General features: G+C 41.6%; 5 protein-coding genes and 3 pseudogenes across 9 annotated transcripts; 3 read left to right on the forward strand and 5 right to left on the reverse strand.

The window, feature by feature from the left end:
• LOC106149286 overlaps positions 1 to 1196 on the reverse strand; it is a 6606-nt pseudogene extending 5410 nt beyond the window's left edge.
• A 10779-nt stretch (positions 1197 to 11975) lies between these two features.
• Positions 11976 to 23571, reverse strand: Znf75a (zinc finger protein 75a). The gene is made up of 7 exons (XM_005391351.2): positions 23325 to 23571; positions 21177 to 21688; positions 19432 to 19624; positions 18730 to 18821; positions 17673 to 17799; positions 15638 to 15748; positions 11976 to 15228 (listed from the first exon to the last, which is right to left on the reverse strand). Exons 2-7 carry the CDS (start codon positions 21582 to 21584, stop codon positions 14552 to 14554), a joined length of 1608 nt encoding a protein of 535 aa, XP_005391408.1. The 5' UTR covers positions 21585 to 21688; positions 23325 to 23571; the 3' UTR covers positions 11976 to 14551.
• On the forward strand, positions 22777 to 25983 carry LOC106149287. The gene is made up of 3 exons (XM_013517649.1): positions 22777 to 23129; positions 23268 to 23998; positions 25737 to 25983. The coding sequence occupies exons 1-3, from the start codon at positions 22777 to 22779 to the stop codon at positions 25778 to 25780; spliced, it is 1128 nt and encodes a 375-aa protein (XP_013373103.1). The 3' UTR covers positions 25781 to 25983.
• Positions 25984 to 32329: 6346 nt separating this feature from the next.
• On the reverse strand, positions 32330 to 39982 carry Znf263 (zinc finger protein 263). Of its 2 annotated transcripts, XM_005391350.2 has the most exons (6): positions 38967 to 39982; positions 37912 to 38092; positions 37380 to 37453; positions 36969 to 37095; positions 35698 to 35814; positions 32330 to 35002 (listed from the first exon to the last, which is right to left on the reverse strand). In XM_005391350.2, the coding sequence occupies exons 1-6, from the start codon at positions 39357 to 39359 to the stop codon at positions 33834 to 33836; spliced, it is 2061 nt and encodes a 686-aa protein (XP_005391407.1). In that variant the 5' UTR covers positions 39360 to 39982; the 3' UTR covers positions 32330 to 33833. The 2 variants fall into 2 exon arrangements, with proteins under 2 accessions (XP_005391407.1, XP_013373144.1); XM_013517690.1 differs by lacking the exons at positions 37380 to 37453; positions 37912 to 38092 and having other exon boundaries at positions 38967 to 39981.
• Positions 39983 to 46735: 6753 nt separating this feature from the next.
• On the reverse strand, positions 46736 to 53237 carry LOC102008467 (annotated as a pseudogene).
• On the forward strand, positions 46921 to 72374 carry Mefv (Mediterranean fever). 2 transcript variants are annotated; one of them, XM_005391357.2, is made up of 13 exons: positions 46921 to 47008; positions 52605 to 52723; positions 59657 to 59829; positions 60472 to 60818; positions 62703 to 63479; positions 65006 to 65352; positions 65777 to 65872; positions 69093 to 69323; positions 69785 to 69807; positions 70453 to 70568; positions 70758 to 70790; positions 71126 to 71158; positions 71321 to 72374. In XM_005391357.2, the coding sequence occupies exons 3-13, from the start codon at positions 59792 to 59794 to the stop codon at positions 71872 to 71874; spliced, it is 2595 nt and encodes an 864-aa protein (XP_005391414.1). In that variant the 5' UTR covers positions 46921 to 47008; positions 52605 to 52723; positions 59657 to 59791; the 3' UTR covers positions 71875 to 72374. The 2 variants fall into 2 exon arrangements, with proteins under 2 accessions (XP_005391414.1, XP_005391415.1); XM_005391358.2 differs by lacking the exon at positions 46921 to 47008 and having other exon boundaries at positions 52188 to 52723.
• A 5347-nt stretch (positions 72375 to 77721) lies between these two features.
• Znf200 (zinc finger protein 200) lies at positions 77722 to 102224 on the forward strand. Of its 3 annotated transcripts, none has more exons than XM_013517699.1 (5): positions 77722 to 78662; positions 79285 to 79695; positions 80292 to 80383; positions 80679 to 80805; positions 100095 to 102224. In XM_013517699.1, exons 2-5 carry the CDS (start codon positions 79449 to 79451, stop codon positions 100793 to 100795), a joined length of 1167 nt encoding a protein of 388 aa, XP_013373153.1. In that variant the 5' UTR covers positions 77722 to 78662; positions 79285 to 79448; the 3' UTR covers positions 100796 to 102224. The 3 variants fall into 3 exon arrangements, with proteins under 3 accessions (XP_013373153.1, XP_005391418.1, XP_005391419.1); XM_005391361.2 differs by having other exon boundaries at positions 79364 to 79695; XM_005391362.1 differs by lacking the exon at positions 77722 to 78662 and adding an exon at positions 78669 to 78895 and having other exon boundaries at positions 79364 to 79695.
• LOC102030128 lies at positions 91901 to 92328 on the reverse strand (annotated as a pseudogene).
• Positions 102225 to 114057: the final 11833 nt, after the last annotated feature.

Genomic DNA, 114057 nt, shown 5'->3' on the forward strand with positions numbered 1-114057 from the left:
CTCCCTCTGGATTTTGTAGCTTGCCTCCACCACCTCTCTGGCAACTTTGCTGCTATGTCAAAATCTACTTCCTTTAAAAAATAATCTTGGTGCTTGACACAGCCTTGATCTGACAGGACTTTGCATAGTTCTAAAAGCCCTGGTTCTCTACCCCACACTTGCAGAGATGCTTGCAGGCAGCCGGTGTTGACATGTGGAATGCCAGCATGGCTTTTTTTCTTCTGCATGCCAATCACATAAAATGCATTCCCTTCAAACTTCACTTTGCAGACATCTGGCCATTTTATCAGGTGGGATTTCTTATTTCCCTGGAATATCATAAAGCCTACAGCAGTGAATCCCAAAACTGCTGTCGTTGCTGTAGAATCCTTGCATGGGTGAGGAACCACCCTGTAGGTTTCCAAAGTGTGAGCTTTCAGGAGTGGATTAAACTCAGCAACAAGTGGGCTCTGGTCTCTTAAGTTCATTTTTATGAATTTCCATGATTTTTCTTTCCAGCTTCTGTGACTGCTTGGGGAAGTCTCAAACTTACTGACACAATTCTCAAGATGCTCATCAGGATCATAATCACCCAGCTCAGCTTGAATGATACAGGCACCTAGGTAGGCAGCATTGGAAAACGAGCACAGCAGTCAACCATGAAAAATATTACATTTTATTTGTAAATACAAAAGGTACCTTGTGAACTCTTCTTTAGTCTTTAAGGGTTTGTGTGGGTAGAATTTCACTCTAAAGCACATGGTGTATGGTGGACGAGATTTCATCTGCTTGGAGATGGACTTGTTAGGTTCAAGCTAGTGCTTCTGCTTCTCTGGGTCCACACAGCAAGTGTCAGAGTAGTCCTTCTCCAGTAGGCTGCAGTATTTGCATATATGGTGGATAAGAAACCACCCTTTAGCTGGGTGTGGTGATACACACCTGTAATCCCAGCGTTTGGGAGGCTGAAGCAAGAGGATTGCTATGAGTTTGAGGCTAGACAGGGTTACATAGTGAGTTTAAGACCAGCGTGAATTACAGAGCAAGACCTTGTCTCAAAAAATAAATAAATAAATAAATAAAAAAAATAAAAACAGGAAACTTCCCTTTAGTCTACGGCTGGATGTGGCAGGAGATCTCCGAGTCATCCAGCAGCTGGATGGTGCGTTTCATCTCTGGCTAAGTGATTTGGCGCTGGAGCTCCGAAAGTGGATCATCTTCAAGGTCCCAGGAAACGAACACGCACCGCTGAGTGGGGCGGCAGCAAGCTAGGTGGGCATATCTCTGCCACACACCATCCAACCTATGTGCCTCCTCCATTAGATAACTTTTTGATATAACACCAAGGCACAATCCATGAAAGAAAGAATAAACTGAATGTCATTAAAATTAAAAATATTTGCAACAGATGGTCAAGAGAATGAGGAAACAAGCCACAGAATGGGAGAAGTTATTTGAAAAAGACACATCTGATAAAGGACCAATGCACAAAATGCACAGATTCTCTAGGAAAACAAATTACATGACTTTTAAAATGTGAAAAAGATCTGAGCAAACACTTTACTAAAGAAGACACAGATAAAAAGCATATGCAGAGATGTTCAACATCTTGTCACTAGAAAACTACAAGTTAAAATAGTGAGACACATACCTACTGGAAAGGTAAAAATACAGAAACACTGGTAACATCAAACCTGGCAAGGATGCTAAGCAGTAAGAATTTTCATTGATAGCAACTTAAAATGGTACTGTTACCAGGTATCATAGAGACAGCAGTCTTTCCAGGCTCTTACCATCCTGTTGAAAGAATTGAATGGAACAATATGAAATACGAAAGCTTAACATTTATTAGGGGCAAAAGAAGAAGAAAAATAAGCACAAAAGAAGAGTTCAAGAAGAAAAAGTGCTCTGAAAAGAAGTGCTCTGCAGAGTGAGAGTGGGCCAATTAAAGTAGGAAAAGACGCGTGCCCTGTAAGGTGCCACACAGGGCAGGCTGGTGAAAAGACTCATAGCAGCCATGAGATAATGACATCATCTTTTATATCCCCTGCTCTGACATCAGAGCTAAGCTGTCCCATCAAAAATTCACTTGAGCTCATGTCACAAGATTGGTATCACGTGCAGGGCTCTGCTTGCTCTTGTGCCAGAATTGAAGCCAACATTCCTTGATTGGTATCAGGTGCAGGGCTTGGAAGCTGTTCTGTGCATGTCCTGAAACTCAGTGATTAACAAGTCTCTGTGATTGACAGGTCATGACCAATTGTCTAGCTACTGTACTGTGCCCTAATTGCCTGCCTCGTACAGCTGCTCTGGAAAAGCTTGGTGTTTCAGAAAATTAAACACACTTACTTGCCTCGTCCCTCACAGCTCTCGATGTTTCTGGGGGAAAAACAGTGAGAGGATTGAGGAATGAAGACAAGAGACAAAGCTGTGGTCAGGTGAAGCCCTCTCTCCAGATGGGTGAAAAGGAACTGAACAAAAACTGTAGAACCTTTATTTATACACTCAAGAGGTTGATGTCAATTTCAGCGTCTCTGCCTAGCAACCAGTTTGCAAACTGGAAGAGCTTGTTTACATGGTTTGAGTAGCTCCCCTCTTCCTCCAGCTTGGTCTTAGTCCTGCACACCTGTGATTAATTTCCAGCTTCAGCCACTCTCTACACTTACTAGACAAAAAAGTAGTGGCTGTTGATATTTCCCAAATGAGTTGAAAACTTTTTTTTTTTTAATTTGAGACAGGGTCTTGCTATGTAGTTCAGGTTGATCTTGTAGCCCAGACCGGCCTCAAACTCATGACAGTCCTTCTGCCTCAGCCTCCTAAGTGCTGGGATTACAGGCATGTGCCACCACGCTCAGCTAAACTGAAAATTTATGTCTGTGCAAAAACCTGCACATGAGTGTTTACAGCAGCTTTATTTATAAATGCCAAAGTTTAAAAGCAACAAATATACCCTTCAATAGGTGAATGAATAAACAGTGATATGTCTAGACATTATTCAGCACTAAAAGGAAATGAATTGTTAGGATATGGAAAGACATACAGGTTCATTAAACTTAGCATATTACTAAATAACAGAAGCTAATGTGAGTCAGGCATAGTGGCACATGCCAGCACTTTGGGAGGTGGAGGCAGGAGGGTCACAAACTCAAGCCCAGCCTGGGCAAATTAGCAACTTAGTGACAACCTGTCTCAAAATTTTAAAAATTTCAAGAAGGGCTGGTGATGTAACTCAATGCAAGGTCCTAGGTTCAATCACTAGTACAAAAACAAACACCTAATGTGAGCAGGCTACATATTAGACAGTTACACAACTATATGGCATTCCAAAGGGCAAAGTGATAAAGACAGATTGCCAAGGAGCGGAGGTGAGGGAAGGATGACTAGGCGGAATATAGATTTTTAGGGTTATGAAACTATTCTTCATGATACTATAAAGGTAGATGTATTTGATTATATATTACTCCAAACCTGTAATATGTACACCAAGTGTGTTAACTACATTTCTCTTATTTCTGAGACACAATACCTGACAACCAAAATTAAGGAAGGAAAGGTTTATTTAGCTCACAGTTTGTGGAGGTTTCAGTCCATAATCAGCTGGCCCCAAGGCAGGGTGGCACATGTCAGAGGGCAACAGTTCATGGCGGTGAAAGACAGCAGAATCAGCAAGAGAAAATGGGGGAGGAGCAGCAAAGAACAAGCCTCTTTCCCTCCCTTATACTGTATGCAGGTTACCCACCCTAGGGTAGGTGTAGCACTCACACCCATAATCCCAGCACTGGACCATGAACCAATCATAAACTCTAGAAGCCCATCCTATGATTGTATGAGGCTTTGGGGGGACATGTAGACACAAACCATAACACAAAGGGTGAACCCTATGCAATCTATGGACTTTGAGTGATGACGTCAGTTTATGTTGTTGAGAAATACACCATTCAACTGGAGGATATTGCTAGTGGGAGAGGTAATGAGTGTGTGGGGGGGTGGAGGGTTATGCACCATCTACTTAACTGTTTGAATATAAAACTGCTCTTTAAAGTATTTTTAAGTTTCTTTTAAAATAGGTATATGTTTATGATACCTAACAATTACATTCATCATGGAGAATTTGATGGGTTTCTGCCCATAGAAAATTCTGCCAAGCCATCATGGCAGCTATCCAGCATGGCATGAGGGCCCAAAAAGACGTGTCCCACTCAAACTGACTTCGGCCTTCTTCCTCTCCCACCTGACCACCACTTTCTGTTTTCTTTCGCCCATGTGTGTCCACCCTTTCCCAACTGGTGCCTGTAACGTCACCTAAACTGCTCCCATATACTCCACCCCCAACCTAGCCCAATATATGCTTTGTTCCCAGTTTCCTCCCTCAGAGGGTCCTTGCTTTTCTTAGCTGCCCTCCCGTGCCCGGCAATAAAGGCTTTTTAAAATCTTTGTTCTGTCTCTCACTCACTCCAAACCTAACAGAATTGGTACATATACATATTGCAGTCCAGGCTGCCCTTGAATTCACTATGTAGCCAAGGCTGGCCTTGAACTTGTGGCAATCCTTTTGTCTCAGCCTCATGAGTGCTGGGATTACAGGCATGTACCACCACACCTGGCTGCACCTTAATTATTTTTACTTTTCCTTACCTTTGTTGTAGTCCTATTTCCCCCCAAGGAAAGTCTATTTTTACAAAAAAAAAAAAAAAGTCATTTTGAGACAGAGTCTTACTATGCAGTTTGGGCTAGTCTTGAACTAACTTTGTAGCCCAGACCAGCCTCAACTTGCAACAATCCTCCTGCCTCAGCCTCCGCAGTGCTGGGATTATAGGTATGTCCCACCACGCCAGGTTTATTTTTACAAACTATTAGCAGCCTGCCTCAATTTAGGGTATAAATGAACTAAGAAGAAAACTGAAGGTTATCTATAGAGTGAGTCCAGCTGATGGAGCGAGTTGAAGCCAATCTAAGGAACTAAACATGAGAACTAGGGTGCTCTTGAAACTTCACAAATGGAATAGTGATAAGGTGTGGTGTTGCAGGAAAATTAATGCATTTGTAGCATAGATGTGAGGAGGTAAAGATTTTGGGGGGTCTGCCTCCCCAAAGACACGTCTCTGTGTCCAACATTTCCCATGTCCCTCTTGCCAGTGTCTCTTACACCCCTTTAAGCCTGACAGGTTAGAGCATGGGAATGTTCCTAGGTCCCAGACTCTGTTCAGGGACCAGAAGTGAGATGTGAAGGCATGACTGCCAATTAACTCTAAGCAGTTACCTAAGGATTGGAGTCTTTATTAACAGATCATCCATAAGGCATTCCTGGCCCTTGAGGAGAGAGATCACAATTCTGTTCAGAGTGATGGCACTTCCCAAGATGCCACTGCCCGAGTCTCTGAGGCGCTAATATGAGTGGTCAGGGTGGCAGCAGCATGGAGGTCTGGGAGGCTGTCTGAAAGAATGGGTACTAACAAGTAACCCAGGGGAGCTGATTTCTAAAGGCTGTCCCACACATGTATGGACAAATATTGGCTTTCTTCTTGGAGCTGTCAAAGGACCTTGTATTTAAACTAGGAACTAGGAAACTGCAATCTCTGTGTCTCCTTTGATACTTTTTTTTCTTTTTTAATAAGATCATTCTGTGTAGCCCAGGCTGGCCTCAAACTCGTGGCAGTCCTCCTGCCTGAGCCTCCCAAGTGCTGGGATTACAGGCATCCACCACCACACTTGGTTCCTTTTCTACATTTCAAGACAACCGCTTCCTGTCATTTGCTTTACATAACTGATCTTTCAAAGGGGACCGGTGATGCCTACACGTTGCTCCTATTGGGAATGTCATGATAGGTGAGATCCTGTAAGGTAACCTTTGAATATGAAAGAGGTACCAGGGTTGGCAGCTTTTTAAATCTGCTTGCAGATGACTCTTTGCATGGCAAGTGTTAGAAAATATTAACACAGCATTTGCTAAAACGGTTGAATCTTCTATAAGGTACAGAAGACACTACACAAGTGTTTGCATTGACTTTGGAGGAATATAAATCTATCTGGTGAGGCCCCTCCAAGAGAGAAGCCCTGTGTCATTGCTAGAAGGAAGACACATGGCTTCCAGCTCAACTCAGCCAGCAATATCTAGCCGGGGTATCTGAAGCTTCCACCTTCTAATCTGTGAAACAGCTATGCTTGTGCAATCACTTGAGTGGCTATGTGGTGTGGACGAAAGGGCATTTCATTGAGTCAAGTAATACAGGATCCAGTTTTGTTCTGCCAAATCAGTTTTCTGTCCCCTGTAATGATGAAAGTAATAGCTAGGCTAACATCGCTCAAAATGGTGCTCCATGAAATGTTCTGAAAGATGTACCACAAACACATACCCCTTTCAAATGTCAAGTAAGGCCACCGAATACAGCATATTTACACTCCTCTGCCCCTTGAATTTTACATTGTACAAATACAAATGCTCCCAGAAATCTCTCTATTTAAAAAAATATTGTCTTCATCTAACCCATTTTAACCAAATTTCTATGGGTGTGGAATTTTTTTCTCAATGTGCTTCTGTACATCTCAGAGTATTATTCTGAGTACCATTTTAGGTCCCACCAAAGGAACCAGATTTCTATGTAGTATACTATAGTATTTCTCTATTTAGTCTCAATGTTGAGAATCTCAGAGGGAGAAGAGATGTCACATGCATGCAGGGCCCCTAGGTCTACACGAGAATTCAGGTCTGCTACTGGGATGCCCTGAGTGGCAGACACTGTAGAGATGGGTGCTGGTGGAAGAGAAAACCTGGGCAGAGGCACTTTTCCCAGGGTGTACGTGGAATCTGGTCTCTCTTTTTCAGAATAAAGGTCTCTAAACTCTAGGCTTGAATGCTCGTGCAGCTGAAATGATGGCCTTAGAAATTTATATCCCTCACAGATGAATTCCCAGTGAGGTCCTTCACAGGAACTACATGTTCTGTTCTTCCATCTCTCCTGGTTAACTTCAAGACCAGTATCACTTATAGCCATCACATCTGTGTAGCAACTGTTGGGAGTGGCTAGAGCTGGAAACTGGTCATATTGTGTGAGGGCAGGACAGAGCCAGGGCACCTCAAGTAGTCAAGCTGCCTCAGTCTGGAGGAAAACATCCTGCCTGGACAATTAGTCATCAGTCACTAGGCAACATTGTCTTGTGACACTAACCTCGCAAAAGTATGAAGGCCCCAACTGTTGTTGTTCAGTCCTCTTTCCCATCCCATAAGAGGCCTCCACCTGACCTCTATCTTGTTTCTTGTATTTTCTAAATCCCCTTGCTGTTTTCTCCCAGGGAACCACTGAGAGACCAACGAGTCCCAACAAACAACAGACACCTGGAGGGAGATCCCTGAGCAACTAACGCTAATGCTCGGGTGTCTGTCCCCTGGGATACAAGGCTGCATAAAAGGGACAATCTTGTCCTCCTGACACATTTAAATAGGGGATGAATAGACAAAAACTAGTAAACAAACCAATTAATTCTAAGTTGTTTGAACACACTATGAAAGGAATAAATAGTGTTCAGAATAAGAGCAGATGAACTTGTACCAGAGGGAAAGACAAGGGAGGCAGAAGTTACTGGGTTAATACTGTCAGGCATAAGCCTTGTGAAAGTTTGGGTTTTAAACTGTAGGGGCGCTGGGTGTGGTGGCACACACCTGTAATCCCAGCACTGGGGAGGCTGAAGCAGGAGGATCATTGCAAGTTCGAGAGACTGGCCTGGGCTACAAAGTGAGCTCAGGGCCAGCCGGGATTGCACAGCGAGACCCTGTCTCTAAAAAGACAAAAAAAAAAAACCACCAAAAAAAAACCAAACCACAAAAAAACTGTAGGGGCTTTGGAAAGATTCAAGAGAAGCCTGTAGAGGCCTTCTTAACTCAAATTAAGACTGGAAATATGCATTTCTCCTTTAAGGAGGATAGTTTTGAACCCAGACAAGGCTTACTTACCACAGTGAAAGAAAGGAATTGTTTTAAAAAACTTCCTGACATTAATAATGTATCATTTTTGTCTTTGTGAACACTAAAGATCCTTTACTTTCTGATTTCAAAAGCTTGAAACAATTCAGTTGTTTGTGTAAGTCATGGGCAGATGCCTCCTATGAAATTATGATGCTGGAAATATTATTTTTATGAGTGTTACAAAACTAAGAACAACTTCCTAAGTTTTTTCTTAAAGGAGCATTGTATCTAAACAAGTCTTATTTCTATGGTAACAGAGAAAAGATTGGTTCAACTTGAGATTTATCATTCAAACTATGGTTAAAATAAATAATTGATAGTTTTTCTAAATTTGAAATACAATGCAAAAGCTAAATTCTTTTCATTAAGGGGGGGGACTGCATTTGGTAACGTGCAGGAGTTTGATGAATCATACACGGCAGAATACTTATAGACGCACGACCACAGGAAGTATTTCAGTATTGCCCCCATAACATTGCCAACTGGAGGATGCATCCATGAAGGAAACCTATACATATACAGTACCAAGTGTGTTAGATGCTTTGATGTCCCAGCAAACCTACACAAAGAAGTATGAAGTCATCAGTGTGGCTGGGCACGGCGGCAGATACCTATAATTCCAGTTATTCAGGCAGCAAGTTTGAGGGAAGCCTGAGCAACTTAGCAAGACTGTTTCAAAATAAAAATTTTTAAAAAGAGCTGGGGACGTAGCTCAGTGTACAGCACTTGTCTAGTCTTTGGAAGCCTTGGTCCAGTTCTCAGAACCACAAAACAGTAAGACCTACAAATGGCACAGAACGGATTGTCCTTTTGTGAAAGGCGTGGTGACACACGCGTGTAACCCCAGCACTCAGGAGGCTGAGGTGGGAGGATTATTATTGTGAGTTCCAGACAGCCAGAAATGCATAGTGAGTCACTGTCTCAAAAAGACCAAAAAAAAAAAAAGAAAGAAAGAAAGAGTAGCAACAGAAGGCAGTTCAAAACCACACACAGGTATAAGCCAGGCCCCCACCCCTGCCAGCACAAAAGGGGAAGGTGGGCTCCACTTTATGGACAAGGTTCCAGACCAAGGCTGACATAGAGCAGGTGAAGCTGTCCTACAGAAAGGTAGGTCCTGCAGATCCCCTCTCACTGAGGGCCCAAAATTAGGTTGTGAGACAAAGGGAAAGTGAAGAAACCAAAGCCCCAGATAAAGTGGTAGAAGCAAGAAAAACAGCAGTTGTCTTCCAAGCAGCTTCCTGGGGGAGGGGGGAAACTAAGGGAAATAAGACAGAAGCTCACTTCAATCAGCCGGTTGAACAATATAAGCAGAAACTGTTCAGACCTTGTAAATGTGCAGAGGAGCAAATGGTTTGCTAGCTGATGCAGCTGGCAGCCTGGGTAAGAAGCTGGGTGTGCACTTCCTAATGAAATGCAGACTACCTCCCCAGTCCACCTCTGAGGGCAAGAACCATGAGGGGCCCCTCCCTTTGAGAGCCTCCTTGAGCTATGTACTTCTGAACTTGGGTCCCTTTCTAGTGCATAGTCCGTCACAAAGAAATACCCCCCAAAAGTCATGACAAGAACTAGGTATAGTGATCCTAGCACTGGGGAGGCTGAGGGAGGCAGATCACTGCAAGTTCAAACCCATCCTAGGGTACACAGGGAGTTCAAGGGCACCCTGGACTATCTAGTGAGTTCAAGACAGCTTGAAGTACATGATGAGACCCTGTCTCTCAAGAAAAGAAAGTCACAATGCTACTTGCATACAGTCTTATCTACATTATTGGGTGAAGTTGTGTCTATGATTATTACATTTTTGTATTCTCTGATTCTCAAACAGAAACAATTGTAAAAAGCATTTTGGAGCACTGAATTTCTTTTTGGAGTATTGAACTTTTAAGATTCTTAAGATTTTGTTACGCATCCTCTAAATGAGAAATTGTGTGACTTTTTGAACAACAGACTTGCTTCTTTTTAAAATTATTTTTATTAGACTGTCTTATTTCTAAAAAAAAAAAAGTCACAAGTGTGGAAAAATTTCAGTTGACAAAAATATGGTTATACTTATGTGTTAGGTTTCTATCGTTATAACAAATACCTGAGATAATCGACTTACAAAGGGAAAAGTTCAAGTCCACGATTGGCTGACTGTTACTTTCATGTCTGTGACTAGGTAATACATCATGGTGGGAGTACAGGGTGGGGCAAAGTTGCTTCCATTATGGCCAAGGAATAAGAGGAAGTTATTGGGGTTCTACTACCCTCTTCAAGGGTATACCCCCAACAACCCCAAAACCTTCCAGTGGGCTCTACCTTTAATTTTTTTTTAATCACTTCCTAATAGCATTGAGCTGAGAAGCAAGCTTTAATTAACACATGGGTCTTTGGGGGATAGTCAAGATCCAAACTACATAAATTTCTGTGGAGTCTTACTGAGGAGAAAAATAAAAAACAAAAACCGAGAAAATGGTACGGGCAAAATTTCAACACTTCCCACTTCAGAGGGAAAGAACCTGACTCACACTGGGAAAGCTTCAGCAAGTAATTCACTCTATGCATTAGCAAGTCCCCAAGAGAAGAGTAACAGAGGCAGCCTGATCAATTACACAAGTAAGAACCTTCCAGGAAGTGCAAGAGTTCAGTAAACACTTTAGTATTGAGTCAACAAATGTTTAGAAAGTCTTTTATGGAGTCCAGTGTTTTGTACACCCACTATCCATCTGGATATAACAGGATGTTTGGCATTTGTACTCCCAAATTGTCCAGAGAAATTAAACACTGTTCTCATTCATTCTAACAGCTGATAGAAAACCTAGTGCCAGGCATGGTGGTGTGTGCCTGTAATCCCAGCACTCAAGAGGCTGAGGCAGGAGGATTGCTACAAGTTTGAGGCCAGACTGGGCTAAAAAGTAAGTTAAAGGCCAGCCTGAACTGCACAGTAAAACTCTATCTCAAAAAGACAAAAAACAGGAGCGAAGTGTGGTGGTGCATGCCTGTAATCTTACCACTCGGGAGGCTGAGGCAGGAGGATTGTTGCAAGTTCGAGGGCAGCCTGGGCTACAAAGTGAGCTCAAGCCCAGCCTGAACTGCATAGTGAGACCCCGTCTCAAAAAAGACAAAAAACAAAACAAAAAACCCCAAGGCTAGGAGTTTTAGTTGAAATTTGATTCTAAGTTCTCTTGTCCTTCCATTCAAGTTAAAAGATCCCTGAGTTTCTCATGATCAGCTTGAATTCCCAAAGTCTGTTTTATGGCAAGGAAAACTCTAGGTATAGGTCTGGAACAGGCCTAATTTATAGGTTACTTTGACCAGTATAAGAGAGGAGCGGTCTAGATTGGAACAGTAATAAACTTCTCAGAAATAACATTGGAGTAAGACTGCTATCTGAACAAACTACAAGGTAACCTTCTGGTTTGTACTAGAAATCATCTGGCTGTTTATAGAGGTCATATTTATAAGAGCTTTAGTACTCATTAAGGATGAGCCCAGGGCTGTTTTTTTTAGTAATTTTTTCTTATTTCTGTAACAAAGTTGAAATCTCTTCTTCCAAATTCCATACAAAAGACATTGTAAGACTGTGCAACTTCTCACTGGCTTAAGTCAGGACTTTCCCAGTGAGGCTTCTCACTTGGGAACTACAACCATCCTACTCCTGTTTTCCTGCCTAAACTCTCCTCTCTTCACTAGTCCAGACAAGTTTGCTTTTGCTCTATGCCTTGATGTTTTCTGAGGCATGACTCACAAAAGGCATGACAGAGGCAGTTACCAATATCAGCACTGAGGAAAGGAAAACATCAGCTACCCTCTCCCTAGCCCAAATCTCAATAAAAACGCCTGCATGACATACTGGAGCGCAGAGACAAAGAACCTAACCTTGGGAGCTCCTAAGCGTTTCCAGTTCAGTCAAGCACCCAGAGGAAGCGGGATCTCTTCTGATAGCCAAAGTCCAGGTGGAATGAAAAGGAAAATTTCCTAAGCTCAAGAAGTGTAGCCACCTTCAGCTGGCCTCATCTAAGCTCTCTCTCAAGCTAGGTCAGAAACGAATAGCACCAATGTCTCCATGATTTAATGTAACATTTATTTCTCCTTCCCATAAAGTCCATTACAGGTCTGGGGACTCCAGAATAGCTGCTCTTCATGTGGGGACTCAGCATTCCCAATTGCTTGATCTCATGGCTACTCTGTATGTTTCCATGATTGATACAGGAAAGGAAAGGGGTCTTGTACCAGTGAATAAAACCTTCAGCCCAGAAGTGAGGCTTCTGCTTACAACCCACTAAGAAAAACTATCTCATGACCCAGTCTTACTGCAAATAGCAAGGAAAAAACTATTTTCCTTTTTTGTCCTCTTTACTAGAATAAAAACTGTTAAAGAATGTGTTTTTATCTCATTTGCTGTAGCTTCAGTCTAGTATAGTCGCTAGAACACAAAAGACCCTCAAATTAACTGAGTGAATATAGGATCAGGAAGAAATCCCCTTATTTCCTACGCAAAGAGACAGAAGCCCAAGATCTAAGGCTGAGAGGCTGCTATATGTACCAGCAATAGCTAGCCTTAAAAAGAATACTTCATATAACTTATGAAATAAAATTGCGGAGAACTTCAGACAATTACGTAGATGGTTCCTGCGACAAATAACATAAAGCACCAAAACCAAGGATCAAATCAGCTCAGTATAACCATTACCACAAATGTTCACCTCTGGATTGGAGCTGTAATAGCCACACACACATTTCTTTTTATTGCAGTCAGCCCACCCAACTTATCACTGGAAAGAAAGGAAAAGGGAAAGAAAACATACAGACTGTGCATCTACTATGGATCAGGCCCTGTTTTAGGTGATCCACTTTCATTAATCCATCAAATCCCCAGAATAAAATCAAGTTGATTGTTAACTCTATTTTATAAAGAAGATGAAGATATTCAGGAAAAACAGCATACTTCAGGAACCAATCAAAAAACAGGAATGTTTTAAAGCTAGAATTAGATACAACACAATGTTATTCAGTCTGGTTAAGTAGGCATTACAAAACAAATTGGTCCTACTAATTTTGCCTTCATATCTGACAGATGAAACTAAGTGATATCTAACAGGTCCTATAGTAATGGGGTTTTGGGATGTCTATGTAACTCTATGAGCCTCAATTTCATTTATAAATGACTTGGGAGAAATAATTTCTTTAACCTCTTTCCTGGTATACCCAAAATCCCAAACTATAAAACACCTGAGTCACTGTTGCAGCTAAAACAGCTGAATTAGATGAAAATCCATATATTACAGACTATCAGCAATCTTAATAAATTTATTACCTGAGATTGCTATAAATACTGCCCTGGATAGAAAAGACAGGTAAACTCACCCTCTCAGCTTTCATTTTAAGACAAAACACAGATGTTGATTTGCTTATCTTTGCTTAATATCAACCATAAGTTCCCAAACTGTTCCTTTTGGGAACTCAATCTCCTGACTAGATGCTCAGTATCCACGTTAAGTAACCAACAGAATCCTGCCTATAGCATATACATTCCAGTTTTCATACAAACATAACTCTCATCCTCAATGACAAATAAAAGCCAAATTAAAAAGTAAACAAAAACCAAAAGAAGTTGATCCTAAACACTCATAAATTTTCTTTCATGCCTTGGATAAGTGTTAATATTTATGACTGCTCTACTGACATTTTGTAGTTAAAAAAAAAGTCTAATTTCTTTTATTGCAGAAAACTCTTTACATCTCATATATAATCATGGCTACAAATTCCAACCCGTTTCTGTATGATCTCATTAGAGATGTTCTCCATTTCCCAAACATCACCAGTGAGACATAAAATAGTGCATTATTAGTTCATTTGGCAGACTACCTACTGGTAAAATAAATTATTTCATAACAGTAGCAATTATGTTAACAGGATTCAAGAGCTCAGGTTCCTAAAAAGTTCAAGAAGGAACTCAAATGACGTCCAACTTTGTGAACAGTGTCCAAAGACAAGAGAGAATATCCAATTTAGCTGCTGGAAAATGTTCTAGGAGAATTCATCTCTGCCCAGCAAAGACTATTAAAATTGGTAAGCCTACAATTCTGAAGACAATAGTTTGCAATTAAACAGACACATTTTTTTTTTTGTCTTAAAGACAATGCTATAAATATTTCCAACATGTACATTCCAGAGTGGAAGATCAGTGCAAAAGTAACAATATTTACTTTTAATAGACAACTCATTGGCTGCATCTGCAACCTTAAATTGAAATTACTATTTTTCCAAGTACAATCCTAAAACAACCTTTTCCTTATTCAGAGTGCTTCTAGAATAGTGATGGCAAACCTTTTAGGGCTTTCAACGATAACAAACAGCCCAATGAAGATGTGTGCTGTAAGTTTGCCACTACTGTCTTAGAACACCTTTCTTGCTAAGGAACTCCCTGGCAGATAATAATAAAAACAGAAAGTAGTACAGCTAACCTACCCTTAACATACAACTTTGATTTCTTTCTGTGAAACAATGTATCTATATCCCCAAATTTTCCAATGATGAAAAACTCTTCATGCTTCACAATTCTGCTTGTCTTCAACTTTACTATAAAGCTCCACTTGTTGAGTTTTTTCAGAATGAGGACATTGGACACACTTTCCTTCATCGGTGGATTTTCTGGTGTCTAAGAAGACTTGATCGCCTGCTAAAGTTTCTCTTGCATACACCACAGCTGTAAGGCTGCTCACCTGTGTGGGTTCTGCGGTGTTTAATAAGGTGAGAGTTCTGACTGAATTTTTTCCCACATTCATAACATGTAAAGGGCTTCTCTCCTGTGTGAGTTCTTTGATGTGTGTGAAGATTTGTATTTTGACTGAAGCTTTTCCCACACCATGAACATTTATATGGTTTTATTCCTTGGTGCGTTGTTAAGTGCTTATTAAGATCTGAACTCCATCTAAATCTCTTATCACACTGTGGACACTTATATGGTTTCTCTTCAGTGTGAATTCTTTGGTGCTTAATAAGGTCAGAGCTAACTCTGAAGCTTTTCCCACATTCCTGGCATTTAAAAGGCTTCTCTCCTATACGGTCTTTCTTGTGAAGATCCATTAGTTTCAGCAACTCTTGTTTCCATGTTGACAGTTTCCTTCTTTTCTTCACTGGAAAATCTCTGTACCATTTCCCTACTCTGTGCATGTCACTATGATTTTCTTTGCTTGTTTGCAGGTGAACATTCACTTTGGCCTTTTTTGATACTATGTCTCTTGGTGCATGTATTTCTAAAGCAGAAAGGGCAACAGATTGCTGATTTTCAGTGTCACTTCTTAGCTTTAATTCTGTTGGGATAAACATAAGAATCAGCTATATGTATCCCAGAACAACAAAACCACAGGAAAGGAAAATTCAATGATGATTAATTAAAAAAAAAAAAAAAGAGAGAGAAAGGCAGGTATGGTAACAAACACATGTAATCCCAGCTACCTGAAAAGCTGGGGTAGAAGAATCACAGATTTAAGGCCAGCTTGAGCAACTTAGCAAGACTTTGGCTCACAATAAAAAGTTAACTGGCTGGGGAAGTAACTCAGTGGTACAGCACTTGCCAGGGCAAGGACCTGGGTTCAATCTTAACCAACAGAAACATACATATGTACAACTACCACCACCAGAGGAACAGAATCCTAAAATGTAAGTCCTTGTAAAGGTCTGCATCAAGGCATATGTCTCCTCTTCCAATAGTGTATTTACCTGTAGGTGACTCTCTGGGACTGTCTTTGAAATCCAAGGGCCCTTGAACCCATGGCTCTTCCCCTTGTTCTAGACAGGAGATCACTTTAGGTTTGGGGAGCCCAAATAATGCTGTAAAATCGAAAAAAATTACATCAAGGATTATAACTTACCAATCCTACTAATTTCAAACTATTCAAGAAGAATAAAAAATACTTTTATAGTTTGTTACCCAAATGATGAACAGATTCCAAGATTCACTATCATGTTTTTATTATATAGCATTCATGGGTGAACATACAAAGTAGAGAAATAATCTCCAAGATGGATCAATGAAAATGATACAGGGAATATCAACCCACTACATATTTACTCTCTTCTTCCACTAAGAATAACCCATTTTTGACCAAAGGAGAAAACAAACTTGCGGAGGTTATGAGAAAGATAGGCTGGTCAATAACTTCTAAGAGGATTCATTCTGAATAAGACTAGGTATAGTGGAGCCAGTGTCAAGGACAAGTTGGATATCATATGCATAAGAGATTACTGTCATAGTTATAGTTGCTTACTTAGCTTCTATTTATTTAGTACCTGGCCCTGAACTAGGACAGATTTCTATCCCTCTTATAACTCAATTTCACATCCAAATAGAGGAATCCAGGAAGAGGTGGACCCTTTCTGAATAGGCTGTCCCGTGTTGAACATATCTATTAATAATTGCTGCAATAAAAATTTGTTGGGGTCAGGGATATAACACAGTATTAGACCACATGCTTAGCAAGGCCCTGGGTTCAATCCTCAACACCATAAATAAATACATAAATAAATAATTACTACATGGCTAGGATGTACTAGGCACTGCTTTGTAAGGTGGCGATATAGTGGTAAAGAAGTCACAGTCCCCAGATTTCATGAAGTTTACATTCTATTGGCATAGTGAGTCAATTTGTCAATAAATAAAATAATTTCAGGAAATTATGTTTTAAAGAAAACTGAAGATAGTAAAAATAATTCTAAGATTTTAATCCTGAAAGCCCATTTTAGATAAGGCTGTATAGAAGTCTTTTTTGAGAAAGCAGTATTTGAGAATAAACTGAAAAACACGTTTTCTGTTATGTGGCAGAAAAAGAGTACCAGTCAGAGGAAAAGGAAAGTAAAATGAGCATACCAATGTCAAGAAACAGCAGGAAAACCAATATGCCTACAGAAGGGTGAACAGGGGCACAAAAAGCAGGACATGAGGACACATCAAGGAGGGTCATGAGGTAAGGAATCTGCATTTTATTCTGAATTTAAGAAATTACTGCAGGGAAGTGATTTTGAAGCAAGGAAATCTGATGAGGTTTTCTGTTAAAAGTTCTGGTTGCTCTATGGGAAGTAGACTGGGAAGATAAGCGTATAGGCAGGGTGTTAGAAAGCTATCTAATGCAACATAATGCTGGCTTAGACTATGATGCTTAACAGTTCACAGGGCTGAGGCATAGCTAGACTCAAGATATATGGGAAAGTTGAGCTAAAAAATGTTGCTATTGTGTTACTAATGGGATATGAAGGGGAGATGAAAGGAAGCTCATACATTTTCTGCCCTGAGTAACTGGGTAATGATGGTGCCTTTACTGAGTAAAGAAACAGAAGAGCAGATCTCAGAGAAGAGGAATGGATGATGAATTCCATGTAGGATGAAATAACCATTTACATTTGGAAAAAAAAAATTCAGGTGATCTGGATATCCATTTCCCCTTCCCCATACCAGTGAGCTAAGAGCCAATCACTTACAAAAAGCATGAGGCTAACAGGATTTCATTCTCAGTAAGCCAAGAATGCAACATAGGACACAAAGTGTAGGAAGCTAGACATGGCAGTGTATGCTTATACTCCTACCATTCAGGAGGCTGACTGAAGAGGATCACCATGAGTTCTACACCAGCCTGGGCTACATAGTGAGTTCAAGGCCAGCTGGAACTACATAGCGAGACCCTGTCTCAAAAAGCAAAAATAAACCAAAAACCAAAAACCAACAACAAAAAACAAAAACAAAGATAGGGAGAGTCATTACCTACAGAGATGACATTCTCATAGTTTTCCTGCATTACATCATTGTAGAGAGCCTTTTGAGCAGTATCCAGTAACTCCCATTCTTCCTGGGAAAAATACATGGCCACTTCTTCAAATGTCAACAAACTCTGAGGAAGAGAATGGACTTAGTTTGGGATCTGCCACTACAGAGTCATCTTAATCACCTGGCTAAGAATGATAGGATAGAATAGGTAATAAAATAAATTTTTTAAAAATTTGTTTGTTTGTTTTTTGAAACAGGGTCTCACTGTGTAGTTCAGGCTGACCTTGAACTCACTATGTAGCCCAGGCTGGCCTCCAACTCTTGGCAATCCTCCTGCCTCAGCCTCCCTAGTGCTGGGATTACAGGCATGCGCCACCATGCCCAGCTCTAAAGAATCAACAGTATGTGATTATAGACATTGACCATGTAAGGATATTTTAGTTAATGATGGGACACATATAGAACAGTGGTTCCAGCCAACTGGAGAACAGTTGGCTCTCTCCAAAAGAGCCAAGTATTTACAAGCCATAAGATTATAATAGAGCTAGAAAATTTTTATTACTTAGTGAGATCACAGCATAATGTGTTTCTCCTATTTTTGTGATGATGCTGGTTTAAACAAATCTACTGCACTGGGTTGCGCAAAAGTGTAGCACATGTACTATACATAGAACTTAATAAACTTACTGATTTATATATTTACTGTATCATATTTTAATTATTTTGAAATGTATTTCTACTTTTAAAAAAAAAAAGAGAGCCCTCAAGTGACTGACAGCACCTAGGTTTGTTTAAGCACAATCTATGATGTTTATACAATGACAAAATAGCTAATGACACATTTTCAGGAAGTATTCCCATCATTAAGAATACATAACTATATTTTAAAAAGTGAGAGGCAGAAAGGCCCTAAGGAATCAGCATATAGCCTAGGAGGAACCCAGTTCCCCAGGAGAGAACAATTAAGTCTAACACGCCTCTGAGCTCCTTTAGTTACTATGAATCATGGCCAGTGGAAAAAGACAGCTCTAAACAGCTGGCAAGTACAGCTCACCTGGGACTCAGGCAAGATGAGTTCAGGAGTCACTGTCCAGTCTTTGGTAGCTGTCTGCTCAGGAAAGGATAGAATCTGTTGAGCAGGCTCATCTGTGGGTGGAAAAGAGCCAGAGGAAACTGCTCATTTCTACCAAACATCCTGAGCTCATTTCTAAAATGCAGATCCTGATTCAGTCAGTAGAGATGGGACACCTCTACAAGTGTTGTGTGTGACTTTTTCATAAAAAAGAGCCAAGTACTTACAAGCCCTTAAAACCAGTTCCCCAGCTGACTGTTTCCTTAGTTGTCATAAGAAGTAAAATCCCTTTTTATTTTCCTTTGATGATATAAGCTCTTCTGAGTCAGGCAAAAATTAGTTATTATTATTTATGACTCCAATCCTTCTTAATTTTATGAGGATGAAGCTGCCCCAAAACATCTTTTCTTTTCCTCCTATTTTCCTAAAGAAAGGAGTTCATGGTGCTATTACCGAGGTTCTGTGGTCTGGATGTTTCTACACTATAGGCTAATGCCTGCCTTCACTTAGAGTTGATTTAGTTGATTTATTCTTTTACTGCCTGAGGGGACATGACAACTGCTATCAGGGCTACTTTTACAAATCCACACATCTGGGTACACAGAGAATGCCCATGACATCCTGGCCAAACAAATCACAGTTGAAGTTCCCAGAACAAAATTACCCATTGCAGAAACTCCTTACCTGTCTTATATACAGGATCAGTTTCCTTATAAGTACTCTTGTTCAGCTGTTCTTGTCGTCCTTGGTATGTATTCCAAAATTCTTTATCCTGGGATATGCCCTCTGTTTGGGACTCTGCTGGATTAAGCTTGAAACCTGGGGCCTCTGCTGTTTCTTCCAACAATGCTTTCTTTCCCAGCTCATGGGCTGTAACCTAGAAATAATCCCCATCCTTGTTACCATAGAACTTACTTTGGTGGGGGGTATAGCAGGAGGAACACCTGTACACCACAAACTCTAGGAAGTATGAGGCCAAAAATAACAAAAGAACTTAAAAGAGATACTGGCCCTCTCTCTCATAGTGGGTCTGTTCTCTCTGAAAGGTGCACTTTTTTCCTATTTTTTGTTGGCCCAAAGTCGCTCTGCAGAGTATGTTTCTTTTCCTACCTTTAAATGTAAAACCTTGCTACTGTTGAGAGACAGAGAGACAGTGAATCACTGATATCCATAAAGAACTATCCACAAATCTGAGAAAATTTACATAAAATTAAAAAAACAAAAACCATGTCTAGGGAAACTGTATTATCTCTGATGTTTTATCTAATAATTATTTTTTTATTCTCTTTAATGGTTTGAACAATCTTCCATTCTTACATCTGGTAATCTGAGCAACGTAGTTGAAGATAACAATATGTAATATAACAACCACTGTTAATTCCTATCATTTTGAGACCCTGTATCACTTTTAACGTGCTTGCCTTGTTTTATTTGTGATGTTGGTATGCTGCTATTGTTCTTTTTTTTTCTTTTACTACTCTCTTTAAAGTAAATATATATATATATAAAACTTAAAAAAAACAACAAACCTCTAGCTATTGCTATACTTCCAACATAGAAAGCCCCATCTGTATTCAGAGTTCAACATAGGCCACTACCAGGGTTGGGCAAGTCAATTATATTGCCTTGTATGGCCTTTTCTCTTGCTATAAATCCTTTCCTTAGTGGTTTTCTATTTTGTCATCTTCTCTTAAAAAATAAGAGATACAATAAAAAGCTTCCTGTCAGCCAGATTGTCCTATGGTCAGGGAAGGTTTTTTCACAGAGAATAGAGATAGAACAAACAAGAGGAAGAGTGGCTCCAGCCTACCTCCAAATGATTTTCACACCAAACTTATATCCTGCCCTGTATTCTTCACGGTAGGCCTGAAGCCAGCAGGTGTTTGACACCTGCCCAAGAGCATACCCTGGCTCTCCACTCATCAGCAAAGCCAAGGAATAACCATTGAGACAGCAGTGAAGGCTCATCTACTGCAGGGAGGACCCTATCTCTCAGAGTTGTCTCACAGCTACTCATTAGGATTTTCCTTCTTTTCAAGTCTGTTTCCATTTTTCCTCACACCTTGAAATATCTCCCTAGTTGAATTTTCTTTCTTGCTCTCCATTGGTCTCTCTGCCCTACTCCCCTATTAATACCTTTTATTTCTAAGAATTCAGGTTTTATCTCCGTAGTCAAGACATCAATTCATTACGGCTCCAAAGGCAAAATTCAACTCTTTTTCTCTGACGCAAGCGAAGTCTCTGCCATGATCTCTGGAACTGGCAGACTGACTTTTCTTGTGTGCTTAGGGTTTCAAATCCCACTTTGAACTGTCTTAAAGGAACAATAGAAATGACCTAATTCATCATTTCTCAAATAACTGCTCCCACAGCCATTATATCCACCTTCATTCTATTTCACTGTACATTTCAGGAATCTTTCTTCTCACCCCATTCCTCCCTTGACCAGATTCCCTCTGCAAGTGTTCTACCAGTGCCACAGCCTCCTCGATGCTTTCTGGATGGTGCTTCTGCAACTGCGTCTGTGTCTCCCTTGGCAGGATGGTCAGGAATTGTTCTAGTACCAGAAGTTCCAAGATTTGCTCTTTTGAGTGGATCTCTGGTCTCAGCCACAGATTGCATAATTCCTGAAGTTGGCTGACAGCCTCACGGGGTCCAGCTGCTTTGTGATAATAGAAGTTCCGGAAATACCAGCAAGAGCTCTTGGGATCAAGACTGTCTGTTTGTGGAGATTTTGTATTTTGACTAGAGCCTTCTGTCACAGGTTCCTTAGTCTCCCACAGAGCCCTGATCTGAGGGTCCAAATGCTCAACCACCTTCAGATCGACCATCATCATTCTGCTCTAGCAACAGTTTTATTCCTGCGTCTGACACCTCACTGGTGCCACCTTTGATAACTGAGACCCCAACTGGTCTGGTACAAAATAAAAGTATCTTCTTCCTAAAGGCAGGGTAGGAAAAAAGTTCATATGAGCAACAGATTTACATGAGCCTAATACTTATTACTTATTAGGGGAGAAAATGGAACAGAAAAGGTCTTGTCTTGCTTTGCCTTTAAAATCAACTGCCAGGTCTCTTCTCTTTTCATAGTACTCAAAGTTCAACACAGTTCAGAGAAGACAAAAGTCAACTGCTTTTTCTTTTTTTTTCAACAACTCAGGAAACAGTGGTACTTGGGAAATTGATATCTACTATAGCTGAAAGGAGTTTTGTGAATATCCAGACTCAATTGGTGTGCTTCCTGTCCTATTTTTCCCATAAGGGAAGAACACAAGGAAATAAATCTAGGAGAACACTGTGAGTTTCTCTTATATTTTAATAGGTCACTTCAATCTTTAAGAAGGAGCACAATTTTTATAAGACCTCTATGTACAGGTGAAGATAGTACTGTCTCTTCAGCCTGGCATGGTGGTGCACAACTGTAATTCCAGCACTTGGGAGGCTGAGGCGGGAGGATAGCCGTGAGTTTGAGGCCAGCCTGGGTTACACAATCGAGTCAAGACCCGCCTATATACATAGTGAGACTCTGTCTTAAAAAAACCTAAAAAACAAAACAAACACCAAAAACCAAAAAAGAACCTTCATGGAACATTTGATACGCTCCTTTCAACTCTATCAACAATGGCAGGAGAGGTGAGATTGTGAAACCAAAGTAGAAGGTAAATAATTAGGGAGAAAGTAGCCACTTTTCTCAAAAAGCAGCTCCTTAACTAAGTAACTAGGGCGCATCGTTCTCTGCAGATTTACACACCATTTTAAATTTATCTGACCTAAAAAATTAATACTAATAATCACAGCTGGCTTTTGTTTACATAATGTCGAGTTTTGTTTTTTTTAAACGACAGAATGGATGGGAAGTTGGTGTTTTTGGTTTTGCGCCCCCCTCCCACTGAGGATCAAACAGAGGGCCTCGAGCTCGCTTATGGAAGCGTTCTACCGCTGGGCTATACTGCCGAGAGGGAGCTGGTGATGGTTAAAGCGATCCGCCTGCCTATTTTATATTTCTTCAAGAGTCATCTAGACCTGTAAATGAGGCTAAGTAGAGCTTCGTGTGCCTCACTTTCCCTGAGACGAACTAACATCTGCCCAGGATGCCACGGATATTTAAAGAAACGGCAGGCTCCTTTTTGCCCTTCGCGGCCTGGAGGCAGCAGACTCTTCCCGTGTTTGCATCAGCAGAACTTGCTGCTGCCTCTGCCTACGGGGTGCTGCACCCAGGCCGCGCACACGCGCGGCAAGCGTTCCACCACTGGGCTTCCTGCGTCCCCCAGAAGCTGTACTGATGCCGCCTCCCGCGGCAACACTGGCCGGCGACTGAAGGGCAGTGAGGGCGGGAAAGCGTCTCCGGCCGCCGCGGCGGACACGGAGCGGGCGGGCAGGGCGTGAGCGAGCGCCCGCCGCGGCCACCGGCTGAACTTGCGCAAATGGGGCAGCGCGTGGCTTCTGGAGCTCGATGAAGGCCTCACTCCCGCCGGTCAAGCAGCAGACTCGGGACACTGACGCCGCTGCCTACGGAACAGGACGGCCGCCCGTCGCCCTCCCGCCCGCCCGCCTCAGGGAAGCAGCTGCTCGGTTACCTCAGACAGCTCGACTCCCGCACAGGCTGCTTCCTGCTTTCTCGGGCTCAGCTGCGAGCCGCCGCCCGGCCAGACCCCGCCGACGAGCCGAGCTGTCGGCCCGCGCCTGTCGAAGCCCGGCCAGCGAGTGCAGCCCGAGGGCTGGCGGCACAAGGTCTCGCACCAGCAGTTCTCGATCTGCCTCCGCGAGACGCCCATCCGCCGCTACTCCATCGCAGCCTGCGGCTCGCGCGCGACGGGAAACGGAAGTGACCGGCCCCGGGCCCTCGTGCGGTCCCGCCCCTTGCTTCGGCTGGGAAGCCAGCGCGACTCCGTCACCGCCCTGCGCTCCCTTTCTGCTGGGAACAGCCACCAGCTCCAAGGGCAGAAGCGTGAACGCTGCCACGTTTGCGGGCCCGCCGCTTGGCGTCGCCGTCTCGCGTCTCACGCGCGTCTGCGCCGCGGCGCGGTGGCTGGTAGTGCGGGCCCGGGAGAGGTCGGGCTGCCGCTCCCCGCAAGCTCTGCGCGGTGCGCCCGGCCCGCGTGGCTTCAGCTGACGTCGCGAGGCTCCTCGCAGCCTCCTCAGGGAAGAGGCCACTTCGTGCCTGGCGGGCCGCTGTTAGATCAGGAGGGACGACCTCTGAGGCTTTTGTGTGCTTCGCGTAGTGCTTTCCTCACAACTTGTTTCCTGGGAGGTACGTTCTAACCTGTGAAATAGGTTCCGTTTGTCTTTCTCCTTAACGCAGAAATTGACAGCTGGGAAATGACTTGCCCAGGGTCATACAAATTACCAGTGGCACCTGCTACACTGGAACGTAGGGCTCCTGTATGAAAATACTTCCTAAAGATAGTCACCTGACTGAGGCAGGCATTCCATAAATATCTACTTAACTTTGTGTACAGATATGAATCTTAGCGTTTTGGGTTTGGTGACCTCCAGATTGTCTTAATGTCAGCCTATCCCCTTCCAGGGATCATTCATTAAATGTACTTTGTACTTTTGTCCTCGAGTAATCTAAAGGACTGAAGCAATTTCATAAATAACACAGGGTAGTAAAAAGTAGGACATACTGAACCCTACAAAAACTCCAAGGAAATAAAAATGGATTTGGGTCGGAGACGTTATAAAGGATCTTGACAGATTTTACCCACAGCAGAGTGTGGAGACACGTGCCTGGCAGAAAGAACAAGAGCATAGATTGAAAGCTGGAAAGAGGATCCTGTAAGATCAGTAGTACATTTTTACTCAGTTGGCCTACATTGAAAGGGTTTAAGAGGTTAAAAAGTCAGCTTGCCTGGAGATTGTTCTGGACAACATTATTTAAGAAGGTAACTCGGAGAGCACCAATTTGAGGGGTCTGGATAGAACTTCTTTCTAGGACAGTTCTTAGATAAATTTAAGGTGAAAATGATTTGAAAAAACATGCCACTTTTGCTTTGGGACAGAAAGGTGTTATGCTTCTCTGAGCCATACATCTTGATCCTTTTTAAGTGAGAGTAAATAGACAAAAATAATGAGAATTTGCTTAGGTCACTTGAATGTGTGTCAAAGAAGGTTCATTTCAGGTTGGTGCTTGGTGTTTTTAAGTGATTATTGTTCCCAGTCTCAGAAGCAGTGGACAGTAGTGTCCCTATCTTGAGATACTCATCACCTCATCATGCTGAGCTTATATATAGTTGGCATTTCTTAAACTGAATAAATGAAGTTCTGTCAGTGGTGCCAAGGACTGCCCTTAGATGTCATTAGCAGTAATGAATATAACACAGGGAGGAAGTTGGTCAAAGGGAGAAGAAAGCAAAGAGACCCTGTGGAAAGAAGAGGAAGCACAGCACCAGCGATGTATAGTATGAGAGCCACTGATGATTTTTACTGTGTAAGGTTTGGGGCCACAGTTCTTACCCTTCCTGTGGAGCCCACTAAAGTTGCCCAAGTCTTCCCTTTACATTTCACTTTTCCCTGCTTAGCACTATTTTAGAAATGATGAAAATACAGCTAGGAAACAATGAAAGCAAATACACTGAGTTAATTCTGAGACACCCACACAACTGCCACAAAAGACTAAATGCTGTTGCTGAGTGACTAACTAGAGTTAATGGTGCTGCTACTGGCTAAGAAGTGCTGTTTTTTCTTTTTCCATTTATAATAGTTACTACTTAGTAATTAACTTAGATATACCTGCCTCTTTTAGAAAGTTTCTTAGCCTGTCATTGGCTCCCCTTTGGCTCTACATACTGTATTACATTATTTCATGATCCTTTATTGCTCCATAATTCAGTGCTCTGACTGCATTTTTAGATGAGAGACTTGAGAGAATTCTATGTACTGTAGTTGGGAAATGAATGGGACAGTCAGGCTCTGACCTAAAGGAGAAGAATTAACTGAGATACCAATCATTTTCCTCTTTCCTCTGACATATTTTTCTTTCTTCATAGCACCTGGAATGGATAAAAGTGCCAGTTGTTGTTTCTTCCCCTGAAATTGTGTGTCTGAAAAGAAAACCATGAAATCAGAGTAGTATACTTCTAAAGACCTGGAGTGGCTTTGGGCAGCACCAGCAGGACCTGAACAAAATATTTGAGGGTACAAAACTACAGAAGAGTTTGCCAGCAAAAGGGTTTAATGGAAACAATTGAACAGAAACATGAATAGAATAAACGAAGCTTTGAATTTTTTCAGGCAGTTGAGTCTTGGTTCAAATTAAGTAAAATCTAAGAGATTTAAAATCTAAGAGAAACCAAAGTCTCAAGAATAAAAGTATGGTATTTAGAATCCTGCTGTAAATTTAGGAAAACAAATGAAAGGACAGATTTTTTTTACTGTATTAAAATATTTGTAAAACTTTGAAGCTTATCGCTAAGGAATTGCCATGATTCTGAAACTTGATAATATCCTAAATACAGAACAATTTTAGTGAAAAGTAGTCCTTGAGAATTTATCAGATATACAAAAGGGAGAAGATATGAGTGGAAAAGTGCCATTAATAAATCATTTACATATTTGCACATTACTTTGGCAACATAAGAGACACTCAAGTTTAAAGCTCAGTGTTTGAGACTGCATATTGAATGCAATAAAAGTTGGATTTCATTCCTGTGTGCAACAAAACTTACTAATCTTCCTTCACCTAAAGATTCTACACAAGCTGTTCCCAACTTCAGTTTTCCAGTTATTTGGGTCAAAATACTTGAGACTTAACAGTCTGTCCAAGTAGGTGAATTGTTCCCCAGTGAATGCTATGTATGGAACAACAGGAGCACTGTTTTCTTTTCTGACAAGGAGTTAAAATCAGGTTATTTGGAAGGGGAGAAGCCACACTGAATTTCTACTATACAGGGTAACTGTTACAGCTTTAGAGTTTTTCCACACTCCTTTTTTTCCAGCATCACTTTTTTTTTTTTTTTTTTAATTCCACCAGGGTCTGTTTTTGTGGGCATTGGGGCAGCTATATCTGTCCACGGAAAGTAGTGGGGTTCTGAGAACTGATTTCCTGTATCTTAGCAGTAGCAACAGCCAGGCAGGACTTTGGCAGCAGCAGCTGAGTACATAGGCCCTTTACCTCTACACTAGCACTTCAAACATCAGCTCTTATCTTTCAGGCCATTACCCTCCACTAAAAATGCCTGTGCCTTCTGAGGCTTTAAGGTAGCTTTTATTGTTTTTAATTTTTTTCCAGTTCAGTAAGACTTTTCTCTTTTTTCCTATTGGTTGTTTGAAATCAAATTCAGTATGAGTAAGAAAGGGAAATATACAACACTGAATTTGGAGGAGAAAATGAAGGTTCTAAGTAGGATTGAAGCTGAATGATCTCTTAAAAGTGTAATGGATGAATTTGGAATCAGTAAATCAACATTTTATGACATTAAAAAGAATAAGAAATTGATTTTGGACTTTGTGCTGAAGCAGGACATGCCATTAATAGGAGCTGAGAAGACAAAGAGGACAATAGGAGCCAAATATAGAGATGTTGGTGATGCAGTCTACATGTGGTACCAACAGAAACACTCAGCTGGTGTCCTTGTTAGAGGTGTGGAGCTTCAGGCTGCTGCAGAGAGATTCACACAGTGTTTTGGGTGAACAGATTTTAAAGCTAGCACTGATTGGCTTTTTAGATTTTGAAATGGGCACGCAATTGGAAACCAAAAAGTATGTGTAGAAAAAGTCCCAAGTTCAGCTTCAAAAATCGAACCATTCACTGGGCATAGTGGCGCATGCCTGTAACCCCAGCACACAGGAGGCTGAGGCAGGAGGATCACTGAGAGTTCAAGACCAGCCTGGACTACAAAGTGAGCTCAAGGCCAGCCTGAACTACATAGCGAGACCCTATCTCAAAAAGACAAAAAAAAAAAAAAGACAAAAAACACACAAAAATGAACCATTTAGACAAAAACTGTCTATGATAATCAAAGAGGAGAAATTGCATCTAGCTCAGCTGTACAGTGGGGATGAGACTGACCTCTTTTGGAAGTCAGTGCCAGAAAACACTCAGGCAAATAGAAAAGATACATGCCTGCCAGGGAGGAAAATAAACAAAGAACAGTTATCTCCCCTTCTATGTGCAAATGCAGATGAAACTCAAATTAAAATCAGTAATTACTGGAAAATCAGAGCTTCCCAAAAGTGTGAAAGAAGACACAAGTATATTACCTGTGATATATAAACCTGGTAAAGACATTTGGTTCACCAGAGAATTGTTTTCAGAATGGTTCTTTCAAAACTTTGTTCCTGAGGTCCGGCATTTTCAACTTAGTGTTCTAAGATTCCATGAAGAGGATGTTAGCACATTATTACTTCTGGACAATTCCCCAGCTCATCCTTCTACTAAATCACTAACTAGTAAGGATGATCGAATAAAATGCATGTTCTTCCTCTTAACACTTCAACTTTGATTTGGCCAATGAACCAAGGTGTGATTTTAAGCTGCTAACGACTTTATAGGTGGAAACAACTTGAAGGGAGTCTTGCAATTTTTGAAGAAAGTGATAATGAATAAGATAAAGAAGAAAAACAAGTTTCCAAGATTAAAATCTTCAATGTGAAAAGTGCAATTTTTAACTGGACAAGAAGTTGGGATGAAGTAAAACAAATAACCATAGCAAATGCATGGGAAAATCTTCATTTCAAAAAGGAACCTATGATCTTCAAGGCTTATGGGGCTGGGGATTTAGCTCAGTGGCACACTGCTTGCCTGGCAAGCATGAGGTCGTGAATTCAATTCTTGGTGGGGGGGGGGGCAACTCATGTTCAAGGCTTAGAAGTTGGAGATTATAGAGAAATTCTTGAAACATGTCAAGAATTAGAAGACAAGCTGCAGGATGGTAGGGTGTGGTTAAATGGAAGTGATGAAGAGGGTTGTCTCCCAAAAACAAAAGGTGAGATTACAAAGGAAGTTGTTCAAAAAGGCGGAGGAGCTGAGAAACAGACTGCTGAATTTAAATTATCTGCTGTAAGAGAGAGATTGGACTACCTTCTTGACCTTATGGAATCTACACCTGACTTTCAAAGGTTCCATTTCACATTGAAAGAGATGCAACAGGAAATAGTTACGAAACTGTTCCAAAGTAAGATCCACTCAAGAATTGATAACTTTCTGAAATCTAGGCCTCATAATTTTAAAGATACCTTAAATATCACTTCAACTTCTGGCTCTAGTAATTAGATTTTGTGTTTAAAGATTTCTGCAGTTATATATGAGGTAGGTCTACTGTGAATTTTCATTGTTTTTATCAACTGACATGATTTTGCATATTTGGTGATAAAATAGTTTGAAAATATTATATATGTTTTTTGTCTTTTTGAGACAGGGTCTCTCTATGCAGTTCAGGCTGGCCTTGAGCTCACTTTGTAGCCCAGAATAGTCTTGAACTCAGAACGATCCTCCTGCCTCAGCCTCCCAAGTGCTGGGATTACAGGCATGTGCCACCACGCCTGGCTAAATTGTTTTCAAATGTATGAATATATCAGCTCTTTTTTTTTCGATTTAAGACAAAAGATCTAAAAAGGGTATCAGACAAAGATCTGAAAAATGAGGGATTACTGTCCTAGATCTTAGATTACCTAAGGTGGAATGGCTATAAAAAGTATTAAATTCTACTCTGTAGTTCAGTAGTAGAGGACATGCTTAGCATGCATGAGAACCTATATTACATCCCCAGTGTGCATGCGTGGACATATACACACCTAATGTATTTATAGCATAAATGAAGCTGTATGCTAATTCTAGTTAACTTTAAGGAGATAAGGATATATTTGATTTCATTTTTTTGTGTGTGGAGTGAGAAGTGGGGATTGATCGAAACCAGGGCCTTTGCACTGAGCTACATTCCCAGGTCTTTTTTTTTTAGACAGAATCTTGCTGGGTTGCCCAGGTTGGGCTTGAATTTATAATCTTCCTACCTTAGCCTCCCAGAGTACTGGGTTACAGGTGCTCACTACCATGCCCAGCTTTTTGTTTTTAATTTAATGTTGACACACTTTGCTTTATTGTTATCACCTCCTTAGTGTAGGTTATCCATTTATTATGGAAGTGACATATACTAATTATTAAATATCTTATAAAAACATCCAGTCCTATTGACAATGATATAGTCTCAGCCCTTTGATACATATTTTTTAAATTGGAAAACTAAATAAAATTTTAGACCTTACTATATTAATGTGCTTTATGCTTTGATATTAATAAGTTAATATTTGTTGCATATATAGGATTGTTTTGTGTGTTTATCCTAATAACAATCGCCCACTTTTTTGTAGTAGTGGGGAATGACTCTAGGTTCTTGTGTATGTAAGACAAACACTGGACCACTGTCTTAGTTTTATGACCCAAAAAAGTTAACATTTCCATTGAGTACCATTTTTACATTTAATTTAGACCTGCTGTATGCTTCCTTGGTTAAGTGTGCAGCCTACAGGAAGCTGGGGGAGCTATAATATTCAACAGCTTGACTTTTTTTTCCCCCAGAATGACAATAACTGAGGGTAGTAATTATCCCAAGCTTTTCCCCCGCTCCTTAGACACTTTTCAAGCCAGAGATAGAGTGAATTGTGGAACAAGCTGAGGACACTGGTCAGCTCTAGTTCCTTCTAATTGGGCTCTTACCATCATTATACTTTTTCAGTAGTAATAACTTCCTAGGGTGAATGATGGAGAATTAGTTACACCCATTTTCAGAAATACTGCACTCATGGATTCTGGAAACTAGATGTCATTGTTACTAAGCTGTTTTGGAGACTCAGAACTGAATAGTAATAGAAACAAGCCACCAGTGAATGCCTTGGGACCAGTGCTAAAGTATATAGACAATGTTTAAGGATTATTGAGTAGCAGGGCAAGTATCTGAAGGCCTGGGATGCCTCAAGGTTTGGGGAGCATGCACACAGGACCTTGTATGTGTGTCTACATCTGGGGGAAGGTACAAGATTCTCTAGATGGTTGCCTTAGGGGTGTCTGGCAGAGAACAGCAGCAGACAGGTGAGGGCAGGATCATCAGTGACTGGGGGAACCTCTTGGTTTTAGAATTGGTCTGGGCTGACAGAATATCCTAGTTTCTACTCCTACATATCCCCCCTCCTTATTCCCCCCTGCCCTGAACTAGTCCCCTCACCAGTCTTGATGACTATACTTGCCTCCAGTCTTCCTTCTTCTCTTGTCCCCTTCTCCAGGCTCCCCTGCTTAGGACCCTCATGGGCTTCTTCAGGTATACCCTACTGTGGCTCTGGGCTCACTTGTCTCCCATGGATTATGAGGATCAGAAGGAGCATCTTGAGTAGTGTAGTCATGATGCTCAGGTTTCCCGCTTCCCATTGGGGTGGAGGCCAAAGGACCCGCAACTATATACCCACATCAGGAGCGGTCAGCTGCCTACAGGCAGGCACTTGAGGCTCTGGTGGGGTATAAGGAGGCCTCTACCAGCCATCTCCCAAGGAGAAGAGGAAAGGAGGGGGCCAAAACACAGCAGCAGTCCTTCAGGACCCTAGTCCCTGGGCACACCTGCAAGGCCACTGGCTGGCTTTTGTTTTGGTCATGCCTGAGAAACTTAGGCAACCCAATCTTCTGGTTGCTGAGGCAGGATACCTAAACTTAAGCTGCACCCAACCAGGAAGCTTCACCTTGGAAGAAGCTAACATCTGTGTTCTAAGAATGGGCCTTCCTGCCTAGGTAAAAGGTATGGACTGAGAACAGAGTTCCCTATCATCCAAAACATACCCCTGGATTACAGAAAGATACTCTACTTGTTCATTCTCTACCCGCCTCCCACTGGAGCAAGTTTGGATAGTGTGAGCCACCAGATTTTTGATTAAATGTTTTGAAGCAAACAAGGTATGGCCTAGTGATAAATTAAGAGAATTAACATTAACTGAAATACTTACTTGAATATTTTTATGGTCTGAATACTCTCTATTCATCATGCTGCTGTTATATGTGAAGTATTTTGTATGACGTCTCATACAGCTATGCATATGAAGTTTGCTAGAAGCATGGAGCTACATTGATGACTGGGCCAAGGATCCCACTGGAAAGCCTTTGTAGTCCCTGGAGTAAATACCTAGGGGAATCTTTATTGTTCTACCTTCAGGTTCCAAGCAGGGCAACACTAGCTAGACCACATGACAAGATCTGAATGGGTAGTGATACTGGGTAGAGAGGGGCTGTGATGAGATTAATAAACGGGGTAAACTACTTCATACCATTCCACCCAACTCATGGCATCAACAGTCACATTAGGCCTGCTCTGTTCCTATCACTAGAGATCCTACATTCATCCAATTCTCAACACCTTCCCTTCTTCTCAATCCCCACAGTACTATTGCTGTCCTGTGAACAAAATTAGTAAAGAAGTGAAAAATAGATTTTTAAAAATTGGCTTCAAAAAACTCACAATAATAAACTGTAGGAGGAGGTAAGACTAAAAAGAAAAAGAGGGGCTAGGGATTTAGCTCAGCGGCACAGAGCCTGCCTGGCAAGCAGGTTGTGAGTTGGATTCCCAGTACTGGAAAAAAAAAAAAAAAAAAGAAAAAGGACACAGGATTGTTTCCATCACTTAAAATTGCTTTATTTGATAGCCTGTTGCTAATGGATTGTTAATAGCTGGTCAGATATCTTCCTCCATGACCATATCCTGAGATGTTTTCCTGGCGTCAGACTTCCACCCCTAGAATATCTCCTGGTAGTTCTACATCCTTCTTATAGATACAGAAAATACCTCTTCTGACTCCTTATTCTAAAATATAATGCTTTCTTATAATAATTTTTCCCTCCCCTTTACCTCCCCACTATTAATGATCAATGACTCAGTTACAGCAAGACCATCTTAGCTTCTTTCCTGGAAACCAGGTGCAAGACCAAAATATCATTTGAAAAAGCTTAATCTGCTTCAGCTACCTCATAAAGAATATAAGATTCTTTCTAAGAATTGTAAGATTCTTTCTTTCTAAACAAAGAATCAAAAACATTTTTACTGCTGTACAACACAGAGGGAAAGAACAACTTTCAGAGACTTTATGACATCACCCCAAGCCTTCATTCAGCTTGACTCTTGGTTAGCACATGGGAGGTCCAGCCTAGAGCCCATCAAGCCCACAAACCACCTGAGGCTATCTGCGGCCACCTTTGTCAGAACCTTCTTGACTAACCCAAAAGTCCACAAAGAGAAAGCAAGTTCCTCTGAGATAGAAGACAGGTCAACATGGGATTAAGATAAAGATCCACATACTTTGTTTCCTGAAGATATTTATTACCATCCAAACATTGTCAACAGGGACAGACATAATCCCTAATTTCCCTAGGATCTACATTTTCAGTGTTTCCTAGGGAATCCATCTTTCAAGGAACCCTCTACCTGGGAACAAGGCTTCAGAGCTCTGGGTATCTTTTTTCAATACAGAAGAAAGCCTCAATCTGTCCAAAGGATAGATTGATTACACACTCATTTCAGCTGCCAACTTCTAGACTCACCTGCAAGTTCTTCCTTAAATTTCCCCTACACCTCCATTTTCTTTTGTTTGAGGTCATACATTATGTGGTTTACCAATGGGCACTCCTGCCAGACCACTGAGGGATGTTATCATGGCTGACCTGTTAGGGCTACAATTTACAACCAGTCTTGTTGACTTCTATGCTGGTTTCTCAGGAAATCTGGCCCCTCTTCTTTGGTCTCAAGGGCCTTAGGAGCCTCAATGCTCCTGCAGTCCCAAGTGAATAAGGAGTAAAAGATCACATGAATTCCCAAAGTTGTTGGAATAAGCATTACATAGTAAGGCACCCAAACTACATGCTGGTTAAACACATCAAGAAAGTGGGTATACGTTGGGACAGGATGGATTAAATAAAAATGTCCCAGAGCAGGTCACATCAGATTTTACTATTGCAAACAACTCTTTAGTTTTACAGCAATCCTTTGCTGCCTCTGCATTACCCTCAAAATGAGCCCCCATTTCCTCTTGGAAAACAGAGGTCATTTGGTCAAGCAATGCCAGCCAGCTCTTGACAACCTTCTATATGCCACCAGGGGCAAAGAGAAATTCCATTATTTCTAACCCGTGTGAGTTCTCTGATGACTCATAAGGCGTGAACTCCGAGAGAAGCTTTCTCCACATTCAGAACATTTATAAGGTCTCTCTCCAGTATGGGTTCTCAGGTGACGAATCCGATTGGAGCTGTGAGAGAAACTGTCTCCACATTCGTGACATGTATAGGGTTTTTCTCCTGTGTGAATTCTCTGGTGCCTGATTAAGTTGGATCTATGAGAGAAGTTTTCTCCACAAAGGGTACATTTATATGGTTTCTCTCCTGTGTGCGTTCTCTGATGTCTGGTGAGGTGCATGCCCTGCCGGAAGGTTTTCCCACAAGTTGAACATTCAAAGAGTTTCTTTTCTGCTCTGCGGGTTCCTTGGCTTGTAAGAAAGGAGGTACCATCACTCATGGCCTCCCCATTCTCAGAGAAGGGGTCAAGCCTCTCTCTCTCATGGGTTCTTTCATGAATGACAAGGTGAGAACTCCGAGAGAAACTTTTCCCACACTCAGCACACTTATAGGGCCTCTCTCCTGTATGGATCCTCTGGTGTCGAAGAAGGTTGGAGCTATGAGAAAAGATCTCCCCACACTCGGAGCACTTGTAGGGCTTCTCCCCAGTGTGTGTCCTCTGGTGCCTATGGAGGTTGGAGTTGCAAGAGAAGCTTTTTCCACACACATTGCACTGATAGGGCTTCTCACCTGTGTGGGTGCGCTGATGGCGAGTCAGATGGGTATTTTGACTGAAGCATTTCCCACATTCTAGGCACTTATGGGCCTCCTCTCCCAGATGTGCTCTATGTAGTGAGAGAAAATGTGGGTGCCCACTAAAGATTTCACTGCACTCCACACCCATACACAGTCTTTCTGCTGCATGTATTCTCTGATGTCTAATTAGATTTGAGTTATTAGAGAAATTTTTGCCACACAAAGGACATAAATGAAGTTTTTTTGGCTGTAGTTCCTTTGGTGGCCCCAGTTCTCTGCAACTTATAGCTCCTGCTAAGGACTGCTCCATTTCATCTTCTGGAGGTGGTTCCCAATGCCCTTCTGCCCTGTCACGAGGCCGGCCCTGCTCAGGACTCCAGGGCACCTCCCCTCTGGCCGGGCCAGGGAGCAGCACCTGAGGGTGAGTGTTCTCAGGGGAAACAGATTGAACATCTCCTTCTTGGTTGTCAAATTTCTCTTCCCCTGGTAGAGAAAAAAGCCAAACCTCTACATTATTTCTACACTGGAAGAGAACATAACCCCATATTCCTGCTATGTCAATCAGGTCAGAGGTCCCAAAGGGGCCCCAGTTTCCTATTCTCTTCCTAGGTATAGAGTACCCCAAACAGGCATCTCAACAAGGGGTGGGGCTACTGTTCAAGGAATCAGAGCCCAAAAGCCAGATGTAGTGGCTCACCCCTGTAACTTGGGAGGCTGAGGTAGAATAGTTGCAAGTTCCAGGCCAGCCTATTACGGTACACAGTGAGACTCTGTAAGAAAGAAAGAAAAAAGAGAAGAAGAAAGAAAAAAGGAAGGAGAGAAAGAGAAAAAGAGACAGAGAAAGAAAGGGAGAAATCACAGCATTGTGGGAAGTTCTTTGTTAGGCCTCAACAAACCTTTCCAATTAGGCCTCTGGCTGATGCCCTTCAGGATTGGATGAGATGTAACTCAGGGCTGAAACCAAGACAGGACAAGTGAGCCCAAGAGTGAGTACCTCCTCAAAGTTTGTATCCTGAGTTCCACAGTTGCCTCACTGGGATGGGGAATGGTCAGTTGAGACACAAGAAGCAATGTACTACCATAGGAACAATGGTAGACTGGCCCTACAGTTAACCCCTTAAAAGCCTCATGTTTAACATGGGACACCTTGCTGAGCAGCTACTTCTGTTCATCCTTACCTGGAGCTGGGCTTCTGGGGCTCACACCCTCCTTACAATTCTGGATATTGGGATCCCATGGCTTCTCTCCTTGTTCAACCTGGGTGCTTAGGGCCTCCTGACTGGGCATGTGAGGCTCTGTTCAAAATGATGAAAGAAACAGATTGCTGTATCAGCACTCTCCTCTACTAGGTGGAAGAAACAAGAATGGTCTTAATCCCTACTCTCAACAGGTAAGACACAGAATGCTCTGATAAATCTGGCAGCAATTACTGGGAATATACATTAAACTATTCCCAGTGTTACATCTAGAAAACAATATTAGGGGAGAGAAACTATGGATTTAAAAAAAAAAAAATACTTTCAAAGTATTTAGCATTTTTTTTTTGCAAAATGAATCTATATTTTTGGTGTTTTCTTTTTGGTTTTGGTTTTTTTCCAGTATTGGGAATCAAACTCATGACATCATGCTTGCCAGGCAGGCGCTGTGCTACTGAGCTAAATCCCCAGCCCCCAAATCTATATTTTTGTAATTAAAACAAAGTATATGATTAGAATAGTCAGTTCGTTGATGAATTAGATTAATATATTAAAACAGCTTTGACTCTTACATATAAAATAGAGCTATATTTGACTGATAACTCTAGCACAAGAAAACATCAATGGACAATTAGAAAAAGACTTTGGACTGTTAGGACTATGAGCTTAAAACCCAGATATGCCATTTCTATGTATGCTAGAGAGAAAAACAAAAACCTCCCTCTACCTTCAGCAAACATGGACTCAAACATACATTCAGTTCCAAAAAATTATAATCTGATCTTTTCTTCCCAGTTAGGAATCGTTTTGTTCAACTTTGCACAATTCAACAGTGGAAAGGTGATGGAAAACCTGGAATGGTTCCAGTAAAGGGAAACAAAAGTAACAGTAACCCATTTACAGAATTAGTACAAATGAGTTCATAGCTTGATTTTCTTTACACAAACCTGATGGATGAAAACAAAGTGGTATGATTTTCTGCTATTATGTGTGTCAAAGTAGCTAGTCATGATGTATACAATATCTTAGGACTTCCCCCCATTTTTTAAATGAGACTTTTCATTTAATAGAGGGCATTGTATAATAAATACCTATATACCCTCCACCTAAATCCAATGGCAGATGTTTAACTGACCCTAGTGTGGAACTTTACATAGGAGGCTTTACAGAACTTAAGTCTGAGATATAGGTATCCAAGAAACAGGATCCTTGTCAGAATACTGCAGTCATCAACCCTACAAAAGAAGTCTTACCTAGTGAGTCCACAGTCTCATAACTCTCTTGCACCGTGTCCCTGGAGAGGGCTCTCTTACTAGGATCCTGATGCCCCCACTCCTCCTGGGAGATGTACATTGCCATGTCCTCTAAGCTCTCAGGCAACTGAAACAGCAAAAGATCTCCTTTAGCCTCAGATGCACCAAAAATAATTCAAGCAGAGTTGCAGGAAGAAGAAGCAAAAGCCCGGGGGCACCAAGGACATATGTCATGGGAAAAAGTGATCCCAGACCTACAAATGATGGATGGACACCAATAAGGAGGGGGACATTTGGTTGGGGGAAAGGATCCTCCAAGTGCCACAACTGCCCCAGCCCATCCCCAAAGCAAGACTCCAGGGGAGGAAGGAGTGTCCTCGCAGGGGGAGATAATGGGACCTTCCACATCACCTGGGACCCAGTCATTTCCTTGTCTTCCATATTCCCTTCAGGAGGAAAGAGAGAAAGCCAGGGAGCAGATAACGCTGAAGGTGACAGAAATCATAATGAGAATGGCATTCCTAAATCTTGGTAACCCGCATTCCTAAATCTTGGTAACCCGTAAATTATTACAACACAGTATATATTCCCCAAAACTCTGTTTCTGCTTTTATAATTGACATTAAACAAAGACCAGTAACAGGCAGAATAAAGTAGTAAGTATTATCCAAAATGATGGGGTCAGAGTAAAGGAATGGGAGCAGTCTTCCACCGGAGTTAGCAGCACTCCAAACCCCTCATTGTTCACCTAGCTCTAAATCTCCTTTTTTGCATACAAATAAATCTCTCCTACTAAGAGCAGAACCCACACATGTGGTCTTTCAGGCCACATCTGACAACTTCAACTTGATTCCTTTCCCTTGGCAGAGGTGCTACATCCTTAGTGTTGGGGCAACCCCAAAGCCCCTCCTCCCTCCCACCTGCCCGGATAACTGTTCCTCACCCCTGTCCTTTACAGCCTGGGGGTCCCTTTGGGGGCTGGGGCCTAGCAGCTCCTGCAGCCTGGGGCCAGGACTTCGCTCAGTCTCCACAGGCTCCAGCTTGAAGCTCGGTGACTCTCCTGCTGTTTCCAGAGGCAAAGGCTCCTCCAAAAGCACTTCTGTTCCCCGCCCTTGGTTTGTGACCTGAGGACCAACCCACATCACTTATCATCACAATGGAGCCAATAGAAAGGGAAATTAGTATAGGATTCTAAGAGCAAGCCTTCAACAGAAAAACCACAAAAGATCCGTTTGAGCAAGAGAAAGATGGTTTACACTAAAGGCTTTTTTGGTCCTGTATACAGTCAGTAAAAATGGAGGAGAATGGTTAGGGAGCAGGTCCACTCCCAATGCACATCTTCCCCACACACTTTTAATATACCTTACTTTTGTTCTCTTTCATCTTTTTCCAGATGCTTCTATTCCTCACTACCGAATAAATTAAACCTTGGTGCCCTATTAGGGCCAGTGACCTGTAGAGTCTCAGTACTAAGTTGTTTTTCAAAATTTAACCAAGATCTAGCTTCACAGATGAGACTACACTGCTGACCTTAACATGATAAGAACATGTATCGCATAATTATAAACCAGTAGAATCATCAAAACTTTGCATGCTGTTCTCCCTCTAATCTTCACAATAGCCCCCCAAAGGTACTTTATTATCCTCATTGTACTGGTGGGAAAACTGAGGCCCAAAGAGAGCAAATAACTTGACCAGAGTCATAAAGGTAGTAAGCAGTGGTGAGATCATTTGAAGCAGTTGTTAACTACAGGGTTAACAACTATTGCTGAAGCACTGCCTCCACGTGGAAGCGGGGCACTCACTATTCAAGGCTCACTCTGTTCATAAGGGGGAAATCTGGAGTGTGAATGTTCCACATTAAGCCATAAAAAGCCCTCTTCCCCATGTCAGAGCTACTCAGCGCAACCAAGTAAATTCTACCGGGAGAACTAGGCCAGCATCATGTTGCAAACCGCGAAGCCAAACAGCGACAACACAGTTCTTTCTCTCGCCCACCTGTTGCCTCAGTCTCCCAAGCTCTCTCTGCATATCCTCTACAAGGGTCACTGCTTCTTCGCCGCTCTCCGGATGTAGTTCCTGCACCCTGCTCTGGATCTCTTGGGGCAGGATGGTCAAGAACTGCTCCAGCACCAGTAGCTCCAGGATCTGCTCCTTGGTGCGCATCTCAGGCCGTAGCCACCCATGGCAAAGCTCCTGGAGCCGGCAGAGGGCTTCCCGGGGACCAGCGGCCTCTTGGAAGCGGAACCTCCTGAAGCGCAGATGGGAGGCCTCGGGGCTGGGCCCAGGGTCACGGGGAGGCAGCTCCTGGGTCCAGGCGCAGTCCTCCTCGAGTTTCACTATAAGGAGCCCTTCCCGCTCCTGAGAGCCCGGGAAAGCCGCCATTGCCATGCAGCAGAGCGCCTTAGCCCGGAAACCAGCTGCGCCCTCTTTTGGAGGAGCCCAGGACCCCGTGCCAGGATAGACTGCTTCAGCAGGAGCCAAGCGGTCCAGCGCTCCAGACCCTAGCGGAAGACCCTAGCTCGGAGCTTTGGCCTCAGTCGGCCCCCACTGCAGCCCCTTATTCCCGGGTCTCGGACCACGCAAGACTCTGCCCTTAGCTATTAGGCCGGAAGTTTCGGCGCACTCATTAGGCGTCACAGTCCAATACCGTCGGCGCGAGACCAACTTCCGGGTTACGTTTTGAGTATTCTCGTGCCATTGGATCAAGTGTCAGCACAGACTCGCCTCGACAGACGAGAAGACGAAGTTTTTGTGCGGAGGCGAGACAAGGCAGAGGCCAGTCGGAGACGAAAGGCTGGTTTCAGGGGGAATCCTGCGACCTCCTGGGGGGGCGGGTAGCTAGGTGGAAGAGGTAACAGAAGCAGGTATAGAGTGGTGGACGACCTGAATCAGATTTCCCCAGCAAGGTTAGTCAAAATGAGCTACGCTTGATCTAAAGTCAAGCTGCATCAGTGTTGGAGCGGGGCCCAAAAGTCTGAATTGTTTATAAGCTCTCCCACGAAATTCTTTCTTTTTTTAAAAAAAAATCTTTGTTTTTCTTCCGGTACCGGGAATCGAACTTACGACATTGCGCTTGTCAGGCGAGCACTTGGCCGCTGAGCTAAGTCCCCAGCCCCTTAAGAGGTTCTTTCTTCAAGTGGTCTTAGCCGCTTGGGAAAGCTGCAGCCTTCAGCCGCGAGACCGCAGGGAATTGTAGTAGTGGCAGGACCCGGCTACTGCGCTTGCGCGAGTATTGCGGGCGGCGGAGCCCAACAGAGTGTCCAAAGTCCCCGAGCGGCGCCGAGGCAGCAGGGTAAGGGTTTGTCTGAGTGCCCAGCTGGACTGGGATCTCGCTTCCGGTGGCTGGGTTTACAACAGGAGCAGCCGGGCCGGCCAGCGCCTGCGGCTTCCAATTACACACCGGGTTCTCAGCCTGCCGAAGACGTCCGGTGGCACCTGCGGTTCTCCAGACGCGGTCTTCAGCTCCGCCCTGTGAGGAGCCACCTGCCCAGTGTGAATTCCGTCATCAGGGCAAAGGGAAACCCTGGAGAGCTGGCGCCATGCTAGGCTTAGATGCTCCATTCCCTCTACCACTGTCAGTGGCTCACCAGGTGAAAGCTTCAGAGGAGCAAGTCAGCCCAAACAGTAACTGTTTATTGAACACATGCTTATATACTGTTGGATTCTCAAACACAAAATTGGTGAACATGTCAGTTAAATTGTCACACGACTGTCTTTTTAAGGCTACCATGTAACACATGGGCAGGTATAGGTCCTTTTCAGGAAAACCTTGTTCAGACTTATGACTTGAGGCTCCTAAAATCATTTTTATGTTTTTAGACATTCCTGTTTATGGCAACTATGGATTATAATCTCGACACCACTTCTCTGGCATTTACTGTGTGATCTCAGGCAATTTATTTAATTTATTAAAAATTTGTTTCCTCTAAAACCTTTTCTGGGGGGCTGGGGATTTAGCTCAGTGGCAAAAGCGCCTCCCTGGCAAGCGCAAGGTCGTGAGTTCGGTTCCCGGTACCGGAGAAAAACCAAAAAAAAAAAAATAAATAAATAAATAATAAAACCTTTTCTGGGGCCGGGGATGTAGCTCAGTGGCCTAGCACGTGCCTGGCAAGCACAAAGTCATGAGTTTGATTCCCGGTACCAAAATAAATAAATAGATAAATAAATAAATAAATAAATAATAAAATCCTTTTCTGTTCTAAGAGAGTAATATTCTACCCACTTCAAAATATGGGATGAGGATTAAATGAGATAAGAGTTGTACAAGATGCATAGGACATACGTGCCAGTAAATACCAAAATTTTGTTTTGAGACCAAGTTCTGCAGAATTTCCCAGCTTGGTCTCCGCTTCAGCCACCTGAGTAGCTTGGGATTACAAGTGTGCACCAGGTACCTGGCTTTACTTGATGTTAATAATGTACAGCAAGTTGATGAAGCCTTACCTACAACACACACACACACACACACACACACACACACACGTGTGCACGCACACATTTTATATGAGAAGCCCTGGGTTCAATCCTCAGCACAAATAATTAAAATTAAAAGGCCAGCTATTCTATCTTCTGCATATAGACAGGACATAAAGAAATGGAACAGAAATATGTTCAGTATGATAGTTCACTGATTGTGTCATCTTGAGTAAGAAACACCCAACCAAAAAAAATGAAACACCCAACTAAACTGTATCACCATAATGTGGTGTAAGAACGCTTATGAAATACACATACCTTGAGATGGGAAGAATGAGGTATTAATCTTTTGTTATCTAAGGTCCTTTTATTTTAGGCTATTAATGGGTACTTAAAGGTGGATAAACTTTCCAAGTGTATCAGTCAATGTTTTCTAGAGAAATATTCAATGCTAGCAATACAAATATATAAAAATTTACAAGAGCAGCTTATAATGGCTGCCCCAAGAGTCAGATCTGGAAAATACAAAAGGGCTCTCTGTGCCTTGGCAATCCAAAGGATCCAGTCAAAGACCTGGAGCTCACTCTAGTGTCCCATGTAAAACTGTGTCGGGAAACCAAAGGGTCTGTGATGGAAGGCTGAAGTATCTGCACGGGAAAGCAGGAGATAAAGACCAGGGTGAAGATGAAGACTGGATCTCCTCCAAAGTAACAGAAGTAAGGCTTCCTTCTTCATTTCTCTTTTACTCCTTGCAGGCTACAAGCCTGTTGGTTGGTGTTACTCACACCCAGAGTGGGTTTTCTGTCTTTTGCAAATCCCTTCAGCCACACCTAGAACTATGATGATACAATTTAGTTGGGTGTTTCTTACTCGAGTTGACACAATCAGTTAACTATCATACCAGCTTATTCAAAATAACTGAAAGTATTCCTCTTGAAGATAGAGCTGGGCGTGGTGGCGCACACCTATAATCCCAGCACTCGGGAGGCTGAGGCAGGAGGATCATTGTGAGTTTGAGACCAGCCTGGGCTACAAAGTGCTCAAGGCCAGCCTGAACTGCATAGTGAGATCCTGTCTCAAAAACAGAAAAAAAGAAGATAGAATAACTCGAATTTGGGAGTAGGATTATAGGCCATCAGTTTTATCTATAAGTGTTCACTTGGGTCTGGAGGTTTTTAACCTGAGATCAATAAAATTCAAGAGCAGTACTATCCAATAGAACTTTCTGAGATGGGAACTATTAGCAATTTAGAGTTGCTAGGTTTACCAAGTAGCTACTATGTAAGTGGCACATTTAGACGGTCCATGGATGGGTTTGAATGTTTTAAAAATCTTTTGATATTGTATGTAAAATAGCATGTGTACTTGTATTTTTTTGTCTTTTTGAGACAGGGTCTTGCTATGTGGTTCAGGCTGACCTTGAACTCGCAACAATCCTCCTACCTCAGCCTCCTGAGTGCTGAGATTACACGCATGTGCCACCACGCCCTGTACTTGCATTTTCTAGGAAGTTGGTCCATTTGCTAGCATCAAATTGTCAAAACCATCAAAAGGTTAAGAACTGCAACTTTAGGGCTTTGGTAAAAGGAAATTTAAGGGAAATAAGTATGCCCTCTTGTGATCACAAAAAATTCTGCCTTCTTATATATTTTTGTATTACCTGTAGGTGGCTTTTTGACTGTTACAAAGAAAAACAAGTGTGAATCTCAGATAATGAACCTCTACTACTTCTGGTTTTAGGTCTCAGGGATACTTGACGGTAGGGCTGCCTTCAGTCTTTACCTAAGTCTTACAGATTCCTTGGTGCTCAAGGCAGCAGTTTTCTGTGCCTGATTTTCAAGATGACATTCAGTGAAATTTGCAGTATTGATACTTTCAAGTCGCTCACAGTAGTGACACTTACTTCCAGCTACTAGTTCCAGCTACTCAGGAGGCTGAAGTAGGAAGATTGAGCCCAGGAGTCCAAATCCAACCTGGGCAATATTGGCAAGATTGTATCTCAAAAAAACTAAAGTTTGGAGGGTACAGCTCAGTGGCAGAGCATATGCTTAACATTCAAGACCCTGAGTTCAATCCTCAGCACCAAAAACAGGCAACAACTTTCAAGTCTGTTCTGTGGGGTGGTCACATACTGAAATGCTAATTTTCCCTTATTTTATCTTAGCCCTCCCCTGTCCAGGCTTTTGCCACTAGCCGCTCTCCCTGGTTTTGGTTTCTAAACACTTTTACTTGACTACAACTTTCCTTTGATCTATGACTCAGGGTTTTACCTCTTTACTATATCACACTACTCTTTAATCTCACTCTTGAAATCTAATCTTAGGCAAAATAGTGAATTTAAATGGCATTCATTTGAAATGCATTTTATTGTTATTAATCTATATTGCTTCTTTCTCATGAAAATATATAAAATAAGGCATTCTGCTCCATTTCTTAAATACTTTTTAAAGTATCCATTTAGTATTCAATTTCCCATATACAAGACCTTTTGAAGGAGTGTTACAGAGGCCCTGGAGGGAAGGAGGGCTGGGGCAGGGGAGTGCATAGCCCTGGAAGCAAATTTAAAGTCTAGGTTTTATTTTAGGGTAGGGAAAAGGAAGCTATTGAAGACTTTGGAGAAGACATAATTGTCCCTAATCTGTGCAAATCTTAAGGGTAAAACTGGAGATGGGGAATCAGGCTGGAGGCTATGCAGAAGTGACAGATATGGGGTGGTATTAACTATGTCACATTGAATGGATGGAGGTTTGGAGCCAGGAACCAGGGCAAGTGGTGGCACTTTCTCAGTTGAGATTGAGTTGGAGGAAGGAGAAAGCTCACACCTCTGGTTTTTGAGGGAGAGGAAGAAAAGACTAGTGTCTGAGGCAACAGATGTTCCTTGTGGTTTCATCCTTGAGGTATGTGACCAAGGCAGATGAACGTTACTCCCTGTCCATCCCTGGCTCCTTGCTTGGGGAGGGGGCACATACTGTCTTCCAAAGTTTTAAAAATTTCAAGCCATGGTGGAAGCCAGAAAAGAAAAAGTAGAGGTGGAACAGAAAAAGGAAGCAACTTCCATGGAGTGGGAAGCTGAATACCTCCCTTCAAGCAGCGCCAGCCTGGCAGTTTATGATGGGCTTGTGGAAGATTCCCCCTAGCAGAGACTAAACACCCCAGCAAACAAATCCCAGGATGAGGAGGGCTTGTGGGTCTGTGGGACTGAACTCAAGTCAACTCATCACCCCTGCTCGAGCCACACAGAGGAGCAGAGCACAATGCAGATTTCCTGGACGTGTGAATTCTGGTGCAGAGCACAAACCTGAGCCAGCAGGGAAGGTGTGCTAAATTCACCCAGGCAAGGGCTGTGAGGCTGTACAGGGCATCTCATTCTTCCCAGTTCACATCAGTGTCAATGGCCACACAGTTGTAGGCCACAAAGCAGAGTTTCTCCTTGCACACGTTGATGCTGACATAGTGTGGCAGGAAGAGGGTGCTGGAACAGGTGGAAGACTCAGGCAGTGGTCTGTGGTCTTGTGGCTGGAGGCATTGAAGGGCCACAGGTGAGGAAGAACTCTAGGCACATGTGTGTGGGTTGCCGCAGGTCCTCTCTTCACATGCACTCACTCCATCTTGTCTGGGTAGATGTAGATCTGCACTGGTAGGTGGCTGTGACCCGTTGGTGAAATTGTTCAGTGCCTCCCAGAAATACTGCACCCATGTATCGGATGGCACAGAATCCTCAGATGGAACTGCTTCTCCAATTCTTGCCAGGTCAGGAAGTCCAGCACAGCTTGTGGTATGGCCTTTGGCAGATCTGCCTGCATGGCTGCCACCAGCAGAATCCATGGTGGGGAAGTCCTTGCTCCAGCTCACCAACTCCCCAGAGCACTGCTTCCACACAAAGCCAGGCAGCATATGGACCAGGAGCTGCTTATCCTGATGGGCAGCCCCCATCAGCTGTCTGATCCACTCGTGCTTGGTGAAGTCTCAGCAACAGGGGTTGGACATACATATGGAGGACCACCTGGACAACTTTCCTTGAAAGAAGAGCATTTGGCCCTACTTCTGTGTACTGATACAGAACTGGCTAGAATATTTCTTTATCCCTTCAATTGGCTTTAAGCAATGCAAATGGGTCTAGCAGAGGTGCTGATGTGTAGCCTTTGAAGCAATGGAACTGGTCAGTGATGCTCCACCTGTAGGTCCCAGTAGTATGTGTGAGCTAGGTCGAGTGATGCCACGCTGTTAGCTGGGATTGGGCTTCAAGAAAGAAGCTGTGACATCTCAGGGCATGATGATTACACATCAAAACTGAAGCACCAACCCCAAAACAATATATACTGCCCCAATCTGTGATATACAGATTACTCTCTGTGTATATCTCTCCCTGCATATTGCAGAGGTGATTTCAGGCCTCCTACCTAGCCCTGCTCACAGCACTCACATACTTCCTGCCTTTCAGTCACTCATCCCTGAACCACTCCCCTCTTCACGAATTAATAAAACCCAGGTTTAGCCCTGGGTCGCGGCCTTTGTTTTGGTTAGCCATTGTTCTTCCTGGACTTAGGACCCCCTTCGCTCCCTACAACTACAAATATGCCTTAGTGTCTTTATTCTCACCATGGGTTGCACTGGAAGTGGTACATTGGAATAAACTTACTGGAATTCCAACAATTTTCCCCTGGAATTACAAATATAAACTTCAGACCAAGACGAGGTTGAGGAAGGGCTTTCTATACACATACATGTCTCGGGCCTCCCCAATGCCATTACCCTGGTTGGTTGTGCCTGCAAAGAAGGGCAGAGGCCTAGGAGTGTTGGCTGAGCTGGCTCTTCTGACATATCTGCCAGGCTATCCAAGAAATATATCCTTGGTCAATGAAGCCTCTACAGTGAATTTACACTCCCACCACTGGTGACAGCACATGGGTCATGTGTCCAGGGGCCTTTCATACTATCAGAGGGCTTGAGGCCTTCATCATAAACCTGGATGAAGATGGCATTCTTTTTTTGGTCTTTTTTTTTGGCGGTACTGGGAATCAAACTAAGGAACTTGCGCTTGCCAGGCAGGCGCTTATACCACGGAGCTATATCCCCAGCCCCCTTTTTTGGTCTTTTTGAAACAGGGTCTTGCTATGCAGTTCAGGCTGGCCTTGAGCTTACTTTGTAGCCCAGGCTGGTCTCGAACTCCCAACCATCCTCCTGCCTCAGCCTCCTGAGTGCTGGGATTACAGGCGTGCACCCCCACACCCAGCAAAGATGGCATTCTTGCACGGAGCATCCCAAGAAGGGCAGGCCTGGTGTTTCATGGTGAGGCATCGGTTGATGTACAGGCATGGCATGAAGCTGGGCTTGCTGCTCTCCATGTCTCACAGGTACTGGACCATCAGGCTGGGCCGCTGGCGTGACAGCAGTAGGAACTGCTTCACCTGCTTAATCTCACTGAAGGTGTGTGCTCCCATGCAGGTACCTGGTGATGCGGGACACTGTCTACGGTCTTGATGAACCAGACTGACCGGCTGGAAGAGGTCTACATTCAACCCTAGTTCCTGCTGTCTAGATGACTTGATCTTCACCTCTCGAAGATGAACATCAATCCCATCATCTCAGCACTCCACAATGTGGATCTCGATGATTGGGAGGTGAACCGTCATGTCCTCCAAGACAGACAGTCAGAGTCTTGTCAGTGCTCAAGTCACTCAGCTTCTTCAGGTTGTCCCTTTTGCCCCACAGACCACCACCCATTTAGGCATAAAACTGTTATCTGTGGTGTCCACTGTGAGTAGCAGCTTCTTGACAGTGGTGCCCTTCTTCATAGTAAGCGGTACCCAGTGCTGGCACTGGGATCCATTGCTCTCCCAGTACGTATCTGCATTGCTGTCTGTCAGGCAAGACACACTGAACTCTTCTGTGTAGGAGGAAATGTCTATGCTCTCCATGTACTGCTTCACACTTCCCAGGTTCTCATCCTCCTTGCCCAGGTGGTCATGCAAGCAGTGAATCAGGTCCTCGTCACGTTCCTAGGTCCATGTTTGGGGCACGTAGATTAGCCTTTGCACAGCGTGCGTGTACGCCTCTGCGGGCTTAGCCCTAGATCCTAAGTGATGTGAATATGTCAGGTCCACCACCTGCTCCCGTCTGAGCACCAAAGAGCTGCTGCTGTGGCTGCAGGTGATCTGACGTGTTAATGGGCACCTGGCAGACTCTGCCTTCTGTCAGTGGTAATACCAGCAACCAACCCTCTTCCAGGCCACAGTCACCCAAGTGTTCTGCCAGCTGCCCTTTTTGGACATTTGCACTTGGGTGTCTAGGGGGTACTTTACAATGAAAAGTAGTTTGGGTCCTATAGGCAGCAGCCCAGGCAGCCCCACAGCTGTTGCTGGGGTCGGATGGTCCACTACTTATATTTTGGTAAAATGTGCTAAAATTTAAATTTTCCCTTGGGTCAACATTAGCCAAACTATCTGCTAATATTGTCTGATAATGTTTGAAACATTTTCCTCTATTTGGATCTTAAATCACAGTTTACTAATCCTAGTTTTATGGCAGACCAGTAAACTTTGTCAGAAATAAAGCGTGAGAGAAAAGAGTATGGAAAGAGGCTGCCAGCTAGTACTTGGAGGGAAGTAATGGTCACAGAAGAACTAACTGGAGGAAGCTAGCATACTGGCCTGTATTACTGGAATCAGTTACATAGTGTTAGTGAAAATGGAGATAATCCACTTCTACACTTCAGCTAAAACAAACACTGTTTTTGCTGGTATTCAACTGACTCATTTCAGATAGCAATTTTAATGTGGAAATCTCCTAACTGAAAATAACAAAGGGCAGAGTTCCAGCTCAGAATCCTTCATCCTTAAATGTCCTATGTACACTAAATATTTGTAAAAATTGAATCAAGAAATATGTCATACAGTACTTGGAAACCAGGAACATATAGAACATTATATGGTTATGTCTAATTATGAGTATTTTTTAAATGTAAGGGCAAAAATCCCTACTGCCTCACAGATACTATAAAGACTAAATGAAATATGATTACGTGTAAGCCCTAAACATGATAAACTTCCAAATAGCATATTTTTATTCTTTGTTGTTAATGGTAAAGAGCATTATGGCAATGAGTTTTATTCTAATTGTAATTTTAGTTGCATCCAATAATTTTCTATGAAATGTTCTCTTTAGTATTGATTTCACAGTAATTTATCATTGCAGATATTATTTTATTTTCTCTTTGGTGGGCACTACCTAGGGGTGGATTGTTATGGTTGATACATTGTGTCAATTTGGGGATTCTAGAGGTTTGACTAAGTGACTCAGCAGTTCTCCATCTTGGGGGGAAAAGGACACACCCTTCCTGCTCTAGGATGTTGTTCATTGTGTCAGTGTGAGTGCTACATGCCCTGTGAGTAGGGGTGGCCTGCTTACAATATAAGGGAGAGAAACAAGCTGCTTGCTGCCATTCCTCCCTTTTGCTCTTGTTGCTTTGCTATGTTCTGCCTCCATGAACATTTGCCCTCTGCCATGTGCCACTCTGCCTCAGAGCCAGCCCAGTATGGACTGAAACCTCCACAAACTATAAGCTAAATAAACCTTTCCTTCCTTAATTTTGGGCATCAGGTATTTTGTCTCAGCAACGAGAGAAAAGTAACCAAGACAAGCATTAAGGCTATGAATTTTATTCTGATTGTAACTTTAGTTACATCCAATAATTTTCTATGAAATATTCTCTTCACTATTGATTTCATAATAATTTATCATTGCAGATATTATTTTATTTTCTCCTTGATCCACACTACCCTATTAATAAAACATAAACTCTTCAATATGTCCAGAAAGTCATGTTTTTAGAGACTTGCTGAACTGCCTTAGCTATTCAAGAAAATTTCCTTCATTTTTTTACATTGTTTAGAATGAATTTTCTATATATGTTTTGAAATATTTGAGTTTTCTTGTAGACATATTTGATAAAACTTGTTAGGTACCTAAAAGCCCTGAAAAACAAGGATTCTAGAATAGTCGTGGACCTCTGAAGTATTTGCATATCTTTGGAAGCATCCTTGTTAAGTTGTATTCTGCTTTTGTGGGTTTTTCTTCTCATTGGTTTTTTAAAAATCAATTCTGTTGGTTTTATACAGTAATTGTTCAGTAAGTGTATAGCTATTAAAGCCAGCAATAGGAATGGGAGACTAAAAGACCCCTTAGGAGAGACCTCATCCCTTTTTCTTTCTTAGAAAGTCCTATCTAAGATGTCATAATTGTAAAGCAGAGAGAAACTGCAGAAGGACTTTAAGATTTTCATAGTTATGACCTTCCAGAATCTACATGGATGGTTTCACAGTGTGCTGAGAACATTATATAGGTAAATCAAGGAAATAGAGACTAGACAGGAGAATTGGCTCCTAAAGGCCAGAAAGTGGTAGGTGGCTGGCAGCAGTACATTTTGCCCCCTGCAGTCACCATGGCCTTCCCAAGAAGAACCCTTTTGGGGGCTTTCCAGAAAGTGCTACAATCTGGGGATATTTCTAAAGTAACAATAGATAACAGAATAACTGCAATACATGACTAAGCAAACATTATACAAGGTTGAAGAAATAGATGTATTCAAAGAAAATGAAGAAATTTTTCCATCACCCCACCTAACTTCTCCCGAATCTAGGAATCTATGCATTCTAACAGTCTTCTTGTGATGTGCTTAATATACACATATATCTAGGGCCAGACACATGGGCCTTTTTTTTTTTTTTGAGACAGGGTCTTGATATGTAGTTCAAGATGACCTTGAACTCACTTCATAGCCCAGGATGGCCTTGAATTTGAAGCAGTCTTCTTGCTGAACCTCCTGAGTGCCAGAATTACAGAACTGCACCACCATGCCGGGTGGTAGGCCTTTCTTAACTGTACAGCATGTGCTGCACAGCTGTGCCACAGCTGTACTGACTCTCTGCTGATACACATTTAGATTGTTTCCAGTGTTTTGCTTTAATAACCAATACTTCAGTAATAACCAACACTTCAGACATGCATACGTGTGTACATTTAATAATTTCATTCACCAGGGGCAGTGGCACATGCCAGTAATTCCAGCACTTGGAAGGCTGAGAGGCAGGAGGATTGCTGCAAGTTTGAGGCCACCCTGGACTACAAAGTGAGTTCAAGGCCAGTCTGAAATATACAGTGAGACCCTGTCTCAAAACCCCCAAATAATAATAATAATAATAATAATAATAATAATAATAATAATAACTTCATTAGGATAGACTCCAAGAATCAAAATGAAGATGCATTTTTAGTTTTGAAAAGTTTTGCCAAATTGCTTTCTAAGCCTGTCTGGCAAGTGCAAGGTCCTGAGTTTGATTTCTGGTACCAAAACAAAAACAAAAACAAATTGCTTTCCAGAAAGGTTTCACAAAGCTGGGTACGGTGATGCACACCTGTAATCCCATCACTCGGGAAGCTGAGGCAGGAGGATTACTACGAGTTCAGGATCAGCCTGGGCTACAAAGTAAGTTCAAGGCCAGCCTGAACTGCAGAGCGAGACCCCTATTTGGTCCAAAAGACCAAATAAATAAATAAATAACATTTCACAAATTTAACTCCCATCATGGGCTGTGAAAATGCCTTTATCCCCCTAAGATCATTAATGCTGGGTTTAACACCTCCCTGATTTGGGCCAATATGATGGGCGAAAAATTATATCTCCTTGATTTTTAAACTTTCTCTCCTCACTTGGAGAGCATTTTTAATGCTTGATGGCACTTTGTTTTTTCCATGAATTGCATACTTATACCCTTTGCATACTAAAAATTTAGTTCTCACTAAATTGCTCAGGCTGAGCTCAAACCTGTGATCCTCTCCTGCCTAAGCGTCCCAGAATGATGGAATTACAGGCATGTGCCATCATGCCCAGCCTAAAAAAGCAATTGTGGGGAGGATTTAAACAGAAATGTTGGAATTAGAAAAAGGGATTATCAAAAACAAAAAAAAAAAGAAAAAGGGATTATCTACCTAGGTATTCTAAACTTTTTTATGAGCTGCCATAAATTTGGATCAAAGGAAGCTTTTAAAAAATAGTTGAAACTGGGCATGGTGGCGCACGCCTGTAATCCTAGCACTTGGGAGGCTGAGGCAGGAGGATCGTTGCAAGTTCGAGACCAGCCTGGGCTACAAAGTGAGCTCAAGGCCAGCCTGAACTGCATAGTGAGACCCTGTCTCAAAAAGACAAAAATAAAAAATAAAAATAGAAAAAATGTTTAAAAAGTTTGTTTTTTTAAAACTTTCATTTTTATTAGTACATATTTGTAGTACATGATTACATTTATTATGGGAACTTGGTATATGTACATAACACATTCTTTTTATATCTTTTTCTTGAAGATCTATTATGTAAAGCAAATGAAAAGCAGGGCTTGCTTTGGCCTGGGAGATGTCTATGCCTAGAGATCTCTATGAGGAACCCTCAGTGTCTCAGTTTTCTGTCCTTGCTGAGACAAAATACCTGAAAATACCTAACTCTGAGACAAATACCTAACTCAAAAGTTAAAGGATGAAAGGTTTATTTAGCTCACAGTTTGTAGAGGTTTCAGTCCATAATTAGCTGACTCCTGAGCAGGGTGTGGTGGCAGAGGGGCAACAGTTCATGGCAGCAGAAGATAGCAAAAGCAACAAGAGCAAAGGGGGAGTAGCAAACCTCATTTCCTCCCTTATAGTCTATGCAGGCTACCCGCCCTAGAGTGGGTGTAGTACTCAAACTTGGATCAAAGGAAGCTTTTTAAAAAGTTGATTGTTTTTAAACTTTTATTTTTATTAGTACATGTTTGTAGTACATGATTACATTCATCATGGGGAGTTGGTACATGTACATGACACATTCTTTTTACGTCTTTTTCTTGACAATCCAGTATGTAAAGCAAATAAAAAGCAGTCCTTGTTTTGGCCTGGGAGGTGTTTATGCCTAGAGATCTCTACAAGGAACCCCCAGGAAGTCCAGGGATCCTCCAAAATAATGTAAGAAATCGTAACTGTACATGAGCTCTTCTGAGCAAAACCATTACTTCTATAGTTCAAAGCATTTTATTGAATTTTTCAAAAGAAATCACAAGACAGGAAATCTAGAGCCTGTAGTCTAAGGTTCCAAGGGGCAGTTTGGGAAACCTTGTTCTAGTCCGTTTCTGTTCTTTTAGAAAATAGCAGTGCTGTTGTTCCTCTTGATGATCTTTTTTTTTTTTTTCCCCACAGTTTCTTATCATAACTAGAAAGTACTGTTGGCCTGTTTATGGTTTATCTTCCTTTCTCCAGAAGACCAACGTCATGGGGCCAGGATCTTGACGGGTGTGTCGTCCCTCACACTTGGCGCAGTAAGTTGGTTTACAGCTCGGTGCTGTAAACATGAATGAAGGAGGCTAATTTGGGAGGCTCTCGGGAGCCTCCTAGCACTAAGGAGCTGCACTAACTCCACTTCTCGGCGCCCGAGATTCAGCCCTGGTGAGCTCACTAGCTGGCCCTCCTGCCTGTTGTCTCGGCGTGCTCCGGAGGCCTCCTGGAAGATGTGGTTTGGCGTCGCCTGCGTACGTGCTCGGATGACCGGGTGCCTCTCCGTGCCCCCCCCCCCAACCCCGAAATTACCGCGGCTGCTGCTCCCCGGGGGAACGGGGTTCGGATCGCACACAGGTCGCTTCCAGCCTGCCCTGGCGCACCGCTGCATCTCATCGGCGGCCTCTTCCCTGCGTCGTGTGGCCGCTTCCCTCGGGTGATGGGGAGCTTGAGGTCCACCACGGCGGCGCGGGCGCGAAAACCGCAAGGCTGGACCGGGCGGGGGCGCTGCGTAGACCCGGCCGAAGACCAGGTGCCTGGCTGGTAGCCAGGCTTCATGATCCCAAAAGGGGAAACTAGGGGTCACTCCCCACCGGGCAGGCACTTCTGCTTACTTTCTCTGAATTTCCCAGACAAACTCGGAGCTGAGAAGAGTCCGGTAGGGCGGTTTCGGCGGGTACATCGCCTGAATCACAGGGCTGCATCTCGTATTTCCTGTCACTTCACGCAGTTTCTAGACCTCTCAAAAGCACTTTCAAAACGGTGATTCATGGTAATGACCGAAGCACCGGGCAGAAAGGAGCACCTTAGGAGACCGGATTAAGTAACCGGAACCTCAAAGGGAGCAGTGCCTTCCTGGCATAGGGCAGCTGGGCTTTGTTATGATTGTGCTTTCACTGGTTTGTAAACCCTTAAGCTGTGGGGACTGTATGCCCGAAGCCTGGCTAGGTTTGGTCCAGTTTTTGGTTTTTGGTTTTAATTACAAAACTATAAATATAATTCAAGGTAAAATGAATACCCACTTTCTCACCACTTTAAATCACATTAAATCACATTCTGATTTAACAATCAGAATAACTCCTATGTAGCACTTTATAGTTTACAAAGCTCCTTAACATTACCATATTGCAAATGCAGCCCTAACTGGTGAGCAGTGTGGGGACCTACTGACAGCCCCATTATGCAACCCCTCGGCAGAGTCAATTCCACCTTGGTGTCTGTGCCCTACTTTGGAAAGCTAACTTCTTGCCCCTCCATTTCCATCCTGCTCAGAAGGCAGTATTTTGTTCCACAGCTTTGTTAACTGGAAGCAGAGTTATTAATGATTCTTATCAGGAAGGGACCTGAGCAGCAAAGCTCATTGATCTGAGGTGGACTAGGTAGGCAGATTGGCCAAAGTTGAGGATTAGATCCTACAATACTGTTCTATTGCCTGCAGGACTCAACACCCACTTCTCAAGGTAACTAAATGGTCCTTTATAGAATCTGGCCAAAAACAGTGGTGTGTTGGTGCTTCTTTATACCCCAGCCTCATCCTCAGCATCCAATCCGTCCACCGTCCTGTTGGCTCTACCTTTGGGATTAACCAGAATTTGATACTTCCATGCATGTTCAAGGCCCTACAGCCCTTGTTCTAGGAGTAGATTGTGTGTGGTTTTTTTTTTCATCTCTCTACTCTACCTTTTCTCCTCTACTGTCTCTTCTTCCTTCCCAAGTTAGCTTTTCTTTTAAAAGCATTAGTCAGAACCATGTCATTGCTCTGCTCAAACTCCCCAGCATCTCCTCATCTTAGAGGAAGAGCCAAGTCCTTATCGTGAATTGGAAGCCCCACTTCATCCAGCTCCCTCTCTAAGGAATATTTTTCCTCAGTCACGAAACATGCAGTTCCTCTAGGACCTTTACACCAATTCTAGAAGTAGCTGAAACCCACTCATTTCCAAATGAATTTGTGCCTCACTGTTTCCACTTTGTTAGGTCTCTGTTGAAGCACAGGGCTTTCTGCAACCATCCTATTTAAAATACTAGTCCCCTGTACTCACTAACTTCCTTATTCTGCTGTGGGTTTCTCAACTTCCTCATCACTCATAATACATAGTATATCTATTTGTTTATGTTTGACCCACACTTCTCCATAAGAGTGCACTGTGGGAGGAGATTTATTTTATTTACTTCTGTAGCCACAGCAGATAGAATGACATCTGGCAGATGGCAGAGTCTCAATAAATATGAGTTAAATGAATGAGCTGCTCCTTCCCAGCTGTGTTTGTTTTTAGCATGTCAATTAACAGCCCTAAGAAGGTGGCCAACTATTCTAGTTTTCCCAGGACTGAAAGAGTTCTCAGAAGAGGCTTCCAGTACTAAATTCTGGCAAACTGCATCTTGGTGCCATACAAATCTGTAGGTCAACCTACCTCTAAGCCAAGGTTTCCTTGTCTAGTAGAAAGAAAGAAAGCAAGCAAGAAAGAAAGAAAGAAAGAAAGAAAGAAAGAAAGAAAGCATGGTGGCTGTCTTATGTACTTTCTTGTTGCTGGAACAAAATACCCAACACCCACAAGTAAAAGAAGGAAAGGTTTATTTTAGCTCACAGTTTGTAGGGTTTCAGTCCATAGTCTGTTGGCTCCAAGGCAGGGTGGCATGGAAGAGGAGCATTGCAGAGGAGAAACAGTCCATTGAAGGGTAGGCAGGAGGTAGGAAGCCTCCCTTTCCCTTTTATTCCATTCAGGCTACAAGCCCATTGACTGGTTCCACCCAAACCCAGAGTGGGCTTTCCCATTATCCACACCTAGAACTATGCTAAACCAATCAGTGGACTAATTTAGTTGTCACACACACTTAATCCACATTTATACACCCTAGATCCAGCCACGTAGAAGAAAAGCCTCACCTAGGAGCACATGAAGCTTTGAAAGGACATCTAGATAAAAGTCATAACAGTGGCACATGCCTGTAATCCCAGCAGTCTGGGAGGTGGAGGCAAGAGGATCACAATTTCAATCCCATCCTGGGCAGTTGAACAGTTTAGTGAGACCTTGAATAAAATATTCAAAGAGAAAAAAGGTGCTTCTGTAGGTCAATGCAGACGTCCTGGGCTCACTACACAGTACCAGGGTGTGTGCAGGACATGTACCCAAAATGGAAGACCTGGAATATAATATATCACAAGCACTGTAAATATGATCTATAGTTCTGTTTTGAGTCTGTCTCTCAGGCTTCAGCTACAATGAACAGCCTTCAAGCCCTACCGAGTCTAGGCCTTTGCTTATGCCCATCACCCAATCTGTGCACATCAAGGCTGCCATTTTGTTTTGCTCATTTTGACTCAGCAAAGGATGGTTTGTCTTTTAATGAGACCATTTGACACAGACATTTAGACTTTGACATTTTATTTTATTTTGGTTTTCCTGAGACAGGGTCTCCCTGTGTAGTTCAGGGTGGGCTTGAACTCACTAAGTAGCCCAGGCTGTCCTCAAACTTGCGGCAATACTCCTGCCTCAGAATCCATGTACTGGGATTATAGGCATGCATCACCATGCCTAGAGGCATTTTAGAAAGAATCAATAACCTGGGGATATAGCTGAGTGATAGAGTGCTTACCCAGCATGCGTAAGGCCCTACGTTTGATTTCCAGAACTAAAGTAAAAAAGTTAAGAAAATAATTATCCTTTTAGCTTCTAAATGTTGTATTTATCAAGTATGGTGCAAAGCATGATATTGATGCTAAAGTGAGGACTGGTGCTGGGAGTTAGGAGCCAGCTGGCAGATAAACTATGAAAGACCACCAGGCATTTCTTACCAGTTTGCTCACCCAGGAAAAAGCCTTTGAGTAACTCTAAGAAAAGCATCTGTTTATTGCTTGGTAATTCACTTCCAACTTGAATGGTTAGCCTCTGAAAGTCTCAGACTTTGCTCTTAAAACTAAATGTCTTAGGGATTGTGCAAGGGGGAGTTAGGTCACAGTGGGACTGACTGTTCTCAATTCTAGATCAACAGCTTCCCCAACCATTCTTTTCATTCTCTCAAGGACAAATATATTTAATACCATAAACCTCCCTTATTATGTTTTAGGGAACAGGACAGATAGTCCCTGAGAGACTAAACTAATTCTAAATGGTTTTTTTTAAACAAACTATCATTTTTATTTATTTATTTATTTATTGTTTTGTTTTTTGTTTTCTTCGGTACTGGGAATTGAACTCATGACCTTGCGCTTGCCAGGCAGGCGCTGTGCCGCTGAGCTAAATCCCCATCCCCTCATTTTTATATTATAAAAGTAATATAATAATCTTTGTAAAAGTCCACAAATGGGGTTGGGGATGTAGAACACTTGCCTACCATGTACAAAGCTCTGGGTTTGATCCTCAGTACTGGAAAAAATGATACTGAAATGAATGCCATAGAAAGGGAAACTCTTGGTGACCAAACATGGAATAGAAAGCAAGGCATGTGAGAATATACTTGGGAGTAAGAGCAGAGGGTTGCAGCAACTGTATTGGATTTAGTTTTATCATGTTGAACCCAAATAAAATTACACATCTGGTGAGAGAGAAATAAGAAAGAAGCATTCATTACCACTCCACTCCACTTTCAGTATTAAGTCAAACACTTAAAATATATCACAAGAGATACAATCATGTTTCCACATTTCTTCATTTTAAAAAATCACCAGAACTTCAATAAACAAAAGTTTTATGAGCCTGACTTTACCTAGAAAGGCCCCTCATTTACCTAAAAAGGCCCCAAAAGCATCAAAACACTGCCTCAGAATTGCCCCTGTTGCAAAAGATGCCACTGCAATTGTGAAATATCCTGCTTTATGCGGAAAGCCCCATTCCCTGCCCTTATTCTGTCATAGATGCTCAGAGGAGTTTCTTGACCAGACAAGATAGGGTCAGGGGTACACAGGAACCCATGGCAACATGCCTGTTACTTTACTACCTCATCATTTTTTTTAGAAGGCAGTGGGAGCCTTCCAAATCTGACATAGGTACTGGTCACAGCAAGACTAACCTGTGGCCTAACCTGAGAATTTCACACATCTACCATCAGCACCATAAATATGTATTTCGCTTTACCCATTTCTTAGAGAAAATAGGGTCATCTTCTCATTAGAGCCAATGAACTGTGCATGTCAAACCAAAAAACAAACCCAAAGCACTGATTACTCTGTGAAGTGTGAAGCACATGAACCTTTCAGGGAATCAGTTAAATCCTGTTAACCAGAATTCATCAAAGCCTTGTCATCTCAACAAAGCTAGTCATCCCAAAGGTGCTCATACACCAGGCAGGTGTCAGAATTTGGTAGCTGGCCTGTGATAGTAGCCCATTCTGAGCCTCAGACATCAGCTAAAAAATGACATCAGTAATAAAGAGTAAAATAATGAATTATAATCCTGGAAGGAAATAATGCTGTGAGGTGGTTTAATAGAGCAAGTTTGTATCCTCATTCTGAGCAAGTCATGAAGCCATTGATTCCTGGCTCTTCGTGGAGATAATAAATCCAGCCCTGCAGGGCTGGATTTTAAAGAGATAATGTTTATAGAACAAGCAGTCCCTGGTGCAGAGTAAGTGCTGTTGAAGGGTTACTCGTATTATCCACAGAATATCTTTTAGCCAAAAATTTCATGAGAACAGAGAGTTTAAACCAAAATTTGCAAATAATGCTGACAGAAACATCACTGCTTTGTAATCACTGTTGTAATAATTGATTTAAGGAAGGATCATCAATGACTTGATAAAGGAATGGGGAGAATGATTTAGGAGAAGACAGCACCAGATGCTTAAGTCACTTATTAACTACAAAGAAAAAAAATCTTTTTATACTGCAGAAATCTTGAGTACACTTGGATGTCAGTGCCAATCTAATGATAAACAATAACAGAAATCTTGATGGAGACCACTATGAAGCAGCCCCAAGCAGGACTTAAATTAACCAGTTGGCTTTTTATGTTTACTTGTGAATCTGTCCAAAGCCTAGGCCACTTGTCTGGAAGTGAGCAGTGGACTCATAGTAAGTGAACTTCTGTGAGTCACTAGTCCCAACTAAAACCTGTAGCTGTAAAGCCTCAAAGGATAAGACAAGATCACAGCCAAGAACACCTGGATGCATCTCAACTAAATAAAGACCATAGCCTCAGACATCTCACTTCTGGGTTGATTAACTTAATCCTTATTAAGGATTTAATTTAATTTAATTTAATTTAATTTAACTTAATTTAATTTAATTTAATACTTTACTTGGAGAAGTCCTTGACTAATTCCACCCTTCTTGAGTACTCCCCTCCCTTCTTCTGATAACCAAATAAATAGAGGCCACCCAGAGAAAGTTTTGGGCTTAGCCCTGAGAGAATCTCAAGTTCTGTGAGAGGGCTTTGATCCTCCTGGAGCCCTGAAATTCCATTTGCCTCTTTTTATGTAGCCCTCATCATACACTCATTCAAGAGATTACAGACCTGATCAGCCTACAATAATTAAGGGATATTATTAACCTGATAAAATCTACATTGAGGGATAGTCTACTTGGAATGGATCTTTAAAAACTTATATGTCTTGAAAGAGAAAAATTTGAAGAAGTGAAACTTATGGATAAAAGGAAACTATAGAATTTGGACAATAAAAAAAGCACATTCTCTAGACCCTGCGTTGGAAAATAAAAAGCCATAAACTGTATAGTAGAAAGACATCATTGGAACATTGGTAAGTTTGACTATGGAATAATTACTGTATTGTAACAATGTAATATTTATTGAGTGTGGTAATTATATTGTGATCATTTTAAAAGTATCACGGTAGATACTATTTAGGGGATCTAGAATATTTCAAGTGATATGTGATATTTTCAATTTATTGCCAAATGAGTAAGAAAAAATAAGTGTCAGAGAGGGAAAACAGGAAATACTGCAAAAATGTAAGCAATTGGTGGATCTAAGTAAGGGGCATGTTTAAGTATTCATTTTGCTGCACTTTCCACTTTTTTGTAGGTTCAAAATTTTCAAAACAAATGGTTGAGGATGAAAATTGGGGTGTGCAAAAGGGCAGAAACCAGTAATGAAGTCAGCCTCACCTCATGCAACCTCCATTAGCTCTGGAGCCACCTCTGGGACCTGGCCTGGGTGATGAGCTCCAAAGACATCTTTTCATCTCCAGCATCCTGGCAAGTGCCTAGAACATGTGATTCTAAAATGTGCACAAAAAAGCACCCCAGTTCTCAGGGAACAAGGGCCAAGTCAGCTCCAGGCACAGAAAAACCAGGATGGTAGTCGTGGATATCAGTTTTCTAGGCATTCATGTTGCTGGACAAACCAGACATGGACTAGAACAGCATCAACAGGGGTGACAACAGTGCTTGTTCCCTAGCAGTACTCTTCTGGCCTCCCCTCCTTTCCTGGAAGGCCAAGGCAAAACCTGTGGGGCTGTACTTGCTGCTGGTCCCTGCTGATATTGTCCCTGGAGGTTCCATGAACTCCAAGAGTCTGGAGGAGAGCAGTTGGCAGAGAGACTGACCTTTAGCATGGCCACCCCCTCCACCAGCCCTGGGTCCTGAAAGCAATGGACAGCAGAAAATAAAGATCTGAACTATATCCCCAGATCCACTCTTTGCCATTCGGCATAGGGTTCTGGGCACATGGTTGGGAAGGTGAAGTCTTCCATACTGGAAAATTCTCTGAATCCACAAGGAGGGGATGTAGCAGCCTGAGCAGTGGACACGCCCATGCCCTTAGTCTCAGTTCCACCAAAACACAGAGAATTTCCTGTTCCTTTTCCATAATTTCACAAGCTGCTTGCTCATTTGTAGGCTCCTATCAGCAGGCTTTTTATCCTGCCAGAAGCCAGACAGCTGGCTCCAGCTTCTCCTGGTCAGCACCATGGCCAAGACCCTTAGTGACCATCTGCTGAACACTCTGGAGGAGCTTGTGCCCTATGACTTTGAGAAGTTCAAGTTCAAGCTGCAGAACACCAGCCTGGAGAAGGAGCACACCCGGATCCCCCGGGGCCACCTCCAAATGGCCAGGCCAGTGAAGCTGGCCACTCTGCTGATCACCCACTATGGGGAGGAGTATGCCGTGCGGCTGACTCTGCAGGTCCTGCGGTCCATCAACCAGCGCCTCCTGGCAGAGGAGCTCCACAGGGCCACTGGCCAGGGTAAGCAGCCCAAGTCACCTTGTGGCCCAGCACTGGCTGCTGGCAAGAGAAAGGAAGGCGTACTCAGGCTAGAACTCTCTGGTTTAAAAGTTAGGAGTCTCCCATCCACCACATCCTGAGCAACTTCAGTCAAGCACATCCTGTCCCTCTCTCTGGCCCTCGTAGAAGTGTTAGTAAAGCTCCTTTGGGTTCTTTTTTTTTTTCTTTTTTTGTACCGGGAATTGAACTCAGAACCTCATGCTTGCCAGGTAGGCACTGTGCTGCTGAACTATATTCCTGACCCTGCCTTTGGTTCTTAATGGGTTTTTTAAAAGGCTAAGATTGTGATTTATAGTCTTCATTTCCTTATGTAGACCTTGGGATTAAACCTCCCTTGTCTGATTTACAATCAGAATCAGGAGAGGCAGGGGCTGGGACACGGGTTTTTAGAGAATTTTTGCTACATTTGCAATTAGCACTTGTGCAGACAAGTGTTTTAAAAGGGCTTGCAAACCAATCATATTAACAGATTGATAATGTTCTCGTTGTTATGCGCCTAATTCAGTTTAAAATTTCTCTTTAACATACTTTTTAAGGATATTTAAAACGTCTCAAGAATCCGCTTTCTCTCCTGCTTGCTTTGTTGCTCTTCCTTCTTTTACTGTCCGTATGTTGTAACTTTCTGGTTTATTACAGTGTGACCAAAGAATATGGCCTATTTAGTTTCTGCTTTTAGAGACTTACGGTTTTTGAGAGTCACTTTAAAAAACACTCTTTGGTGTTGAACTTTTCTTTCATTTCTTGACTTTAAACCTATATCAGCCAGGCATGGTGGCACATGCCTGTAATCCCAGCACTTGGGAGGCTGAGGCCAGAGGATCACTGAGAGTTCGAGGCCAGCCTGGACTACAAAGTGAGCTCAAGGCCAGCCTGAACTGCATTGCGAGACCTTGTCTCAAAAAGACAAAACAAAAACAAAAACAAACAAAAAAAAACTATATCAGAAATAGTTTTCAGATATGTCTATAAGGCCAAACAGTTTAAATAACATAAAATGCCTATAGTCTGTGAAAGGCACAGAACCTAGTAGAATTTCAAGATTACTTTTTCATGATGTAAAACTTGATTATTAGTATTTTCAAACGTTCTCACCAATCCTTGAGCCAGTTTTGGTAGCTTATATCTTCCTGGAAAGCCAACAGCAAACTATTTTATACAATTTTAAGTGTGCGTGTGTGTGTGTGTGTGTGTGTGTATGTATTGCTAGGGACTAACTAAACCCAGGCCTCAGGCATGCTAAGCATGTGTTCTACCTACCACTGAGATATGCTCCTAGGCCCAAAATGTGAAAAGAAGGGACTAATTATAGTTTATCTTCATTTTAAGCCTTTCCTGTTATTTCCAAATAGAAACAGTACGCTGAAATTTCCAGGCAAGCTGCTGTTTTTTTGTTGTTGTTGTTAAATTATCATTTAAACTTGTAAGAATTTTCTGTATAAGAATTTTCTTCAGTGTAGGCAATGAAAGAATTATAAGCCTTAATTTCAATTTTTTGTGTTAATCAAACACATTCTTTTTATTGATTGATTTTTATAAAAAGTAAAATTTCTACATCTGTAATCATATACAAATTTACACAAATAACTAGTTTTAAGTTCTTTTATTCAAAACAAGATATTACTGAAATAAGTTCTCCTACTTAAAAAGTTTGAAAAGCACTATTTGAGAAAAATCTAGCAAATTATGTGTCTGTTCTTACCTCATGGTCATTCACTGTTCCTGGCTAGGATGTTCCGCACTTTACCTGCTGTGATTCCTAGTGGGATGCTCCCTCTCCCCCACGCCCCAAACCTGGGTCCTTGCTGTGGGAGAGCTTCATGTCTTTGCATGTGGTTGTCTTCACAGAACTTGGGACACAAGAAAGTTGCACTGACACTTTGGCAGCGTCTTCTGGAGAGAACAAGTCCAAGAGCCTGAAGGTACCAGATGACCCTGCAGGTGACGGGCAAGGCGGCGATGGGGCAGCCAGCTTGCCAGCCAGCCAGACTGAGGCAGTGAGGGGACCTCAGAAGAAGTCTCCAGGCAAACGGAAGGACCCAAAGGGCCTTGAGGGCCTGGACGTGCAGGGTAAGCCATGGGCTAGGAATGCAGCGCTGCCAGCCAGGAGAAGCCCAGTGCTTGCCCAGCAGCAGCAGGGGAACTTGGAGGTCCGGGCGAGTACCCAGCTCCGAAGGAATGCCAGCTCAGCAGGAAGGCTCCAAGGGCTCTGTAGTGGGGCCTCAGGGAAGAGAGACTCCAAGAAACTAGAAGTATATTTGCCTTCAGGAAAAAAGCGACCCAAAAGTCTTGAACTCACTATTTCTTCAGAAAAGGAAGAACCCCGGAATCCGGAAACTCTTCTGACATCTCTTGAGGAAATGAGAAACGCAAATGCAGACTCAGCAACCGCTTCCAGAGTAGGGGCTACTTTGGCTCTGGAGAATGGCTCCAGGAACACAGAACGTTCCACAGTCATGGAGGGGGGTACGCTCAGGATCACACTTTCCAGTGCATCTTTGGCTAGAGAGGAAAAATCCACAGCATCCTTCAGGGAATATGGAACTGGGCATCCAGAGACTCGGGGGAAGATGGCAGGTGGTGTGTTTCATGAATCCTCAAACCCAGAAGTACCTTCATCTTCAGGTGAGAAGGGAGCCCGGAATGCAGCAGACCTAGTATCCTTAGGATTGGTGGCCTGTAAAGGAATTCCCTCCACCAAATTTCGTTTTATTCCTACTATATTTATATCACTGGGATACCTGAGTGCCTCCTGGGATCCCTGGTCCTGGCTATTAGACCCTAAAAAGTGCATATAGGCACATCCTTGCAAAGTGTTACATCAAAATTCAATTTGTTCTTGGACTGTCAGAAGTTCTTCTTTAGATTTCATGGCTTCATGGGGCCTAAATTAACAACCCAAACAAGACTGGGTAAAAATATCTTCTTTCCACAGTTACTCCATGGCAACATGTCACAGGGCCAGGAGTCTACTATTTGCCTTTCTCTGGATCGGGAGGGGAGCCATTCACCAAAATCCCGGGTCTCTCTTACTAAGGAATTAGTCATGATTCTGTTTGTTTGTGAGTAATAGAAACCCAAAAATTGCAGAAGCTACAACAATAGAAGTCTAGTCTTCTTTCACACAAATGACACACAAGTTGGTCCAGGACATGTCCATGGGTAGGACCCCAAACTTCTGTTTGTTTGCTCCACCAAGTTTGCTCTGAAACTCATAGTCTCAGATAGTGACATCTTCATACCAGCCAGCAGGATGGAGGGAGAAGGGGGATCACTTTGGGAAGGTTTCTAGAAGTTTCTAGAAGCTGCTCATGACACCTTGTTTATATTCTTTTGGCTAGAATATGTTTAGATGGGCACTTCTAACTGCAAAGGCGTTTAGGAAGCAGCCATATGGGTAGCAATTAATTCTGTTAGAAGAGAGGAGAGGAGAATGATTCTTGCGAGCTACTAACAACTTTGTTTACAGGTGTCATGTGAATTCCTGGGGCAGCAAGTTGAGGGGGATGGAAGGACTGCATGTATTTCTGTTTCTTCTTGTGTCTCCTGTCATTTCTGCGATAGTCTTCGAGTAGAGCTATTCATAACTGTTACATCTTCATGCCAAGAGATACTCTTTAGCCTTATAAAGTCCCCTTTTTTGTTTTCATTTAATGCTTTTTGAACTTGGATGTGAGCAGTGATCCATTTGCTCCTTCTTTCAATCCATGCACCAAATGTTTACTATGTAGTCTGCCAGGAGCTAGGGGGCAGTCTGAGGGAGGCATATGAGTCTATCCCCTAGGAGCGCCCACTGGGGCTTCAGTAGCCTGGGGTGATTTTAAGTGGCAAAGCAAATGCTGTTCAGGATGTCTTCTTTCGTTTCACCCACTATTTCCATACCTATGCAGGAGAAAGGCCGAGGCTTTGTAGCAAAGGCCTGTTAATCTTTCCTAGAATGAATGCCTGAGAATCCCAAGTCTCAGAAGTAAACATGAGGCCTCTCCCTTAGCTCTGGTTCCCCGTGACCTGTCTTCTCCTTCAGTGAATGGAAATCATGGCAGGAAACCTAAGAAGAGGCCGGGTGTAACTGAGAACTCATGGCATAGGCTCTCTCTCCTAAATATCTTGCGATTGGCACTCAGGAGTTTCTTCTACTACCATGTCCCTAGGGAGACCACAGGGTGAAGCTGCATGTCCCCAGTGCCCCACCCAGGAAGGGGATCTGCTTGGTAGTACGTGTGTGCATGGTTCCTGCAGCTGCCCTGTTGCTTCTGGGGACTCCAAGACCTTGGGGAACAGCTTTCCCGGCTGCCTGCAGTGCCAGGCCTTGCTGGCAAGGAAGAGTTCTGGAGATGTGAGTCCCCAGGCCCTGCCACAGTGCCAGCGCCACATGAAGCAGGCACGGCTGCTCTTCTGTGAGGACCATGGGGAGCTCATCTGCCTCATCTGCAGGCTGAGTCAGGAGCATCAAGGCCACCGGGTACGCCCCATTGAGGAGGCCGCCTTGGACTACAAGGTTAGTACTCCCTGTCTGGGACCACTTCTCTGCCATGAACTTGGACACACTGGGCCTTCTTTATTTCTCCAATCACTCTGAGGCATGGGTGCACTAGCCAGGACTCATGGGCTGTAAATGGTAAAAACATAATACAAACCAGGCCAGCAAAGAAAATTGACAGTTTTTGTTGCTCAGAAATCCATAGGGGAGGGAGGTGTCTACTTTCAGGTATGGCTGTACCCAGGAGATTCCAGGATGTCAGTGGAACTCATCTCTTGGCTCTGCTTCCCATGATAATAGATTCATTCTTCCTGAACACTTCTCCTTATGATCTTGATTGTAGCACCCTTACTTTGTTCCTGGAAGTAGATTTTCTCCTCTGGCATTGGCAGTAGCTAAAGCAGGAGCCAACGGAAGCATCTAAAAAATGTTCTTTCTCCAGGAGCAAATTCAGAAGCAGCTGGAGCATCTGAAGGAGCTGAGGAAATCTGGGGAGGAGCAGAGATCACAGGGGGATATAAAGACAGCACGCTTCCTGGTAAGGCTGGGAGCAGCCTGTGGCTGGTCCTTTCCCTTTCACACCTACAGAAGGAAAGAAGGAACTGAAAGTGAGTAGGAGTCCATGAAATTTTGCTGTGGTTCACAGGGCAGCAAGGATAGTCATCTGTTCTTGGGGAACAGGGAGGTAACAGCATCCAAGGCCAAGCTTGTCCCAATAGAAGGAAGCCATCCCAGCAGAGACAGTCACCTCTGAGGACCCTGTACATTTTCTCATTCTCAGCACTAAAGGGTTCATAGAAACCAAAGGCAGTGGCTGTTACCAAGGAATGAGATTGAAAAAAGGGAAGGAAAACCATTTTAAGTTTAAATTCTCCTTCTTGTGTGTGTGGGTGCTGAGAACTGAACCCAGTGCCTTAGAACTGAGCTATATCCCTGGCTCCCTATATATTTTCAAATTCTGAGACAGAGTCATTGTAAGTCACTAAGTTGCCCATATTGACCTCAAACTTTCAATCCTCCTGCCTCAGCTTTCCAGAGTGTTGAGATTACAGGCATGTACCACCACACCTGACTCCTCTGTACTGTTTTTATAATTGCTATCTTTTAAAGTATAAAACCTGCCAGGCGTGGTGGTGCATGCCTGTAATCCCAGCACTTGGGAGGCTGAGGCAGGAGGATCGTCGTGACTTCAAGACCAGCCTGGGCTACAAAGTGAGCTCAAGGCCAGCCCAAACTGCACAGTGAGACCCTGTCTCAAAAAGACAAAAATAAAATAAAATAAAATATAAAAACCATACTGATTCTTAAAATTCAAATGGAAAACATTTTCTTTAAAACTGTGGTTTTGTGACACCACATATTTCAGGAAGTACAGCTTACTGGTGTTCTGTTGAGCTCGTGGTGTCCAGCCTTTTGGATGTTTACGTTGCTTGCACTTTTCCTAGACCCTACCCTACAGATTCTTTATTTGTCTAATGCATTTTCATTGGCTGGATCCTGTCTCCTTCTGGTTCCAAAAACTCTGACAAGTCAAGTTGGTACCCACTGTGCCTCACTGGGTCACAGGGAAAGAAAACAAAAGAAAGAATGCAGGTGGGTATTGGCCCAGGTGTCTGGCTTTGTGGATGCTCCTGAACTGCAGGAAAATGAAAATTTCTTCCTATAATCCCACATGGCTAGAAGCTTGTGGATGGAACAGAGGTCAGAGTGTCCCCGAGGAGGTCAGGTGGGAATATGGGCCATTTTGGAAAACCCAGAGAGACCAACGGTTCAGCCTTCCCTTAATATACAAAACAGGGTTGTTCCTCTTTTTCTCCTCTTTCTTTTTTCTCCTTCTTTCCACAGTTCAAAAAAAATACTTTTAATCATAGGGAATGAGGTGAGGACTCTTATTTATAGCAGAATGCCAGCTAATGCAAACACTATAAAAGAATGATTAGATTAGAACCATACTAGTATAATGCTTGACAGGCAGCAACTATTAACTGATCTAAAATTTTTAGAGGAAGGTTGTTAGGGAAGAGGATCTTCATTAATTCTCAAGATACCATCCTCCAGGTAATTACAGAGAGCAAATATCTGGTAGACCCTTCTTTAAGCAAGTAACCAATTTAACTCTCACAATAATGGCAACGGACCAATTGGATATTCTTTGTTTCTAGATGAGATGTACTAAGAAGGACATTTGGGATTAACTAGTTTATTTAGTTGGGGTTTTTTTTTTGCCCAAAATGTTTAGCATGAATTTAATCATATGCAAAATTATCAGTTTTAGAATATAAATTAAACATGACAACTGACCCATCGTCTTCAATAAAGAAAAAAGTCATCATCATCACCAATAATAGCACCTGAAGATGAGGAGACATTTAGAGTTCAAAGAAACTAAAGAGGGGTGGAGATGTAGTTCAATGGTAGGGCACTTCCCTGGCCTGCACGAAGCTCTGGATTTAATCCTCAGTACCACCAAACAAGAAGAAGAAGAGGAGGAGGAGGGGAAGTTAGTCTTGTCCTTCTGAAACCAAAAAATAAGACCATTAAGAAGCCTAATGTTTGTTGATCTGAGCATCCCTCTCTCCTTTGGAGGAAGGAATGGGTGCTCTAGAACCAAGTCATTTCTCTAAAGAAGCTTCCTAGCCAGGCATGGTGGCACACGCCTATAATCCCAGCACTTGGGAGGCTTAGGCAGGAGGATCAGTATGAGTTCGAGGCCACACTAGGCTACATAGTGAACTTAAGGCTGAACTACACAGCAAGACCCTTCTAAAAAAAAAAAAGCTTTCTGTGGACTATGAGAAAGAGGATGACAGAAAAACCAATGATTGACCTCTGTATGACAGAAGGAAGCCAAGTTCACGTACAAATGGACTGACTGTCCCCAGTCAGAGCCATGTTGAGAAGCCCCTGCACACCAGCCCTTTGGGAGTGGACAGAGGCCACCATTCTGGGGCACAGTTTGGTGGTTCACTTGCAGCCTTGGCTACTTATGACCCCAGGGCACTTTCTATCTTCATATTGGATTTCAAGGCAGGAGGGAGATAACCCCAGCGTGTTGGTTTCCTATGGCCCTCATACACAAAAATTATCATCTCACAGTTCCGGTGGCCAGAAGTCTGAAATCAGTGTAGGTTGGCAGGGTTGGTTCCTCTTGAGAACTGTGAGGGAAGGATCTGCTCTAGGATTCCCTCCTCAGCTTTAAGTGGCCATTTTCTCTGTGTGTCTTATCACCTGGTGTTCTGCCAGTGTGTGTGTGTTGTCATTTTTGGGGGAGAGTACTGGGAATCAAACTCAGGACACCACACTTCCCAGGCAGGTGCTGCACCACTGAGCTAATCCCTGGCCCCCCTAATGTTGTCATTTTATAAGGACACCAGTCATATTGGATTAGGGGCCCATCCTACCCCAGTATCACATCATCTTAATTAAGTAAATCTGCTTGTACTCCTATCTCCAAATAAGATCACTTTCTGAGGTACTGAGGGGTTAGTGCTTCAACATACGAATTTTGGAGGGAATACAAATAAACCTGTTACCCAAATTGAAGAGCATTTTCCAAGAACTAGCCCCTCTAATCCTGTCTGTTCTGGAAGGTTCCAGACAATACTACCCTTGGCTCTGGATTCCAGGCCTCCAAGAGGCTGAAGAAGACTGCCTTTAATCCACCTCCAGGAGGTAGGCTTCAGAGGCCTCCCTGGACACACATGTCCACCCCACTGCACAGACTCCCTACAACTTACTCCCTATCCTCTGATTACCAGAAACAAACTGAAACTCAGAAGCGGAGGGTGCGGTGTCAACTGGAGCAGCTGTATCAGTTTCTTGAGCAGCAGGAGCAGCTCTTTCTGGCCTGGCTGGAGGAGCTGGGCCAAACCATTGCCCGAGTCCGGAAGACCTACGGCACCCGGGTATCCCGGGACATTGCCCTCCTCGATGAGCTGATTGGGGAGCTTGAGGCCAAGCAGGGACAGTCGGAATGGGAGCTCATGCAGGTGAGTCCTCTGGACCTTCCCCTGCTAGCTGGGCCCATGAAATGACTCAGACTCTCATCACTGCCATCACCTCTACCCAAGCAAGGGCACCTCTGTCAAAGCAAGGGAGTAAGGCCCTGGAGGCCTAGGTGTGGGCTTGGTTCTGGTGAGCTACTGTGCTTCTTGGGCCCAGACCTTTCCAATGAGATCTCCTGAGGATCCAGGGTGGCACAGCATCAGGGTGGCTCTAGCTTTGTCCAGAAGATGTGCAGGGCTCTTGTGTAGTTCTACAGCAGTCTCTGGCAGGGGCGCCACCTGAGTGAGTAGAATTAGAATTGGAGACGTTTCAGCTATGTGATGCCCCAAGGCTGGGATCCCTGGTAAGGGCAGGGAGAAGCTTAAAGACAAGGAGCCAGGAGGAGAGGCCACAATCAGCCTGGCCACTAGGAGACTGGTAATGGAAGTATCTTTTTCTCCCCTAGGACATTGGAGTCACCTTGCACAGGTACGGAGAGGTTGCTGGTGTTCCTTTGGGTATCTTGCAGGCAGCATTTAGGTGAGACAGTCCTAGGAGGGACCTGGGTCTGTGACTTGTGGCTCCTCCCACTTCCTGCAGCTTCTTGAGGGATTCCTAGATTTGTGCAGGGATAATAGGAACCTAGCCAGGATGGGAGCAGGGACATGGAAAAATGAATGAAACCTTCACTTTATGAAAACTGTCCCTGCAGAGCTGTCTATGGCCTCCAGGAAAGAAGTGCTTTCTAGGAGTCTCTGGGGAGATACCTGGAGTTGGACCAAGGACAGAAGGCATTATAGGAGAGGAGTGGAACTGTCACTTGGAGAACTTTACACAAATCTGGTGTCTGCCATCCACTTCTAGAACTTTTTTACTTTCCCATGGGAAACCCTGTACCATTGAAACTAATTTCACACTGCTCCACTACCAGCCCCTGAAAACAACCATGTCCCCTCCCGTCATCCTGGCCAGGTTCCTGTATCCCTGCAGCTCCAGCCTGGACTACGCAAAGAAGAGTCCTCACTTTGCATAGTCCAGGCCTGCCTGGGTGTGTCTCATGGAGACTGCAAATGACAGGTTCTCAGGCCACTCTCTCTCTCCAGTCCTCCCCAGCTAACAGTTTCTTGTCTGTAGGGCCAAGACAGTGACTGTCCCTGAGGCCTGGGCCACTCCTCCAGAGGTGAAAGAAAAGATCCACCTGCTGTACCAGAAATCAGAGTTTGTGGAGAAGAGCATGAAGTACTTCTCAGGTAGGTGGGCTTGGGGAAGGTGGGAGGCAGCTGCTCACTTTCTCCATGGGGTTCATGAAGCCCAGACCACTCTTTCTTGCCTCCTCACCTCCCAAGGCCTTGATGACCATGTCTTCAGCTTCTCTTTGACTTACTCCTAGCCAGGGGACCTAACTTGAGCCTCTTTCTATTCCCTTCCCCCCTTTTTAGATACGTTGCGTTCTGAAATGGAAACATTCAATGGTGAGTATGGTGGCAGAAGTGTACACTGACCGGGAGTTATTGTGATGCTGTTGATTTCAGAGAGCTGTTTTAGAAGAGAGAAAAACACCTGGAACAAAGGCATTGGGAGGGTCATGGCAGGCTTCACAGCTCTGCATAGTCCTTTCCTACTTGCCTCTCTGGCAACCACAGTCACTAATGTGGGTATGGTTGACTTGAGAGGCCAAGCCTAGGGTGCTGGGCTCTAAGCAGGGGCATCCTTGCCTTCCCTTGTCGCCAAGATAGTATAATTCAGCTCCTCCGGATAGGAATGCTCAGGACCTTTCCTTCTCATCTCTCTTTTTTTCTCTCTGTAGTTCAAGAACTGACTGGTGCTCAGGCACATGCTGGTAAGTGCCCAGATCAAGACAAGTAGTCTTGGCCTGGCAGGTCCCTGTGTGCCCCTACCACAATCTAGAAGAGCAGCCCCGTCCTGTTTCCTGGAGGTAGGGTGAACCCTAGCAGGATGTTGCCCGTGAACCCCTACATAGGCGGTCTAATTCTCTTTCCAGTTAAAGTGTTCCTGGATCCAACAACTGCCCATCCAAACCTTGTCTTTTCTGATGATATGAAGAGCGTGAGACTCGGAGGCAAATGGGACAGGCTGCCTGACAGCCCAGAGAGATTCAACAGCTGCATCTTCACGCTGGGCTCTCCAAGATTCTTCTCTGGCTGCCACTACTGGGAAGTGGAGGTTGGAAACAAGACGGCGTGGGTCTTGGGAATATGCAAGGCATCCACAAGCAGGAAGGGAAGCGTGACTCTAACACCGGAGAATGGCTACTGGGTGGTGATGATGATGAAGTCAAATGAATACCAAGCATCTACCATTCCTCCAACCCACCTGCGAATGAGTGAACCCCCCAAACGTGTGGGCATCTTCCTGGACTGGAAGGCGGGACACATTTCCTTTTATAATGTGACAGCCAGATCCCACATCTACACATTCACCAGCTTCTCTGCCTCTGGGCCCCTTCAGCCTATCTTCAGCCCTGGAACACATGATGGGGGAAAGAACATGGGTGCTCTGACCATCTGTGCAGTGGATGACCAGGGGCCTCACTGAATGCCCAACACTGTGCCTCCACCCATCTCCTGGCCTTGCATCTTGCATTCAGGCACTCAGCAGTTACTGACTGCATACCTACTATGAACCTTCTGCTGCTATAGGGAGGGCAGTGAATAAGAAATAGTCCCAATGCCAAGAAGTTTACCAAGCCATAGCAGAGGTCAGGTAAGTATACAAATATTGGCAAATCAGGAGTGAAGCTGACACACACGTTGATGACACGCAGTGGATTTCAGAGGAGGAAGTACGTGAAGGTTGTGTAATGAGTTCTGGTATGAATTAGCACTCTCAGATCCTCTGGAAACAAAAGACACTGCTCTCATTTTTCCCTTCCCACTGTCTTCCCTCTGTCTGCCCCTGTTCTGAGGACACAGGAAACCTAGATAAAACACAAAGATACTGGACTGTTACAAAAGTATTTGTATGCCTGCATTAATGAACTATGATTCTCAAGGACATGAACTGGGTCTCACAAATAAATCAATCAGAAAATCTGACCATAATTTGTCACTCTTTTGATCACTGCAAGGTCCCATTTTCCTACTGAGTACCTTGAAAGAGACTGAGTTGCTACCATGGAAAAGCACATAGCCCAAGAGTCAGATTATTCTGTCTTGGTTTGCATCGGAAAAATTTGTGGGTTTGTGGAATATTAAGTGTTTTAGTTCCCAAATGTCTCATGACATTCCCATTAAAGAGATGTAGAGAAGAGACATAAGAAGAGAAGAAAGAGCCTGGAATGGTAAAGCATGCCTGTACTCCCAGCTATTTGGGAGGCTGAGATAGGAGAATCACTTCAACGTGGTTCAAGGGCAGCCTGGGTAACAGCAAGACCGCTAATCCCCAAAATTAATTAAAACAGAAAAGAAAATCAAATGAAGATTTTAAAAAGTTAGTACATGTTTGCAGCATATGATTATGTTTATCATGGGGATCAAATGAAGGTTAAATTCCAAACTCCTCCTATCCCAACTCTTTTGTCTTTGCTACTCGTGTAGCCTAGACTCCCACATTCTCCATAGTTATGACCACAGCATGCACAAGTATGTTTTGCTTTCTTCATGGATCTTTATTCCACATGTGGAATGCGCATGCTAACAAATTTCATGTGCCCTATAATTTAGCTGTTTCCTGTGGTTGGGCATTTGTTACTCCCAGCCCTCCTCCTTGATAAGCTTTCCAAGAACATCCTTGTGTATATTTTCCACCACCTTGCAATATACATATTTGTCTCCTGGATTTCCTAAAATGTCCTGAAATGCGAAATATTTAGGAATGGAAGTGCTTGTTCATATGGTAACTATGTTGAGAACCAGCCAAATTTTTCCAAAGTGGCTGGACCATTTTACATCCCCACCAAAAATACTAGCTATAGTTTGCTACACTGTCCTTCAGAAAGATTTTTAAGGTATTTTATGCCCAAAGCAATATATGTTACTTTAAAAGTTTTAATAGGGATATAATGAAGTCATACCTTGGTTTTATTTCATTATGTATGAGGCTGTAAATTTTGAATTTCGGCTTTTCATTTCATTCTATAGAAATATTACAGCTCCCTTGACTACTATTTAGAATCTAGAGCTGAACTTAGTTGTTTATAGCATTTCATAAATCAGTAATTTTTTGTAGCACTTTGAAAATAGTAAACAATTGTATGTCAGATGGAGTTTTTCTACCTGCTGATCTTTTAAATGGTATAATTTACCCCTTTAGAGTACAAACTCCAGTGGTTTTTAGTATATTCATTATGTGTGCAAATATCACCACTAATTTCAGAATGTTTTATTTCTTCAAAAAGAAAAGCCATTTCATTAACAATCACTCCCCATTTTTTCCTTTCCCCAGCCCAGGAAATCGCTAAGCTACTTTCTATCTCCATTGATTTGCCTATTCTAGATAGAGCATGTAAATGGAATCATACAACACATGGTCTTTGGTGACTAGTTTCTTTCACTTAATGAAGTGTTTTCAAGGGCTACCCATATTGTAACATGTATTAGGGCTTTATTCCTTTTTAATTGTTGAGTAAGAAATATATATATATACATATATATATAGAGAGAGAGAGTGACAGAGAGACAGAGACAAAGATAGACAGAGACAGAGAGAGGTTCATTTCTACTTTTAGGAGTGGAAGTGCTTGTTCATATGGTAATATGTTGAGAACCAGCCAAACTTTTCCAAAGTGGCTGGACCATTTTATATCCCCACCAAAAATATATGAGGGCTCCATTTTTTTCGCATGACCAGTATTTGATACTGCACTGCCTTTCTTACTGTAGTCATTCTAGTGTATGAAGTAGTATGTCATTGTGGTTTTGATATGCACTTAATATATTTAAATAGAATTTTCTTCCTTCACTATTTTATTTCTAAAGGATCAAATATTAAAGTACTAACTCACCCTTCAAATGCTTTTTCCAATTACAAAACTAACATCATTATTTGAAAACTTATGGATTTCTAAAATATAAAAAGAAAAATCCCATCCAAGCTACTCCATAGAGATAACCACTATTAATACCTATTGTTGCTGAGCGTGGTAGCGCACACCTGTAATCCTAGCCCTTGGGAGGCTAAAGCAGGAGGATCACCATGAGTTCAAGGCCAACCTGGATACATAGTAAGACCCTCCCTCAAAAACACACAAACAAACCTACTGTAAATTCTTTTGATTTAAAGAGATAACTAGTATTTTTATTTTGTTTTGGTTTTTTGAGACAGGGTCTATGTAGCTCAGACTGACCTTGAACTATGCAGTCCAGGCTAGCCTTGAACTTGCTGTGATCCTCCTGCCTCACCCTCCAAAGTGCTGAGATTACAGGCATGCACTACCGTGCTTGGCTTTTAAAAAAAAAAAAAAAACTATTATTTTTAAATGACTTTATACTGTTCTGTAACTTGTATTTCACTTAATTTATCCCTTAAATGGTTGCACTGTATTGCACAGTATAAACACATAATGATTTAACCAAGTTTTGACCTTGCAAACGTACATACCATGTTATTTTCTTTAAAATAAATTAAGAGGCAGGCAGCGTGGCAAATGCCAGTAACCCCAGCACTTGGGAGGCTGAGGCAGGAGGTTTGCAGGGAGTTAGAACCAGCCCGGGCTATATAGTGAGTTCAAGGACAGCCTGAACTACATAGCAAGACCCTGTCTCAAAAGAACAAAGTAAAATAAAGTAAGTTGAGAGACATTTACAAACTTAACAAACACGGTACTTTTAAAAATAGTGCTATACTGCCCTATGACATAATAGTATTAGTTTGATTTCAGAACACTGAATAGTATGTTTGATAAATAAATGCAATTTTTATAAATAATACAAGATTGATGAAATAAATTCAAAATTCTTACTATTTTAAATTGCATTTCTTTACTTCTATGTGACAATGACCATCTTTTATGTTAAAAGGCATTTGTAGATCTATACCTTGTCTACTTATACCCTTAGATTAAGGTCTAATGTTATTTCAAATACAGTTATGATATCTACTTCACTGATCAGTTTTTAAAAATAAGATGCCATCAAATTTTTTAAAATTATTCTATTTATCACCCTTCATTTTAAGATAGGCAAGCACTCTACCACTAAGGTCTACCCTCAGCCCTTTCTTTTTTTGACACAGAATCTCATTAAGTTGTCCAGGCTGCCCTTGAACTTGTGATCCTCCTCCCTCAGTCTCCCAAGAGGCTGAAATTATACGCTCCACTACCATACCTGGCTAGACTTTTTTTTAGTTACCAAATTGATGCTTGCTCATTAAATGAAGTGAGACAGTGTAACAATGTTTAATCTCCTTCTTTATCTTCCTCTCCCATCCAGGAGTAACTGTTTTAATAACCCAGTGTGTATCCCTCCATACAAACATACACAGGATGTTTTCTGTTCTAAAAATATAATTATGCCTTATATTTGGGAATAGGGACTTTGTAATTTTTTTCATTCAATAGTCTATGACCATCTACATATAGTTCTAATCCATTCTTCTTCACAGCAATTTCCAGATTAGGAATGCACAAATTTATTAAACTATAACCTTACTCATGAACATATATGTTGTTTCAGTTTTTCTCCTTACAAAGAATTCTACCTTGAAATTCTAGAGACTAGATTGCCAAGGTCAAAGGGGAGATACATATACTTTTAATGTTAATATATATTACAAGATGATTTCACATACCTCACTACCAGCAAACAGAAACAGAATGCCTCTCCATCTTTTTATAACTTGACAAGTGAAAAATAGTGTACTCGTGTGTGTGTGTGTGTGTGTGTGTGTGTGTGTGTGTATGTGTCGTAATGGGAATTTGAAGCCAGGGCCATGACACTCAGCTACATCCTTAGCCCTTTTTTTATTTCTCATTTTGAGACAGGATCTTACTGAATTTCCCAGGCTGATCTCCAATTTGTGATCTCCCTGCCTCAGCCTCCCAGAGTCCTGGATTTATAGGAGTGCAGGAGTGGTTGTGTGGTCTGGTAGTTCTTTTAGAAATGGCTTGCCAAGTAGTATTCCACGTCCTTCTTGCCTTAAACAAAGAATTGGACAAGCCAGAAACGGTGCCAGAAAGTTTACTTGGAAAGGGAAAAGTGAAGGGGTAAGGGGAAAACTGGTTCTGCAGAGCAAACTTGAGCCAAACAAAAAAAAAAAGATAAAAGCAAAAATAAAAGTACATCCTGGTCTAGGAGACACAGGGTGGGCTATTGTGAAAGTCATGATAGCAGGCTCCTCCTCCTGTAGTTCACATCTCCTGGACACTTGAAGTTCTCCTACATAGGGGATTCCTGGGAATTATTTGGCACTGTCCTGGGATTTGTAATTGACAGGTCCCACTTATTTCCCCAGCCAGCTTTGCCACAGTCTATCTCCTAAGTCAGTTGTCCTATTTTAAAGTGAAAACATTTTTTTTAAAAAGTGAAAATACTGACTAGGTTAGTAGTGTGAGTAAGCATTTTTTCGGAGGTTAATCACCATGTTATTTTTCTACTCTATAAAATGGTTGTTCATAGCATTTGCCTTTGTTTTTTTGTCAGTTGGCAGGGGCTCATTTCCTGTTGGGAAAGTCTGGCTTATCTTTCCCAATTATTTTGCAGTTTATTAATTTGATTTTATTACTAGCACTTAATTTTTTAAAAAACATAGCCATAATCAGGCAAAGATGGTATAACACAAGTGCAGTGATGGGGGTGTGACAGCAAAAGAAAGGACAGGCTGGCTACCTACTTGGAATCAGCGCGGACACTGAAAACCCAAAAAGCAAAAGTGACAGTAAACTACCATTATTTCTTATGTATCACAGGGCAGAATAAGTGGAGGGGAGACCAGGCTGAAGGACATTAAGCACACCAAATCCATCAATATTAAACATAAAGATATTCATAAACACTTGGGAGGAAAAGTAACAGGCTTATATTTTACTTCTATTTTAGTTTCCTGTTGTGCCTCAACTTTAAACTTTCTGTCCTCTCCAGTGTTTTTATTACATTGCATTTTTGTATGTTGATTTAAGGACAGGGCTCTTTTTCCCACAATATACAATTTCAATTGGTAGCACCACCTATTTCCCAATAAATTGAAATTATATCCTTTAATTGAAGTTCACATATATTCAATTTTTACACGTATAATTATTTTCATTGTTCCATTTGTTTACTCATAGTTCCAAAAATACTGCTTTCAGTAAAGGGTTTTTAGTAAATGTTTCTATCTGGAAAGGCACGTATTTTTTCATTTTTGTGTGCTGCACAGTTGTCATACTTTATAACATTCTAAGCCATAGTTAAGTGAGTCAGCTATATTAGTGTGAAGAAAAAGCTTTAGGTTTTATTTTCACTTATGTTATTCTGCCAGAGGTGGTTGTTACACAAACCTGCCCAAAGGTTGTCCCAACTCCAATCGGTGTCTCACTGAGAACAAACCAAGTATGAAAACAATACAGAAAAAAAAAGATCCTGTAAAACCTCTCTGTGGGAAGCTGAAATTGAGAATGGAGAGTCTGAGGAAGTCGGACTAGCATTTCTTATGAAAGAAGCAAGGTCCAGGCGGCCGTGTATTAGTTGGTAAAATGAGGGGAGTGATCGCCTAGCTTTGCCCACTGCTACACACCAAACCACTTCTGCGAGACCGCCAGCACTCATGGCTGCGGGAAACGACCACCCCAGGGTCACCTACGCACTTCCTGCGCTCGCCAAGGTGCAGAGACGGATACCGCAGGGGCCGCGCAGACCTTCCGGTCTGAGAAAGAGCCCATTTCCGATAGCTCCTCAAACCTACCCCGCCCCCGATCGTCACCGCCTGGTGGCTTTCCTATTGGCTGTTTGGAGCCGAACCATATTTCCCAGAGAGACCTGGGGCCGACCGACCACACGAGTGCTGCCAGCACGTGGAGGACTGGTATCAACTCTCTGCTCGATTCCGAGGCCGATCAACATAGAAAGCGGCTTTCACCGGCTCGACCTGCCTTTGCCGAGAGTCATGCAGGCGATCTCGAACTTCGTCTTTTGCAGGACAAACACTGCTCGCTCCGAGCGAGGAGACCAGACTTTCACGCCGGAAATGAGTCACTGGGCGTGGCGTCACGGAAACGGAGGCGCCCAGCCTCCCAGAAGGCTTCGCGTCCGCGCGTCCTCTCAACTGAAGGCGGCGCTTTCCAATGCTTGCCGGCGGCTAGTAAGGACACTCCAGAGGGCGAGGCGAGCGTCGGGCCCCCGTCCCTCGTTTTCCGGTCTTTGTGGAAGCCCAGGCCGCTGAGCCGTCTTCGGGCGGAGAGGCTCCGCGAGGTGAGGGGCTGTGAAGTGGCGGGAGCCAGGCGGAGGCGACCTCTGAGGAGCGGAGCGCTCTCCGTGGCTGGGGAGCGAGGCCGGGTCGGGAGCCGGGGCGGAACCCCAGGCAGCGCCACCGGTGGAGCTTTGCGTCAGGCTGCCCCTTGGCCGGTGTGAGAAGCCCTAGAGTGGGACTGGCCCGATGAGCCCCAGTACGATGTCCCTTGCCGCTGTCAGGAGCACGTTGACAGGTGGTGCTCCCTGGGAGGGGCGTCGGCCGCTCCCGCTCCGGCGGGGCGCCTGCGGGAGAGCCGCGGGGCGAGGGGCGCGGTGCGGCCAGGGTCAGCTGCTAGCTTTCCTCTGAGCAGACGCCCTCCGGACTGGACCCCGGCGTTCCTCGCTTCTGGTCCATCGCTCTTTGTGCGAGCGGGAGTTAAACTTCTCTTCTCAGTGAATACTGCACGTTTTCTTTCCCGGGGAGATGACCTTTGGCCTTCGCTGGCTTTGTTCCCTGCTGTTTGGCTCTTGAGCTTGGGTTTCATTCTCAGGGTCTTCCTTTCAGGCCTTCCTAAGTGTATCGCGTCTCCGGAACCTGTATTTCAGTTTTGACTTGCCCGCCCCATCTGTCTTTCTGGTGTAGATTTCATACGGCCTCACCACCCAAGCCGGCTGTTGAAGTCATGCATCGTGTGGCTAATCAGTGGTTTCTCTGTCTGCAGCGTGGCTCTCTGGCAGATTTCCTGCCGTAAGAAGTGGCTCTAGCAGCCCCCAGTAAACGAGTGTGGTCTTTTGTTGTGAGGCACGATGGCTACGAAAGTGGCTTCTATATCCCCAAAGCCAAAGCAGTCTCTTGTACTGAGAGTTCCTCCAGACTCCAAGCTGGGCCAAGACCTCCTTCAGGATGCCACTAGTGGGTCCAAGAGCATCCACCAGTTGGTGCTGGAGCACTTCCTTACCTTCTTGCCCAAGGCAAGCCTGGCCCAGCCCAATCAGAAAGTCAAGGAGACTTTGGTTATTATGAAGGATATGAGTTCGAGCCTTCAGAACAGAGGTAAGAAGCATATGCTTATTTCACTAGAAGAGAAGCGGGTGGTACTGGGCACTGAGATGAACTTCCATGTTAGTCAGGAATTAAAGTTAAGATGGTGGGTATTCACGAAAAGAAGTCAGTTTTTATATGTTGAGGTATTGCTTTATTCTTAGGCTGGAGCTTATGTGGTATGCCAGATGTGTATAAAGCTATGTGAAGTGAGCATCTTTTTGTGTTGTGCATTTTACTCAAACATTCTGGAGGGAAGTATCTTTTAAAGAATATAGAAATCAGGTGGATTATCATGTTGTCTGTAGTTTATATGGGATTTTAGAAACTTTATGCTTGTTCAGGTTGTCTTCCTTCAACCTCGTATATAGTGACTACTGGTTAGAAATTTTGAAAGGTGCTTAGGGCAATCTTTTTCATACTGAAGAGATCCCATAAAGATTCAAGACTCTGGGGCTTGTGGCTCGAGTTGTGTCAGGGCTCACAGGAGCAGAAACAGCTGTGAATTGCCTGGTGAAGAAGCAAGCGTAGCTTGGCCTGAAGGTACGGGCAGTGTCTGTATTAGAGTCACTGAGTTTTTGACTAACTACAGCTTCCTCTTTCCCCAGTGCAACCTCATCCCTTAGTGAAACCTCTGCCCAGAGAAAGAGTCCAGCAGGAACAGGAGACAGTGTCTCTGTGTTTTAAAGCTGACTGTGAGGTGGGTTTGGTTTTCCGCTCACTGGGTAAATCACCTCCTGTACTCTTGAAATCTTCTCTTCTGGGTCAGTCTGTGTGTAACACATTCTTGGTAATCAACCTCGTAAGGCATTTCTCTTCTGCTTTGTTCTGGCTCTTCTCAGCCTGGCTATCTTGTCTATGTTGCTCCTGTGTGAAGCTTATAGAGATGCCTTTCATCATCCTTTTCCTTGATCTTTTCTTACTGCCAAATAAGAAAAAAAGGGCTGCGAAGGAACCTCATTTACTGAGAAAAAGGGGGTCTCTTGTTCTTTTAGGAGCTGGTGATCTTTGAGGATTTGAATGTATTTCATTCCCAAGAAGAATGTGTAAACATGGATTCTGCTCAGCAATCCAGCTCAGAGAAGGAAGATAACAGTAATGTTGGGGAGATGGTGTTACTGGGTAAGAAATCAAGTGCTGTGTGTTCAGGCCGTATGCTATAGCAAAAGCATGTCCTTCATCTCTGGAGCTTCTGAATCACTGTTTACACCTGGTAAAGCAAAGTGCACACATTCTGTTTTTGTTTTATCTTATGTGGCAGAGGCTAGCTACAGAATTCCAGGTGTAGATAGTCAGTTTTTCCTGAAGTTAAGGAAGAGAGGACATTTTTGGTAATCAAGACTTGCAAATAGATGGAAAATGTGGGCACACTGTTTCTTAACTCTGACCTGGAGCTGGTTCTCACAATAGATAGATATATAGATAGATATATAGATAGATATATATATATTTTTTTAAACCAAGATATATTTTGAGTTAGCAACTTAGTATTTTCTTTTTTTTTTTTTGCAACTTAGTATTTTCTTTAGACCCTTAAGTTACACTTCTTTTTTTTGTGTGTTTAGTAGGGGTGACTACTACTATTGTAAGTGAAAGTATATTCTATTTTTGATGAAAATAATATATAGATATCTATATCTATAGATATGTATCCCCCCAAAAGTCTCACTATATAGTTCAGGCTAGTCTTGAACTCACTATGTAGCCCAGGCTGGCCTCAAACTTGCAGTGATCCTCCTGCCTCAGCCTCCCAAATGCTGAGATTATAGGCATGTGCCATTATGCTTGGCTAATGAAAATAATATCTAACATTTATTAAGCACTTAGGTGCTATCTGTATTGTATGCCAGCCACTGATCTGTGTATGCATGCAAGCATACATTTACTTATTTATTTATTTATTTATTTATTTATTTTTGAGATTTGCTATGCAATTCAGGCTGACCTGAAACTCACTATGTTGCCCCAGTCTAGCCTCAGACTCAGGACAGTCCTCCTCCCTCAGCTTCCTGAGCACTGGGATTACAGGTGTGCACCACTACACCTGGCTCAAACATGCATTTATTAGTTTGTATGCTTCTCACAATAGTATTGTAGAGTATAGCAATTACAGGTGATTAGATGAGGCAGAGAGAGGTTAAGAAATTTGCCAAAGTCACATAGCTGGAAGTAGTAGAGTAGATAGTTAGACTCAGAATCTCATGTCAGAGTTTGCAGTTGTGACTTACATGTGCTGCCTCCTGGATGGATTTATTATAATTTTGTCAGTGAATTCCTTATGTGGTTGCTAAATGGGGCCTTCTTTATTTGTCCTCATTTTCCAACTGTCTCTGATGCTACATGTGAAGTGATCTGGTGACAGACTCATCATAATCTGCTTAGACATGCTTCAACTTTTCTGTAGAAACACACAGCTATTCTAGAATCAGATGCCCTCACAAATGTCTTTGCTCAGTGCCTCATACTTTTTAATTTGCCTTTGGGGCAGTTTGCTTCTGAGACCTAAGTTGAGCAGAGGACAGGTCTGAGGAGTTGTCCCAAGTGACAGTAATCCATTATAACAATAGAACCCTTATCTGTATTGTCCTATGTGGTCAAGTTAGTGGTACATAATGAGCTTAGTTCATTTCCCACAGAATGCTCTGTGAAAATTTTATTTATTGTAGAGAAAGTTATAAAAAGGCCAGATTTACTATACTGGATTTTTCTTGAGTCTTGAACAAAACTAGCATTTATTTCAGGTTATTCAGTGCTGTGTATGTTGCTTATTCCAGGAGTAGTTTTGGGTGTGTTCTTTGGGACCCTAAAACCCAATCCTCACCCTTCCCTCTTCATACCATGAAGCTGGTGGCTTAAGCTTGCAGTCATTCAAAAAATTCAAAACATTCCATCCACTTGTTTTTTCCTCAGGCAAGATTGGAGTTGGTATTCTGCAGGTTCCAAAGATAAATAATGCCCCATACTTGCCTTCTACAATGTTCCAGTTTGACATGAAAAACAAGGCAGTCGCTTACAGTGATAAGTAATGTGAAATTTTTATAAGTATAAGATCTATCACAAGGTTGAGGCAAGATTTGAATCCTTTGAATTTGTGGCAGGAAATAAAATAAGATTGTTGTGTGGGTCTTTGGAAATTGAGGACCAGGGATTTAGCTCATTGGCATAGTGCCTGCCTGGCAAGTGTGAGGTTGTGAGTTCAATTCCTGGTACCAAAAAAAAAAAAATGCTGGAAATCGAGAATTGTAGCACAGATATAAGGACGTAGAGATTTGGGAGTTGTCGGTGTACAAATGATAATTGCAGAGTTCCATCTATTCAATTTTCAGAGAAAAGTATAAGGGATTGAACCTCATGGAGATAGGAATCAAGGAGACTCCTTGTGGTTTACTTGAACCACATAAAAAGACTACTTACACAGATTTTCAGTAATGTAGTTCTTATAATCCTAGCTGATCTCTGCTGTAATATGAGAATATACTTTTTCTGGGCAAGGGATATAGCTCAGCGGCACAAGTGCCTACCTGGCAAGCTCAATGTCCTGAGTTTGATTCCCCGTACCAAAAAAAAAAGAGAGAATATACCTTTTCACTGTGCTGAATTTTTTTTTTTTTTTTTTGGTCTTTTTGAGATAGGGTCTCACTGTGCAGTTCAGGCTGGCCTTGAGCTCACTTTGGAGCCCAGGCTGGTCTTGAACTCACAACAATCCTCCTGCCTTGGCCTCCTGAGTGCTAGGATTACAGGCGTGCGGCACCATGCCCGACATATTGCTGAAAATTGACTAAATATTCTGTAAGAAAAGACTCCCTAGGTTCCAAAAAGCAGAAAAAATTCATTAGGATCTGTCCCAATGTAGGAGAATTTACAACCAGAAAATAGGTAATAAATCAGAAAATAAAATAAAATTGCTTCCACCTGGAATTCTAAAACTACTAGGCAATCTTGGGCTAAATGGAGAAATGCAAATTAGAATTACATAATTTTTCATTTATTTAATTAGTTTGCAGTACATGCAGTTTTCATTTTTTTTGTTTGTTTGTTTTTTGGTTTTTCTCCGGTACCGGGAACCGAACTCACGACCTTGCGCCTGCCAGGCAGGCGCTTTTGCCGCTGAGCTAAATCCCCAGCCCCGCAGTTTTCATTTTGAGGAGTGGATATATGTACATAATAAATTTGGTTCCTTTTGTAATCCCCTTCCCTCTCTCTTTCATCCCTCCTTTGATTTGTCTTTCCTCTTTTTCTTTTTTTCTGCTTTTCTTTTAAAGAGAATAATAAAAAAAGAACAACAGCAAAATACCAACAACATAGACAAAAACAAAATAAAGCAAAAACAATAAAAATGATACAGGGTTTCAGAACAAAATGATAGGAATTAACAGTGGTTGTTATATTACATATTATTATCTTCAGTCAGGTTGCTCAGATTACCAGATGTAAGAATGCAATATTGATCAAACCATTAAAGAAAATAAAAAATGAAAACAAACAAAAAATTAGAAACAATACAGAATTTCAGTAGGCAAGATGGTAGGAATTCACCAATGGTTGTTATATTGAATATTGTTGTCTTCAAATTAGTTGTTCAGATTACCAGATAAAAGCATGCAAAATTGGTCAAAAAAAAAAATTAGGCATTAACTGTTCCTTTCAATAAACCATTAGACGTTAGCAGTATAGTTATCCCAGCTATCCTTCTGTACACACACACACACACACACACACACACACACACACATATTTTCCCTTCCTTTCTTCTTTCCTTTTCCTCTTTTCCCTCATCCCAGTTGTTCCTTCCTCTGAGCAGTTTCTTTCCCTTTCCATTTTCATTTTTGTTGTGCTTGCTTTGGCAGCACATATGTCCACTTTCATTTTTGTTGATATTACTAATCTTTGCTCATGTTTATGGCATATAATATTTATATTCATTAAAGTTATTAGGTTCTGCTAGATGGCATACCTTTATTCTACCTATTTCTTCCCTACTCCTTCATCTCTTATCCTTGATCTCTTGGATCCCTTCCCATTTGCAAGAGATCCATCCTCTTGTCTCTCATCCATCCTTTATTATTGTACTTTGCCTTAAATAAATACCATGCAGTATTTAAGCTTGCATGTCTGGCTTATTTCACTCAATATTATATTTTTCAGGTGCATCCATTTTCCTACAAATGTCTCAAATGTGTACCTCTTTATAGCCAAGTAATATTCCATTATGCATAGATAATCACATTTTCTTTATCCACTCATCTGGTGATGGGTATACAGTCTGCTTCCAGGATTTAGCTATTATGAATTATGCTGCTAAAAACATTGGTATGTGTGTATCACTATATTATGATGTCTTAAGCTCTTTGGGGAAAATATCTAGATGAAGGATAGCTGGGTCATGTGGAATTTCTGATTTAGTACTTTGAGAAATCTCCCTACTGATTTCCTTAATGGTTGTACTACTTTACATTACCACCAACAATGTAGGAGGTTTCCTTTTTCATCACAGCTTCTCCAACATTTATTTTTTTTATTTCTTAATGATTGCCATTCTTGGGGGCTGGGGATTTAGCTCAGCGGCACAGCGCCTGCCTGGCAAGCGCAAGGTTGTGAGTTCGATTCCCGGTACTGGAAAAACAAAACAAAACAAAACAAAAATGATTGCCATTCTTTCTGCTATAAGATGGAAACTTAGCATTGTTTTAATTTGTATTTCTGTAATGACCAAGGATGCTGAGCATTTTTTCATATATTTGTTGGCCATTTGCACTTCTGTGAAATACCTATCTTTATGACCATTTTTTGCCTGAGTTTTTTATTTTGCATGGTCTAATTTTTTTTTTATTTATGTATCCTAAATATTTGTCCTCTGTCAGTAATAGCTGGCAAAAAATTTTCTCATTCCGTAGGTTATTTCTTTACTAATTGATTCTTTTGCTATATAGAAAGTTTTTAATTTGATGTAATCCCATTTGATGACTCTTACTGTTATTTCTTTTGCAGTTACAGTTTTGTTTAAAAAATCCTTCTCAACACCTCGGACTTAAAGTATTTTACCTTTTATATCTCCCAGTAGGCTCAGTCTTTGTTTTAGTGTCTAAATCTTTATTCCATTTTTATTTAATTTAGTGCACAGTGAGAGACAGGGGTCCAGTTTTCCTTTCACCATTTGTTGAATAGGCTATCTTCCCTCCAATGTATGCTTTTGGCCCCTTTGTGAAAGATCAAATACAGTGGAACTTTAACTTATGAACTCAATTTGTGAGGGCTGGTTGTAACTCAAGTTGGTTGTAAGTCAAGACTATTTTTCCCATAAGAAATAATGGGAATACCCATAATGTCTTCCATACCTCCCAAAGCACCCCTTAACTAATCTTTTCATAATGAGAAAGGGTTGTATAATGTGCCTAATTTACCAGAAACACCAATAATTTTCCTAGTGCATTCACCAAAAAGTTGTAAAAAGTGTGCCTAGTTTATCAGAAACAACAAGTTTCATACTGTACTCACTATTCAAGTTGACATCTTTGGCTTGCAGAAAGAAACCACCTTGCACTAGAAGGTGGTTATTGTTTGGAAGGAGAGTTCCCTGCCGTAGAACATCAGGAATCTGGCTGTCTGTCCTTTCTCTCCTAGGACCTGCTTCTGGATCACTAGGTCCCAAATCCTAAGTTTGTCTGTTTCTGTCTTTAACACTGTTCTCTAGTATGATGTGACATTGTCATTAAGCAAGTGAATGCAGCAATTGGCTTTTTCCCTCTCTGGATGGGTCTTCTCTACAAATGTTTGTAGCTCTGTCCATTTTTTCAGGATTTCCTTTATTTCAGAAGAACTTTGCTGCACTGACTATTGATACCCTCCTCCTCTTTAGAAAGCTCCTCAGCTGTCATTCTGTATTGGTCAGCCAGAAGTTGCTGAAGTTTCTCTGTAGATAAATTTGTCTGAGTGTTCCTCCACCAGTTCCTCAACATCACCACTGTCTACCTGCAAGTCCATGAACTTTGCTATAGTGACAGTATCATCAACCACAGAGTCAATTGAAGGCTCAGGCTCCTCTACACAGTTTTCAGAGTCTCTCTCCTGTATAATTTTAGGCCACACTTTCTTCCAGGCAGATCTCAGTGTCCCTAGAGAGACATTGGCTCAGGATTTCTCAGTTAACCCCATATAGGAAAGGATGTTGTAATGTTCCTTCCAGAACCCTGTAAGGGTTAAATGTGTATTTGAGACTACCTGGAAGCACTTCTTGAATGTTCCTTGGTGTATAGCTTCTTAAAGTTAGCTATAACCTGCTGGTGTATAGAGTGCAGTAGAGGAGTTAGATTAAGTGGGAGGAACTTGACTGAGAGCCATGGGAATTCTTTAGCCAATTCTTCTTCCAAATCTCATGAATGAGCCGGAGCATTGTCCATAACGAGGAGAGCCTTGAGTGATAAATGTTTGTCCTCTAGATACTTCTTAACAGTAGGACAGGAAGCCTCCCTGATCCACTCAAGAAAGTACTCTTTTTACCCAGGCTTTTACATTAGATCTCCATATGACCCCTAGCCTAGTCTTCCTGACTTTGTTTTCTGAACACGATAGGGCCCTCAGAGTGATAAACCAAGAGAGGCTTTATCTTGAGGTCACCACTCACATTGGCATATAGCAGTAAGGTTAACCTATCCTTCATAGATTGTGGCCTGGCATTTTTTTCTCTTCCTGGGTAATGTATGTTCTCCTGGGCATTTTTTTCCAGAAAAGGCCAGTTTCACTACAGTTGAAAACTTGATGAGAACAAGAGCCATTTCTCTGTGTCGTCGTTTCAAAGTGGTTGTATGTAATTTTCAGTAGCCCTTTTATCAGCACTTGCTGTTTCACCATGCTTAGTTACACTATGAACTCCAATTTTTGCTTTAAAGTTGTGAAACCACCCCTTACTGATGTGGAATGTTTCACCATTATCACTTGTTGATGGATTATCCTTTGTGAGATCTGCATTTATAGCCCTAGCTTTTTCAAATTACAGACACATGTGGGTAATAATCTGCCATCTGCTTTTAGTTTATTCACACTAATAATGGCCTTTCTACCTCTTCTATTGATTGTGACTCAACTAGTCTGAGTAATACCTTTAGCAACACTAGGTTCCTTATACAAATCTTTTCTCTGTAAGATTGTTGAGATGGTGGATTTCCACATGCTGTACATATTAGTGAGGTCAGTCACACGAATGCCACTCTCATGTTTCTCCGCAATTCTCTTCTTCTTTTCAATTGTGGTTTCTTTACCTTCCCTTTCTTTACCTTCCCTTCCTTCCTTTAGCTTCTTTTCCAGCTTTTTTTGGAACCACTTTAATAGCAGTAATTGTAGTGGTTAAGTAAAGCACTGACCGAAATCATATCCACAAACACATGCATCTGGGCTCAGACTGATGCTTACATACTCTTCTGGCATCATTTGACCACGACATTCAGGTTGTAACTCAATACTTTGGTCATAAGTTAAACCTCAAATTCTGGGTCGTATCCTAGGTTGTTTGTATGCGAGGCCAATCTTAACTCCTAGGGGTCCACTCTAGCTGAAGGTATCTGATGTTTTTGTATCCTCTGTTCTGTTCCATTGATCCGTGTGTCTGTTTTTGTTCCAGTACTGTTGTATCACTGTTGCTTTGTAGTATGGCGTGAAGTCAGGTATTGTCATGCCTCCTGCTTTGCTCTTTTGCCTAAGATTGTTTTTGCTATTTTGGGTCTCTTCTGGTTCCATACACATTTTACGATTGTTTTTTCTAGATCTGTAAAATATGCTCTTCTTAGTTTGATTGGGACTGCATTGACTCTGTATAACAGTTTGGGGAATATGGTCATTTTGACAGTGTGTATAGGTTCTGCCTAATGAGGAACAGGGGACATGTTTCCATTTTCTAATGCCTTCTTCAATTTTCTTTTTCAGAGAACTTTAGAGACCTTATTTGATTAGGTTAATTCCTAGGTATTTCATTTCTCTGGACTCTACCATGAATGATACTGTTTTCATAATTTCCTTCTCAATGAGTTCTTTATTGGGGTACACAAATGATTTTTGTGTGTTGATCTTGTGTCCTGCTACATTGCTGAAGTTGGTTATTCTAAGAGTTTTTTGGTGGAGTTCTTTGCATCTTCTAGGTAGATTATAACGTCATCTGTAAATAATGATTAGAATTCTTCCTTTTCTATATGTATCCCTTTTATTTCTTTCTCTTGCCTGATTGCTCTGGCTGTTTCAAGTACTATGTTGACTAGAAGTGGTAATAGTGGGCATCCTTGCCTTGTTCTTGATTTTAGAGGGAATGCTTTTAGTTTTTCCCCATTTAATATGATGTTGGCTGTGGTTTGTCGTAAGCTTTTATCAAATTTAGGTGTGGTCCTTCTATGCCTATTTTCTTCAGGATTGTTATCATGAAGGGATTTTGTCATAAGCTTTTTTTGCATCTATTGACATGATCATGTAGTTTTTGACCTTTCACTTATGTGATGTATTACATTTATTGATTTACATATGTTGAACCATCCTTGTGTCTTTGAGATGAAACCTACTTTTTTTTTCTTGGTACTAGGAATCGAACTCAGGACACTGTGCTTGCCAGGCAAGCCAGGCAAGCCACTGAGCTATATCCCAATCCTGAGGTGAAACGTACTTGATCGTGGTGTATGATCTGTTTGATGATGTGCTGCATTCTCTTTGCTAATATCTTGTATTTTTGCTAATATCTTGAGAATTTTCGCATCTATGTTCATTACAGAGATCAGCCTATGGTTTTCTTTTTTAGTTGGGTCTTGTGTCTTGTTTTTTTGTTTTTGTTTTTTTGTCTTTTTGAGACAGAGTTTCACTATGCAGTTCAGGCTGGCCTTGAACTCCCTATGTAGCCCAGGCTGACTTCAGACTTGCAATGATCTTTCTGCCTCAGCCTCCCAAGTGCTGGGATTATAGGCGTGCACCACCACATTCTGTTTTAGTTGTGTCTTTACCTGGTTTTGGAATCAGAGTGATGCTGGCTTCCATGAATGAATTTGGGAACACTGCATCCCTTTCAGTTTCTTTGAAAAGCTTGAATAGTATTGGTAATTCAACATCCTTATAAGTTTTGTATAGTTCGGCAGTGAATCCATCAAGTCTTGGCCTTTTTTTAGTTGGTAGATTCTTTATTACTGTCACTATTTCATTGCCTGTTATTGGGTTGTTCAACATTTTTGTGTCTTCTTGGGTAATTTGTATGAGCACAGGAATCTGTCCAGTCCTTCAGGATTTGCCAGTTGGTTGGAATACAATTTTTCAAAGTAGTTACTATCTTCTGGATTTCATCTGTTGTGATTTGCCTTTTTCTTTTCTAGTTGGATTGATGTCTTTTTCTTTCACTTTCTAAGTCCAGTTAAGAGCTATTTTGTTTATTCTTTCAAAGAACATTTTGTCTTTGAAAATTTCTGTAAGTTAATAATAATGCCTGTATATAGTGTCTGGGACACTATGAAAGCATTCCTACGAGGAAAGTTAAGTGCAATCAGTGAAAAACACAGTGACCGCAAATAAATAACCTTATGAGGAATTTTAAGATATTTGAGAAATAAGCCAGGCCCAAACTGAAATTCTGGAGGAAAATTATAAAAATTACAGTGGAAATCAATGAAAGAGGCAAACACACACACAATAATAAAATTAAGAGCTGGTTCTTTGAAAGAATAAACAAAATAGCTCTTAACTGGAGCTGTATTGGTTTCACTTCCTTGAGTTCTTCTGTGACTCACTGGTTGTTTAGAAGTGTGTTCTTAATTTTCCAGGAGCTTGTACTTTTTCCATGATTTCTTCTGTCTTTCATTTCTGTTTTCATCGTTCAATGGTCTGATAGTACACATGGGATAATTTTGATTCTTTTATATTTATTTTAGCAGGCTTTGTGGACTAATATGTGACCCATTTTACAAAACATACCATGTGTTACAGAAAAAAAATATATACTCTACTGTAGTGGGGTGGGATATTCTGTAGATATAAAGTCCATATGTTTAAGGGTATGGTTCAGCTCTGATATTTCTTTATTGACTTTTTTAACTGATCTCTTTGTGAAAGTGGGGTGTTAACATTCCCCAGTATAATGGTGTTAGTATTTATTTGATCTTTATGTGGAGCAGTATTTCTTTTATGTATATAAGTGCTTCAGTATTTGGCACATAAACATTTATAGATGTTATCTCTTCTTGTTGGATTATTCCCTTAAGTAGCCTTCTTAAGTGATCTTCATCTTTTCTAATCAGTTTTAGTTTCAAGTTACCATATCTGAGATAAAAATTGTAACCCCTGCTTGTTTTTGATATCCTTATGCCTGAAATACTGTTTTCTACTCTTCAATTTTTAGTCTATGAATATCTTTTTGGATTAGATGAGTTTCTTGAATGCAGCAGACTGTTGGATTCTGTTTTTTGATGTAGTCTGCCAATCTGTGTCTTTTTTTTTTTTTTTCTTTTGTCTTTTTGAGACTGGGTCTTGCTATGCAGTTCAGGCTGGCCTTGAGCTCACTTTGTAGCCCAGGCTGGTCTCAAACTCATGATGATCCTCCTGCCTCAGCCTCCCAAGTCCTGGGATTACAGACTTGCATCACCCCACCTGGCTAATCTGTGTCCTTTAATTGGAAAGTCAAGACCATTAACATTGAGAGATACTACTGAAATGTGTTATTTACTATTGTTGCATTGTTTCTCTGTTGGTTACTCTTTTTTCTTTTACTGTCATTTTTTGTTGTTTATTCACTGAGCTGTTTTTGTTTCATGTGGGTTTTTAGCTGTATTGGTTTCACTGTGTCTGTCTAGGATATTCTAGAATATTTTCTGGAGTGCTGGTTTAGCATTCATATATCTTTTGAACTGGTCTATTTCATGAACTGCCCTCATTTCTACATCTATTTTTTTTTTTTTTTTGTCTTTTGAGACAAGGTGTCATTATGCAGTTCAGGCTGGTCTTGACCTCACTTTGTAGCCCAGGCTGGACTTGAACTCTCAGTGAGCCTTCTGCCTCAGCCTCCCGAGTGCTGGGATTACAGGCGTGTGCCAGCACGCCCGGCTCTACATTTATTTTGAAGGATAGCTTTGCTGGATAAATTAATCTGGGTTAGAAGTTACTTGCTCTTAAGACTTAAAATACTTCACTCCAAGCTCTTTAGCCTTTAAGGTTTGTGCTGAGTAGTCTGCTGTAATTATAATTGGTTTACTTTTTTTTTTTTTTCTGGTAGTTGACATATTTTATTCAGATAGCAGATAATTCTGATCATTTGTGATCCAAGAACATTCAAATACTAAATCCAATATAATCAGATGTTAAAGACATTCAAACATTATAGCCAATGATGCCAGGCTTGCCTATGATCTCTCCAATATAAAACCACATCCACACTTCAGTGGCCACCAAACCATTCAGGATAGCTTCCTTAACTGTGAACTGTTTGAAGCTACCAGTTTGAGCACTACTGACTATTTTTTTCAGGCTCTGAATAGCTGCAGAGATCTCAGCAGGGGTAAGAGGAACCAGCTCAACCCTGGCATAATGCCAAAATGTGGCCAGTCGAGGCTTTGAGTAAGTCACAGCAGCATTCACCAGCGCTGGGGCCTTCTCTTCGAGGTTACGGAGGAACTGGGCCATGGTCCTAGGGTGGAAGAGCCGTTGCACCAACGGCCGGTTGAATGTCACCCCATGGTTTACCTTTAGATGTGACTTTTTTTTTCCTCTACTTTTAAAATTACGTTTTTTGTTGGCTATCTGGCAACTTAATAAGAATATGCCTTGGTAAGCTTCTTTTTTTTTTTTTGTCATAGTGGTTTGTTCTATAAGACTCACTTATTGTATTTTAAATTCTTTTCACATATTTGGGAGATTTTTCTCCTATAATTTCTTTAACATTAGTAATCTGTGTTACTTCTAGCTTTTCTCCAACTCCACTTGGCCATAGGTTGGTCTTCATGTCATCTAGTCACTGCTGGATGGTCTTATCTTTTTCTCTCTTTCTCTCCCCTTCCCTCCCTCCCTCCCTCTTTTTGGTGGTTTCTTTGAGTACTTCTTTATAATTTACCATTTCATCAATTTTAGGTACTCTGTATTCACATTGGTCATTTCTGCAATTTTTTAATTCTATACAGTTTTATTTCAGGTATTTCTCCTGGACACCTTTTTGAAGATTCTGTATCCTTGTTGAGTCTGTCATTCATATTTTAGTGTTTTGGTCAGTTCATCCAATTTTTTTACTTATTTCCCCTGAATTCACTTTGGGTATATAAAGTGATAATGCTGTGAATTTTTGCTTCATTTTCCCTTTGAATTTGTGTAGTTGCCTCATCCCTAGTATAAACTTTTTATAGAACTCCACTACTTGGTATAAGCTTTCTTCTCCATTTGTGCCCGCTGCTCTTCCTTTAGAGGGTTGGAAGACCTTGTGGGTCTTCTGTTCCCTTGCTAACCCATGATCCTCTGTGTGTGTGTGTGTGTGTGTGTGTGTGTGTGTGTGTGTGTGTGTGTATTCATTTTTTATTGTTTATGATCCCAGGAACTCCAGATATTGGCATAGAGAGCAAACCAGTTGTTATCCACTACTATGTTACCTTGGCTATGGTAGTAAATTCAGTGATATCAGTGGCATCAAATTACAACTGGATATTGCCAGATACTTAGGTCTTCCTGGGCCGGGTGTGCTGTGAGGCTGGAGGCGAGGTGGTTGTCTGGTCTGTATTATTTTTGTAGAAAATGCTCTTATAATGTGATACCTGAATCCAAGTCTGTAGATATTGGAGTCTATGGTATAACCTAAATGATGCTCAAAAGAGCATGGCTATAAAAGCTTTATATATTTAGAAAAATAACAGTAAACCTCTCACTCAAAGTTAGAAAAACAGGATAAGTTAAAAGAGAAGGAAGGTATTAATAAACATGAATTTTGAAAATAATGTGTTAAAAAAATAGGGAAGAAGAAATCAGGTGCAATAGCACATACCAGTAATCCCAGCATTCTGTAAGGCTATGACAGAGCATCAAAAGCTCAAGCCTGGCCCAGGCAATTTAGGGACTTAATGAGACCCTTTCTCAGAGTAAAGAATTTAAAAAAAGGGCTGGGGGTTGGGGATTTAGCTCAGTGGTTGGGGATTTAGCTCAGTGGCAAAAGCGCCTGCCTGGCAAGCGCAAGGTCGTGAGTTCGGTTCCCGGTACCGGAGAAAAACCAAAAAAAAATAAAAAATAAAATAAAAATAAAAATAAAAAAAGGGCTGGGGTTAGTTCTCACTCCAGAGGCCCTGGGTTTAATCCCTAGTAACACAGGAAAAAAAGAGATAGGGGTTACTAAGTAGAAAAAATGTAGATTTGAAGTTTTTAAGTACATTAAATTTAAATTTATAAATGTAAAATTAGATTATCAAAAATCTAGCCCGCCTAACCAGACATGGTGGTGCATGCCTATTAATCCCAGCACTGGTGGGAGGCTGAGACAGAAAGATCATAAGTGGGAGCTCAACCTCCACAACTTAGCGACTTAGTGAGAAAGAAGGGGAGGAGGGGGATTGAGATACACCTCAGAGTAAAGCCCTTAGGCTTCAGTCGTTAATACCACGAAATAATAACAATATAATAATCGTCATCATCTAGACCCCCTTCACCTAAGAAGTACTACCAGTCTCATACAGTTTCACAGAAAATTCTTCTAAACTTGAAAAATTAGACAATTAAATTACATGAAAACTTCCAGAGTGCAGAAAAACAAAGAAAACAAAATCTGACAAAAATTACCATGACCAAATAAGATTTATTCTAGGAATATGAAAATAACTTGATAATCACTAGCTATGGAGTAGAAGAAATTATAGAAAATTGGTTAGTATATTTTATATTAATGGGAAGAAAAATTTTGTCATCATTTTTATAGTTACTGAGAAGATAATAAAATTTAAACTCTTCTTTCATGAAAACATATAACAATATAGTAATTAATAAGTCATTTATCCTTCCTGCCAGTGTTAGTTTGGTGCTACTAGGAAACACTGAAAGACATTCCTACTCAACTAGGAATACAGTGACAAAAACAACTGTCACTACTATTGTTTAACACTGTTTCAAACACTAGCCAGTACAATTAAATGAGAAAAAAATAGTATTAGAGTTCGAGAGAAAACTAAAACTATATTTATATATAATTGTTGGACCAGGCATAGTGGCATACACCCAGCTACTTGGGAGGCTGAGACAGGAAAATTCACAAGTTAGAGACCAGCCTAGGCAACTTACCAAGGCCCTGTCTCAAAATAAAATGAAGAGCAAGGGATGTAGTTCCATGATAGATCATTTACATAGTGTCTTAGTTTCTTGTTGCTGAGACACAATAGCTAACACCTACAAATTAGAATTTTATATTGGCTCACAGTTTGTAGAGGCATCAGTCTATAGTTCATTCACTGATGAGTATCGTGCCCTCCTGATCCATTCACCTCCCAGAAGCCCCGCCTATGAGCGCATGAGACTTTGCAGAGACAGCTAGAAATGTAAACCATAACATGCATTAGGTACTGGGTTCAATCCCAAGTACTAGAAAAACAAATTGCATTTGGAAAACCATAAAGAATGTGTGAAGACATTCTACCAATAGTAAGATCATTCAAATGTGAGGCAGTGGGATATAAAATTAATAAATGTGGACTGTGGGGATGTAGCTCAGTGGTGGAATGCTTGCCTAGCATGCAAAGGGCCTTAAGTTCAATCCCCAGTACCACACGAAAAATTAATAAATATAAATCATTAGCTTTCATATGCCAACATTTAAATGATGCAGTGAAGATTCCACTAAAATAGAAACATTAATTATTAAGTACCTAGTAATAAAGAATATCAGAGTTTATGAGGAAACTTCAGAAGGACAAAAGTAAATGTGAATAAATGGAAATACCATGTTTTAGCCTATGTAGATGCAACATCATAAAAAGATCATTTCTCATAAAACTGATTTATGAGGGCCAAGGATGTAACTCAGCAGCACAGTGCCTGCCTGGCAAGTGCAAGGTCCTGAGTTCAATTCCTGGTACAAAAAAAAATTGATTTATGAAAATGTGATCCTTTTAACAATACCAATAAAATTTTACCACTGGAGCCAGGCATGGTTGGCACACACCTGTCATCCTAGCACTTGGGAGGCTGAGACAGGAGAGTTGCCAGGAGTTTGAGGCCAGTCTGGGCTACAAAGTGAGTTCAAGGCTACCTGAACTGCATAGTGAGACCCTGTCTCAAAAAGACACCCCCCAAAAAAATTACCACTGGAACTGGAAAATCAACCTGAAATTCAGTTGGAAAAATAAGTACATTTAAACAACAAAAATGGAAGAACAGTAGAGTTTTTAGTTCTGTGTGTTAGCTTTGTGTAGCTGTGATGGAATTGCTGAGGTGAATAACTTACAAGAAGGAAATGTTTATTTTGGCATACAGGTTTAGAAGTTTCAGTCTGTGGTAAGCTGACCCTGTTGCTTTTGCGTCTGTGGTGAGGCAGCACCTTGTGGCAAAGAGCACATGGTACAGGAAAGCTGCTCATCTTATTGTGGCCAGGAAGCAGAGAGGAAGAGGCCAGGATCCCAATATCCCCTTTAAGGGCACATCTTCAATAACCTAACTTCTTTCTACTCGGCCCCACCCCCCAAAGGTATCACCACCTTCTAATAGTGCTGCAGGTTGGCACCCAAGCCTTTAGCATATCTGGCTCTTGGAGGACACTTAAGATCCATACCATAACAGCCTGTCAGATATTAAAGCATCCCCCAAAACTCTATAATTCAAACAGTGTGGTATTGCTATGAGTAGACTGATAAATGGATGAAGTAAAAAGTCCATAAAGGCCACCAAAACATGAGAATTAATATGTCATAAAGTTGGTATTTTACATCAGCAAAGTAAAGGGAGGTGTGGCAGGGGCGCATATTGGAGATTACTCCAGGGCCTCTTGCATGCTAGGCAAGTACTCTACCACTGAGCTCCATCCCAGCCCTTATTTTTTTTTTTTTTTAGTGGTAGCAAAGTTTTATTAAAGGTAGGAAAAGAAACAGGCTCTGCAGAGTGTTTCGGCCAAGTAAAGGAATGAAAAGAAGTACACCCTACAGCATGAGAGAGGGACAACATGCACAAGAGAACACAATGGCCTTTTCAATTTTATCTTGAGACAGGATCTCCCTAAATTTTCCAGCTGGCCTTGAACTTGTGATTCTCTTGCCTCAGGCTCCAGGGTAGCTGGGATTACAGACATGAACCACTGCTGCCAGAAAGAGGGACTTTTTAGTAAAAAATGTTGGGACAATCCAGATGCTGTTTGATGAAGACTACCTTGCTTTACATACCAAGCACTCCAAATGGATTGAACATTGTAAATGTTTCAAACAAGGGAACACATAAACATAAAAACATAGTTTAAAAATGTAGGTGAAGCTGGGAATGATGGTGCATACCTGTGATTCCAGTAGGCTGAGACGGTATTGCCATGAGTTTGAGGGCAGCCTGGGCTACATGAGTTCAGTGCCAGCCTGCACTATGCCGCAAGGCTTGTTTCTCAAAAACAAAATAAGCAAAAGGAAAAAAAGTGTAGGTGAATTCCTTATTAGGGTAGAGGGGCTTTTGTAATTAAGATTCAAAAGTGTAGAAGCTTTGAAAGAAAAAAATTAAGAAAATATGCATGGCAAAATAAGAAAGAAATACATATGTGAACAAGATACAGTAAATTGGGAAAGTCTCAGATGTACAGAAATCAAAACAACACATTGGCGGTGAAATTGTTAAGCAACAGGCATTCTGAGGTAGGTGTGAAGAGTGGTACAGTTCTTGTATGATTTTGCAACTTCTCTTATATAAATGCATTGTCTGTGAGTCCAGCAGTTCTCTTTCTGGGACCCTGACCTACAGAAATAGCAGCAGCATACTTTTAAAACATGTTAATTCGTTATGGCATTAGTTTTGAAAAAATGTTAGAAACAATCCAGTTCTGTAAGAAACTGGTTGAATACACCCTAGACTTAATAATTAGAAAAAACCAAGTAGCAGGAATATACATAATGTTACATTTTATATAAGAAAAGAGGCTGGGCATGTTGGTGCATGCTTGTAATCTCAGCACTCAGGAGGATGAGGCAGGAGGATTGCCTTGAGTTCAAGAATAGCCTGGGTAGCAAATTCGAGGCCAGCCTGCCCTACTTGGTGAAACCCTGCCTCAAAAAAGAAAAAATATTGTCTGAAGAATCAAAATTATTTTTAAAAACTAATAAAAAGTAGAGAATGGATAGAACAGAAACAGGAGTTGGAGTAAGGCATCTCAATACATATTTTTTCCAACTGGTTTTACCAATATTAGACATATTACAAAATGATAATAAGCCATTGGTGGTATAATCTTGGCCTAAATAATGAAATAATGAAAAATAGCCCAAATAGAGTCCAGTTATGTATAAGGGTAATGTTTGTTTGTTTGTTTGTTTGTTTTTGGTTTTTTTTGGTTTTTCTCCAGTACTGGGAACCGAACTCATGATCTTGTGCTTGCCAGGCAGGCGCTTTGCCGCTGAGCTAAATTCCCAGCCCCCTGTATAAGGGTAATGTAAACAACATTACAAAACAGGGTGAAAATGAGATGGTTGTAAGTAGAGCTGGGATATCTGTATCATAATGTAAAAGAAAATTGTCAAGTGGCTAGAAAATAGGACAGAGCATTGTCGTATCTTGAAAGACTGGTGTATTTTTTTTCCTTCTGATTTTAATGTTGAGTTCAGATTCTTAAATATTTGCCTTAATGAGGTGGGCGTGGTGGCATACGTCTATAATCCTAGCGCTCAAGAGGCTGAGCAGGGGATCACCACAAGTACAAGGCCAGCTTGGGCTACACAGTGAGTTCAAGGTCAGCCTAAACTACATAGTGAGACCCTGTCTCAAAAAAAAAAAAAAGTGCATGCCTGTAATTGCAACACTCAGGAGACTGAGGCAGGAGGATCACCATGAGTTCGAGGTCAGGCTGAGCTACATGGTGAGACCCTGTCCACTCCCCCAAAATTCATTCATTTAAAAATAAGTATAGGGGCTGGGGATTTAGCTCAGCGGCAAAGCGCCTGCCTGGCAAGCGCAAAGTCGTGAGTTCGGTTCCCGGTACCGGAGAAAAACCAAAAAAAAACAAAACAAAACAAACAAAAATAAAAATAAGTATATGTTTACATCAATGATTGATAAAGATCTTTGATATATAAAATTGTTAAATTTATAAAATTAAATAAGTTACTGTTTTATATAATGAAAGGTTAAACAACAATAATTTTATACCTACTAAATATTTTTAAACTTCATACTGGCAATGAGGGTTAAAGTTGATATTTACATCATGATGGTTATATTAAAATTGGTACACCTTTGGAAAGTGATGTATGATACAAATCACCCTAGGCTTTAACCCAGCATTTTCATTATCATAAGGGAGCGACTGAAAAGAAGGAAATCTGTTGGTATAAAACTGCTGAATCCTGAAGAGATTCACATTCTACCTTCTGGAGCAGCCACATCTAAATGGTTGATTTAAACCCTTCATTCTCTACCAGTTCTCCAAAGTTAGGAATTCCTTGTCAGCCTACCTGTTCAGAGGTGTTTTTTTTTTTTGGTTACCTAGTGTTGATAACCCATTAGACTTTATTTTGAAGTTTAATACTAATATAGAAAAGCCTACATATCTTTAGTGTACAACTCAGATTTTTATAAAATGTACATACTCATTTATCATCCAAAATTACCGTCCCAAGCACACCAAAAATCTTTCTTAGGCCCCTTTCAGTCACCACTCCCCTTTATTCCCGAAAATACTGTTGATCTCTAATATCATAGTTTCATTTTATCAGTCATAGTAATCACTTCAATGGCCAAGTACTAATCACTTGTGTGAACATGCTATGCCTTCATTAATTTTGGTCATTTGAATTATTTCCAGCTTTTCCTTGTGTATAGGACCTTACACTATTATCAGTGGTATATTATTGTAAAATTTCATGTAGCAAACATCTGAGTCCTGAAGATTATGAGTGGTGCCTTTCTCTGTGTATGTCCTTCATCCCCTTGACTGACTGTTCTACACAAAATGTAAGATCATTATGAACTTGAGTAATTGTTGCCTCTTGAGAAACAGAGATGAAATCTTTCCTTGCTATCCCATTCATTCTGTTTTCCCATAAAAGTAAAACTAGGACTGTTTGTTCACAGTGTAGGAGAGTGGGGAGCTCTATTGCTCATCTAAAATAAGAATGGAAAAAGAGTTGATGGTGGTTATCTGTGAGTCCTCAGAGTTTCTGTCTTTCAAGGTTATTATCTCATGAGGAATTTAATTTGTTTTTTTCTTGCCTGGTATTGTCATATCCCTGAAAAGTTACTACATTCTCTCTCTCTTTCAATAGTTAATGACAGTAGTCCTGCAGGTGAAGATCTTCAGAAGGAAGATTGTAGAGAAAAGTCTTCAGATAGTGATGGGATGGACTGTCTCTTGGTTTCTGAGCAGCCTTCAGGTTGCCTCGAAGAAAGAGTAAATTCCTCTGTTCCACAGCAAAAGAAATTGAGAAATCTTTTAATTACCATTAAAAATGATACTCCACTAGAGGAGCTCTCAAAATATGTGGACATCAGTGTTATTGCTCTTACTCGAAATCAGCGAACAAGGAGGTGGTACACTTGTCCACTGTGTGGGAAACAGTTTAATGAAAGTTCTTACCTTATTTCCCACCAGAGGACTCACACTGGAGAGAAACCCTATGACTGTAGCCACTGTGGGAAAAGCTTCAATCATAAAACAAACCTCAATAAACATGAGCGAATTCATACAGGAGAGAAGCCTTACTCCTGTTCTCAGTGTGGGAAACACTTTCGTCAGAATTCTCATCGAAGTCGTCATGAAGGAATCCATGTAAGAGAGAAGATATTTAAGTGTCCAGAATGTGGGAAAACCTTCCCAAAGAATGAAGAGTTGGTGCTTCATCTGCAGAATCATGAGGCCAAGAGACCATATAGTTGCAGAAACTGTGGGAGAAGATTTGGTAGACTGTCGAACTGTACCCGGCATGAGAGAACCCACTCAGCATGTAAGAACCGAAAGCACAAGTGAGACCAGGACAGATCCTGCTGCAGCCCAAAAAGTTTTGTAAGGAATTCTGAATTCCTAGGCTGCTTAAAAAGATACAGATATTTGAAAACCTCATGAGAGTCAAGGTTGGGATGAATACCCATGTTGGCCGAAACCTCAAATTCTTAGTGAATTCCCAGGGAAGAAAGCATCTTCCCGGCTCTTTGGACTAAAGAGCATTTTTAGTGAAGTTGTACAACAGTATATCGATCACACATCCATTTTCCAAGAAGACTTTGAATGTGTTTGGCTTGGGGCTGCTTACCTGTGTTTTTATTGAAATAGAACACACACACAAACACACACAGGAATTTACACTTGAGAAATAACACCAAGGTCCTTATCTGGACCTGTGTTTCTCTCAAGCAAACTACTGATTTGTTAGAGCAGCAGGTTCTCATAGCACTTCATGTAATCCTCTGAACACCCTGATAAAATTTGAGTGTTGAATTGTTTACTTTGGAATGTAGGAAAACTGCAGCTTTTGAATGTCAGAGACTTACTGTCATGTGTATGTAATCTAAAATAACTATCAATTTGAATAACATTTGCAATTTATGGTGAGAATTGGTTGTTTTACAGAAATCCTTTTCATACTGTGTGTACTATTCTTTCTGTGTTTTGTTCAGGCATTAATCTTTCAAACAACTGTCTTGTGCCTCTCCATTGCCAAAAGCGTTTGGATCACTTAGGTCTAGCCATCCAGTCCTACTCGTGGATAACTCTTGAGGATCTTATCCCTCTGCTAAGCCAAGACTTCGCCTGCTAGGAAGGACGCCTGAGGAGCCTGAACAGTAGGGATGAACCTGAATACGGGAAAAAGCTGGTGTGGATCCATGACTAATCAATAACCGTACTTAGACTTAATTCTGCTTTATGGCTCCATGAAACTCTTGGCAATAGAGCGCTTACTACCGCCCAAACCAGTTTTAAGAAATTATGTCTCTGATTATCTCCTATTACCCCACAAGAAACAGGATTCCAAGTGTCTCCATTGTAATGTATTGTTGGTGTCTTTGACCTCCTGCAAACCAGACCCTCCTGTGCTTTCTGCTTGGTGGCAGAGTCAGCGGTGCCTTCACAGGACCCCTGCTGTGGTGCAGTTAGGGATTCTTGGTCAGTTTGCTTCATTTTGTTTCCTGAAGTCTTACATTGGTATTTTGGGTTGAAGGCGTTCATTCTATAAACTATTTGAGAAAGTTTATTCATGTTTATAGATTTTGTTTCCCATCAAAAAACATGCTTTTCTACATTATTACAGTATTATGTATCTGAGTAAATTTTTCTATTTTTTCATTAAAGTTCTGTGCAATTTTGTTACTGTAAATAGCTTCTCCCATTATACTTTTCTAGTTGCTTATTCTTACATAGAAAAGTTTTTAAAAATATATTTGTGTAACTAGCCATCTCACTGGATGTTCTTAATTTTCATTAAGTTCTCAGTTCTGTTTGTGGTAAAAGTGTATTGTCTAAACCAGGTGTGGTGCATGTCTATTCCCAGCACTTGGGAGGCTGAGTTAGGAGGATCACTGCAAGTTCAAGACCAGCCTGGGCTACATAGTGACACCCTGTTTCAAAAAACAAAACTGTACATCTGCAAATAATAGTTGTATTTCTTTTTTTCTACCTATTGGGTTTTATTTTTTAAACAAATCTATGTTGTGCAAAGTACAGTATTCTGAAATAAGGACATTTTATGATTCAGCTCTAAATCATGATTTAAAACAAAACCACAACACAAGAGAAACAGCTGAAGAACACTATCAGTAGTGACTTTGTATCTCCAGTGAGCAGTACCATTTAAGACCAGGGCCAAAACTGGCAGCCCACAGCATTTTTCTCTTATTCTTGAGAAGTCTGGCCCATGAACTGGGCAGGGGCTCCAGGACCCTACTACAGTGACATGCCATTGTCATCTGTGCAAGGCCCACCTGCATGTGCAGCCTTTGGCAAAGCAGCTTGGGGGAGGGGAGCAGGTGGGGGCGGGTCCCTGGGAAGAAAGCTATGTCCTCTCCCATCAGTGTGGTCCCTAAGGAAGCAAGTGTTTCTCTCTTTATATATATTCCATCCAGGCTATAAGCCAATTGATTGGTGTCACTCACATCCAGGATAGGGGTTCCATTATCCACACCCAGAAGTAACCCATTCGTTATTGCACACCCTTAATCCCACTACCACACACCTTGGATCCAGCCATCTCTGAAAAATCCCACCTAATGAGGGGATAAGGATGGGAGAAACCAGACAGGAGCTAAATATGAATAGCTAAAAGACAGGAAACTACTTGGGCTTATTAGTAATCTAAGGATTACAAAGTGAAAAACTGCCATTTTAGGTAGGTTGTGTGTGTGTGATTGTGTGTAATGTCCAGCTTGGCGAGATAGCCAATAGAAATATAAAAAGAATGTTTAAAAAAAATTATGGCCCCTTGACTCAGGCATTTATCTTCTATGTACAAGGACAGATGTCAGTAGAAATCGTAACACTAAAAGATTACAAAATAAATAGTTGAATAAACATGATAGACTATTTTGTGCTTTAGAATTTTACTTTTTTATTGGTACATGTTTGCGATACATAGTGATTACATTCCTTGTGGGGAGTTGGTGCATGTACATAACTTCTTTCTTTCATCCCCTTTTCTGCCTCTGCCTCTGCCTCTCCCCTCCCTCCATCACTTTATCCCATTCTCTTTTGTAACAGACCTATGTACCTATTTCCTACCACCTTTTATTTTGTTCTTTATATTTTGGGTTTCTCATATAAGAGAAACGGTGTGATATTTAAGTTTATGTGTCTATTTATTTTACTTAACATTATGGCCTCAAAGTGTATCCATTTTCCTACAAATGACTCAAGTTTATCCTCTATGGCAGAGTAGTACTCATGTATACATGCCACATTTTTTATCCATTCACTTCTTGATGGACATATAGACTGCTTCCAAGATGTAACTATTATGAATTGTGCGGCTATAAACATGGGTATGAATCTTCCGTTGTAATGTGATGTCTTTAACCTTCCAAAAGATAACTAGAAGGGGAGTAACTGGGTCAGTGGAATTTCTAGTTTCAAATTTTTGAGGAATCTCTATACTGATTTCCATAATGGCTATACTAGTTTACATTCTCACCAACATTGTAAAAGTGTCCCCCCACCCCATCCTTTCCAGCATGTTTTGATTTTTTTTTTTTTTTTTTGAGACAGTGTCTCCCTATGTAGTTCCTGCTGGCCTTGAACTCATGGTAATCCTCCTGCTTAAGCCTCCCAAGTGCTAGGATTACAAATGTGCACCACCATGCCTGGCTATTTGATTTCTTGATGGCCTTTCTGGAGTAAGGCAGAATCTCGTTATCAGAAGCTCCTTCTAAAAGTGGCTTGCCAAATAAACGTTACAGGGTTCTGTATTGTCTGTCCTTCTGGAATTGGATTCCACGTTCTTTTCATCTTGAACAGAGAATTAGAAGAAACAAAAAGCAGTGGAAAATTTTATTTGAAAAAATTAAATAGGGAGATTCTGGCTCTGTGGAGCAGGCTTGGGCCGAGTAAAAGAGGAAAAAGCATGATAAACATGCTGGATAAAGCAGAACAAGCTATTATGAAAGCCACAATAGCAACCTCTTTTTGGTGTCTGTGTCTTTTTCTACTGTCCAAGTCCCTAGGAAACCTGTGAGAACTTAACATGTGGATCCTGAGAGGCAGTGCTGGGATTCAACACGTCAGGGTGACATCAGGTCTAGGCGATCCTATTGAAAATATGCTTAAGTTCTCACAAGAAGTCCACACTCAGGGCTTTGGGAACTGTTCTGTGCATGTTTTCCAGGATTTTGCAATTAACAGGTCATGCCTGCGTCCCCAGCCAGCTTTGCTATGCTCTAATCTTCTATCTCAGAATCACCTAAGTGTAAAAAAACTATGAGAAACCCAGAGCACACACTAGACCAGTTAAATCAGAATCTGATGGGAGGCAGTTGTCAGCATTTTTCAAAGGCTCTGTTAAAAAATTACTCAACAATATTTGGTAAGCATGAGGAAGACTTCATATAAATCCATTGTGGTGGGTAAAGAGACACTGCAATAGGGCTACATCGAGGGAGGTGAATAGAGTTCAGTGGATGGAAAAGTTACTACGAAGAAGTGTCAGGGTTCAAGGGATTATGACTAAACCAACCCAGCAGCATTCTTTCTGAAGACAGCCCACGGTGGTCACGCATCATCTGAAGGGGTGATGGAGGATGAGAGGCCTGACCAGATACTGATAGAGTAGTTCCTGATAAACTAACAGGGTCCTTTTGCTAAAGCAGTTTTACAAGGAAATACACAGATGGATCCAGGAGTAAGTTTCAAAATCCTGACTAAACCCAGTGTGTTGGTGCATTCCCAGCACTCATGAGGCTGGGACAAGCGGATCACCGCTAGTTCAAGGCCCACCTGGGCTACATAGGTAGTGAATTCAAAGCCAGCCTGAAACACATGGTGAGGCCTTGTCTTAAAAACAAAAACAACATTTTGTTTGTCACCATGAAGTGGAAGTACAGTTGCTTTTCAAAAAACATTCATTTTTAAAAATTTATAAAAAAAACCAAGGCCTGACCAAAAATTTGGCTAAGCAAAGAGTCATCAACTCCCAGGTGAATCCAATGGTCACCCAAGGTAATAGAAGTATGAGGGGTAAGAGGATTCTGGCTAAACTGACCTTGCAGCATTCTTGCTGAAAATAGGCCAGGGCCTAAATTCTAAATGTTGAAACAGGGGCTGGGGATTCAGCTCAGTGGCAAAAGCGCCTGCTTGGCAAGCGCAAGGTTGTGAGTTTGATTCCTGGTACCAGAAGAAAAAAAAAAATAAATGTTGAAACATACCAGGACTTAGTCATTAGCCCACTTCTTGTCTCTTCTGTGGATACTGAAAACCTGTATCAGAGGTTTTCAATTCTAGAACACCACACAATCATAATATAGCTTCCAAAATTACCAGTGTTGATGGCCTACCTCCAGAGAACATGATTCCATTTGACTGGAGAGGGTGGAGAACTGCTCTAAGTGATCTCACCCAATTTCGTGGTACCAAGTACTATCTATGTAATTAATAATTATAACGTACTTTGCCCAACATCAACAGAATACACATCTTCAAAATACATTGAACATTCACTAAGACATTATATTATGGGCCTGTAGGGAACTACTCATACTGCTTCAAAGCTCAGGGGCATCTAAGGACAGCTGAGAACATGAGCCCACTTATCTAGTGCAGGTGCACCTGGGAGACAGTTATGTAACCATGACTTAGCACAGGTAAATATGCATCAGCCGGTTACTGCACTATGTGAGAATGTAAATATAACAACCTAAGAACTATACAATAAAGACACAGGTAGATCTGGCTTGTGCCTTTGCGCTGTTGTGTTCTGCTCTGCTCCATGCTGCCTGCTGTTGCTGATGTCTTGTGTATGTGTGTTCTTTAACCTTAGAACTTCACTCTTGAAAATCTCCCTTGGGCCCCCAGAGTGGACCAGTAGGGCCACAAAACAGAAGTTATACTAAGCATGCTCTCAGATCACAATGGAATTACATTTAAAATCAGTAAGGGAATGACAGCTAGAAAATCTCAAAGTGTTTGGAGATGAAGTAACAGTCTTCCAGATAAGTGTATCAAAGAAAAGGTGTCAAGAGAAATTTTTAAAATCTAACGAAGTGAAAATTCTAGCAAATGAAAATACAACTTATTTAAATGTTTGAGATAATGGCAAAAGCAGCTATAATGGGAATTTATAACATTAATTGCACTTATGAGAAAAATCTAAAATCAGTAGTGTGCGTTGGTCAGCTTTCCATTCCTGGGAAAAAGTACTGTACCGGAAAACTTAAAAAAGAAAGTGTGTTTTTGCTCACAGTTTCAAAGGTTTAGTCTATGGTTGACCCTATTGCTTTGGTCCTGTAATAGCACCACACATCGTGGTGAAAGTATACTGCAGAGGAGGCAAAGAGAGACAGGAAGTAACTGGGGTCCCAGTATCCTCTTCAAGGGCATATCTCTAGGGACCTACCTTACTTCCCCTAGGCTTCCATTCCTAAAGTTTCCACCACCTCCTAGGCTGGTGACTATCCTTTAACACCTTTGAGATACACTCAAGCTACAAACAATAGCAAAAAGTTTCCACTTTTTTTTTTTTTTTTTTTTTTTTTTGGTACCAGGGATCAAACTCAGGACTTTGCATTTGGCAGGCAGGTGCTTGTGCCACTGAGCTATATCCCTGGCCCAGTTTCCGCTTTAGAAAATTAGAAAAAGAAAAGCAAATGAAACCCAAACTAAGCAGAAAAAAGAACTAATAAATTGAGAGCAAAAATCAATGAATCAAAAACAGGAAATAGATAAAATCAATCCAAAAAAAAGCAGGCTTTTAAAAATAACCTTTAGCCAACCTAGCAACAAAAGGATAAGATACAAATTACCACTATTAGAAATTAATGAGGGGGAACCATACATAGTGATGCACACCTATAATCCCAACACTTGAGAGGCTGAGGCAGAAAAAATACAAGTTTGAGACCAGCCTGGGCTACATAGTGAGGAAAGTCCAGCCTGAAGTTCTTAATGAGACACTGTCTCAGAAAGAAAAGAAAGAAAGAAAGAAAAAAGAAAAGAAAGGAAAGAAAAGAAAGAAAGCCATTACTACTGCTACAGTGGGCATGAAAGGGATTATAAAGGAAAATTGTGACCATGCTATGCCCGTAAATTTTATGACTTAGACAAAACTGATCGATTCCTTGGAAGACACAATCTACCAAAACTGACTCAAAAATAATCTGAATAGACCTATATCTACTAAATAAATTAAACAATAATAACCTCTCAGGACAGAAATTATACCAGGCTCAGATGGTTTCACTGGTGAAATATACAAACATTTGCAAAAAAAATGGTCTGTGTTCTCTGCAATCTCTGCAAATTATAAGAAATCTCAAGAAAACACAGATGAGTAGACTGTTAATGAGGTTGTAGCAGGCATAAAAGATTGCTTCAATCTGATGCTGGGCACTCAGCCCTTCTACAAATGTGAATGACCACAGTTTGCTGGGATCCATGCCAGTAACCCTGATGTGCCCATGTCCCAGGTGTATAAAGCACCATATCTATTGAGATTATTTGCATAAATTGGAGTGATGTTGGCCTATATACCCTTCTGGATGAGAAGAGCCTTACTTTTTTACTGAATTATCTTCATGATTTACTCAAGTATCTGGAAAAGAATTCTGCAGTTGAAGATAGTAGAGTGGTAAGCAGCAAAGGAAAAGCCTCTGTGAGATACGCTATCCAGACACTGGAATATAGCACCTCGAGGAAGTGAAGAGGGAGGGAAGTGGGTCACCTGGACACAGGAAGAATCTGAACTGGGAACTGAAGCCCACAGGGAGAGCAAAGAGAGAAACTTCAACAAAGAAGGAGGTGGCAGGTGGTACCTTCTCCCTGAGTCTTGACTCACTGTATGGGAGGAGCACTTCAAACCGGTGGACACGTAGCAACTGTTGGAAACTCCAGAGCCCTCCATGGAGAGATGCAGCAGTTCAGGGAGGAGTGGACACCATGGACTGTACTGGCTCAGGATTCAGCCATCCTACAGGATAGGGCAATTGGCCAGGAGCCATTTGGAGAGGGGCCAGTGGAGCTTGGAATTCAGAACAATTGCTGGCTCCACCCAGCAGCTCCCAGCTGAGTTCAAGCCCACAGAAGGTACACTGACTACTGCAGCTTGAATGGATCTGGTTCCAGCCTCACAACCAGAAACTAGACTGAACTTCTAGGGAAATAAAGATGCAGGCTCACTGAAATTATCCACTGGCCTGCTGTAAAGCTACTGCTGGCTTGCTAGGATTAATCAACACAGATCTGGGCTCTGTCTCCACACACTGTCTACCAGTGACAGCAGAGACAAACCTAGAAGTGAAGATTTTTTTCTCTCTCATTTTTTCCTTCATGGTTTCATCTTGTTTTTATATGGTTGTGAGCATAGTTTCTAGTGTTTTTGTGGTGGTTGTTCTGTTCTGTTCTTCCTTTTATTTCTTCCTTCTCTCTTTCCCCCCATCTTCTGCACCAGTTTCCCAAAATTTGCGTGATCGTCCTTTGTCCTCCAGCTTTGCTCTAATCTCATTCTCTTCTATTTCTCTATTTTTCCCCTCACCCCTTTTAAGTTTTCTCCCATGAGAGTAAAATTAGCATATTGAGGGCCTACTTACTGCATACAATTTTCTGGTTTGTTTTAGATTTTGTTATATAATCACAAATCTAGTTCATACAATTAAAGGTGGTAAATTAATAGTTACATCAGACTGTCATTATCTAGGCTGTGTTTGATGCTATTGTTATTGCTGATTGTACCACTTTGGCCAAAGTGGCATAATTATTCTATCCAGCTGTTCTTCCTGGTATGCCAAGACTAAGATTGACTAAGGGTCATAGAAAATACTGTGAACCAGTGCCAAAGAACCAGGGGCTGGACCAAATAGGCAGCAACTTCTCATCCCCAATAAATTGAAGAGGTAATATCTTACAACAGGCTCAAAACCCAAAAGCCAGCTACACCTGGAAGACACTTCTGAGAAGCAGTCATTTCTTAAGGGTTCTAAATACTAGCAAAAAAGCTACTCACTATACACAATTTACAAGCACCAACCTAGGAATTAAACTTAAAAAAATAGAAAGTGAGAATACACTTAAACAAGATGCAGCCACAGACATCCACTTTACCAAAGGCAAACCCAGCAGGTAATGAGGTGGGACAATCCAAAAGCTAGTCACCTGGCTTCTCTGAAATGGTAACAACAAAGCAAATGAATGAGGTTCTAGAAAAAATCAAATCAGATAATTTCTCAGATAACTAAAGATATGGTGACCACAATGAAAAACATGCTCGGTGACTCTAGAGCAGATACAGAAAAAAAATAGGGGAGCTTAGGAAAACGGATGGCAATCATGAATACCCAACACAGGAAAGAAATGGAATCCATAAAACAGATTCAAACAGATATCCAGGAGACTAAAAATTCCATTGAAAGTATCTGAAGCAGAATAAACCAATGTGAAGACAGAATCTCAGACATAGAAGACAGGTTTGTGGTTAGTGATCATGAAAAGAAAGATTTCCTAAAAATAGCAAGGAACCACAAGAAATAAATACAGCACCTGCTAGATGATGCAAAGAAGAATAACATAAGATTGGAGTCAGTGAAAAAGCAGGAGACAGCACAAATGATATAAGAAACCTATTCACAGATGTCATGGCAGAAAACATCCCTGGCAGAGTAAAAGAATTTGATACACAAATCAGTGAGGCATGTAGAACTCCAGTCAGCCATGACAAAAAAGGTATCTTACATACATTCAACACAAGAACAAAATATTAAAAGCTGTTAGAGAAAAGAAACATATCCTATAAAAGAAACCTCATCAGAATCACAGCTGGCTTCTTATCACAAACCCTCAAGTCAAGGAGAGCTTGGAGTAAAGTATTTCAAAGAAAACAACCTCCTGGGGCTGGGGATTTAGCTCAGCGGCAAAAGCGCCTGCCTCGCAAGCGCAAGGTCGGGAGTTCGGTTCCCGGTACCGGAGAAAAACAAAAAACAAACAAACAAACAAACAAACAAAAGAAAACAACCTCCAACCCAAGTTGATGTACCCTACAAAACTATCTTTCAAAATTGATGGAGAAATAATATACTTCCATGACAAATAACACCTGAAGAAACTCATGAACACCAAAACAGCACTTCAGAATGTTCTGAAGTACCTTCTAGAAAAAGATAATGAGGACTGCAACTCCATGAACCCCAGCAAAAGGAGTCCACCAGGCAAAGGAAATAATTACACAAAAGGGGAAAAGAAGGCCAACAACAGAAAAATAACATGACAAGAATAAGTCAGTACATATCAGTTATAACCTTCAATGTTAATGGTCTCAATTCACCAATCAGAAGACACAGATGGGCAGAATGGATCAAGAATCAAGATCCAACAATATGCTGCATACAAGCAACACATTTAATTCAAAAAGAAATTCATAGACAAAGTCAAAGGATAGAAAACAATACTCCATGTGACAGAAACCTGGAAAAAAGCAGAGGTAGCTATTCTATTTGCAGACAAAGTGGATTTCAAGCCAAGATTGATAAGAGAGAGTCAAAGAAAGTCACTACATCCTTGTAAAGGGAACAACCCAAGAGGAAGAGATAACAATCTTAAATATATATGCAACAAATACCAGTGCGCCCAGCTATATAAAACAAATATTAACAGACATGAAAAATCAAATAAGCACTAATACAATTGTAATGGGGGATCTCAATACCCCACTGTCACAAATAGATCAACTAGTCAAAACATCAACAATGAACTGGGCATATGGCGCACACCTGTAATCCCAGCACTCAGGAGGTTGAGGCAGGAGGATCGTTGCAATTTCGAGGCCAGCCTGGGCTACAAAGTGAGTTCAAGGCCAGCCTGAACTGCATAGCATGACCCTGTCTCAAAAAGACAAAACAAAACAAAACCAAAAAAACCAATGAAATATTAGAACTGAACCAGACTTTTGAACAAATGGACTTAGTGGATGTCTACAAAGTGATCTACCCTACAACACCAGAATACACATTCTTCTCAGCTGTACACGGGATATTCTCCAAAATAGACCACATAGGGACTGGGGATTTAGCTCAGTGACACAGTGCCTGCCTGGCAAGTGCAAGGTTGTGAGTTCGATTTCCGGTACTGGAGAAAAACCAAAAAACAAACAAACAAACAAAATAGACCACATACTAGCTCAGAGAACATGTTTAAGTAAATGCAAAGAAACTGAAATTATCCCTTGCATATTATCAGACCATAGTGCAATGAAATTGGAAATTAATGGCAAAAGAAACAAGAACTTCATATAAACACATGGAAATTAAATAGCACTCTCCTGAACAACCAATGGGTCACAGATGAAATTAAAGAAGAAATTAGACAATTTCTACAATTAAATGATAATGCCAATACAACATACTAGAACTTATGGGACACATAATGCCAATACAACATACTAGAACTTATGAAAGCAGCCCTAAGAGGAAAATTGATAACAGTGAATACAAATACTAGGAAAACAGAACAAGCTAAAGAAATAATGTTGAACCTCAAACTTCTAGGAAAAGAAGAGCAGGCCAAGTCCAAAACTTGTACAAAGGACCTGGGGATATATCTCAGTGGCACAGTGCCTGCCTGGCAAGCACAAGGTCCTGAATTTGATTCCCAGTGGAAAAAGAAAGCTCACACGAGAGGAAATAAAGATCAGAGCAGAAATTAATGCAGTAGAGACTAAGAAAACAACACAAAGAATCAATGAATTGAAGAGTTGAAAGATTAAATAAAATTGAAAAATTCTTAGCCCCTTATTAAAAATGGAAAGATTACACAATTAGGAATGAAAAGGGTGAAATCACAACAGATCCTGCAGAAATCCAGATCATCTGTACCTACTAGTATTCTAATGAAATGGAAAATGCAGAAGAAATGTACAGATTCCTAGATACATAAGAATTGCCAAAACTGAATCAAGAAGATGTAAAATCCTAAATAAACTAATATCAATCAATGAAATTGAAGATGTAATTAAAAACCTACCAACAAAGAAAAGCCCAGGCTCTGACCAATTCACTGGTGAATTCTACAAGAAATTTAGAGAAGATCTATACCACTACTTCTCAAACTCTTTAATGAAATTAAAATGGAAGCAATACTCCCAAATTCATTCCTGGAAGCAAGCATTACCCTGTTATCAAAACTGGAGAAAGACCTAACTAAGAAAGAGAACTACAGGCCAATCTTCCTATGAATATAGATGCAAAAATCCTCCATAAGATACTGGCAAACATAATTTAGCAAATCATCAGGAAGATATACCACAACCAAGCAAGGATCATCCCAGGGATGCAGGGATGGTTCAACATACATAAATCAATAAACGTAATATACCATATTAACAAAGCCAAAGGCAAAAACCATATAATCATTTCACTAGATGCAGAAAAAGCTTTTGACAAAATCCAACACCCATTCATGATAAAAAAAAAACCTACAGAAAATTGAAATAGATGGTCTCTATCTCAATCTGATTAAAGATATTTACTACAAACCAACAGCCAACATCATACTAAATGGACAAAAACTGAAAGTTTTCACTCTAAAATCAGGAACAATATAAGGATGTCCACTGTCACCACTCTTATTCAACATAGTTCCAGAAACATTAGCCAGAGCAATTAGACAAGAGAAAGAAATAAAAGGAATAATGATAGGAAAAGAAGTTAAATTATCATTTGCAGATGACATGATACTCTACATAGGAGACCAAAAAACTCCACCAGAAGACTTCTAGATTTAAAAACTAAACTCTGTAGTGGGGCTGGGGATATAGCTCAATGGCACAAGCACCTGCCTGGCAAGTGCAAAGTCCAGAAGTTTGTTCCTGGTACCAAAAAACCAAAACAAAACAAATTCAGTAGCATAGTTGGATACAAAGTCAACAATCAAAAGTTAATAGTCTTCTTGTACACAGACTCACTGAGAGAAATTAGGGCAACAACACCTTTCACAATAGCATCAAAAAAATGAAATACCTGGGGGTCAATCTAATGAAGTTAAAGACCTCTACATTGAAAATTAAAGTACTCTGAAAAAGGAGATTGAAGTATCAGAAAATGGAAAGATATTCCTTGCTCTTGGGTAGGAAGAACCAATTTAATGACAGTGGTCATATTTCCAAAATTGTTATACAGATTTAATGCAATACCAATTAAAATTCTAAGGCCTGGTGTGATGGCACACACCTGGAATCCCAGCACTTGGGAGGCCAAGGCCAGAGGATCGTTGCAAGTTGTAGCCCAGGCTGGGCTACAAAGAGAGCTCAAGGCCAGCCTAAACTGCATAGTGAGACCCTGTCTCAGAAAGCAAATAAATAAATAAATAAATAAATATTTTAAAAAATAAAATTCCAAGAGTATATCTCACAGAGTTAGAGAAAACAATCCTAAAATTCATTTGGAAACAGAAGAGACTTAGAAGAGCAAAGGCAATTCTGGGCAATAAAAGCAAGGTAGGGGGCATCACAATCTCGGATTTGAAATTTTACTGTAAAGCTACTATGATTCAAAAAAAAAAAACAAACCAAAAAACAGCATAGTACTGGGGAAAGAAAAAGAAAAAAAAAAAAA

The sequence above is a fragment of the Chinchilla lanigera genome, unplaced genomic scaffold (genome assembly GCF_000276665.1).
Source record: "Chinchilla lanigera isolate Chin_1 unplaced genomic scaffold, ChiLan1.0 scaffold00041, whole genome shotgun sequence".
Classification (NCBI taxonomy): Eukaryota; Metazoa; Chordata; class Mammalia; order Rodentia; family Chinchillidae; genus Chinchilla; species Chinchilla lanigera.

Excerpts from the sequence above, each read along its gene's own strand:
- Znf263 (XM_005391350.2), bottom strand. The coding sequence starts at position 39,359 with ATGGCAATGGCGGCTTTCCCGGGCTCTCAGGAGCGGGAAGGGCTCCTT. Across the intron at positions 35,815-36,968 it reads TGAGACTGTGGACTCACTAG|AGCCTCACATGCCCAGTCAG; the intron begins GTAAGACTTCTT and ends CATTTTGAACAG. Across the intron at positions 35,003-35,697 it reads CCCCAGAAGCCCAGCTCCAG|GGGAAGAGAAATTTGACAAC; the intron begins GTAAGGATGAAC and ends TTTCTCTACCAG.
- LOC106149287 (XM_013517649.1), top strand. The coding sequence starts at position 22,777 with ATGAGGCTAAGTAGAGCTTCGTGTGCCTCACTTTCCCTGAGACGAACT. Across the intron at positions 23,130-23,267 it reads ACGGAGCGGGCGGGCAGGGC|GACGGCCGCCCGTCGCCCTC; the intron begins GTGAGCGAGCGC and ends CCTACGGAACAG. Across the intron at positions 23,999-25,736 it reads CACAACTTGTTTCCTGGGAG|CACCTGGAATGGATAAAAGT; the intron begins GTACGTTCTAAC and ends CTTTCTTCATAG.
- Znf75a (XM_005391351.2), bottom strand. The coding sequence starts at position 21,584 with ATGATGATGGTCGATCTGAAGGTGGTTGAGCATTTGGACCCTCAGATC. Across the intron at positions 19,625-21,176 it reads CTGGTCAAGGGAGGAATGGG|GTTACAGCCCATGAGCTGGG; the intron begins GTGAGAAGAAAG and ends GATTATTTCTAG. Across the intron at positions 17,800-18,729 it reads TCATCTTGCCTGAGTCCCAG|AGTTTGTTGACATTTGAAGA; the intron begins GTGAGCTGTACT and ends TCTCTTCCTCAG.
- Mefv (XM_005391357.2), top strand. The coding sequence starts at position 59,792 with ATGAGCTCCAAAGACATCTTTTCATCTCCAGCATCCTG. Across the intron at positions 65,353-65,776 it reads AGGCCGCCTTGGACTACAAG|GAGCAAATTCAGAAGCAGCT; the intron begins GTTAGTACTCCC and ends TTCTTTCTCCAG. Across the intron at positions 70,569-70,757 it reads GAGCATGAAGTACTTCTCAG|ATACGTTGCGTTCTGAAATG; the intron begins GTAGGTGGGCTT and ends CCCCCTTTTTAG.
- Znf200 (XM_013517699.1), top strand. The coding sequence starts at position 79,449 with ATGGCTACGAAAGTGGCTTCTATATCCCCAAAGCCAAAGCAGTCTCTT. Across the intron at positions 80,384-80,678 it reads GTTTTAAAGCTGACTGTGAG|GAGCTGGTGATCTTTGAGGA; the intron begins GTGGGTTTGGTT and ends TTGTTCTTTTAG. Across the intron at positions 80,806-100,094 it reads TGGGGAGATGGTGTTACTGG|TTAATGACAGTAGTCCTGCA; the intron begins GTAAGAAATCAA and ends CTCTTTCAATAG.